This window comes from Clavelina lepadiformis, chromosome 1 (genome assembly GCF_947623445.1).
Source record: "Clavelina lepadiformis chromosome 1, kaClaLepa1.1, whole genome shotgun sequence".
Lineage (NCBI taxonomy): Eukaryota > Metazoa > Chordata > Ascidiacea > Aplousobranchia > Clavelinidae > Clavelina > Clavelina lepadiformis.
The window spans coordinates 1261435-1405613 of NC_135240.1; the positions used below are offsets into that span (position 1 = coordinate 1261435).

General features: G+C 37.4%; 11 protein-coding genes and 6 pseudogenes across 15 annotated transcripts in view; 2 read left to right on the plus strand and 15 right to left on the minus strand.

The window, feature by feature from the left end:
* Positions 1 to 5052: 5052 nt before the first annotated feature.
* On the minus strand, positions 5053 to 6363 carry LOC143445364 (alpha-tectorin-like). The gene is made up of 5 exons (XM_076944458.1): positions 6292 to 6363; positions 5870 to 6040; positions 5532 to 5667; positions 5253 to 5416; positions 5053 to 5170 (listed from the first exon to the last, which is right to left on the minus strand). The coding sequence occupies exons 2-5, from the start codon at positions 5956 to 5958 to the stop codon at positions 5053 to 5055; spliced, it is 507 nt and encodes a 168-aa protein (XP_076800573.1). The 5' UTR covers positions 5959 to 6040; positions 6292 to 6363.
* Positions 6364 to 11412: 5049 nt separating this feature from the next.
* Positions 11413 to 20746, minus strand: LOC143446060 (G1/S-specific cyclin-E1-like; annotated as a pseudogene).
* Positions 20747 to 22806: 2060 nt separating this feature from the next.
* Positions 22807 to 27052, minus strand: LOC143446133 (G1/S-specific cyclin-E1-like; annotated as a pseudogene).
* A 2207-nt stretch (positions 27053 to 29259) lies between these two features.
* On the minus strand, positions 29260 to 33498 carry LOC143446216 (G1/S-specific cyclin-E1-like; annotated as a pseudogene).
* A 9907-nt stretch (positions 33499 to 43405) lies between these two features.
* Positions 43406 to 46757, minus strand: LOC143446292 (G1/S-specific cyclin-E1-like; annotated as a pseudogene).
* A 3284-nt stretch (positions 46758 to 50041) lies between these two features.
* LOC143446843 (uncharacterized) lies at positions 50042 to 51154 on the minus strand. The gene is made up of 2 exons (XM_076946719.1): positions 50943 to 51154; positions 50042 to 50690 (listed from the first exon to the last, which is right to left on the minus strand). The coding sequence occupies exons 1-2, from the start codon at positions 51152 to 51154 to the stop codon at positions 50042 to 50044; spliced, it is 861 nt and encodes a 286-aa protein (XP_076802834.1).
* Positions 51155 to 52927: 1773 nt separating this feature from the next.
* LOC143446930 (semaphorin-6A-like) lies at positions 52928 to 58619 on the minus strand. Its single transcript, XM_076946839.1, has 14 exons — positions 58508 to 58619; positions 57736 to 57859; positions 56899 to 56965; positions 56307 to 56486; positions 56098 to 56197; positions 55767 to 55907; positions 54720 to 54811; positions 54421 to 54644; positions 54165 to 54317; positions 53907 to 54059; positions 53617 to 53796; positions 53436 to 53543; positions 53198 to 53370; positions 52928 to 53118 (listed from the first exon to the last, which is right to left on the minus strand). The coding sequence occupies exons 1-14, from the start codon at positions 58617 to 58619 to the stop codon at positions 52928 to 52930; spliced, it is 1998 nt and encodes a 665-aa protein (XP_076802954.1).
* A 9867-nt stretch (positions 58620 to 68486) lies between these two features.
* LOC143464201 (uncharacterized) lies at positions 68487 to 69924 on the plus strand. The gene is made up of 3 exons (XM_076962148.1): positions 68487 to 68835; positions 68916 to 69078; positions 69164 to 69924. Exon 3 carries the CDS (start codon positions 69171 to 69173, stop codon positions 69567 to 69569), a length of 399 nt encoding a protein of 132 aa, XP_076818263.1. The 5' UTR covers positions 68487 to 68835; positions 68916 to 69078; positions 69164 to 69170; the 3' UTR covers positions 69570 to 69924.
* A 606-nt stretch (positions 69925 to 70530) lies between these two features.
* Positions 70531 to 72884, minus strand: LOC143447011 (uncharacterized). The gene is made up of 8 exons (XM_076946945.1): positions 72784 to 72884; positions 72658 to 72708; positions 72367 to 72523; positions 72053 to 72203; positions 71750 to 71816; positions 71208 to 71326; positions 70858 to 70980; positions 70531 to 70560 (listed from the first exon to the last, which is right to left on the minus strand). The coding sequence occupies exons 3-8, from the start codon at positions 72519 to 72521 to the stop codon at positions 70531 to 70533; spliced, it is 645 nt and encodes a 214-aa protein (XP_076803060.1). The 5' UTR covers positions 72522 to 72523; positions 72658 to 72708; positions 72784 to 72884.
* A 3388-nt stretch (positions 72885 to 76272) lies between these two features.
* LOC143447086 (uncharacterized) lies at positions 76273 to 78213 on the minus strand. The gene is made up of 3 exons (XM_076947056.1): positions 77896 to 78213; positions 77339 to 77406; positions 76273 to 76335 (listed from the first exon to the last, which is right to left on the minus strand). Exons 1-3 carry the CDS (start codon positions 78125 to 78127, stop codon positions 76273 to 76275), a joined length of 363 nt encoding a protein of 120 aa, XP_076803171.1. The 5' UTR covers positions 78128 to 78213.
* Positions 78214 to 85904: 7691 nt separating this feature from the next.
* On the minus strand, positions 85905 to 92859 carry LOC143447397 (ribosomal protein S6 kinase alpha-3-like; annotated as a pseudogene). Its single transcript, XR_013114092.1, has 13 exons — positions 92718 to 92859; positions 92344 to 92382; positions 90660 to 90898; positions 90368 to 90581; positions 89613 to 89793; positions 89387 to 89457; positions 88610 to 88693; positions 88130 to 88293; positions 87559 to 87725; positions 87204 to 87327; positions 86993 to 87079; positions 86741 to 86889; positions 85905 to 86034 (listed from the first exon to the last, which is right to left on the minus strand). The product of XR_013114092.1 is annotated as a ribosomal protein S6 kinase alpha-3-like (transcript).
* A 10846-nt stretch (positions 92860 to 103705) lies between these two features.
* LOC143466028 (uncharacterized) lies at positions 103706 to 108787 on the plus strand. 3 transcript variants are annotated; one of them, XM_076964613.1, is made up of 7 exons: positions 103706 to 103993; positions 104843 to 106019; positions 106169 to 106295; positions 106380 to 106512; positions 106841 to 107511; positions 107590 to 107764; positions 107927 to 108787. In XM_076964613.1, exons 2-5 carry the CDS (start codon positions 106003 to 106005, stop codon positions 107062 to 107064), a joined length of 501 nt encoding a protein of 166 aa, XP_076820728.1. In that variant the 5' UTR covers positions 103706 to 103993; positions 104843 to 106002; the 3' UTR covers positions 107065 to 107511; positions 107590 to 107764; positions 107927 to 108787. The 3 variants fall into 3 exon arrangements, with proteins under 3 accessions (XP_076820728.1, XP_076820720.1, XP_076820736.1); XM_076964605.1 differs by lacking the exon at positions 103706 to 103993 and having other exon boundaries at positions 104140 to 106019; XM_076964621.1 differs by lacking the exon at positions 103706 to 103993 and having other exon boundaries at positions 104140 to 106019; positions 107593 to 107764.
* Positions 108788 to 111757: 2970 nt separating this feature from the next.
* On the minus strand, positions 111758 to 115174 carry LOC143465996 (uncharacterized). 2 transcript variants are annotated; one of them, XM_076964570.1, is made up of 10 exons: positions 115058 to 115174; positions 114765 to 114873; positions 114005 to 114231; positions 113674 to 113820; positions 113405 to 113575; positions 113091 to 113227; positions 112766 to 112945; positions 112633 to 112698; positions 112320 to 112547; positions 111758 to 112222 (listed from the first exon to the last, which is right to left on the minus strand). In XM_076964570.1, the coding sequence occupies exons 2-7, from the start codon at positions 114865 to 114867 to the stop codon at positions 112816 to 112818; spliced, it is 915 nt and encodes a 304-aa protein (XP_076820685.1). In that variant the 5' UTR covers positions 114868 to 114873; positions 115058 to 115174; the 3' UTR covers positions 111758 to 112222; positions 112320 to 112547; positions 112633 to 112698; positions 112766 to 112815. The 2 variants fall into 2 exon arrangements, with proteins under 2 accessions (XP_076820685.1, XP_076820694.1); XM_076964579.1 differs by having other exon boundaries at positions 111762 to 112222; positions 112363 to 112547; positions 112846 to 112945.
* Positions 115175 to 117900: 2726 nt separating this feature from the next.
* LOC143448223 (uncharacterized) lies at positions 117901 to 119710 on the minus strand. Its single transcript, XM_076947882.1, has 3 exons — positions 119184 to 119710; positions 118211 to 118406; positions 117901 to 118013 (listed from the first exon to the last, which is right to left on the minus strand). Exons 1-3 carry the CDS (start codon positions 119196 to 119198, stop codon positions 117901 to 117903), a joined length of 324 nt encoding a protein of 107 aa, XP_076803997.1. The 5' UTR covers positions 119199 to 119710.
* Positions 119711 to 134487: 14777 nt separating this feature from the next.
* Positions 134488 to 139010, minus strand: LOC143448617 (uncharacterized; annotated as a pseudogene).
* Positions 139011 to 141330: 2320 nt separating this feature from the next.
* On the minus strand, positions 141331 to 143096 carry LOC143448695 (uncharacterized). Its single transcript, XM_076948575.1, has 4 exons — positions 142992 to 143096; positions 142747 to 142906; positions 141644 to 142025; positions 141331 to 141470 (listed from the first exon to the last, which is right to left on the minus strand). The coding sequence occupies exons 2-4, from the start codon at positions 142828 to 142830 to the stop codon at positions 141331 to 141333; spliced, it is 606 nt and encodes a 201-aa protein (XP_076804690.1). The 5' UTR covers positions 142831 to 142906; positions 142992 to 143096.
* An 83-nt stretch (positions 143097 to 143179) lies between these two features.
* LOC143449247 (semaphorin-6A-like) overlaps positions 143180 to 144179 on the minus strand; it is a 6129-nt gene continuing 5129 nt past the window's right edge. Inside the window, exons 11-14 of the mRNA XM_076949397.1 lie at positions 143986 to 144165; positions 143805 to 143912; positions 143567 to 143739; positions 143180 to 143487 (exon numbers count right to left, since the gene is read on the minus strand). Of these exons, the coding sequence (XP_076805512.1) occupies positions 143180 to 143487; positions 143567 to 143739; positions 143805 to 143912; positions 143986 to 144165 (769 nt within the window). The remainder of the gene's footprint in view (positions 143488 to 143566; positions 143740 to 143804; positions 143913 to 143985; positions 144166 to 144179) is intronic.

Below are 144179 nucleotides of genomic sequence, written 5' to 3' on the forward strand. Positions count from 1 at the left end.
AACGAAAAATTTTGAATTTTCGATTGCATAAAAACTAGAGCATGCATCAAGAAACTGATTGCAGATTTGAAATCAGCATCCGAAGATTGTGTAGAATCAGTTAAAAAATCTCATGCAACAAAAAATAAAATTGCAAATTGCAAAAAAAATTGCTGACCAGTGATAATTATCTTTGCAGTTCAGCAATAATTTACTGTAGTCGCCACTTAACTATATAAGACATGGTGGATGTAAGCCAACTCTGCGCGATCGTATCATTGTTGCTGTTTTCATTTGGTTGACCTATGGGCTCTTTTTTATGGACGCTGGACGTTTTTGATTTTCAAAGATTTCCGAATTTTTTCTGCTTTTCTATAACTTTTTTTGTTTGTTTTCGTGCTTCGTTTGGAAGTTATTGTTGCTTAAAAGTTAACGCTGTGCCAATATTGCATTCGTATTTCTTTTTGCCTTTCAAAAGAATTGACGCTTCGTATTATACTACATCGCTTGAAGTGCGCAATTGTACCCGAAACTGCATAATGTAACAGTCATTTAGAAAAATAAAACTCCAGCCTTCGAGTATAAAAATGGAATTGCACTTAAGTGACCAGGAATCACACAGAAGTCAAATTTTCTGATAAATAAAATCAAAAATGACAGTTCAACGAACGAAAAAGAGCTGCCGTTTGCAATGAGCGTCGAGAAGTGAGTTATCGTCGAGTTGCAAAGGCAGTTATAAAAAAAACGCCAAACAAAACCGTGTGTCCACTAAACTACATGATTGTCAAACAGCTGATAGTTGGAAAGGGAAGGAGATATACCAGTGACGTAGGTGCCAGGAAATCATTTCAAGGATAAAGTTATTGGCCTTGACCATTCACAATTTTGCCGGATTTGACAATGAGAATATTGACATTGTCATGCTGGCTGCAATAATTTAGTGATGAAATTTGGCCCATTTTACTCTAAACCGAGCGATGGGGCGTACTGGTCCGACAAAGTACCGAAATACATCTCCAAAACTGCATAGTCTTATGGCTGCAAAATATGGCTGAAATCAATAACGACATACCCGGTTGATGAACCAAATTCTAACGTCTGAAGGCAAGACGAGAGATTTCGTTGATCCAGCGCTCGAAGCTGCTTACTTCTGGACTGAAAAACAAATTGTTGATCGTTGTTTTGAAAACGTCGGCCATATTTTTAAGCAGAAAATGGCGGCGGGGAATGCCAGTTGGGCAAAATGAAATTCAATGGGCGACTGTTTGAATGTTTTTACACAAATTTATTTTTACCTTTGTTGTGCATGCAATTGTGTCCCATCCTGTGACCAAGATATAGATTGAACTAAATCAAAGCCAAAATCTTCCTTTCTTAAATAAAAATTCTCATAAAAGTAATGTACATGTATAAGCATACGAAGACATATAATTCCCATGATCATAACTCCAGCTAAATCAGAGCAAGTACTAAGCCATTACAAATTCTGTTACCACACATAGAAATCCCCTTATCAATGTTCCAGATTGAAATTCCACTTTCATCTGCCACAGCAAAAGTGTTGTCAGCAATTGTGTGATGCCTTAACAATTCTGGCCTCTTCTTAAAGCCTGTGAAAGTAGCAACCGGGTTGATTGGTGCAGATTCAGAAAGCCCATTAGACGGTAGCTTCCAAAGTTTTACCTGAGAATAAGGTATTTTACTAAACTAGTGGCACTATCGCACTGCAGAAATACTTCACAAAAATTTATTTTTTTTCAGGTATGTAAAAATGCGTTAAAAACAGAATTGGTACCAGTGGTTCACAATAAAAAGAGTGACAACGTTCATACCGACATCTTTTTGCAAACAACAAAAACAAAGCCTACGCACTGTTGTATCCTGAGACGCAGAAAGTAGAATGTTATGATGAAAGGGCGACCATTCGAGAATAACACTATCACTATGGGCAGATAATGTTGGATTTTGCCACATTCGTCCGGGATGATTCACACCAAATATCCCAATCTTTCCGCTTCCTGTAAAGTTTTTGCCTTAATAACATTTAACAAACAGCCGTATTACTATTTTACCTGCTGAGCTAATGTTGCTAGCTATAAACCTTGTTCCCACTGCAAGACCATTTCCAAAGCAAAGTGGCACTTCGACGGATATGTCGGTGAAACATTCCTGCAAGGAAGTAGAAATATTGATAACAAAACACAAGATAAAAAATAGAACTGTACAGTAACACAATGCAAACAGTGGCGAAGTGGATTTTGTTGAACGTTTCTTCAATTATGCAACATAAACTTCACCAATAGTAATACAGATCAGGATTTAATGTGTGAATTCGATGCCATAAAACTAAATTAAGTTTCAACATAAACTTTCCATGCCACCAATACAAACCTCTTTTTTGGAACCTTTAACAACGCTGTTCTTGTATTTCGAAGCTTTGAACCGATGCATTCTCAAACGGTAAAACGGATACAAAATTCAAGAAAAGCTTAAAAAATATTATCCCAAACTCTCTTTCCTATGCAGAGGAGATGCATAAGTACTCTGTGATTACTTAGTCTGCTAAGTTCACCTGATTAATGCCAATGAAGTAAAAAGTGATTCTGAGAAGCAAACCTGCAGCCTGTGGAGCATTTCAGCCAACAGCAGTTTATCAAAAATATGTTACATCACTTTGATTTGACAACAAATCAAAAATTCAAAGTGGTTGGTTATGATTTTAACTGTTTGTCATTCGTTCATTTCTGTCTCATCTACAACCTTATCACCATATTTTGAGCAAAAAATTGCTAGATCCACAAATGCACTTTAAGGTAAAGAACCATGAGCATCAATCATTAGAATCATGAGCATCAAATCTGTAAGAGTTTCAGACTTACATTATTACATTACATTACATTACTTACATTAGCATTGAACTAGTTAAAAAACCACAGAATTCTTCTATTTTTATCAAATGTTCTTGTATTGTTTTCTGGGAGTAAACGTTTTAAACAAAAACCTTTGAAAGACAAAAGTTTGCTGAAAATTGCAATCCAGCAGTAAATTAGGCTGCATCATAATTGCAGTGTTTCAAATATGAAATTAGTACAAATACATTATGACATGGTTTTAAAATATTAAACTAATTTATCTAATTACCCAAAACCTACACTGGAAACAAAACCACAGATTGATAGTGAAATGCTTGGCATATGTCCATATGTGCATATGAGATGAAAAGATCAATATGTATACAAAATTATTTTATATTCACGCAGTTAAGCTGATTGCAAAAAAAAAACACAAATAAGATACAAACAATAAATAAACTTCATCTACACATGTAAACAGATCCTGAGCACAATGTCTCATTTTTTAGTGACTGCACATTTATCACACTTTCGAAAAAGAGGACCACAGACTTAGGACCCTAAATTTTTCCGTCCTGCACAACTGAAGTTTCATGGGAAAGTGCCTTCCCGCCTTTTATAAACTAAGAATTTTGACGACTTCCACCTTTCAAGCTCATATGTGAAACAATTAAAAAAAAAAAAAAAACTCAAGTTATAACCATTTTCTTCTCGTTCAAATTTGATATATCGTTATTCAACAAAAGCTTGGAGACGTTCATGCAAACCACATAATTTATGTACACCAAATTCTAAGCCAGTACTGCTAAGTGCTATCTGCTATATGCTACCCTTCCTTGGCTGCGATGCAATACCTGAATATTAATAAAAAGCAATTTTGTATTTATAAACTTTAAATGTTATGGACAAATAGGTTATGCCAGGATAAAAGGAATTGCAAAATGGTTTTTCTAGTGTTTATAAATTGCAAAATATAAACGATGGTTAACTTAGTCATGCAACAGAATATAACACTTTGTGAATTTCCTTTACTTTTGCACTCCCACGTCAGGTTACGAGGAATTATTACATCATAATTTTATTTCTATTGCGTCATAATTCCTTCCCATTCAAGCCTTCATGTCGGAGTGAAAAAATATAGGAGACTACTACTGAAAAGTTTGTACGATGCTACAGGTTTCTCGCAAAATTGCCATTTTGTCCTACATTCTATATTATCGGTATGACGTTGGCGTGGCGCAAATTTTGGCATTGCATTTATTGGTGTATTTACCTGGCACATTGAGACTCCTTACTGGAAAGTTAATAAGATGCGTTGGCTTCAAATTTGCCATTTTGCCTTATATTTTATGTTATAAATATGTTGTTGTGGCGCAAATTTTGGCATCACATTTATTGACACACTGAAAGCAAAGTTTCCAAAAGGGAAAGAGAATCCACTTTGTTAATATACCGAAACTTAGCAAAAAAAAATTAACATGATAATAGAACTTAATATAGAATATTAATACAGTGCAGTATATTTCCAATTTCCATTCTAACCGCAGTCTGTAAATTTCAGAAAACCCTTAAACGGATTTAAGAATTACCTATAGATCGAATCATGGTGCACAAGCTACGTGATATAGCTTCAGGATATCACGGATCGAAAGTTTAAAAGTTAGGAGTTATTCCCGGAGAACTTATAGCCATATAGGTTAATGCTCTAATACAAGCTTTTGGAAAAAAACTTCACTTGATTCTTCTTCTACTAAGCGTTATATTTTGCAACCGATGGTAGCCTATGACATTAATGAAATTTGATGCTTGACCAATAAGTTTTAAAACATTCACCTTTTCAAAAATGGTAGAAATTACCCGCACGAATTGACATAGGCTATTATTTTGATAAACCTATTGTGATTAGCAGCCTGTATCTTCCTGCAGTGTACTTTTCCAGAAGGGGAAGTCCCATTGACCATTTTTTTATCAATTTACAATTATGCAAGTTTACAATAGTGAAAACAAAATAATACTATTATAAGGTTAACGTTAGCTTTTGGTACACACTACAAAGTACTTTTTATAAACTACTGTATATCGTTTCGAATATTAATTATCTGCTGTTAAATAATTATGCAATTGGTGAGATTAGAAATAGGAGGCTTTGTTGATTTTGAGAAAATCGAATAAAGTTTTATTTTTTACAATAAACTTTCAGCGATAACTGAGAATCTCTTTTTCACCTACCATTGTCTTCTTCTCCAACATAACAATCAACTTTTCGAACGCATCTTCTGCCGTTCTTAATGAAGCCTACATTGCAAACGCAATCCTCCACAGTACCGGATATTGTACAACTGGAAAAAAAAATCAAATTTTCAGTAAAGTAAAGTGAAAAATCTAATCAAGATCTGAACAAGATGAAACATTGCAAGTTACCTCACTGATGCTGAAGGGCTGTTGCATGTGTCAGGACAGGGGAGGGCGCATCCTTCGTAATGGCTGTTAGGTGGACATTCTAAGCTCGGCCTGCCCAGCTCTTGCCGCCAGTTGCAGAGGTCAGCGCCTTTTTCTTGACATGCTGTGACGTAGCTTTCAATTGCCTTAATAATTCAATTAATAGTCAAAAAAGTAAAAGTTATTGATTAAAGTTTCCTTTGCTGCGTTCTTAAGAAACGAGCAGACGAATCATACTTTGGTTGCAAAACAAGTTCTTACTTTTGTGATGTCTTCCTCGTCGCCATCGGTAGCACACGCATCAAACACGCAATTATCCATGAAGTTGATTGAATCAACCAAACCCATGCACCGGTCCTCAAGCTTCTTTATCCCGCCGCAGTATTGGGGTCTTTCCCTGAGTTAACAGGGAAGAATAAAATAATATGATACTATATGATACTGTGTAAGTGTGTATGATATTGGAAATGTACATATATACGGTATACTGTGCTGTATATCATACTGTATATATGATACTGACATTATATATGATACTGCAATACTATGATATTGTATGAAATCCACGTTTTCCAAAATCATGGTTAAAATATTTTTACCATTTTCTTCTATCGCCAGGAGAACAAAAAAAATGGATCTGGAGTTTCATCGGCACAATCTCCAACCTGGTGACTGTCACCAAACTCATTCACATCATCTGTTACGGTTCCATCAGATTTCTCAAGATCATCACTTTCATCATCGTTGTAATTGCCGCATAACCCATTGATCTGTAAAATCACGCATACCTTAAAGCATGGACATTTTAGATAATTATTCATTATAATAGAAAGCAACGTGACAGAATGAAACAAAAATGTAGCAGATAAATCTTCAAACGAACTGACAGACGTGGCTTAGGATTGCAAAACGTGTAGGGAGCTGCGAAACATCTGTTGCCCCCGCAACCTTCTTGAGAGGATGAAGTAGGATCCAAAGAGAGAGAGAGAGAAAGAGAGAGAGAGAGCTTTACGGAAGTAACCTTTTGTTTGTAGGTGCTTGGTATTTTAACGACCAGTCCATCTCCGTTAAAGCTCACTCTAAGATGATACTTGTGATACTTGAAAAGATGAAAAGCGAAAGTTTCACCTCCCTTATTCAGGCCCTTACGAAGTTAATCACGTTAAGAGTACATTTTAAGAGTGCATTTAAGAGTACATTTTAACAGGCTGAAACTAAGCAGAGGAGACTTATTAGTATTACTACAGCGTTACCTTCATATAATCAAGCTAGTTGTCCAGAAGATGTCCCCCAGCAACTAGACATGCCCTTGACTGGAGCTTACTTTTTTAATAGGGCGATCAAATGCAAATCGTCACGAGAGTAACAATGTTAATAACGTTTGCAACTCCCGAAATAACGGTCGACTTCGCCGAAGCCCACGTCGCACTATTCGTTACCCAGACGTCGAAACTCGAAACGTATTAATTGTTTATTGTGTGATGCTTCATACTATGTTGTTGACTAATTTCCTATGAGGTAACTTTTTTTTCCATTTGAACAACTTGCACAGCGAGGCGATATCTAAAACAGTCTTGCCACAGACACAAGGCATACGACATTTTCAAACTAACTCGATACTAACTATAAACTTAATATTTTAAGCTGTGAAGTTGTGAACCATTCCCAAACTGCAGTGCTATATATCAAAAAGACATCAATCTAATGATTCACGATATTATCACACGATTCTATGACGTCACAAAGTAACATACGATCTGTAGGTATTCTCACTGATATTTCTGTGTCATCTAAAGCTCCATAAATCATTGCTCGAAACAATAACAACGAAAAGAAGCAAACAAAATAATTGTGAGGAGGATTTATGCCACTTCAGGCAAGCATGTCCGACAGACATTTTACGACCTGTAAGTACGCATAGATTGTTCAATTTTGGCTCTGCATATCGGACACTCTTTGAGAGCTTTTGCGCACTCGGTGCAGCTGCAGAGGTGCCTGCATGGTACAAACACTACCTCAGCAGGCTGATCGAGGCAAATCTTGCATCTCTTCTCTTCCTGCAAATCGCGAATACGTGCTTCCATTGATGGGGTGTCGTCTACGAAGAAGAATTGAAAAGCTCCGTGAAAGATTTATTAAACCGACATACTTGTTGATATCTTTCAAGTAAATTGTGGGAGTGCCCAAGTAACAATTATAGAACATTGTGATTCAAGTAAAGTGACAAGTTTTGAAACCTGACTCACTTGACGTAGAAGCAAAGGCATCATTGCCGGGGGATAAAGTGATTGATGAATTGGATTGTTCCAACCTATTGTCAAAATAGATGTAAATAACATCGCATTAATGAGGTTAAGAAAATAATTTTTACCGAAACTTATGAAACCGCCCAAAATGGATAAATAAAAACTTGAGTTTAATTTAGAATTAATGTCGTAGCTCACACATCTCAACCTGCGCCTTTCAGATGACTTTGACTGCTTTCCTGCACAGAAAGGAACATATGACACAGAATATACTGTATAACGATTAGGCAGGAAAATACTTCACTGGCAATAACATATTCATTGGTTCCAGGCCGATTCAAGCCACAAACTATTAAACTAAGAATGAATTTAGGACAACCCAACCAACGACCATGGGTAGAAATGTCCTAATCATCACCAAACATACCTGATGCTGCCAATTTGTTGAAGGCATTTCTTTGCACTGTCCCTTGAATCACAACTGATCCGCAGGATACTAAAACATCGCCTTTTTCTTGAAGAGTTCTCCATCTAAACATATATACATAGCATTGATAGGAACATGAGTATGCTCTGTGTAAGTCATGTACGATACCAGTGTTTTATTGGCTTCAGTCATCTTTAGTCACATTCTCACTTGATTTCACTCGAGTCTGGTTGAAAGTCAAGACGGCGAAAAATTTTAAGCAACAAAATCAAATATTTCACATTTTTATGTAAAAAATATTTTGTTACATTTTTAGGTAACAAAATATCTAAATAAGCTTAGGTACAAATAGGTAATCAGATATTTCTATAAGAAATTACTCTTCTCCAAAAAATATCAACCAGATTAATTTGGAAAGAGCCATTACGCTTTGATAACCGGTTTAATTCAAGGTATGATGTCAGGAAAATCTTCAAGTATTGAGTTACAATTTGAATGGATTCGATGTCGCTCAAGTCGTAAAAAAGACTCGGTCACAAAACTGATGTATACTTCCACATCAGTTACACGTGTGATAATAAATGCAGCAATAATAATAATTAATCATTGTAATGAGTGAATTGATGTCAAGAAAAAGCCACATCAACACCAAATTAAAAAAGTGCCAACTGGTAATTACAACTAAATAAACACAGAAAATTATTCAGCAACCGGGAAGTGCAATAAAAGTGACCTGTCTTTGAGATGAGCTGGTTTCCGATACGGCGGGAAGTCTACATGATCGAATATCTTCTTCCATTTGCTTTGACCGAACCTCTTCACTCCAGTGATGAGTTTTGCATCCGACGTTGGAGAAAACACCTGAACGAGAGCAAATTAACGACACCAAGAAGGTTGGTCACGTGTACACGTCCGTGTGCTTCGTCTCCTCAACTCACATGTTTTGTTCTTTTCTTTGCCGCGATGTAAAATATTGGATTCAATTTATCAGCAGGTCTGTATGAGAAATATTTGAATGACGTCACAATGACCAGTAGTAGATAAAAATTCACTACAAGCAAATTACTTATTGTTCCTGTCATTGTCTATGTTTTCAGCGTCATCTTCCAACTCGGCGATTTCGTTTTCCTTGTGAGGTGACTCAGCATCTTCATCTCGTGCTTTGTTTGATGATGTCACAATAGTTTGGTGATGTCTGTGATTAAAAAAAAAATTTCTTTACGAAAATATAACAGAAAATCAATCTGTACAAGCGAGTAGCACGCGGCGTGAATACTTTGTTAATTGTTTGTTGGAATCCTCAAGCACCGATGCGTGGCGATTGGTTGACTCTGCTTCTGACCGGACAGGACTGGGACTGCAAAAATGGGAGAGAATATTTTCTGTGGCCAAATAGAATTCAAACCTAAAAGGCAGCACCCAGTGACTGGGGTTGCTCTGCATCCTCACGTCTCTTCCTCTTGCTGTGAAGGCGGCACACTGACCAGGGAAGTCGGACTCATTGAAGGTTGCTCCTCATCACTGATTGACTCGTTCCTCGTCGCTCGAGTAGCATCCATTTCTGATGCAACATTTTTGTGATTTCTATGTTATCTTGCTAATAACAACCAAAACATTTTGAACAAACGAAAAGATTTGGAAATTTGGATACCTTTCACTTCGATTCTTCTTTCTTAATCTTCAACAAACTGAAAGCAAAGATACTCTTTCATATGCAGTGTGGCAATATATTATTCATTACTAATTACAACTGTTAAAAATTTATTATTAATAAAATGAAATAACTCTGCTTATACAAGTTGGAGTGAGAGTTTCCAGGGCTTGTTCGACAAACTGAGCAGTCTGATTCATAAATCGATCGATCACTCGAAATTTGCTTTTGCTTTCAATGGTGCTATTGGCGAATTGGGGAATATTATACTGTACTCTGACTGTTTTTTAGCTCTATCTGATCAACGACTAAAGCTAAATTAAAAATAGTAACAAAACTGTAAAAAATTCGGTCCAAGCCAAGTGTGTCCCTTAAGCTGGCTGGAAAACTGAACAGCAGTACATGTAAATGTCTTTCACTCTTCCAGCAAAAAGGGATGCGTTATATATTCAGTTCCCATTTGACAATACCCTACACGAAATTAGAAAAAATTTACCTAATATTGGCAAATACAAAAGAAATCAGCGAAACGAAGCGTGATGTTAATTGACCGTGGGATAGAGAAGAGGCAATGATCGAAAACGTTATAAATTATATCATGGTGAGTTTAGAACTGAAGAAACAAAGATCGGCGGCCTAGAAGGTTAATGATGCAAAGCCTTTTACAACTGACACAACTCGACTTGCTGTATTGTCAGGAAAACGTTCCTCAATGAGCTTGATTGAGGCGCGACCACCAGGATGCGCGATATTACGTAAGAGATCAAATACAGTGCGATGCACAATATTACCTAAGAGTCAAATACGAATTTCTCCGTTTTGAAAGTGCAACTGTTCCACGTAATGCGACCGTGGCCAATCAAGCCTTCCCCGGTGAATATAACTTCAAAATTCGGGTCTTCTTTGTGACTTCACAAATACAACAAATTTAAGTGTCTAAACCACCTCATTACCCACGATCTAACGCTAACAATGGAACAAAGAGTTCCGGACAAACAAGTACTAATTTCACAAATAATAATTCACCAAACCAACGCGATTAATTTAACTAAACATGGCAACAACGATCACCACACACAAACATTGGCCAGTTTCACAAATCATACAGCAAGTGGTAATTTATGGCACAGTGATAACTTAACATATTCATCACCCACCTTTCAGAAACCAGACTATCAACGCGGAAATCACCCTTGCGCAAAATCATTCGCGGGCAACAAAAAACATTCGGCGATCGACGTTAGATTAACTCGGTTAACCCCGTCGATAGCACCTACTTCCAAAAGAGACTGTCCCTTGTTAACTGTTTATGATCACGCCAATTGAATTCTTTTTTATGTAGATAGCGCTGCAGCAACTTCTCTTTCGTCGGCTAGTTTAGCTCACAAATCAAACCCCAAACCGCAAATGTTTGTTTATGCTTCAGTTAAGTCATTGTATAAAATCACATTTATCATGGGTTTTATTTGATAAGTTTAGTTGTGAGAAATGAGAATAATGAGTACGATTGTTTGATTTATTGCTTTTGACTGAGCGAGGTCTTACCCAGCTTTTGTTTCGTTAAAGCACTTGGACATTTCCATTCAATTTAATTTCTCTAATTCGTTTCAAAGACCCTGACTCTCTATGGGAAGCCTTTCCGCTTGACTAAAGAGCTCTCAATGTGCCAAAGTTTATTAGTTTATAATTATAATTAATTATAATAGGCCTACCATTTTTCCTCTTTTAGGGTTCAATTCCAACTTTAACCAAGATGAGCCATACAAGCAAAACATACACTTAGTAAAAGCAGTTCAAAATCAGCCGAATTGTTTACCGCTAACTTACAAAGGTGTCAATGTTATTCGTGTGAGTTTGAATATTTTGTTCGTCACTTGCTGCCACTCTGCGGAATCGTTTCATAGGTTGAATACCACTGTGTGGGACTTTTATCGCAAACAACGCCATCCAGTGAACACACTAAACGCATAAAGAGTTCAATTAAAACACGCAAAATTCAGGCAATATTAACAGAACCAACTATATAGGGCACCTAATGCCTTAAAAATAAATGATATAAATAATCCGACAAACACCGGAAAACCGATTTTTAAAGCAATAAACTCAAAATTAGGTAAAATGCCGTAGATACATTGGTAGACATTGCTGATAACACTCCTAGTATTATCTAAATCTTATAACACTCTTATACTAGAATTATCCCAGTGCTTATAGAATTACTTACAGCGGCGATGTCTAAGAACTGAAAGCATGAAACTTGGGTGGCGAGCTCCCGCGATGAAAAATGGTACAAGGCGGACACAGCCAAGAAAACGGATGGAAACTGAAGACTTTTGATGTCCAATGTAAAGAGGTCGATCAACTAGAATGGAAATAAGAACCGTTAAGATTACTCGACGCTTGACGCAGTTTCTGAAACCGCACGTTAAATATCCAGCAAGTGAAGATGTGAGGTAGCTGTACGCGGAGAGTCCCGATATTAGTTATATTGTTTGCTAATTGCTAATAACTGCATGAATGCAAAACACAAGCAAAGTGGGTCAATAAATCGGCGGCAACTCACAGTCGAAATATTCATATATTCGAGATTAGGAAGACGACATAATAGAAAAAATATAGCAAATTTTACGAACAGAACCGGACCAGGACGCTGGTGACATTTTAAGCACTAGATGCATCTGAGACGTTGTTTCATCAAAGTTTAGGACCGTTACCTTTCACACAAGAACTGACTGCAATTTATTCCCACCTGTGCTATGTGGACAAATGTTTCTTGCGGATATTGAGGAAGGAAAAAAAGCGGATGACGGAGCATTGGCGGCGAAAGCGGCGTGACCGCGTGAGCTGTCTGAAGATAAACGTTTACCCAGGACACCACTGTGACTGGGGAAAGCGACCACTTGAGTGTGCTAAGGATTAACAATTCCTGGGATATGATTTCTTCCTCCGTGCAAGCTCCATCGGTGACGTAGGCAAAGTCTGTTAACTTCGGGGGATAGATTTCCTGTAGAGACACAAAAGTTTAGCAAAGACCAATATTTAGAAATCATTTCTCCTAAATACTGTTTACCTGCGTGAATATAGGTTCTTCAAATAAATTTTATTCAAAAAAATGACAAACTTACTTCTAATTTCGCGGCGATAAATAAGGCGGTGACACCGACAAGCTGTAACCTCGTTTTGTGAATGTTGGTTGTGTTGTAAAGATATCGATCAATGTAGTCGATCGCTAAATAAAACGTCTCCCAGTGTAAAGTATACACCTTTGATGCCTGCAAAGAGACACACTAGCGTTAGACAAGATACTTTCCATTATCTTGCTTTCCCCTAGAGTTTAGAAGTTGAGTTGCTACCTCCATTAACTAGTCTAGCAGGATGGTGCGCACTAGAGGTTTCAAATCTTCGTGTCTCGACAAGTAAGCGCTGTTTCGGTAATAAATCGAATCTTTCTCGACCATCGAGCGCCATAATTCGTCAGAGTCGGCCCAGCTGAAACAAACAAGACGATTTGAATGTGGGCTCTCAGATTGAGAACAAAAATAACAACACATGTGGTTATGGTTAATGTGAAAGTTAAAATTGATGTTAATAATAGTCATATAACAAGATAAAGATATAAACAAGAGAAAATATAATAATGAAGTTGTTCAACTGGCCAAAACAACGGCGACCACAACAACCAAAACCATAGCATCTCATAACGAAATCCAATAAATGTCACAAAATGTACATGGCTCTAACGTTCCTTACCTTTTCAAGTTTCAAAATTTGTCCTGAAATGTTGTACGAATTCGCGATGTGTGCATAATCATGGTTGCTAACTTTTGCTCGCAATCTTGTCAAAGAACGATTTATCTTACAAACTTACAAAAACACTGCTTTCGATGACCACATTGACGCGGTACTCTTAGAAACCCCATTTAAAAAAACTGCCACTCCACTCTCCACAGCTAATTGCCAACTCACAGTCTCTCGAATACCTATAAAACGTGGACACGTGGTGGAAACAAAAGACTTAGCTACCCGTGACTCGGCACTCAAAATTCCGATGTGGCTACATTGGTATGAAGCCAGCCTGTTGAAGCAAGACTGCCTTTCATTTTTCTCTCATGAAACCGACTGATCTTAGTGATCTAGTTAACTGTTTCATGCAAGAGGGCTTAATAAAATAACCCTCTCTCTCTCTCTATCACGTTCTACAAAACGAGATGCTACATAACTTAGGCAAATAAAGGGACGTAGCGAACAAAGAAGACCCAACAGCCAAGTCGGCGAAATTAAACTAAAGCTGAAACATAGCTTACGGCTCCGGCCCGGCCCTCCTTTGTCACGAAACAAAAAGCGTGAAGCTTGCCACGTAGGTGTCTCAGGAGGCCATTCCAAGAAGTCAGCAACTTTTTGCAAAGTTCGCACTTGAAATCACCTTTCCCATTATTTTTTTATCGTGCACGACTTTGCAGTCGCGCGATATGTTCAAATTCATGACACCACAGTATCTAAAACAATTACTAACACCATTATGTCATTATTCTCGGAAATGTTTGGCTTTTGTTTTCTTTTACACATAGAAATCAAAAAAAGCATTGAAAAGCTGAAGGTATTTTAAATTATCTTCCATTCATACTTGAAAGCTGTTGGAAATAATAGTAGAACTTACGGACAGTTTTTCTTCTTATTTAATCCAGTATTAGAAGATCCCGATTTTGTGATTTCCGACTGCACTTGTCCATAATGCTTATTCATGACCCGTCATTTTGTTCTGTTGCGGGGTCACTTTTATCATCTCCCTGCTGTTATAAAAATAAAATTTGCTGTTGTTCAATTTCATTTAAATTTAGATGGTTTAAGTGTCTATATACCTGTGGCATCGTAATGATGACAAAAAGTGCACAAACAAAGGTGCTGTTATCCACCCTGGAAATGTTTTACTTTTCCCGGGGCTGCCAGCATTGGCTCTTATGTGACAGCCTCCAGGTACAGCAATTGTTTGTTGCTGCCGTCACTGCTCGCGCCATACGTTTTATGAGTCGAACTGAACTCGATGTTATCGGCCAGTTAATTGCGCGAATTAGGTTGGTGAAATTACTCCATAAGTTTCAAGTTGCAAAGACTTAAAGAATTAAATCACTACGGGCATAGCAAAACCGGATTGCCAGATAAGTACCTTCCATAACGCAAAACGCCTTCCAAAACCATAAAGCAGTTACATGACAAAATCTGTCAACGTATTTCGTTTTTACGGATTTCGATAAACTAATTACACTGGTCAACAGCCAATTTGCTTCTGAAACGAATGAGGTCAGTCTTGGCTAATTTGGGGTCGCTGATCACGAATATCAACTTTAAATTTGTTGATTAGCTCTAGTTTTTGAGATATGGCACCATGCCAAAATGTGCTTTACTTTCTGAAGCGGAAAATAGCGTGCGTTTTTCTGTTGTAGCTTGGATCGATCAGATAGAGTTGCGCACTTAATATATTTGTTGGAAGGTAGATGACGTTTCTATTCATATTATTTTTATTTTGACATGTTTGAGTTGGGTTGTTTGCTTGCTTCTTTTGTAAAAACTTTATGTGTTTAGTCTTAACTGCTCTTTCTGCATTTGCCTCGTAAATGCATAAAAAATGCAGACAATTTCTCTTACATTTGTGGTGAAATAACTTTTTCCAGCACAAAAGCGAAGTATAACGGCTGTGGTCAGGAAAGCAAACCTTGTATTCAACTTGTATTTTGGATGCAAAGTTGGTGATCAGGACAAGAGTTGGGCCCCTCACATATGCTGTAACTCCTGTGGTGCAAATCTTCGGCAATGACCAAATGAAAAAAAAAGAAAATGTATGCCCTTCGAGAGAAGAGAGAAGAACCTACTGACCATATTAGCGATTGCTACTTTTGCATGATCTCCCCGGTTTGTAAAGATTTGTCAATATAGAAGAAGCAGAGCATGCAATACACAAATATTCCATCTGCAATTCGTTCCGTACTACAAGGAGAATTACTTCCCGTTCCTGACGCAACTAAGGAATTCACGTTATGTTACGTTGAAACATATCTTCCAAAGAACCACACCTTATAACTCCAAATGAATGGCACAATCTTATCCGGGATTTGGAACTACCTAAAAGGCTTTAGACTTCAGCTATGGAAACTTCTGGCAGAATCATCATCTTCGAAGACGGTGAATTTGATCAAGTGCCATTTGGCAAAGAGAAAATTGCATGGGAAGCGTTTAAGTTGCTGGCCACAAAATTCTTGGGGAAAAAAAGAGCTGACAACTACACAGAATTGATGTCCAATCTCATTAAAGCATACAGATGCATGGAGTGCAATATATCACTGAAGATACACTTTTTAGACTCGCACCTGGTTTTTTTCCACCAAACTGTGGAGATGTTAGTGATTAGCATGGTGAGCGATTTCACCAATGCATATCTACAATGGAAAAGAGGTACCAGGGAAAACAGAACCAATCAATGCTTGCTAACTTTTGCTGGATGATATCTAGGGATGCTCCATTAACCGTATTCAATCGACAGGCCAAAAAGGAGAAGAACAGATAAAATAGATTAGAAATTTATATTTGACAAGTGACAATTATTTGTTGCATACGCTATGCTGAAATATAAACGCATGCAATTATTACACTGTTTGTAGATTGTTACTGTTCTGTTCAATAAAGTGCAACAGGGCTTGCCATATGTAGATCAACATACAAAAATAAAAAAAGTTTTTATCTTTTAAACTAGAGCAAATCAGCAATTTTAACCAACATTTTTGGATTCAGCGTCCGAAAATACATAAGAATCAGTTGTTTTCTTATCGGAAGCAAAACATTTTTGAAAAATTGTTGACCAGTGTTATCGGTCTATTCGAACTCGGCAATATTACGTAATAAGTGAACCTGGGTCTCCGTTATATTCAGCAATTCATTTGATCAATGATTAACATCACAACATCATATCATGACTTGAAAGACTAAATCACTCCGGATTCACATTACAATTGGCAATTAACCCGGAGAGTTAAACTTTTCACGAAATCATAATTATTTTTAAAGGTAAAGACGTGAAAACCAATACAAAGTGTAATTGTTGCGGCGGCAATGAAAGGATTGCCATTTGGCTACCATATGTAATCTTTTGTTATTTAGGGTTTATATTTGCCATAATTTCAGTTACCATTTGCTACATAGAGTTAACAGATGGCTACTGAGTGTAGCAATTTGCTAAATAGGATTAATTTTTGGCTACCCATGGTAACCTTTTCTATCTCCAATTACCAATTGCCACATAGAGTTAACAGAATTACAGAATAACATTTGAGTACTGTACTTCCAGATACCATTTGCTAGTCTTTTTGAATTGAGCGAGAATTCGCGCAAATGTAACTGCAAAGATTCGAACTAACTAGACAGGGTTGTAGAATGGGGTTTGTTATATAGTAGATTGTATCTGTAGTTTGTACAAAGAAAGTTTCATGTCAAAATTAATCACAAATACCAGAACGTCCTACCCTGCAAATGTTTCATCTTGTATGTGTACAGGTTAATGGACTACAACGTTTTGAAATCACAAACTTGTGGTAGACGAAAGTGTTTTAGGTAAAGAACCGCAAGATGAAGCCAGACTAGTCTATTTTTTGAATTTCGACTCATCTGCGTCATTTTTTGTAATGGTTGAGCGAAGCATGACAGATAAGACACACAGGTTTAGCTCAAAGTCAGTGTATACAAATTCTTCCTCCCATTCCGTTTTAAAAGTTCTATTCTCCTCTTCATACTTTCTCTTTTTGCAATAATTCCCCAACAACATTTCTTGGATAAACTCCTTTTGCATTTATTTATATAACCGTAACCCACACTGAAAACTAGTTCAGCCCTGACATGCAGCTTAAATCTGACGGTTTACTTAACTACAGTGTACAGGTTAGCACACTTCTTCACAATAATTTTTTCTTCGGAGTGTAGTTTGATTATTACTAACAATCAGTCGACTGTTACTGCTTGTGGTAGAACGCATTGTTTCATAATCTGATCAATTAACTCGTCTATACCGGAAAAATGGATGTCTAAATGAACAATGCAAATTCATTAAAGAGCCGCAGTTTGGCCACCTCTGCAGTAGGCATTGATAAGGTTTCTCTTCAGTGTGAGTTATGATATGAATTTTATCATACGAATTTTAGGGCACCTTACGTTGATAAACTTCCTGAAAAAACAAGCTGTTTGCCCAACAAAACCATATGGTGCAATTTTATATTTCATAAATACAACAAAGTCATTGATATAATATGTAAAATGTGAACAAATAAAACACAAACAAAAGGATGCAGCATCTGGATGAATGGTTTGTAAATGTTTTTTGATGCTAAGTTTTGTCCAAAGACCACTTCAAAATATTTAGATCTCCTCAATAGGAGATTTAATATTTGTTTAATGCATCTGTCATTAAACAGTGTCAATGTCGTTTCACAGTGTGAATAGTTTCATGACTCCGCAAATTTTTCTTTTGGGAAAAGGAATGTTGACACACTTGGCAATAAAAAGACCAATCTCCATTGTGGATTTTGATATGAGCTTTTAAATGTTGGCTTTGGGTAAATGACTTGACACAATATTGGCACTGATAAGGTTTATCACCAGTGTGAATTCTCATATGAACTTTTAAATTGTTGCTTGTGGTAAATGACTTGAGGCAAACTTGACAATGATAAGGTCGCTCACCAGTGTGGATTCTCATATGAGTTTTCAAATTTCCACTTGTGGTAAATGACTTGAGGCAAACTTGGCACTGATAAGGTTTATCACCAGTGTGGATTCTCAGATGAGTTTTTAAATGGTTGCTTGTGGTAAATGACTTGAGGCAAACTTGACAATGATAAGGTCGCTCACCAGTGTGGATTCTCATATGAGCTTTTAAATGGTTGCTTGTGGTAAATGACTTGAGGCAAACTTGGCACTGATAAGGTCGCTCACCAGTGTGGATTCTCATATGAGTTTTCAAATGTCCACTTCTGGTAAATGACTTGACACAAATTTGGCACTGATAAGGTTTCTCACCAGTGTGCATTCTCATATGACCTTGCAAACTTCCACTTGTGGTAAATGTCTTGAGGCACACCTGGCATTGATATGGTCGTTCACCTGTGTGCATTCTCATATGACCTTGCAAACTTCCACTTGTGGTAAATGTCTTGAGGCACACCTGGCATTGATATGGTCGTTCACCTGTGTGCATTCTCATATGAGTTTTTAAATGTTGGCTTTGAGTAAATAACTTTTCACAAAACTTGCAGTGATAATTACGCTCTCCAGTATGAGTTCTTACATGATCTTTCAAACTGCTGCTTTGGGTAAATGACTTGTCGCATACATCGCATTGATAAGGTCGCTCACCTGTGTGAGTTCTTAAATGTTGTTTCAAGTTGCTTTTGCATGTGAATGATTTATCACAAAATTTGCAGGAAAATTTCTTTTCTTGTCCTTCTTTGTCGAAAAAGTCTTGTGAAATCCCATCACTGATTGATTTTACCAAAACGTCAACTGGCATACCAACTACTTGACGATCCATTGCGTTATTACTTGTTATTATACAAACTTATAACCTATTTTCTGAAAAGAACTTAAAATATTTGAAGGTTTTATCGATAGGAGTAAACTCATATAATGTGTAACTCTTTTAATAAAAATATTCAATATCAATAATTGTTTGCAAAATTAATTACAGAGTAAAAAAAGCAGTGACTGTCACATATAAAAACGAAAATCAAAAAGGTTCCCTGTAGTTTGCAAACTGCCAATTTGGATAAATGTCGATAAGTTCACTCACCAGTGTGAGTTCTCATATGAGTTTTCAATATTGCTACTAACGCAAAATGCATTGTGGCACACCTAGCTTACCATTCGTGTTACTTAGGGCTACCATATATCCTCTTTTCTAAAGAAAAAGGATTTTTGCTCAAAGTAGGCCTAAATGCTACTGAAAACGGCAAAATGTCCTATTTTTTACATTTTTTGCTTTCCCGCTTATATTTTCAACACAATTATATTTTTATTTGACTTTTAGGGTTAAACGACAATTAACCACGGGAAATTTACCGCGAATAAACTAAACAAACGCGAGGACAACTGTCCGTCACAACTGACCGTGACGTAAATTTACCTAGAACAAACTGACCTTAATTCATATAATTTGATTAAACAACAATGCTAATATGCGTAAAAAATAAACGCATAGCGTTTGATAGCCAGCTGACCACGACCAATTGTCGCCAGTGATTTTGTTCACAGTCAATTTACGTGATCCCGACTTTTTGGCATGAGGCCTAAGTCAAGTGACATTTCGGCGACAGATTGAGGTCTAACCATTTTTGTTATCATTGTTTTGATTTAAACAACCATAAAAGCAAAATAAAGCTAAGCAATAACGCCAAACAAATATATTGTGTTTTCTGATGAACTGTGGCAAAAGTATCCTTGTTTCAGAAAAGGACGTAATGATTTTGAACCTGAATGCATTACTTGTGCATATGCGTATAGTTATCCAAAAACATGTTATAAATTCTTTAAACGTAAAACTCTATTTGCATTGTAATAGCTGGCGAAATTGGCCTTTTTTTAGGCAATGAAAATATGATAGGCCTATATAACATAATATAACATAAATATAATATATAACATAAACCCTAATCTCAAACAACTTCTGTAATGAAAAAAGTTACTTTCCAGAAGTCAAACTCTTCTAAATAATCGAGAAAATAATATAATTATATTATATAATAATATATATTATAATATATTGCTTAACCTTAGTCTATTCTAGACACTGTATATTAAGATGGAAAATGAATTGTGGTATCTACAGTATTATGAGTAAAGAAGTGACAACATTTAGCCAACATTTTACGGCTTAAAAATCGGTTTTCTTTAAAATGACATGTTAATATTTTACATTCGAAGAATGGATTATTTCACTTTAATTGCTTCAATTTCATTAATTCATGTGAAAAACATTATACAACAAACATATTATACAAAAGTTTAACAAAACTACCATTAACCTACATGCAGAAAAGTTAGCTAGAAAAGTTAGGCTGTAAAGTTAGGCACCTAGTCGCTTGCCTTCAATTCCTTCATTGGCCATCCAGTCTTCCATTCTATCAGAAAAATACGTACACTTCATTATTGCACGAAAACCATCACTGTCCTACCAGTTTTGCAAAAAAAATAAATAAGCAAATAATTGAACATCGTTAAATACAAGAAAGCCAACAAAACTATTTCTGGAATTGTGCCATCAAATTGTAGTAAGTAGCCTAGCTTAGCCTTTTAATAAAGCCGGATCTCATCGCTTCTCTAAGCTGACTTCGCACGCGATGCATTTCCATCTGGTTTATGAAATAAAGATAACCTAGCACCGACGAAACATTCCGTTATTTATATTTATGTCTATTTTATGTTAACACCGGCACAAAACCAAGAAAAAGGAAATGCCCAGTGAGGATAAGTCTTGGACAAGTGGATTACATTCTAGCAGTGTAGTAACTAGTGACTGCATTAAAGCACATTGATAAATAATAATTAAATAAAATCCCATAAATGTTAGTGGTGTGCACATTGAAAGTGCACAAAAAAGACACTTCTCTCAGTTGTTACACGGCAAGTTTACTTTTAAAAACAAAAATCAAAGAATCATTATACAAATCAAATCAAGGAAGGCACAAGGAAGGCTATGGTGAGATGTGGCTTGGCTTTTCAAAGTACATCCCTACAAACAGCAAACAGGTTGCAGAAGCGGTGTTCCTTATGTCCAGTTGTCCACACGCAAAGGATAAGAAAGTTAATTGCAAAATGTTGCTCAAGATGTTGCAAACCCGTTTGCCCTAAACACAGCAAAAGTTAGGCTGCAAAACCTGAATGAGCACCTAGCTGCTTTCTTCAATTCATTCATTGGCCATCCATTCTATCAGAGAATTACGTACACTTCATTATTGCACTGTCACACTGTCCTACCAGTTTTGAAAACAAAACAAATAAACAAAGAATTGAACATCGTTAAATACAAGAAAGCCAGCAAAACTATTTCTGGAAAATGTGCCATCAAATTGAAGTTAGTAGCCTAGCTTAGCCTTTTAACAAAGCCGGATCTCATCGCTTCTCTAAGCTGACTTCGCACGCGTTGCATTTCCATCTGGTTTATGAAATAACGACAACCTAGCATCATCGAAACATTCCCGTTATTTATATTTATGTCTATTTTATGTTAACACCGGCACAAAACCAAGACAAAGGAAATACCCAGTGAGGATAAGTCTTGGACAAGTGGATTACATTCTAGCAGTGTAGTAACTAGTGACTGCACTAAAGCACATTGATAAATAATAATTAAATAAAATCCCATAAATTTTAGTCGTGTGCACATTGAAAGTGCACAAAAAAGACACTTTTCTCATTTGTTACACGGCAAGTTTACTTTTAAAAACAAAAATCAAAGAATCATTATACAAATCAAATCAAATAAGAAATCAAAGATTGAATTATATTTTGCCTACACAAGAACTCCCTTTTAATGCATGAAATGACCTGTAATTTCAACCCATAGAAAGGCATAGATTGAATTGAATTCTTTTACCTTGTAAAAAGTATATGTGTAAGATATCAGATACCGGATGTTATTTTGTTTGATGACGATAACAAACAACTGGTACCGTACATCAATGCATTTAATGTGGTTAGTGTAATAAATTCAAACAAATATGAATGTTGACGGACTCTTATTTTCATTTGGTATTTTCTAAAATACAGCTAGATGGTCTCTTTTTTATTTTTAAATACAACTAAATTTGCTAAGACTTTGCACATATACATTCTATGAGTATATTATATAGTAGATTGTATCTGTAGTATGTACAAAAAAAGTTTTATGTCAAATTTAATCACAATTACCAGAACGTCCTAACCTGCAAATGTTTCTCTTTATATGTGTCCAGGTTAATTGACTACAACGTTTTGAAATCACAAACTTGTGGTAGACCGATGCAAATCTTGCGTTTCTTCTCATTCTGCAATACGTGCTTCCATTTATGAGGTGACGTCTTCGAAGAAGAATTCAAAAGCTCCCTGAAAAATTTATTTAATCTACGAACTATATGACTATAGGCCTACTACCTAAATTCTAAAGCCTTATCATGTCAACTTCAACTTAACACACACCTATCATCTTCTGGCAGTATCTTGCTGACCCTCGTTACCTAAAATTGTATTAAGTCATGAGATAGATGTGGACGAAGATGAAAAAGGAATTACCTGTTTCTAATCAGATGATCTAGGATTCTAGGTTATGCCAAAAAGTTTCTTACTCGGTGACCAGGTACAACAAAGGCCAATTGAAAGACTGGCGCCAGTACCTGAAAGCTCGTAACGTTCGAGTCGGACTTCCTGAAAATGCGAAACAGCGTGAACGCAGCACGTTCGCGAAAGAAGTTTGCCATCGAGTTCTAGTCAAGGTTGTTTGCAGAGTACAAAGCCAGAATCGAAAAGCACGGGGATGATATTGCAACTATAACAAAACTGCGAAAAAATGCATGTTGCAAAGAAGCTGTTTTAGCCTGCCTGTAAAATAATCACAGGCAATGTCGGCAGTTTTCATTCGTTTGCCGTGGTAAATCGCAACCACTGTTATGGAACAACAACAAAGTACGTCTTGTACAAAATTACGAATAAAAAACGCTTTGCAAACAGACCGTTTAGAAACATATTGGATGAATAATTATGTTAACTGCTGTTTAATATTCTAAAATCTAAAAGAACGTATATCCTTAAGATGCGTTAAAATGTTTATGTATTAGTGAAAAAAAGCAATGAAGTGTATTCCTTTATATGCATAGGCTTTGTGGTGCGGTATGGTTTGAGATATGGCAACGAGCTATGTGTATTTTATAGCGATTAAATGTCATTGTTTATCGAGATAGTATGTGTAAATAGGATTAAATCATGTAAGTATTTTGTATTTCATGTATAGCATGTAAATCAATCCCGAAGCGTGGATTTCCCACCTTGAACATAAATTTTCCCTTTATCAAATCACTTCAAAAACTAATCGTCACATGTTAGCGGTAGAGGCAATTCCGGCGACATACCTCGGGCAACTTTGTTTACCTTCTGCGTATGCTCATAACTGTTACAACATAATAACAATGAGATCTTGAAACATTTTGATAAACGTGAGGACTGAGGATTATTTAGAGTTTTTGTTGGCTGATCTGACACTTCGTGTTCTATCTTCCAAAGATTTAATGCGCGAATTAATGAGTGCAGTAGGTCAAAAGAATCTTACTCAACCAGTTAATAAACGAATTCGTGCTACATTTTTTAAGTGGTCACCACCAGACGTCGCAATTTCTTACCCACTACAGCCACAAATACAACAAATTTAAGTGTCATAACCACCTCATTACCCACGATCTAACGCTAACAATGGAACAAAGAGTTCCGGACAAACAAGTACTAATTTCACAAATCATAATTCACCAAACCAACGCGATTAATTTAACTAAACATGGCAACAACGATCACCACACACAAACATTGGCCAGTTTCACAAATCATACAGCAAGTGGTAATTTATGGCACAGTGATAACTTAACATATTCATCACCCACCTTTCAGAAACCAGACTATCAACGCGGAAATCACCCTTGCGTAAAATCATTCGCGGGCAACAAAAAACATTCGGCGATCGACGTTAGATTAACTCGGTTAACCCCGTCGATAGCACCTACTTCCAAAAGAGACTGTCCCTTGTTAACTGTTTATGATCACGCCAATTGAATTATTTTTTATGTAGATAGCGCTGCAGCAACTTCTCTTTCGTCGGCTAGTTTAGCTCACAAATCAAACCCCAAACCGCAAATGTTTGTTTATGCTTCAGTTAAGTTATTGTATAAAATCACATTTATCATGAGTTTTATATGATAAGTTTAGTTGTGAGAAATGAGAATAATGAGAAGGATTGTTTGATTTATTGCTTTTGACTGAGCGAGGTCATACCCAGCTTTTGTTTCGTTAAACCACTTGGACATTTCCATTCAATTTAATTTCTCTAATTCGTTTCAAAGACCCTGACTCTCTATGGGAAGCCTTTCCGCTTGACTAAAGAGCTCTCAATGTGCCAAAGTTTATTAGTTTATAATTATAATTAATTATAATACGCCTACCATTTGTCCTCTTTTAGGGTTCAATTCCAACTTTAACCAAGATGAGCCATACAAGCAAAACATACACTTAGTAAAACAGTTCAAAATCAGCCGAATTGTTTACCGCTAACTTACAAAGGTGTCAATGTTATTCGTGTGAGTTTGAATATTTTGTACGTCACTTGCTTCCACCCTGCGGAATTGTTTCATAGGTTGAAGACCACTGTGTGGGACTTTTATCGCAAACAACGCCATCCAGTGAACACACTAAACGCATAAAGAGTTCAATTAAAACACGCAAAATTCAGGCAATATTAACAGAACCAACTATATAGGGCACCTAATGCCTTAAAAATAAATGATATAAATAATCCGACAAACACCGGAAAACCGATTTTTAAAGCAATAAACTCAAAATTAAGTAAAATGCCGTAGATATATTGGTAGACATTGCTGATAACACTCCTAGTATTATCTAAATCTTATAACACTCTTATACTAGAATTATCCCAGTGCTTATAGAATTACTTACAGCGGCGATGTCTAAGAACTGAAAGCATGAAACTTGGGTGGCGAGCTCCCGCGATGAAAAATGGTACAAGGCGGACACAGCCAAGAACACGGATGGAAACTGAAGACTTTTGATGTCCAATGTAAAGAGGTCGATCAACTAGATTGGAAATAAGAACAGTTAAGATTACTCGACGCTTGACGCAGTTTCTGAAACCGCACGTTAAATATCCAGCAAGTGAAGATGTGAGGTAGCTGTACGCGGAAAGTCCCGATATTAGTTATATTGTTTGCTAATTGCTAATAACTGCATGAATGCAAAACACAAGCAAAGTGGGTCAATAAATCGGCGGCAACTCACAGTCGAAATATTCATATATTCGAGATTAGGAAGACGACATAATAGAAAAAATATAGCAAATTTTACGAACAGAACCGGACCAGGACGCTGGTGACATTTTAAGCACTAGATGCATCTGAGACGTTGTTTCATCAAAGTTTAGGACCGTTACCTTTCACACAAGAACTGACTGCAATTTATTCCCACCTGTGCTATGTGGACAAATGTTTCTTGCGGATATTGAGGAAGGAAAAAAAGCGGATGACGGAGCATTGGCGGCGAAAGCGGCGTGACCGCGTGAGCTGTCTGAAGATAAACGTTTACCCAGGACACCACTGTGACTGGGGAAAGCGACCACTTGAGTGTGCAAAGGATTAACAATTCCTGGGATATGATTTCTTCCTCCGTGCAAGCTCCATCGGTGACGTAGGCAAAGTCTGTTAACTTCGGGGGATAGATTTCCTGTAGAGACACAAAAGTTTGGCAAAGACCAATATTTAGAAATCATTTCTCCTAAATACTGTTTACCTGCGTGAATATAGGTTCTTCAAATAAATTTTATTCAAAAAAATGACAAACTTACTTCTAATTTCGCGGCGATAAATAAGGCGGTGACACCGACAAGCTGTAACCTCGTTTTGTGAATGTTGGTTGTGTTGTAAAGATATCGATCAATGTAGTCGATCGCTAAATAAAACGTCTCCCAGTGTAAAGTATACACCTTTGATACCTGCAAAGAGACACACTAGCGTTAGACAAGATACTTTCCATTATCTTGCTTTCCCCTAGAGTTTAGAAGTTGAGTTGCTACCTCCATTAACTAGTCTAGCAGGATGGTGCGCACTAGAGGTTGCAAATCTTCGTGTCTCGACAAGTAAGCGCTGTTTCGGTAATAAATCGAATCTTTCTCGACCATCGAGCGCCATAATTCGTCAGAGTCGGCCCAGCTGAAACAAACAAGACGATTTGAATGTGGGCTCTCAGATTGAGAACAAAAATAACAACACATGTGGTTATGGTTAATGTGAAAGTTAAAATTGATGTTAATAATAGTCATATAACAAGATAAAGATATAAACAAGAGAAAATATAATAATGAAGTTGTTCAACTGGCCAAAACAACGGCGACCACAACAACCAAAACCATAGCATCTCATAACGAAATCCAATAAATGTCACAAAATGTACATGGCTCTAACGTTCCTTACCTTTTCAAGTTTCAAAATTTGTCCTGAAATGTTGTACGAATTCGCGATGTGTGCATAATCATGGTTGCTAACTTTTGCTCGCAATCTTGTCAAAGAACGATTTATCTTACAAACTTACAAAAACACTGCTTTCGATGACCACATTGACGCGGTACTCTTAGAAACCCCATTTAAAAAAACTGCCACTCCACAGCTAATTACCATCTCATAGTCTCTCGAATACCTATAAAACGTGGACACGTGGTGGAAACAAAAGACTTAGCTACCCGTGACTCGACACTCAAAATTCCGATGTGGCTACATTGGTATGAAGCCAGCCTGTTGAAGCAAGACTGCCTTTCATTTTTCTCTCATGAAACCGACTGATCTTAGTGATCTAGTTAACTGTTTCATGCAAGAGGGCTTAATAACCCTCTCTCTCTCTCTATCACGTTCTACAAAACGAGATGCTACATAACTTAGGCAAATAAATGGACGTAGCGAACAAAGAAGACCCAACAGCCAAGTCGGCGAAATTAAACTAAAGCTGAAACATAGCTTACGGCTCCGGCCCGGCCCTCCTTTGTCACGAAACAAAAAGCGTGAAGCTTGCCACGTAGGTGTCTCAGGAGTCCATTCCAAGAAGTCAGCAACTTTTTGCAAAGTTCGCACTTGAAATCACCTTTCCCATTATTTTGTTATCGTGCACGACTTTGCAGTCGCGCGATATGTTCAAATTCATGACACCACAGTATCTAGAACAATTACTAACACCATTATGTCGTTATTCTCGGAAATGTTTGGCTTTTGTTTTCTTTTACACATAGAAATCAAAAAAAAGCATTGAAAAGCTAAAGGTATTTTAAATTATCTTCCATTCATACTTGAAAGCTGTTGGAAATAATAGTAGAACTTACGGACAGTTTTTCTTCTTATTTAATCCAGTATTAGAAGATCCCGATTTTGTGATTTCCGACTGCACTTGTCCATAATGCTTATTCATGACCCGTCATTTTGTTCTGTTGCTGGGTCACTTTTATCATCTCCCTGCTGTTATAAAAATAAAATTTGCTGTTGTTCAATTTCATTTAAATTTAGATGGTTTAAGTGTCTATATACCTGTGGCATCGTAATGATGACAAAAAGTGCACAAAGAAAGGTGCTGTTATCCACCCTGGAAATGTTTTACTTTTCCCGCGGCTGCCAGCATTGGCTCTTATGTGACAGCCTCCAGGTACAGCAATTGTTTGTTGCTGCCGTCACTGCTCGCGCCATACGTTTTATGAGTCGAACTGAACTCGATGTTATCGGCCAGGTAATTGCGCGAATTAGGTTGGTGAAATTACTCCATAAGTTTCAAGTTGCAAAGACTTAAAGAATTAAATCACTATGGGCATAGCAAAACCGGATTGCCAGATGAGTACCTTCCATAACGCAAAACGCCTTCCAAAACCATAAAGCAGTTACATGACAAAATCTGTCAACGTATTTCGTTTTTACGGATTTCGATAAACTAATTATCGGTCTATTCGAACTCGGCATTATTACGTAATAAATGAACCTGGGTCTCCGTTATATTCAGCAATTCATTTGATCAATGATTAACATCACAACATCATATCATGACTTGAAAGACTAAATCACTCCGGATTCACATTACAATTGGCAATTAACCCGGAGAGTTAAACTTTTCACGAAATCATAATTATTTTTAAAGGTAAAGACGTGAAAACCAATACAAAGTGTAATTGTTGCGGCGGCAATGAAAGGATTGCCATTTGGCTACCATATGTAATCTTTTGTTATTTAGGGTTTATATTTGCCATAATTTCAGTTACCATTTGCTACATAGAGTTAACAGATGGCTACTGAATGTAGTAATTTGCTAAATAGGATTAATTTTTGGCTACCCATGGTAACCTTTTCTATCTCCAATTACCAATTGCCACATAGAGTTAACAGAATTACAGAATAACATTTGAGTACTGTACTTCCAGATACCATTTGCTAGTCTTTTTGAATTGAGCGAGAATTCGCGCAAATGTAACTGCAAAGATTCGAACTAACTAGACAGGGTTGTAGAATGGGGTTTGTTATATAGTAGATTGTATCTGTAGTTTGTACAAAGAAAGTTTCATGTCAAAATTAATCACAAATACCAGAACGTCCTAACCTGCAAATGTTTCATCTTGTATGTGTCCAGGTTAATGGACTACAACGTTTTGAAATCACAAACTTGTGGTAGACCGATGCAAATCTTGCGTTTCCTCTCATTCTGCAATTCGTGAATACGTGCTTCCATTGATGAGATGACGTCTTCGAAGAAGAATTCAAAAGCTCCCTGAAAGATTTATTTAATCTACGAACTATATGACTATAGGCCTACTACCTAAATTCTAAAGCCTTATCATGTCAACTTTAACTTAACACACACCTATCATCTTCTGGCAGTATCTTGCTGACCCTCGTTACCTAAAAATATATATTAAGTCATGAGATAGATGTGGACGAAGAGGAAAAAGGAATTACCTGTTTCTAATCAGATGATCTAGGATTCTAGGTTATGCCAAAAAGTTTCTTACTCGGTGACCAGGTACAACAAAGGCCAATTGAAAGACTGGCGCCAGTACCTGAAAGCTCGTAACGTTCGAGTCGGACTTCCTGAAAATGCGAAACAGCGTGATCGCAGCACGTTCGCGAAAGAAGTTTGCCATCGAGTTCTAGTCAAGGTTGTTTGCAGAGTACAAAGCCAGAATCGAAAAGCACGGGGATGATATTGCAACTATGACAAAACTGCTAAAAAACGCAACAGTAGCTGTTTTAGCCTGCCTGTAAAATAATCACAGGCAATGTCGGCAGTTTTCATTCGTTTGCCGTGGTAAATCGCAACCACTGTTATGGAACAACAACAAAGTACGTCTTGTACAAAATGACGAATAAAAAACGCTTTGCAAACAGACCGTTTAGAAACATATTGGATGAATAATTATGTTAACTGCTGTTTAATATTCTAAAATATAAAAGAACGTATATCCTTAAGATGCGTTAAAATGTTTATGTATTAGTGAAAAAAGCAATGAAGTGTATTCCTTTATATGCATAGGCTTTGTGGTGCAGTATTGTTTGAGATATGGCAACGAACTATGTGTATTTTATAGCGATTAAATGTCATTGTTTATCGAGATAGTATGTGTAAATAGGATTAAATCATGTAAGTATTTTGTATTTCATGTATAGCATGTAAATCAATCCCGAAGCGTGGATTTCCCACCTTGAACATAAATTTTCCCTTTATCAAATCACTTCAAAAACTAATCGTCACATGTTAGCGGTAGAGGCAATTCCAGCGACAGACCTCGGGCTACTTTGTTTACCTTCTGCGTATGCTCATAACTGTTACGACATAATAATCAATGAAATCTTGAAAAAATTTGATAAACGTGAGGACTGAGGATTATTTAGAGTTTTTGTTGGCTGATCTGACACTTCGTGTTCTATCTTCCAAAGATTTAATGCGCGAATTAATGAGTGCAGTAGGTCAAAATAATCTTACTCAACCAAATAAACGAATTCGTGCTACATTTTTTAAGTGGTCACCACCAGACGTCGCAATTTCTTACCCACTACAGCCACAAATACAACAAATTTAAGTGTCATAACCACCTCATTACCCACGATCTAACGCTAACAATGGAACAAAGAGTTCCGGACAAACAAGTACTAATTTCACAAATCATAATTCACCAAACCAACGCGATTAATTTAACTAAACATGGCAACAACGATCACCACACACAAACATTGGCCAGTTTCACAAATCATACAGCAAGTGGTAATTTATGGCACAGTGATAACTTAACATATTCATCACCCACCTTTCAGAAACCAGACTATCAACGCGGAAATCACCCTTGCGTAAAATCATTCGCGGGCAACAAAAAACATTCGGCGATCGACGTTAGATTAACTCGGTTAACCCCGTCGATAGCACCTACTTCTAAAAGAGACTGTCCCTTGTTAACTGTTTATGATCACGCCAATTGAATTCTTTTTTATGTAGATAGCGCTGCAGCAACTTCTCTTTCGTCGGCTAGTTTAGCTCACAAATCAAACCCCAAACCCCAAATGTTTGTTTATGCTTCAGTGAAGTCATTGTATAAAATCACATTTATCATGAGTTTTATTTGATAAGTTTAGTTGTGAGAAATGAGAATAATGAGTACGATTGTTTGATTTATTGCTTTTGACTGAGCGAGGTCATACCCAGCTTTTGTTTCGTTAAACCACTTGGACATTTCCATTCAATTTAATTTCTCTAATTCGTTTCAAAGACCCTGACTCTCTATGGGAAGCCTTTCCGCTTGACTAAAGAGCTCTCAATGTGCCAAAGTTTATTAGTTTATAATTATAATTAATTATAATACGCCTACCATTTGTCTTCTTTTAGGGTTCAATTCCAACTTTAACCAAGATGAGCCATACAAGCAAAACATACACTTAGTAAAACAGTTCAAAATCAGCCGAATTGTTTACCGCTAACTTACAAAGGTGTCAATGTTATTCGTGTGAGTTTGAATATTTTGTACGTCACTTGCTTCCACCCTGCGGAATTGTTTCATAGGTTGAAGACCACTGTGTGGGACTTTTATCGCAAACAACGCCATCCAGTGAACACACTAAACGCATAAAGAGTTCAATTAAAACACGCAAAATTCAGGCAATATTAACAGAACCAACTATATAGGGCACCTAATGCCTTAAAAATAAATGATATAAATAATCCGACAAACACCGGAAAACCGATTTTTAAAGCAATAAACTCAAAATTAGGTAAAATGCCGTAGATACATTGGTAGACATTGCTGATAACACTCCTAGTATTATCTAAATCTTATAACACTCTTATACTAGAATTATCCCAGTGCTTATAGAATTACTTACAGCGGCGATGTCTAAGAACTGAAAGCATGAAACTTGGGTGGCGAGCTCCCGCGATGAAAAATGGTACAAGGCGGACACAGCCAAGAACACGGATGGAAACTGAAGACTTTTGATGTCCAATGTAAAGAGGTCGATCAACTAGAATGGAAATAAGAACAGTTAAGATTACTCGACGCTTGACGCAGTTTCTGAAACCGCACGTTAAATATCCAGCAAGTGAAGATGTGAGGTAGCTGTACGCGGAAAGTCCCGATATTAGTTATATTGTTTGCTAATTGCTAATAACTGCATGAATGCAAAACACAAGCAAAGTGGGTCAATAAATCGGCGGCAACTCACAGTCGAAATATTCATATATTCGAGATTAGGAAGACGACATAATAGAAAAAATATAGCAAATTTTACGAACAGAACCGGACCAGGACGCTGGTGACATTTTAAGCACTAGATGCATCTGAGACGTTGTTTCATCAAAGTTTAGGACCGTTACCTTTCACACAAGAACTGACTGCAATTTATTCCCACCTGTGCTATGTGGACAAATGTTTCTTGCGGATATTGAGGAAGGAAAAAAAGCGGATGACGGAGCATTGGCGGCGAAAGCGGCGTGACCGCGTGAGCTGTCTGAAGATAAACGTTTACCCAGGACACCACTGTGACTGGGGAAAGCGACCACTTGAGTGTGCTAAGGATTAACAATTCCTGGGATATGATTTCTTCCTCCGTGCAAGCTCCATCGGTGACGTAGGCAAAGTCTGTTAACTTCGGGGGATAGATTTCCTGTAGAGAAACAAAAGTTTAGCAAAGACCAATATTTAGAAATCATTTCTCCTAAATACTGTTTACCTGCGTGAATATAGGTTCTTCAAATAAATTTTATTCAAAAAAATGACAAACTTACTTCTAATTTCGCGGCGATAAATAAGGCGGTGACACCGACAAGCTGTAACCTCGTTTTGTGAATGTTGGTTGTGTTGTAAAGATATCGATCAATGTAGTCGATCGCTAAATAAAACGTCTACCGGTGTAAAGTATACACCTTTGATACCTGCAAAGAGACACACTAGCGTTAGACAAGATACTTTCCATTATCTTGCTTTCCCCTAGAGTTTAGAAGTTGAGTTGCTACCTCCATTAACTAGTCTAGCAGGATGGTGCGCACTAGAGGTTGCAAATCTTCGTGTCTCGACAAGTAAGCGCTGTTTCGGTAATAAAGCGAATCTTTGTCGACCATCGAGCGCCATAATTCGTCAGAGTCGGCCCAGCTGAAACAAACAAGACGATTTGAATGTGGGCTCTCAGATTGAGAACAAAAATAACAACACATGTGGTTATGGTTAATGTGAAAGTTAAAATTGATGTTAATAATAGTCATATAACAAGATAAAGATATAAACAAGAGAAAATATAATAATGAAGTTGTTCAACTGGCCAAAACAACGGCGACCACAACAACCAAAACCATAGCATCTCATAACGAAATCCAATAAATGTCACAAAATGTACATGGCTCTAACGTTCCTTACCTTTTCAAGTTTCAAAATTTGTCCTGAAATGTTGTACGAATTCGCGATGTGTGCATAATCATGGTTGCTAACTTTTGCTCGCAATCTTGTCAAAGAACGATTTATCTTACAAACTTACAAAAACACTGCTTTCGATGACCACATTGACGCGGTACTCTTAGAAACCCCATTTAAAAAAACTGCCACTCCACAGCTAATTACCATCTCATAGTCTCTCGAATACCTATAAAACGTGGACACGTGGTGGAAACAAAAGACTTAGCTACCCGTGACTCGACACTCAAAATTCCGATGTGGCTACATTGGTATGAAGCCAGCCTGTTGAAGCAAGACTGCCTTTCATTTTTCTCTCATGAAACCGACTGATCTTAGTGATCTAGTTAACTGTTTCATGCAAGAGGGCTTAATAACCCTCTCTCTCTCTCTATCACGTTCTACAAAACGAGATGCTACATAACTTAGGCAAATAAATGGACGTAGCGAACAAAGAAGACCCAACAGCCAAGTCGGCGAAATTAAACTAAAGCTGAAACATAGCTTACGGCTCCGGCCCGGCCCTCCTTTGTCACGAAACAAAAAGCGTGAAGCTTGCCACGTAGGTGTCTCAGGAGGCCATTCCAAGAAGTCAGCAACTTTTTGCAAAGTTCGCACTTGAAATCACCTTTCCCATTATTTTGTTATCGTGCACGACTTTGCAGTCGCGCGATATGTTCAAATTCATGACACCACAGTATCTAGAACAATTACTAACACCATTATGTCGTTATTCTCGGAAATGTTTGGCTTTTGTTTTCTTTTACACATAGAAATCAAAAAAAAGCATTGAAAAGCTAAAGGTATTTTAAATTATCTTCCATTCATACTTGAAAGCTGTTGGAAATAATAGTAGAACTTACGGACAGTTTTTCTTCTTATTTAATCCAGTATTAGAAGATCCCGATTTTGTGATTTCCGACTGCACTTGTCCATAATGCTTATTCATGACCCGTCATTTTGTTCTGTTGCTGGGTCACTTTTATCATCTCCCTGCTGTTATAAAAATAAAATTTGCTGTTGTTCAATTTCATTTAAATTTAGATGGTTTAAGTGTCTATATACCTGTGGCATCGTAATGATGACAAAAAGTGCACAAAGAAAGGTGCTGTTATCCACCCTGGAAATGTTTTACTTTTCCCGCGGCTGCCAGCATTGGCTCTTATGTGACAGCCTCCAGGTACAGCAATTGTTTGTTGCTGCCGTCACTGCTCGCGCCATACGTTTTATGAGTCGAACTGAACTCGATGTTATCGGCCAGGTAATTGCGCGAATTAGGTTGGTGAAATTACTCCATAAGTTTCAAGTTGCAAAGACTTAAAGAATTAAATCACTACGGGCATAGCAAAACCGGATTGCCAGATGAGTACCTTCCATAACGCAAAACGCCTTCCAAAACCTTAAAGCAGTTACATGACAAAATCTGTCAACGTATTTCGTTTTTACGGATTTCGATAAACTAGTTATCGGTCTATTCGAACTCGGCATTATTACGTAATAAGTGAACCTGGATCTCCGTTATATTCAGCAATTCATTTGATCAATGATTAACATCACAACATCATATCATGACTTGAAAGACTAAATCACTCCGGATTCACATTACAATTGGCAATTAACCCGGAGAGTTAAACTTTTCACGAAATCATAATTATTTTTAAAGGTAAAGACGTGAAAACCAATACAAAGTGTAATTGTTGCGGCGGCAATGAAAGGATTGCCATTTGGCTACCATATGTAATCTTTTGTTATTTAGGGTTTATATTTGCCATAATTTCAGTTACCATTTGCTACATAGAGTTAACAGATGGCTACTGAGTGTAGCAATTTGCTAAATAGGATTAATTTTTGGCTACCCATGGTAACCTTTTCTATCTCCAATTACCAATTGCCACATAGAGTTAACAGAATTACAGAATAACATTTGAGTACTGTACTTCCAGATACCATTTGCTAGTCTTTTTGAATTGAGCGAGAATTCGCGCAAATGTAACTGCAAAGATTCGAACTAACTAGACAGGGTTGTAGAATGGGGTTTGTTATATAGTAGATTGTATCTGTAGTTTGTACAAAGAAAGTTTCATGTCAAAATTAATCACAAATACCAGAACGTCCTAACCTGCAAATGTTTCATCTTGTATGTGTCCAGGTTAATGGACTACAACGTTTTGAAATCACAAACTTGTGGTAGACGAAAGTGTTTTAGGTAAAGAACCGCAAGATGAAGCCAGACTAGTCTATTTTTTGAATTTCGACTCATCTGCGTCATTTTTTGTAATGGTTGAGCGAAGCATGACAGATAAGACACACAAGTTTAGTTTAAAGTCAGTGTATACAAATTCTTCCTCCCATTCCGTTTTAAAAGTTCTATTCTCCTCTTCATACTTTCTCTGTTTGCAATAATTCCCCAACAACATTTCTTGGATAAACTCCTTTTGCAATTATTTATATAACCGTAACCCACACTGAAAACTAGTTCAGCACTGACATGCAGCTTAAATCTAACGGTTTACTTAACTACAGTGTACAGGTTAGCACACTTCTTCACAAAATTTTTTTCTTCGGAGTGTAGTTTGATTATTACTAACAATCAGTCGACTGTTACTGCTTGTGGTAGAACGCATTGTTTCATAATCTGATCAATTAACTCGTCTATACCGGAAAAATGGATGTCTAAATGAACAATGCAAATTCATTAAAGAGCCGCAGTTTGGCCACCTCTGCAGTAGGCATTGATAAGGTTTCTCTTCAGTGTGAGTTATGATATGAATTTTATCATACGAATTTTAGGGCACCTTACGTTGATAAACTTCCTGAAAAAACAAGCTGTTTGCCCAACACAACCATATGGTGCAATGTTATATTTCATAAATACAACAAAGTCATTGATATAACATGTAAAAGTGAACAAATAAAACACAAACAAAAGAATGCAGCATCTGGATGAATGGTTTGTAAATGTTTTTTGATGCTAAGTTTTGTCCAAAGACCACTTCAAAATATTTAGATCTCCTCAATAGGAGATTTAATATTTGTTTAATGCATCTGTCATTAAACAGTGTCAATGTCGTTTCACAGTGTGAATAGTTTCATGACTCCGAAAATTTTTCTTTTGGGAAAAGGAATGTTGACACACTTGGCAATAAAAAGACCAATCTCCATTGTGGATTTTGATATGAGCTTTTAAATGTTGGCTTTGGGTAAATGACTTGACACAAATTTAGCACTGATAAGGTTTATCACCAGTGTGGATTCTCATATGAACTTTTAAATTGTTGCTTGTGGTAAATGACTTGAGGCAAACTTGACAATGATAAGGTCGCTCACCAGTGTGCATTCTCATATGAGTTTTCAAATTTCCACTTGTGGTAAATGACTTGAGGCAAACTTGGCACTGATAAGGTTAAGTGTGGATTCTCACCAGTGTGGATTCTCAGATGAGATTTTAAATTGTTGCTTTGGGTAAATGACTTGAGGCAAACTTGACAATGATAAGGTCGCTCACCAGTGTGGATTCTCAGATGAGTTTTTAAATGGTTGCTTGTGGTAAATGACTTGAGGCAAACTTGGCAATGATAAGGTTAAGTGTGGATTCTCACTAGTGTGGATTCTCAGATGAGATTTTAAATTGTTGCTTTGGGTAAATGACTTGAGGCAAACTTGACAATGATAAGGTCGCTCACCAGTGTGGATTCTCATATGAGCTTTTAAATGGTTGCTTGTGGTAAATGACTTGAGGCAAACTTGACAATGATAAGGTCGCTCACCAGTGTGGATTCTCATATGAGCTTTTAAATGGTTGCTTGTGGCAAATGACTTGAGGCAAACTTGGCATTGATAAGGTTTCTCACCAGTGTGCATTCTCATATGACCTTGCAAACTTCCACTTGTGGTAAATGTCTTTAGGCACACCTGGCATTGATATGGTCGTTCACCTGTGTGCATTCTCATATGACCTTGCAAACTTCCACTTGTGGTAAATGTCTTGAGGCACACCTGGCATTGATATGGTCGTTCACCTGTGTGCATTCTCATATGAGTTTTTAAATGTTGGCTTTGAGTAAATAACTTTTCACAAAACTTGCAGTGATAATTACGCTCTCCAGTATGAGTTCTTACATGATCTTTCAAACTGCTGCTTTGGGTAAATGACTTGTCGCATACATCGCATTGATAAAGTCGCTCACCTGTGTGAGTTCTTAAATGTTGTTTCAAGTTGCTTTTGCATGTGAATGATTTATCACAAAATTTGCAAGAAAATTTCTTTTCTTGTCCTTCTTTGTCGAAAAAGTCTTGTGAAATCCCATCACTGATTGATTTTAACAAAACGTCAACTGGCATACCAACTACTTGACGATCCATTACGTTATTACTTGTTATTATACAAACTTATAACCTATTTTCTGAAAAGAACTTAAAATATTTGAAGGTTTTATCGATAGGAGTAAACTCATATAATGTGTAACTCTTTTAATAAAAATATTCAATATCAATAATTGTTTGCAAAATTAATTACAGAGTAAAAAAAGCAGTGACTGTCACATATAAAAACGAAAATCAAAAAGGTTCCCTGTAGTTTGCAAACTGCCAATTTGGATAAATGTCGATAAGTTCACTCACCAGTGTGAGTTCTCATATGAGTTTTCAATATTGCTACTAACGCAAAATGCATTGTGGCACACCTAGCTTACCATTCGTGTTACTTAGGGCTACCATATATCCTCTTTTCTAAAGAAAAAGGATTTTTGCTCAAAGTAGGCCTAAATGCTACTGAAAACGTCAAAATGTCCTATTTTTTACATTTTTTGCTTTCCTGCTTATATTTTCAACACAATTATATTTTTATTTGACTTTTAGGGTTAAACGACAATTAACCACGGGAAATTTACCGCGAATAAACTAAACAAACGCGAGGACAACTGTCCGTCACAACTGACCGTGACGTAAATTTACCTAGAACCAACTGACCTTAATTCATATAATTTGATTAAACAACAATGCTAATATGCGTAAAAAATAAAAGCATAGCGTTTGATAGCCAGCTGACCACGACCAATTGTCGCCAGTGATTTTGTTCACAGTCAATTTACGTGATCCCGACTTTTTGGCATGAGGCCTAAGTCAAGTGACATTTCGGCGACAGATTGAGGTCTAACCATTTTTGTTATCATTGTTTTGATTTAAACAACCATAAAAGCAAAATAAAGCTAAGCAATAACGCCAAAGAAATATATTGTGTTTTCTGATGAACTGTGGCAAAAGTATCCTTGTTTCAGAAAAGGACGTAATGATTTTGAACCTGAATGCATTACTTGTGCATATGCGTATAGTTATCCAAAAACATGTTATAAATTCTTTAAACGTAAAACTCTATTTGCATTGTAATAGCTGGCGAAATTGGCCTTTTTTTAGGCAATGAAAATATGATAGGCCTATATAACATAATATAAAATAAATATAATATATAACATTAACCCTAATCTCAAAAAACTTCTGTAATGAAAAAAGTTACTTTCCAGAAGTCAAACTCTTCTAAATAATCGAGAAAATAATATAATTATATTATATAATAATATATATTATAATATATTGCTTAACCTTAGTCTATTCTAGACACTGTATATTAAGATGGAAAATGAATTGTGGTATCTACAGTATTATGAGTAAAGAAGTGACAACATTTAGCCAACATTTTACGGCTTAAAAATCGGTTTTCTTAAAAATGACATGTTAATATTTTGCATTCGAAGAATGGATTATTTCACTTTAATTGCTTCAATTTCATTAATTCATGTGAAAAACATTATACAACAAACATATTATACAAAAGTTTAACAAAACTACCATTAACCTACATGCAGAAAAGTTAGCTAGAAAAGTTAGGCTGTAAAGTTAGGCACCTAGTAGCTTGCCTTCAATTCCTTCATTGGCCATCCAGTCTTCCATTCTATCAGAAAAATACGTACACTTCATCACTGTCACTGTCCATCACTGTCCTACCAGTTTTGCAAAAAAAATAAATAAGCAAAAAATTGAACATCGTTAAATACAAGAAAGCCAACAAAACTATTTCTGGAATTGTGCCATCAAATTGTAGTAAGTAGCCTAGCTTAGCCTTTTAATAAAGCCGGATCTCATCGCTTCTCTAAGCTGACTTCGCACGCGATGCATTTCCATCTGGTTTATGAAATAACGATAACCTAGCACCGACGAAACATTCCGTTATTTATATTTATGTCTATTTTATGTTAACACCGGCACAAAACCAAGAAAAAGGAAATGCCCAGTGAGGATAAGTCTTGGACAAGTGGATTACATTCTAGCAGTGTAGTAACTAGTGACTGCATTAAAGCACATTGATAAATAATAATTAAATAAAATCCCATAAATGTTAGTGGTGTGCACATTGAAAGTGCACAAAAAAGACACTTTTCTCAGTTGTTACACGGCAAGTTTACTTTTAAAAACAAAAATCAAAGAATCATTATACAAATCAAATAAAGGAAGGCACAAGGAAGGCTATGGTGAGATGTGGCTTGGCTTTTCAAAGTACATCCCTACAAACAGCAAACAGGTTGCAGAAGCGGTGTTCCTTATGTCCAGTTGTCCACACGCAAAGGATAAGAAAGTTAATTGCAAAATGTTGCTCAAGATGTTGCAAACCCGTTTGCCCAAAACACAGCAAAAGTTAGGCTGCAAAACCTGAATGAGCACCTAGCTGCTTTCTTCAATTCATTCATTGGCCATCCATTCTATAAGAGAATTACGTACACTTCATTATTGCACTGTCACACTGTCCTACCAGTTTTGAAAACAAAACAAATAAACAAAGAATTGAACATCGTTAAATACAAGAAAGCCAGCAAAACTATTTCTGGAAAATGTGCCATCAAATTGAAGTTAGTAGCCTAGCTTAGCCTTTTAACAAAGCCGGATCTCATCGCTTCTCTAAGCTGACTTCGCACGCGTTGCATTTCCATCTGGTTTATGAAATAACGACAACCTAGCACCATCGAAACATTCCCGTTATTTATATTTATGTCTATTTTATGTTAACACCGGCACAAAACCAAGACAAAGGAAATACCCAGTGAGGATAAGTCTTGGACAAGTGGATTACATTCTAGCAGTGTAGTAACTAGTGACTGCACTAAAGCACATTGATAAATAATAATTAAATAAAATCCCATAAATTTTAGTTTTCTCATTTCTCATTTGTTACACGGCAAGTTTACTTTTAAAAACAAAAATCAAAGAATCATTATACAAATCAAATCAAATAAGAAATCAAAGATTGAATTATATTTTGCCTACACAAGAACTCCCTTTTAATGCATGAAATGACCTGTAATTTCATCCCATAGAAAGGCATAGATTGAATTGAATTCTTTTACCTTGTAAAAAGTATATGTGTAAGATATCAGATACCGGATGTTATTTTGTTTGATGACGATAACAAACAACTGGTACCGTACATCAATGCATTTAATGTGGTTAGTGTAATAAATTCAAACAAATATGAATGTTGACGGACTCTTATTTTCATTTGGTATTTTCTAAAATACAGCTAGATGGTCTCTTTTTTATTTTTAAATACAACTAAATTTGCTAAGACTTTGCACATATACATTCTATGAGTATATTATATAGTAGATTGTATCTGTAGTATGTACAAAAAAAGTTTTATGTCAAATTTAATCACAATTACCAGAACGTCCTAACCTGCAAATGTTTCTCTTTATATGTGTCCAGGTTAATTGACTCCAACGTTTTGAAATCACAAACTTGTGGTAGACCGATGCAAATCTTGCGTTTCTTCTCATTCTGCAATACGTGCTTCCATTTATGAGGTGACGTCTTCGAAGAAGAATTCAAAAGCTCCCTGAAAAATTTATTTAATCTACGAACTATATGACTATAGGCCTACTACCTAAATTCTAAAGCCTTATCATGTCAACTTTAACTTAACACACACCTATCATCTTCTGGCAGTATCTTGCTGACCCTCGTTACCTAAAATTGTTTTAAGTCATGAGATAGATGTGGACGAAGATGAAAAAGGAATTACCTGTTTCTAATCAGATGATCTAGGATTCTAGGTTATGCCAAAAAGTTTCTTACTCGGTGACCAGGTACAACAAAGGCCAATTGAAAGACTGGCGCCAGTACCTGAAAGCTCGTAACGTTCGAGTCGGACTTCCTGAAAATGCGAAACAGCGTGAACGCAGCACGTTCGCGAAAGAAGTTTGCCATCGAGTTCTAGTCAAGGTTGTTTGCAGAGTACAAAGCCAGAATCGAAAAGCACGGGGATGATATTGCAACTATAACAAAACTGCGAAAAAATGCATGTCGCAAAGAAGCTGTTTTAGCCTGCCTGTAAAATAATCACAGGCAATGTCGGCAGTTTTCATTCGTTTGCCGTGGTAAATCGCAACCACTGTTATGGAACAACAACAAAGTACGTCTTGTACAAAATTACGAATAAAAAACGCTTTGCAAACAGACCGTTTAGAAACATATTGGATGAATAATTATGTTAACTTCTGTTTAATATTCTAAAATCTAAAAGAACGTATATCATTAAGATGCGTTAAAATGTTTATGTATTAGTGAAAAAAAGCAATGAAGTGTATTCCTTTATATGCATAGGCTTTGTGGTGCGGTATGGTTTGAGATATGGCAACGAGCTATGTGTATTTTATAGCGATTAAATGTCATTGTTTATCGAGATAGTATGTGTAAATAGGATTAAATCATGTAAGTATTTTGTATTTCATGTATAGCATGTAAATCAATCCCGAAGCGTGGATTTCCCACCTTGAACATAAATTTTCCCTTTATCAAATCACTTCAAAAACTAATCGTCACATGTTAGCGGTAGAGGCAATTCTGGCGACATACCTCGGGCAACTTTGTTTACCTTCTGCGTATGCTCATAACTGTTACAACATAATAACAATGAAATCTTGAAACATTTTGATAAACGTGAGGACTGAGGATTATTTAGAGTTTTTGTTGGCTGATCTGACACTTCGTGTTCTATCTTCCAAAGATTTAATGCGCGAATTAATGAGTGCAGTAGGTCAAAATAATCTTACTCAACCAGTTAATAAACGAATTCGTGCTACATTTTTTAAGTGGTCACCACCAGACGTCGCAATTTCTTACCCACTACAGCCACAAATACAACAAATTTAAGTGTCTTAACCACCTCATTACCCACGATCTAACGCTAACAATGGAACAAAGAGTTCCGGACAAACAAGTACTAATTTCACAAATCATAATTCACCAAACCAACGCGATTAATTTAACTAAACATGGCAACAACGATCACCACACACAAACATTGGCCAGTTTCACAAATCATACAGCAAGTGGTAATTTATGGCACAGTGATAACTTAACATATTCATCACCCACCTTTCAGAAACCAGACTATCAACGCGGAAATCACCCTTGCGCAAAATCATTCGCGGGCAACAAAAAACATTCGGCGATCGACGTTAGATTAACTCGGTTAACCCCGTCGAAAGCACCTACTTCCAAAAGAGACTGTCCCTTGTTAACTGTTTATGATCATGCCAATTGAATTCTTTTTTATGTAGATAGCGCTGCAGCAACTTCTCTTTCGTCGGCTAATTTAGCTCACAAATCAAACCCCAAACTGCAAATGTTTGTTTATGCTTCAGTTAAGTCATTGTATAAAATCACATTTATCATGGGTTTTATTTGAGAAGTTTAGTTGTGAGAAATAAGAATAATGAGAACGATTGTTTGATTTATTGCTTTTGACTGAGCGAGGTCATACCCAGCTATTGTTTCGTTAAACCACTTGGACATTTCCATTCAATTTAATTTCTCTAATTCGTTTCAAAGACCCTGACTCTCTATGGGAAGCCTTTCCGCTTGACTAAAGAGCTCTCAATGTGCCAAAGTTTATTAGTTTATAATTATAATTAATTATAATACGCCTACCATTTGTCCTCTTTTAGGGTTCAATTCCAACTTTAACCAAGATGAGCCATACAAGCAAAACATACACTTAGTAAAACAGTTCAAAATCAGCCGAATTGTTTACCGCTAACTTACAAAGGTGTCAATGTTATTCGTGTGAGTTTGAATATTTTGTTCGTCACTTGCTTCCACCCTGCGGAATTGTTTCATAGGTTGAAGACCACTGTGTGGGACTTTTATCGCAAACAACGCCATCCAGTGAACACACTAAACGCATAAAGAGTTCAATTAAAACACGCAAAATTCAGGCAATATTAACAGAACCAACTATATAGGGCACCTAATGCCTTAAAAATAAATGATATAAATAATCCGACAAACACCGGAAAACCGATTTTTAAAGCAATAAACTCAAATCTAGGTAAAATGCCGTAGATACATTGGTAGACATTGCTGATAACACTCCTAGTATTATCTAAATCTTATAACACTCTTATACTAGAATTATCCCAGTGCTTATAGAATTACTTACAGCGGCGATGTCTAAGAACTGAAAGCATGAAACTTGGGTGGCGAGCTCCCGCGATGAAAAATGGTACAAGGCGGACACAGTCAAGAACACGGATGGAAACTGAAGACTTTTGATGTCCAATGTAAAGAGGTCGATCAACTAGAATGGAAATAAGAACAGTTAAGATTACTCGACGCTTGACGCAGTTTCTGAAACCGCACGTTAAATATCCAGCAAGTGAAGATGTGAGGTAGCTGTACGCGGAAAGTCCCGATATTAGTTATATTGTTTGCTAATTGCTAATAACTGCATGAATGCAAAACACAAGCAAAGTGGGTCAATAAACCGGCGGCAACTCACAGTCGAAATATTCATATATTCGAGATTAGGAAGACGACATAATAGAAAAAATATAGCAAATTTTACGAACAGAACCGGACCAGGACGCTGGTGACATTTTAAGCACTAGATGCATCTGAGACGTTGTTTCATCAAAGTTTAGGACCGTTACCTTTCACACAAGAACTGACTGCAATTTATTCCCACCTGTGCTATGTGGACAAATGTTTCTTGCGGATATTGAGGAAGGAAAAAAAGCGGATGACGGAGCATTGGCGGCGAAAGCGGCGTGACCGCGTGAGCTGTCTGAAGATAAACGTTTACCCAGGACACCACTGTGACTGGGGAAAGCGACCACTTGAGTGTGCTAAGGATTAACAATTCCTGGGATATGATTTCTTCCTCCGTGCAAGCTCCATCGGTGACGTAGGCAAAGTCTGTTAACTTCGGGGGATAGATTTCCTGTAGAGACACAAAAGTTTAGCAAAGACCAATATTTAGAAATCATTTCTCCTAAATACTGTTTACCTGCGTGAATATAGGTTCTTCAAATAAATTTTATTCAAAAAAATGACAAACTTACTTCTAATTTCGCGGCGATAAATAAGGCGGTGACACCGACAAGCTGTAACCTCGTTTTGTGAATGTTGGTTGTGTTGTAAAGATATCGATCAATGTAGTCGATCGCTAAATAAAACGTCTCCCAGTGTAAAGTATACACCTTTGATGCCTGCAAAGAGACACACTAGCGTTAGACAAGATACTTTCCATTATCTTGCTTTCCCCTAGAGTTTAGAAGTTGAGTTGCTACCTCCATTAACTAGTCTAGCAGGATGGTGCGCACTAGAGGTTTCAAATCTTCGTGTCTCGACAAGTAAGCGCTGTTTCGGTAATAAATCGAATTTTTGTCGACCATCGAGCGCCATAATTCGTCAGAGTCGGCCCAGCTGAAACAAACAAGACGATTTGAATGTGGGCTCTCAGATTGAGAACAAAAATAACAACACATGTGGTTATGGTTAATATGAAAGTTAAAATTGATGTTAATAATAGTCATATAACAAGATAAAGATATAAACAAGAGAAAATATAATAATGAAGTTGTTCAACTGGCCAAAACAACGGCGACCACAACAACCAAAACCATAGCATCTCATAACGAAATCCAATAAATGTCACAAAATGTACATGGCTCTAACGTTCCTTACCTTTCAAGTTTCAAATTTTGTCCTGAAATGTTGTACGAATTCGCGATGTGTGCATAATCATGGTTGCTAACTTTTGCTCGCAATCTTGTCAAAGAACGATTTATCTTTCAAACTTACAAAAACACTGCTTTCGATGACCACATTGACGCGGTACTCTTAGAAACCCCATTTAAAAAAACTGCCACTCCACTCTCCACAGCTAATTGCCAACTCACAGTCTCTCGAATACCTATAAAACGTGGACACGTGGTGGAAACAAAAGACTTAGCTACCCGTGACTCGACACTCAAAATTCCGATGTGGCTACATTGGTATGAAGCCAGACTGTTGAAGCAAGACTGCCTTTCATTTTTCTCTCATGAAACCGACTGATCTTAGTGATCTAGTTAACTGTTTCATGCAAGAGGGCTTAATAAAATAACCCTCTCTCTCTCTCTATCACGTTCTACAAAACGAGATGCTACATAACTTAGGCAAATAAAGGGACGTAGCGAACAAAGAAGACCCAACAGCCAAGTCGGCGAAATTAAACTAAAGCTGAAACATAGCTTACGGCTCCGGCCCGGCCCTCCTTTGTCACGAAACAAAAAGCGTGAAGCTTGCCACGTAGGTGTCTCAGGAGGCCATTCCAAGAAGTCAGCAACTTTTTGCAAAGTTGGCACTTGAAATCACCTTTCCCATTATTTTTTTATCGTGCACGACTTTGCAGTCGCGCGATATGTTCAAATTCATGACACCACAGTATCTAAAACAATTACTAACACCATTATGTCATTATTCTCGGAAATGTTTGGCTTTTGTTTTCTTTTACACATAGAAATCAAAAAAAGCATTGAAAAGCTGAAGGTATTTTAAATTATCTTCCATTCATACTTGAAAGCTGTTGGAAATAATAGTAGAACTTACGGACAGTTTTTCTTCTTATTTAATCCAGTATTAGAAGATCCCGATTTTGTGATTTCCGACTGCACTTGTCCATAATGCTTATTCATGACCCGTCATTTTGTTCTGTTGCGGGGTCACTTTTATCATCTCCCTGCTGTTATAAAAATAAAATTTGCTGTTGTTCAATTTCATTTAAATTTAGATGGTTTAAATGTCTATATACCTGTGGCATCGTAATGATGACAAAAAGTGCACAAACAAAGGTGCTGTTATCCACCCTGGAAATGTTTTACTTTTCCCGGGGCTGCCAGCATTGGCTCTTATGTGACAGCCTCCAGGTACAGCAATTGTTTGTTGCTGCCGTCACTGCTCGCGCCATACGTTTTATGAGTCGAACTGAACTCGATGTTATCGGCCAGTTAATTGCGCGAATTAGGTTGGTGAAATTATTCCATAAGTTTCAAGTTGCAAAGACTTAAAGAATTAAATCACTACGGGCATAGCAAAACCGGATTGCCAGATAAGTACCTTCCATAACGCAAAACGCCTTCCAAAACCATAAAGCAGTTACATGACAAAATCTGTCAACGTATTTCGTTTTTACGGATTTCGATAAACTAATTACACTGGTCAACAGCCAATTTGCTTCTGAAACGAATGAGGTCAGTCTTGGCTAATTTGGGGTCGCTGATCACGAATATCAACTTTAAATTTGTTGATTAGCTCTAGTTTTTGAGATATGGCACCATGCCAAAATGTGCTTTACTTTCTGAAGCGGAAAATAGCGTGCGTTTTTCTGTTGTAGCTTGGATCGATCAGATAGAGTTGCGCACTTAATATATTTGTTGGAAGGTAGATGACGTTTCTATTCATATTATTTTTATTTTGACATGTTTGAGTTGGGTTGTTTGCTTGCTTCTTTTGTAAAAACTTTATGTGTTTAGTCTTAACTGCTCTTTCTGCATTTGCCTCGTAAATGCATAAAAAATGCAGACAATTTCTCTTACATTTGTGGTGAAATAACTTTTTCCAGCACAAAAGCGAAGTATAACGGCTGTGGTCAGGAAAGCAAACCTTGTATTCAACTTGTATTTTGGATGCAAAGTTGGTGATCAGGACAAGAGTTGGGCCCCTCACATATGCTGTAACTCCTGTGGTGCAAATCTTCGGCAATGACCAAATGAAAAAAAAAGAAAATGTATGCCCTTCGAGAGAAGAGAGAAGAACCTACTGACCATATTAGCGATTGCTACTTTTGCATGATCTCCCCGGTTTGTAAAGATTTGTCAATATAGAAGAAGCAGAGCATGCAATACACAAATATTCCATCTGCAATTCGTTCCGTACTACAAGGAGAATTACTTCCCGTTCCTGACGCAACTAAGGAATTCACGTTATGTTACGTTGAAACATATCTTCCAAAGAACCACACCTTATAACTCCAAATGAATGGCACAATCTTATCCGGGATTTGGAACTAGCTAAAAGGCTTTAGACTTCAGCTATGGAAACTTCTGGCAGAATCATCATCTTCGAAGACGGTGAATTTGATCAAGTGCCATTTGGCAAAGAGAAAATTGCATGGGAAGCGTTTAAGTTGCTGGCCACAAAATTCTTGGGGAAAAAAAGAGCTGACAACTACACAGAATTGATGTCCAATCTCATTAAAGCATACAGATGCATGGAGTGCAATATATCACTGAAGATACACTTTTTAGACTCGCACCTGGTTTTTTTCCACCAAACTGTGGAGATGTTAGTGATTAGCATGGTGAGCGATTTCACCAATGCATATCTACAATGGAAAAGAGGTACCAGGGAAAACAGAACCAATCAATGCTTGCTAACTTTTGCTGGATGATATCTAGGGATGCTCCATTAACCGTATTCAATCGACAGGCCAAAAAGGAGAAGAACAGATAAAATAGATTAGAAATTTATATTTGACAAGTGACAATTATTTGTTGCATACGCTATGCTGAAATATAAACGCATGCAATTATTACACTGTTTGTAGATTGTTACTGTTCTGTTCAATAAAGTGCAACAGGGCTTGCCATATGTAGATCAACATACAAAAATAAAAAAAGTTTTTATCTTTTAAACTAGAGCAAATCAGCAATTTTAACCAACATTTTTGGATTCAGCGTCCGAAAATACATAAGAATCAGTTGTTTTCTTATCGGAAGCAAAACATTTTTGAAAAATTGTTGACCAGTGTTATCGGTCTATTCGAACTCGGCAATATTACGTAATAAGTGAACCTGGGTCTCCGTTATATTCAGCAATTCATTTGATCAATGATTAACATCACAACATCATATCATGACTTGAAAGACTAAATCACTCCGGATTCACATTACAATTGGCAATTAACCCGGAGAGTTAAACTTTTCACGAAATCATAATTATTTTTAAAGGTAAAGACGTGAAAACCAATACAAAGTGTAATTGTTGCGGCGGCAATGAAAGGATTGCCATTTGGCTACCATATGTAATCTTTTGTTATTTAGGGTTTATATTTGCCATAATTTCAGTTACCATTTGCTACATAGAGTTAACAGATGGCTACTGAGTGTAGCAATTTGCTAAATAGGATTAATTTTTGGCTACCCATGGTAACCTTTTCTATCTCCAATTACCAATTGCCACATAGAGTTAACAGAATTACAGAATAACATTTGAGTACTGTACTTCCAGATACCATTTGCTAGTCTTTTTGAATTGAGCGAGAATTCGCGCAAATGTAACTGCAAAGATTCGAACTAACTAGACAGGGTTGTAGAATGGGGTTTGTTATATAGTAGATTGTATCTGTAGTTTGTACAAAGAAAGTTTCATGTCAAAATTAATCACAAATACCAGAACGTCCTACCCTGCAAATGTTTCATCTTGTATGTGTACAGGTTAATGGACTACAACGTTTTGAAATCACAAACTTGTGGTAGACGAAAGTGTTTTAGGTAAAGAACCGCAAGATGAAGCCAGACTAGTCTATTTTTTGAATTTCGACTCATCTGCGTCATTTTTTGTAATGGTTGAGCGAAGCATGACAGATAAGACACACAGGTTTAGCTCAAAGTCAGTGTATACAAATTCTTCCTCCCATTCCGTTTTAAAAGTTCTATTCTCCTCTTCATACTTTCTCTGTTTGCAATAATTCCCCAACAACATTTCTTGGATAAACCCCTTTTGCAATTATTTATATAACCGTAACCCACACTGAAAACTAGTTCAGCCCTGACATGCAGCTTAAATCTGACGGTTTACTTAACTACAGTGTACAGGTTAGCACACTTCTTCACAATAATTTTTTCTTCGGAGTGTAGTTTGATTATTACTAACAATCAGTCGACTGTTACTGCTTGTGGTAGAACGCATTGTTTCATAATCTGATCAATTAACTCGTCTATACCGGAAAAATGGATGTCTAAATGAACAATGCAAATTCATTAAAGAGCCGCAGTTTGGCCACCTCTGCAGTAGGCATTGATAAGGTTTCTCTTCAGTGTGAGTTATGATATGAATTTTATCATACGAATTTTAGGGCACCTTACGTTGATAAACTTCCTGAAAAAACAAGCTGTTTGCCCAACAAAACCATATGGTGCAATTTTATATTTCATAAATACAACAAAGTCATTGATATAATATGTAAAATGTGAACAAATAAAACACAAACAAAAGGATGCAGCATCTGGATGAATGGTTTGTAAATGTTTTTTGATGCTAAGTTTTGTCCAAAGACCACTTCAAAATATTTAGATCTCCTCAATAGGAGATTTAATATTTGTTTAATGCATCTGTCATTAAACAGTGTCAATGTCGTTTCACAGTGTGAATAGTTTCATGACTCCGCAAATTTTTCTTTTGGGAAAAGGAATGTTGACACACTTGGCAATAAAAAGACCAATCTCCATTGTGGATTTTGATATGAGCTTTTAAATGTTGGCTTTGGGTAAATGACTTGACACAATATTGGCACTGATAAGGTTTATCACCAGTGTGAATTCTCATATGAACTTTTAAATTGTTGCTTGTGGTAAATGACTTGAGGCAAACTTGACAATGATAAGGTCGCTCACCAGTGTGGATTCTCATATGAGTTTTCAAATTTCCACTTGTGGTAAATGACTTGAGGCAAACTTGGCACTGATAAGGTTTATCACCAGTGTGGATTCTCAGATGAGTTTTTAAATGGTTGCTTGTGGTAAATGACTTGAGGCAAACTTGACAATGATAAGGTCGCTCACCAGTGTGGATTCTCATATGAGCTTTTAAATGGTTGCTTGTGGTAAATGACTTGAGGCAAACTTGGCACTGATAAGGTCGCTCACCAGTGTGGATTCTCATATGAGTTTTCAAATGTCCACTTCTGGTAAATGACTTGACACAAATTTGGCACTGATAAGGTTTCTCACCAGTGTGCTTTCTCATATGACCTTGCAAACTTCCACTTGTGGTAAATGTCTTGAGGCACACCTGGCATTGATATGGTCGTTCACCTGTGTGCATTCTCATATGACCTTGCAAACTTCCACTTGTGGTAAATGTCTTGAGGCACACCTGGCATTGATATGGTCGTTCACCTGTGTGCATTCTCATATGAGTTTTTAAATGTTGGCTTTGAGTAAATAACTTTTCACAAAACTTGCAGTGATAATTACGCTCTCCAGTATGAGTTCTTACATGATCTTTCAAACTGCTGCTTTGGGTAAATGACTTGTCGCATACATCGCATTGATAAGGTCGCTCACCTGTGTGAGTTCTTAAATGTTGTTTCAAGTTGCTTTTGCATGTGAATGATTTATCACAAAATTTGCAGGAAAATTTCTTTTCTTGTCCTTCTTTGTCGAAAAAGTCTTGTGAAATCCCATCACTGATTGATTTTACCAAAACGTCAACTGGCATACCAACTACTTGACGATCCATTGCGTTATTACTTGTTATTATACAAACTTATAACCTATTTTCTGAAAAGAACTTAAAATATTTGAAGGTTTTATCGATAGGAGTAAACTCATATAATGTGTAACTCTTTTAATAAAAATATTCAATATCAATAATTGTTTGCAAAATTAATTACAGAGTAAAAAAAGCAGTGACTGTCACATATAAAAACGAAAATCAAAAAGGTTCCCTGTAGTTTGCAAACTACCAATTTGGATAAATGTCGATAAGTTCACTCACCAGTGTGAGTTCTCATATGAGTTTTCAATATTGCTACTAACGCAAAATGCATTGTGGCACACCTAGCTTACCATTCGTGTTACTTAGGGCTACCATATATCCTCTTTTCTAAAGAAAAAGGATTTTTGCTCAAAGTAGGCCTAAATGCTACTGAAAACGTCAAAATGTCCTATTTTTTACATTTTTTGCTTTCCCGCTTATATTTTCAACACAATTATATTTTTATTTGACTTTTAGGGTTAAACGACAATTAACCACGGGAAATTTACCGCGAATAAACTAAACAAACGCGAGGACAACTGTCCGTCACAACTGACCGTGACGTAAATTTACCTAGAACAAACTGACCTTAATTCATATAATTTGATTAAACAACAATGCTAATATGCGTAAAAAATAAACGCATAGCGTTTGATAGCCAGCTGACCACGACCAATTGTCGCCAGTGATTTTGTTCACAGTCAATTTACGTGATCCCGACTTTTTGGCATGAGGCCTAAGTCAAGTGACATTTCGGCGACAGATTGAGGTCTAACCATTTTTGTTATCATTGTTTTGATTTAAACAACCATAAAAGCAAAATAAAGCTAAGCAATAACGCCAAACAAATATATTGTGTTTTCTGATGAACTGTGGCAAAAGTATCCTTGTTTCAGAAAAGGACGTAATGATTTTGAACCTGAATGCATTACTTGTGCATATGCGTATAGTTATCCAAAAACATGTTATAAATTCTTTAAACGTAAAACTCTATTTGCATTGTAATAGCTGGCGAAATTGGCCTTTTTTTAGGCAATGAAAATATGATAGGCCTATATAACATAATATAACATAAATATAATATATAACATAAACCCTAATCTCAAACAACTTCTGTAATGAAAAAAGTTACTTTCCAGAAGTCAAACTCTTCTAAATAATCGAGAAAATAATATAATTATATTATATAATAATATATATTATAATATATTGCTTAACCTTAGTCTATTCTAGACACTGTATATTAAGATGGAAAATGAATTGTGGTATCTACAGTATTATGAGTAAAGAAGTGACAACATTTAGCCAACATTTTACGGCTTAAAAATCGGTTTTCTTTAAAATGACATGTTAATATTTTACATTCGAAGAATGGATTATTTCACTTTAATTGCTTCAATTTCATTAATTCATGTGAAAAACATTATACAACAAACATATTATACAAAAGTTTAACAAAACTACCATTAACCTACATGCAGAAAAGTTAGCTAGAAAAGTTAGGCTGTAAAGTTAGGCACCTAGTCGCTTGCCTTCAATTCTTTCATTGGCCATCCAGTCTTCCATTCTATCAGAAAAATACGTACACTTCATTATTGCACGAAAACCATCACTGTCCTACCAGTTTTGCAAAAAAAATAAATAAGCAAATAATTGAACATCGTTAAATACAAGAAAGCCAACAAAACTATTTCTGGAATTGTGCCATCAAATTGTAGTAAGTAGCCTAGCTTAGCCTTTTAATAAAGCCGGATCTCATCGCTTCTCTAAGCTGACTTCGCACGCGATGCATAGAAAAATGATCCCAATCGTGAACTCTGACGTAGTCGCCCCAGACACGTCATGCAACATAACCGGAGCGACAGTGATATTGTATGACGTATCATTTACGGCTGGTTCCACTTCCTCATTTTCAAAGGAAGGGAGTGTGGCACCAATAGAGGGCGCTGCACGACAAAAAGACAATTTTCACTTTTCAATTTCAGCCGTGCGATGATTGGTTAAATTATAATTGACGTAACAAACCTCCCAGGTCTGTGGCGTGGACGTTGCACAGCTCCATCCCGGCTACATTCCCTTCCAACACGTCCTGGCGTGGTTGCGCGCCACTCGTACTGTTGACGTGATACTGGCTGTCAACAACCACGCAATTTTTCCCGTCCCATCCGCAGTAAGGGTCCCGGGATTTGATGCAACTCCTGGAACAACAATCGACCGGGTTACAATCTGCCGCGGTCTACGCGCGAGCTATTTTCTTGCTCACTTGCCACATGAGGTGTTGAGGGCACAGAGCGGGGCGCGAATGACGCAATTCTCGAATGCGACCAACATGGACCCGGTTGGTTTGTCGAGATTTATCGAAAGGGCCCTCCTGTAACAAACAACAATTGTGACATCACAAACCTCTACTTCAATCGGTTGACATAGAAACAACATTGACGCACTTGTTCCCAGGTCCGCATCTGTCCTCGCTGTAGATCGACCTCTCCTCGATCAGGACCGACTCCGTCCCCGCTCCGAGGAGAACCTTCAGAATTCGTCCATCGTCAGTGCCCGCGATGAAGACGGTGTAGATGGGGGTGGTGCCCGCTGTCGTGTCCACCACAAGTGAGGTCAGGAAGTCTCTGGAAAAATGAAATTCTTTCAACTCCGAAGAATCCTCAAATGAACAGAAGTTCTACGAGTCTACGGGACCAGTTGGTGGCGCTATTGTTCGTATATTATCGTCACTTACCCGGAGTTTGTTCTCGAATAAAGAGGAATCGCGTTGTGTGGTTGCGTCACGTTGCCATGGAGATCCCACGCGTTGACGCTCTGGTACATTATGGGATGCATGCGCATGAAGTTGAGACTGTGGACAGATAATTTGCTTGGATCGCTAGCACAGCTGGGAATGAAAAAATACGTCATAATTACTAACCCTTGTGCATAGCACGATGATCAAGTATTACGTCAAAAAAGACGTAATGATACGTCATAAAGTATGATTTACCTGGCCACGTGAGGATTGGGGGAGTGGTCCTGCTGAGCCCAGTATTGTGAACTAGTCTTTGCATCGGTGAATTTCTCATAAAATGCGCCGTTCATGGAAGCTTCAATGTCCGGCAGAGAGAATGCGCAAATGGCCGATGCATGGATGCTGTTGCTGTGAGGAGAATTCAATGTGATGTGGTTAAGCTTAGGTTATGCTGCTGGGTGCCTTCATACTAGGTCGAGGTTTGTGAATATCCAGCCCAACAACAACCCACCTGGGCGTGCTCATGAGAGCGAAAACCATCTTTGTCTTGCCGACTTTGTACCAATTGTCCAACGTCACCAGCTCAGTGACGTCACTAAGCTCGTTGAAGTAGAACGGCGGTTGTCCTGGCAACGAGCAGTTCAGTCTCGCTTTTAGGAATGACGAGAACTGATTCCTCAAATGGCGCGATCCGCCGTCGTTCTTGCAAACTTGACCGATGCGTGTGTAAACTTGCTGTAGCGAAAATATTAATTTAAATTTCCCGCCAATTTTAAATTACTGCCGATTATATGAAGTAATTTAACGTACCTCTGATTTATCCTCGACGGAGATCTCGGTAAAAAACGAATAAACTTTGTTCAAAGACATGCCGCCGTCGACGAATTTAACGAAATGGGGGGCTGGAACATAACAACCATAATTTATGGTCATTAACTGGCAATTAGTAACTATTTATTAACGAACACCAAGCATTAAAATTTTAATAAATTTTAGACGATAACATTTTTCATTTCGACGAAGTTCTACCAAGAAGACTTGGCGTGACAAGTTTTGGACATAGTCCCTTGTTTCTTACATGATAATAGATTCTATTACATATCATTACGTCACATAGAGGTCGGGTTTACTTCAGCAAAATGCTTATTGTTGCGTGAAGGCTATAAAAACGACAAGTACCAAATAAGGAAATGCAAATCTTGTGCAAACGCAGGTTGACCAACCAGGGCATCCGGCAATGAGCGCCATTACCTGACTTGGTGCATTTGAGACATGCAAGTTTTCATGTCGACGTTGCATTTGAGACGTTTGAGAGGCGCATTTGAGACGACGTTGCATTTGAGACAACAGTTTTCATGTCGACGAAGTTCAACCAAGAAGACTTGGGGTGACAAGTTATTATGAGATCACAATCTCGGTGTTAGCGAACAGAAGAACAAAAAGCGGTTTTACTCCCGGAATCCAGGAAAGTTCGCGATAATCAGTTTGAAGAAATCTTGACGTTCGCCTTTATTCGATTTTTGCTGAATCGTCTAAATCTGTCGCCAAAATAACTCTGAGCTTTGAAGTTACCATGACAACAAATGAGTGTCGCGTGTTCTTTACGCAACAATGGAAGCGGGATTATAGTGACAGGACGTTTGGGGCAGGTCAGAATTAGGTTAAAGGTAAAGGTAACCAACCACGCTTCAGTGATCACAGTTACGGATCATTGCACACGAGCACGGTTCAGATGTTAAATAAATAAAGATGGGTTCTACCAGCCCTACAAGGGTGTCATTCAGCGAGTTAAGCCAAGGCGCAGTGCCTTGCCCACCACAATATTTACAGTGCAAACTGCAAACGCGGATAACTCACCGTTCAAGAAGGTCGCTTCACCGCTAGCTGTCCGCAAACTGGTGTCCCGCCTGCTGTGAACATTTCGGACGACAGATGAGCGGAGTATGAGGGGATCGTTCCCGCGGAAGCCCGCCTGGGTCTCCGTGTACAGGTTGTCGCCTGCGTGGAATATGCAAAGAAGATTATTCCTCAAAACAGCTTGAGATTTCGCTCAATTCTTAGCCTGAGCTGATCGTGTTATTTTCATTATTTTCAAAACAAAGTCGCGCGAAATGTCGAGTTTTAATTGGATTCGCAAATCATAAATAAAACGGTTCATCTTCAAATATATTCTACATATCGGACGAACCTGACACAAGGCTTGCTACGTCATAATCCGGGTCATAGGGACAGCTCAGCCTTCCTCGAAACTCCTGATTCAAATAAGACAAATTCCCGCCCTCTGTCAGCTGAAAGTTCGAGAATCATTTTTAAGTTTACAGTAAAAACCACCCGGTTGTTGAAAAACTTGCTGCATATCCAAAATATTGTGACATCACAATGATCCAATATTGTTACCTCATAATATCTACAAGTAGGACTGAAAGATTTGGTCGAGCAGACAATAACTCTTCGGTTGGGGGATTCCCCGTCGTGGACCTGCTTGAAAATTTTGATGAAATTTTGGCATTTCTTGTTGGTCTGACCTTTATTCTGGCACAACTGGATGCTTGCGTCATCAGACTTCCACGTCATTGCCTGCAACGTATTGCGAGTGTTATAATCTGCGATGCTGTGGAATGGCTTACCCACGTCATCTTTACAACGAGCTTGTTATTGACAAGAAAATTTGCGCCTCGAAGCTCGCTACGTTATATCTAAGACATTTTCATCACGTGACAACTTGAGATTCTGAAGTTGTTATTACGTCACTAAAGAAGTTTGAAAGAGAATCATGAAGTTTGCATTTTAAGTTTTTCCAGAAAAACATTATAAACGTGTTTGGCGCATGATGCTAACAATGTGCATTGTTTGCTCAAAAATGATGTTTATTTTGTCTTAGTTCTTCTGAAATCATAAAATCAGGTGGTTGTGGGCAATCCATATTCTAGTATCACCAAAATCATTACAACGCGAATCATGCTTAGCTGAGTAAAGTCAAATGCGTCACCTGCTTGTAAGTAACTTCGCCGGTTCCGCTTGACTGATTCTTCAAATCCAGGACAAAAATATTATCCCTGCGCAGAAAATAAAAATTGAAATAAACACAAAACCGTTGCATGACGGTTAAAATCATTCAAGCATGACAACGAATGAGTTGTGACGCAATTCAGCTGCCAGCGCTACTTTGAAATGGTTGATCTGTTGCTGTGCTTATGCAGTGCCCTGTATGGTATAAGGCTGGGCTTGAATAACAATTATTTTTTCAACGTAATAATTGACAGAACAAATAGATATTGGGTTAAACTTAAACAACTTTTGTAGGCGCGCGAACATAGTGCGGCCAACTATCTGTAGAAAAAGAACCAACTTCATCACTTCGGAGTGCTTCATACGAAGAGACCACTTTGTGTAGCATTATTACCCCACAATAGACGCTTTCTTACGTTTAAGAACTGTATTATGACCGACAAAGACAACAATGCGTCATAAACCTATTGAACACTGCAAACGCATTAAGTTGTAGTGATAGCTGATGTTTGAAGACCCAGTGCAGGTTTATGTTGAAAACAAACGCAAAGATGTCTCGGAGAACATGTACATCGGTTAATCGTTAAACACAAGCTCTTTATGTTGGCAAGAAATCGTAAAAGTACAAACATTAATATGAAATATAGCAGAGGTAAAGAGCTTCGTTAGAACAAACGAAAGTATTTGTCTTCCCCCGCTTATATCGAACCTCGTGGAAAGTGATTCAACGAATTGAGTCTTCACACCTCGCAGGTATTTTCAATATGAGCTGAGAACTCCAAAACCTTCAAAGTCACAAAGTACAAATGCCACTGACCTGGCGTAAATGTAGTGATATCCGCCAATGTTGGTCATGCCTTGAAAGTTCTTCAACAATGGGAGGGTTTTGGTGGACTGGCCTGTTTTTTTGCTGCCACGAAACACTTGAAGCCACGTAGAATCTGGAAAAATACGTTTTCATATTCATCAGATTGTGGTCAAACTGCTGATTTGTCTAAATATTGTTATTACACCAGTCTTCTAAAAGAGCTTCTTGCAGAAAGTTTGATCGCCTTTATGCCAAGTCGCCATAAAATATAAATCACGTCCACTTCAAGCAAACTTGCACAGAATCGAAAACTAATCGTCAAATTTGGAGAATTTTCTCCTGAACAAACCCATCCCAAACAACCAACGATCACGCGAAAGCGCGATTTGTTGAAACAATTCTACAAAGCTGAGCGATTTACTCGAATTAATGAGGCGTTGAAAGCGAAATGAAACAAACTCGGTTTTAAGGAAAATTTCAACATGAGTTCAACTAAGTTCTAACACTTCTACTTCTGGGAGACCTGAAATCTGCACTGAACTCGAACAAGTTGTTTCCTTTGACGTCATAACATGTATCAATTTTGTCATAAACACTTAAAGCAGAGTTTATTTGGTAGACAGAGGGGCGAAGGGTTTATCGTAATTATGGATAATAGCATAACATGTGAGATTGACATCATATGAAGTGACGTCACTCCAATTTATTTAAACAAACACATATTGTTGGAAACCTGGCAAGCAGTCTACCTACATTATGACGTATATATGACGGTACAAACCTTCCAACTTATAAACGTTGATTGGTTCTTTATCTGTAGGGATTCTTCCTATGCATGACTGGATCAGACATAAGATGATATTCACAACGATCAGTGCAGTAGAAACACGCATTGTATCAAAATTAATGAGGCTTTATGATGAACTCCAGTGAAAATACGGTTTAGTCCTCCATTGGTGGATCAATGGTCGCAATTAAACGTCAGATATCAAATCAACACACAATACTCGTAATACGAATCCTAAACAAGCCACAAAAGAATTTCAAAGCAGCTCGTTGATATTAATTTGAATTGAAAGATATACATTAGTCCCATCGTATAGATAACTGGACTCCACTGACTGGGACTCCACGACCTACAATGAGCGTTTAATCGAGTTAGGAATCGTTTGCAATAAAACAAGCGCTTCCACAATTATTTTCAGTCCGACATCGGTTACTATTAAACAGGCGATGAAAGAGATACCAACTACGTCACAATTCATGAAAATGTGAATTGTTTAATCAATTAAATAATCTTTACGTCTGGCACGATGACTGGTTTTGTTGATCTGCGTAGCAGTGTGGGACATAAAGGCATTATTTAACCGCATCGTTATCAGTATGTCGTAATGAAATCAATAATAAAATGAGGCCTACTACGGTTTAACATGCGCTAAAATAGCTTACAATGAGGAAATGAAAAGGAAATGACTCATAACAATAACTTCGCAAGATATTTAAGGAAATAAAATCTAAACAATTGCTTGATATGAAGCTTAATAGAACAGACAATTATAAAGAAAGTTAAAAATTTTATTTATAAATAGCTGCGATATGCACGAAAGCTATGTTCTGACTCAATGTTACAAAACGCATAAGATTAAATGTAACAAGCACATGTCGCCTTATGGAACAATGCAATGAAATTTCAATTAAATTTATTTTAAATCAATTTAAATTTAACCATCAAGGTGGCTTCTCAAAGGATGCCAGACCGGTAATACATCTATAAATTGTACGTAAAGTGCGCGAGGTTGCTAATAAATATGGCCGACATTGAACGAGCAAAATTTCGTTGCGCCGCGGAATTTTGTCGATGTCGAACCCGGTGAGACTTTACCAATTATAACGGGTACTACCAGGTAAATATTCTTGTGTCAGAAGCATTGTATTGGGTGAATGGGACGATTACAACGTGTTACTATAAATTAAGGCAGGGATGTCCAACCTGCGGCCCGCTAGTCATTTTCACTCCAAAAGTATGTATTTTATGTACCCATTTTTCTTGAAATTTAATAGGTTTTGCGGCCCATTCAACTATTTCAAGAGACAATGCGGCCCACTATAATAAAAGGTTGGACATCCCTGAGTTAAGCATTCCTTGTGTCAGAAGCATTGCGAAGTCATTTCATGACAAATATATATAAAAATGCTTCAAAGCGCATTATTAGATTTGATTACAAATTCCTGGACACCAGTTGCATTTTTAAATTGACGTTTTCAAAATTCAAATTGGAAAGGTTATAACTGTTCGTCCATGGTACTTTTTATCGAGATCATTATATTCCTTATCGTCGTGTTTCACTCATTTTTCTGTTATGCCTTTCACTACTTTTACGGTTTTGATGCTAAAAGTATAATTTTCTTTATTTTTAATCGAAATTTCTTGATTATTTTTCTTTCGTTCCTTACGCATCATCACAATTTTTACCCTTTGAAATGAATATTAGATTATTTAGCACATATAACCGGAAACATATGTAAGTACTCGGTTAAACACTCTAGCACCCACTTACTGTTTTCACAAAGACGGCAAATAGCCTACCAGGTCTTTTGAGCACCTGAGCACATTAACTGACAAATTTACTTATTAAATTTATTTATTTAGCGACCTGTGAAATAGCGTTATGAAAGTAACCTACGTTATTATACGTTTCTTGATCAGCAGATGCGGTTATTTGTAAACTAGATAAAAACTAATCAACGTGTTAACCTCTAGCTACCACTGAAAATATCTACCACAGAACTCTAGCTACCACAGAACTTAAAGGTTTTCTGTCTTCAAACAGTGAAAACTGAAAACTTTGGCTGCAATGTTTTATAAAAGCAACTCCAGTGACTAAAGAAATTAGTAAACATTGAACAATGATTCAAAACCACAGCGGGTGACACAAAAAGCAACGATCCAGAACGTTATCAATTTTACTATTGAATTTTAGTTCAATTTAAATGGTAGCGATTTGAGGACTGACCAAACTGAAACAACGAAGCACTGACTGCAGCAAAGTCGGTAAATGTTTCGGCTGTGCTATTTGCTATCTGAAGTTATATTATATTTTAAAAACTTGTTCTCTTCATAAACAACCTTTGATTGATCACATTCAGTATGGGAAAAAGTTACGCCTAATAGGTCTCGGCCAATTTGGAATTTATTATTCTCTCTGGGGAATAAAGATTTTACCGCTGTGGCTATACCAAACATTTACTTCACTTTGTGTAATATAGTGAGAATCTAACTCTTTTTAAGGTTTGAGATTACAACACCTAGTTATGAACCCTGGTAATAAGTGCGAGGAGAATTAGATTAATACTTCATACTTCGCTACGAAAGGGCCAAAGGAAATTTTTCAGTTAATGTGAAATCAGGTGAAATCAGTACAAAACTCCACTCAACTCAGGTGAAATCAGTACAAAACATTAATTAAAATTAGTATGAAATGAAAGACCTGCTATTTGCCGTCTTTGTGCAAACAGTTAGTGGATACTACAGTGTACGAGGATACCACCAACGTACAAATGGTTTCCTCGGGATCCGTAATGAAAAATGACCGAAGAGTAAGTAAAATTTTCCCGATGTTTAGGGTGCAACCATCGCCAGATTACGGCGTCCGCTTGAAGCGTTTCGTAATACTTATATACAGTCAACGATAAACTTACAAGGAAATTATTATTACAGACTTCAAAACTGCTTAAGGAAAAAAGCCGACGCAAGAAGATTAAAAACAGTCTGGATAAACTGACAAGTATTCTCCTCAACATTTTAGGAATACAGGTAAGTAATTTTTTTCTCCTCTTATTTAAATAAAATCGTTACAGTGTTTCATACTGGGGCAGTGCCGAGTGTAAAAGACAAACGTAGGCCTTCTGCAAATGAAAAAAATGGTCATTACAAATTAAGAAACATAATTCAAAGTCTGCAAAACAGTTAATCTCATTTTTTTTTATTTATATAGTTGTTTCTTCAGCAAAGACAAAAGCATTCAAAATTGGAAAAGGCTGATATTCTAGAAATGACTGTTCGCTTTTTGAAAGAATTTCAGGGACAGACATTGAACGCAGCGATGGCGATTGATCCAAGAGTCACGAGTAAATACAGAAGCGGATTCGTGGAATGTAAAAACGAGGTTTCTCACACTCTTGAGAACACAAACGCAGGAATTCAGCCCGACGTTAAAACGAGGTGAGTTTATCAAGACAAATGTTTTCACAAGTCCTTGTAAATTATTTTTATGTTGGGTCTTTGCCGGCTGTGGCACATTTTTAAACATTCTCTAATATTTGATTCCAGGCTTATGAACCACCTCGGAAGCAATGTACCGCAGCCACTCATTCCCTCCTCGTCTTCCGTACTCATTCCCGCAACTCATTTCTCCTTGTCTCCTTCCGCGACTCCACAAAGGTCCGGATGCGGGAGTGTAAATAAGCACAACGTCCAAGGAAACTTTACCCTCATCTCGCAATCAACGTCGTCCCCCGTACCCCCACGTATCCACGGAAACAGAACAGCCCCCGTATCCACGGAAACAGAACAGCGCAAATCCGCATCGCCGCCCAAAAAGTCCTACCCGATATGTTGCGTGTCCCCGACCAGCCCAGCTTCATCTCTTGTCCCAAGAGTCCAGGATATTTTGATGATGTCATCATCAATGTTGCGTTCTTGTTCAGCGGTTAGCGACAGCGACTCGGAACCGGTGTGGAGGCCTTGGTAATTAACGGCTTCGTTGGAACTGAATCAGTTAAAAGACCAATTCCGTGGAAGTTATTGATATTTTTCTACTTCTTTGCTCTTGCCTTGCCAGTCTGAGCGAAAAAATTCCTTCGTTTCGAGCTTGGCTTCACGTTAAGGTGTGGGTTGTATCTTTTGTATTCTTGCTAACTGCCCTCTCTCCTTGTGAAAATTTGCTGCAGTAATTTTAACGAAGCTCGTCCGACTAAGTTGTAACCAACTAACATTATGTTGGGCGGCTGCTTGCTTAAATTTGGAACATTTTTGACCAAATTCTGACCCGAAAATGATCCGTTCTCGTCCACTAATACACGATGTAAAAACCGTAGAGTCGGGGATATCTGTCAATTATGACCGTTGACTTTTTCTAGTAATTTCACTAATTTCGCGCTGTGTTTGTAACTATTTTCACTGCTTGTGCCTACTCGTATGTAGATTGTAGACCATGCGCTACTAAGAGTTTGCGGTTTATTTTTCTTTGTGTTATTTCATTACTTTTACATTCGGTTCATGTATTCCTTGTCAAGATTTTCATTTCTTTTAAAACAATAAATTTGAATTCGAAACACATTTGTGAGTGCCGTTCCTCTAACGACACCTAGTGTACACGACGGAATTATCGAGGTAAACACCAACATTATGACGTACATTATGACGTCATTCTACTTGACATACAATTTTGATTGATGCTGCTGGTCCAAATGAGCGAATGTGCAATGACACCTACCTCAGCTCGAACGTCAGGGTGAGCCTGTGAGGGTGCGTCAGGGAACGCAGGTGCCCCGAAATGGATACTACAGGATCACTGCTAAAGCCCCATCTGGGTACCATAATAACCCTGACCGTGCAGGAAAAGGGGCAACGTTCTACGCCCAGTTCAAGTTCAGGAAGGGGACTGAATTAAGGGTAAGTGGGTGCAGGTGGTGACGGGCAACCAGGTATAAGTTGCAATTTCCTTCCCAGGTCCTGGTTGGTCAGCGCGGGGAGTGAAATGGAGGATTTCGAGGGACGTTTGTGATCGAGGTTTTCAACACCTACGAGCAGAGGGTGCTGGTAATCGCGGAGCTGGAGTTGCTAGGCAACCCCCCGGTGAGCAAAATACTGCCTCGCAACAAACACAGAGCCCAGCTTATAAAGTCAATGTTGTCGCAGATTGCTGATGCTTCAATGAAGGAGCGAGCAAAAGATTCATCGGAGCAGGCAGAGACCCAAAATCTGATCACTGGACACTCGTTTACGAGTGCGAGCGAGTGCACTCGCACTGTTTACTGGACACTCGTTTACGAGTGCGAACGAGCGAGCAAAAGATTCATCGGACCAACTACGGCAACGAATGTAAACCAAAATACCAAGTCAGACTGTTTCATTGGATTTTGAAAACTGATATTGGCTAGTTTTAATGGATTGCATATTGGCCAATGACGTACAGAAACCATGGAGTCCCTCGGAATGCAGAAAATCGATATTCTTATAAAACTTTCACATAAATTATTTTACTCAATGTTGCAAACTCGACCTCAAACTTGAAAAAAGTTGATCGTTTTGCCGAACTTGAATTCGAAATGTAATATGCATCAGGGGACAAAGAAAGAGCGCCTTAATACGTTTCTCTCTTTCGTTTATCCTATATTCGGGCGCGCTTTTTCTTTTCCTCTTCGGCATTTCTGTCGGTCAGTTGATCACAGGGGAAGGTAGCGTTTCAAATAAAATCATTGATACATGTGTCGTGTAACTTTTCAAAATAGATCTATTGTTCAAAGTATATTTTTCATAACAAAGAAACTATGTTGAAAATCGAAAGCCAAAGATTTTTTTCTTTAAACTTGTGAAAGTCACATCTTTTTACGACGTATACTTTTCTAGTAATTATAACGTGTGACTTGGGTATAGCCTAATAACCAAAATTCGATCACCTGGTGAAGATGTAGAATAATAAGCTAACTTTACATATACTTCCTTACGGAAGTTTCGTGAATCGTGACACCAAGCTTGTTTTCATCATCATCATCATCATTGTATTCAGGTGGGAATCATTTTGAGTTTACGATTTTGAGTTCACTGCTCTTACGGTGTAGGATTTAATATCACAAGCAATAAAAGTTTACTAACAGAAGCCTCAAAACTATTATTACATGTGTTTTATACAAAGAAAGAAAGGCTTGCTTATATAATTATATGAAAACCTACAAGCACGGTATGATAAGAATAAACAGGATATGATACTTGCCAGCATGAAATATTTCAGCACAAAAGCGTGCTATCACTCGATGTTATTGGTTTTGAAGTATAGTAGCAAAAAGTCTTGCAGGTCAGTTTAGATAAACAGGTCTGCAATCGGTTGTCAGTGAAATGATGATTTTCGAGTTCATCTGATGATTTCAGCCTATGAAAGACAAGCCGTGTTTTATCGTTCTTTCAATTTGGGAAATATCTGAGTTCGATGCCGAATTCGTAATGATTAATTAGCGGGAAGCGAACGGCTGCAATTTTGTGATTTAGGGATTTCACCAATTGTGATTTAGGCGTGATTTGCTTTTAGCTATTGTACTGTATATACAAAAAATAGCCACAGTCAAAAACGCTTGCATAGCATAGTAGTTACATTTATAAATATATTTTGCATTTTGAAAACAGGTATAAATTCAACGCATAACACAAACAAGCATACAACTTCCTACAGTTTTAATTTTAATAAGTTCTTGCTTGCTATTAGTCTGGATACAAAATGTAATGGGGACGAGACAAGTTACCCTGACTTGTGGGGATGATGATGGGGACGGTAACAGAGGTTTACCTGGTGTACCAGGCAAACAAGGTAGAATAGGACCTCAAGGATTACAGGGACCCAAAGGACACAAAGGTGATCTAGGAACGTGTGGTAACTGCGGCTCCTTGGAAGGAAGATTGGCAAACCTGGAAAGCAGATTACGTTCGTAAAATATTAGTATAACTGATGAGCTCAGTATGGTCCATGTTTAGTGCGAGTTTTGCTTAAAAGTAAACGCACTTTTTACAGATCGTTTGGCGAGACTAATCAACTCTAGAAACTGCATGGATGTAAAAAAAGTGGAGCTCAACAAAGCGGTGTGTATGACGTCATAATCGGTGGGAAAATTACTTCTGTTTATTGTGATATGGAAACGGATGGAGGAGGGTGGATGGTGAGAAAGATGTGAAGGGAACGTGATGTATGCTTGGAGTAGAAAACAATTTCAACTTCCACCAGCATCCTAAACGTTCATATTCTATCGCCTTAAGACAATTCATAAAAATTAAAATATACGCAGGTAATTCATCGTCGAATGGATGGAAGCACTGATTTTTATCGAAACTGGGAATCATACTGTAATGAAAATTCCTTAGTTAATTCGCCCCGTTTTATCTTAATTACTTCGTGTGTTTCGTTTCTGTTTCGGGCAGTTCTTTTCTTACTCGTAGACACGACTACTTCACTGTTGGTATTGTGTGAAACGAACATCTTCCGAGCTGTGAGGTTTTGTTGCTTTTCTCTTATTATTGCTTTACTATTATTCCATTATTTCAGATGAATGATTTACGTTAAATAAAGCTAAGAATAACGGCATCATTTAGTACAATTTATTTAACGTAATTTGTAGGCTGACAATAACATGTCTAAAACAAGTGCGCTGAAACCTGCCAAGCTGGAAGTTGACACCAACTGCGAAACCGCAAATCATGGAAACATTGGAAAAGAACGTTTGATAACTTCCTAGCTGAACTTCGCTTTTTTCGCTTCGATTGTTCGCTTTTTAGTGTTGATTTGATTTTTTGCGACCATGTTTAAATTTAGCCTACAAATATTTGCATATTTTCTTTATTCGTGTTTTAAACAATAAGCTCTAGTTACTAACGTTTTCGCCCGTATGTTTTCCCCAGTGTAGGATCATAGCATACTTATGTGACAATCGACCAATTTTGTACATAACGAGCGATTTTCACGCCCTGAGATAAATACGCTTAGCTCCGAGTTTGCGGAAGAGTTATTTGCCCTCTAGAAGTAGTAAATTCATTCGTTCAATACGCAATAAGCCCTGTACACAAGCAGCCTACAGAACTTATCCGCAGAAATAGGCTAACACCTGTGACCTGTTTATGGTATTTTATTTGCCAGTATACATGCATACACAGAAGTTACAGTTTCATACTATACAGCCACCAAATAGGGGCATGTTTTCTACTCAGTCAAATCCTTTATCACCGGCAGGAAGTTCAGCGTAAGATGTGTTTTATCCAACCTGGGGTATGACATAAGCTATAATTTTTTTGTGGACCGCAAGGAAGCCTATACTAGAGACATTCTTTAAAAATGCTTGAAATTACAAATTCGAGTTTTATTATGTCCAGGGTTTCTGGGTCCGTTAATGAAACTGCATGACGCAGTACGAGAAATACAGATAAACGGGCGTCAATTCGTTTGTGACAAGCAACAAATGTCACTGCCAAAAGAATAAGAAAAATTATTTTGTTTTCAAACAAGTTGCTTTGTTGAGAGTTAATCTTTATCGAAACCGAACTAACCCTATTACAAAATGTGATGATGTGTACTCTGCTGCAGCCGGTTGGCTTACGAGGATCACTTGGGTGGGCTGGGGTTGTTTTATCAGCGCACAAATCTTTTGTTTTTTATTAAGAATAAGAGAACTAAATTTAAAATTAGAAATGAAAGTGCAGTGAAATAAAAAATGAGCTGCGTATCCCAAGCTTGTGCTTCATTTTAACAACGTCAAATGCGTCAACATTTTAAAAGGCTGATCGGAATCCTGACGTCATACTGCACCTAGCATGACTAATTCACCTATGGCGTCCACATAATAATTTCCTTACGCTATGTATGTTTCTTTCCTTGGGCAAACGTCAATCATGATTAGGCTATAGACAGGTTGGTAGCTTAGCCTTTAACTCATTTGCAAAGATCCGACTCTATTACCTTTTGTGAAAGTGTAAGGTTTTGTATAAATCCCAAGTAGCATTCTACAATTTAAACGTTGCTGTATTTTGATCATAGAGGCATTTTACCTTGATCAAATCTTGGTCTCAAATCATGTGGGAGTGAGTGTCAAATTAAACAAATCGAATGGTTTTGGCATGCCAACAAAGAAACCAAAGTTAACGTCATATTTAAGCATTTATTTAAAACTATGCATTTTTTCCTTTTTGTAAAACCTTTGCTTAAGATTTTTATGAGCTTTTAGGCTAAAGTAATTTATGTTTAAAATGGTTGTTATAATGTTATAGCAATTGAGGGTTTATAAAAAAAAGTCTTTTATTGATCAAATCACGAATTGGTAGCAATAGCAAAAGTTCAATTTCTTTATCGCGTTATATCCGTTTTCCCGTTTTACTGTGTATGGACCAGGGGTGTTCAAACCAGGGCTTTGTAGCCGGAGCTGGAGCCCGGAGCTCTTCGTGAAATTCAAATGGAGCCGGAGCAGGAGCTGGAGCCAGTTGTTTGAAACATAGCTCCGGCTCCGATGTATTTCATAAGATGCTATGCTACTAGTCTACTACTATTGGCTGAATTCACATAATTTAAGAGCAACCATGCCCACACCAAGCAACTGTTAATTTTGGTTATGGTAGTGTGGCGACCGTGAACACTGTATATAATTGGCACTTAAAAGCGGGTTATGTGTGTTCTCCAGCTGGGATAGAATTAAATGTTTAAACAGATGTATTACATGGTTAAGCAGTTATTCAAACAAAGGAGTCTAAAATGTTTCAATGCATCATAACATCACACCATCACTTTCCCATAGTAGGATGATGGGATTCCTCGGAATGACAAAAGTCCTTAGAGTTTTTCTTTGAATGGCGAAAAATAAATTCTCTCTCTTTAATGCTTTAACTAGGCCTACACATATCTATGTATGCTTAGGCTAGCCTATATTGTGATAGTTCTAACAAATCGCTGGATTACCTTATCTGATAGGCCAACTTATGAATATTGTCTGGTATTATAGACTATATGCCAATATACTTACTAGGTTTACAACACTTCGTATATTTTGTGAAAATCACTTGGATCAACAGCATTTGAAAATATGAGAGTGCAAGTTCATCTTGAAAAACTTTTTGTGCCTGCTGTTGAAGTTGAAGTGAGTTCATCATGTACGATGGCCAAGTTTGCTGGACTTCTCTTTAACAACAATGTTTTGCCGTCATCGATTTATTTGACACGAAATGGTCTTTGTGCCAAAGATGATGATACTGTATATTGGTCAAAGGAGATTACATTTCTGCCCATGTAAGACTTCGTGGAGGCAAGGGATGGAATGGATTAAAAAGAAAGCGGACAACGATAGAAAGAAAGAACAAGAAAAGTATGAAACATTTTCTCATGAATTTTTTGTGTCTTTAAAACATTTGCCAGTTCTTGAAACACTTTTTCCATCACTTGCAGAATTGAAAAGTTAGAAAAGCAACTCCAACGTCCGAACTCCGAAACACTACTTCTATGATCCCGATTACGAGCGCAAGGTGGAAGAAGCAACCGATAATGTGGAAGATGCTTTAAAGAAAGGAATCACTGCACAGAAGCGAAAAGCAGAGATCCTCCCATCAAGGTAATTGACTGATGAATATGATCGTTGTCATGGATACAATACCTCTTGAATCTTTTTCATCTCTATCAAACTTCTAAATTTCCAGCTCCAAAATGAAATCTTCTGTGGATGTAAAAAGGAGCAAGTTATGGTTTAGTATAGACGACTCCACTGATTCTGATGGTGAAGACATCAATCCAAGATTATCCATGAAGCAAGGTAATGGGTTTCCAGAATCAAGTTCATCTTTACAAGATGAATCCTTTTCCACTAGCATAAACACCGATTCTTCCAAAACGGAAGATAATGTAGTGATTTCTGCTCCTCCACAAAAAGAACAGAGCATTTTGAAAGAGACTTCCGCCAAACTTCCTGCCCATAAAGAGGATATCAGCCAGGATGGTGATGAAGCAAAGAGAAGTCATGAAGAAAAGTCCAGTGATGATGCATCAGTAGCTGGTGATGACCCAACTAGAACTTCTACCCCTGATAAAGAAGATGAAAAAAAGTAGGACATTCTGATATTGATCTCTCATCCTTCAACAATGTGGAGGAATTAAAAACTTTGGATCCGGAAGCGTTGAAATCTGCTTTGATTGCTCGAGGTATGAAGTGTGGGGGAGATTTGACACAAAGAGTTGAGAGATTATTTTCTGTGAAAGGATTAAATAAAGATGAAATCCCAACATCGCTTCTTGCAAAGAAAAAATTGTTATGATTTTAAAGCTTTTTGACGACGACTAATATTTTCATTGCTGCCTAAAATTGTAACATATTACGATGGTCTTACTGCGCAATATAACGATTATTTTTAAAACAGAATGTTTGCTATTGAAGAGTTTTAATAACAGTACATTGTGTCACACAACAATCAACGGGAAGGTAACTGGGTACTCAGCAACAACAGAAATTTAAACAATTAATGGCAAGCGCTGTCATCAGAGATTCTTTACTTTGATATTATACAGTATATAGATTGTTTGAATGCCGGAACAAAACGCAAACAGGCTTGTCAAGGAAATATCACTACAAGTAAACGAAACACCCAAATATACACAAAATCATTATAAGCTTGAAGGTACCGAATGGACAACAGTGTCATAAAATGCGAATGTACTAGATTTTCAAGAGCACCTTAATAGGCTGGGAATCTGTGGTAACCTTTTCACAGCTTTGTAATTGATATAAGTTACCTATGAGTTAGTACCAGAATAAATGCAAGTCAACCACAAAGTAATGTGAATATGATTCTTATCACAGTGTGCACAGTAAATGCAACCATTTCAAACAGTGAACGAAAGGAAACAGAAAATATGATATGGAGCATAGAATGCAGATTTTCAAAAAAGATCTCATTTCTTTGCATGCTGCCAGAGAGAGTTCTTGATAGTAATGCCATCAATGCTGACCGACAATGTTTTTGAAGGGACATTGGAAAATGACCTTCTTCCAGAGTTGTATTTGAAGAGAGATTCAATCATTGGAGGTGTAATGGTATGTGGGCTTAAACAAATTAAACTTAATACTTACAACGCATTTTTAAATGTGTTTGAGGGACAGAAACAATCGCTTAAATTTCTCCAACAGTCCTTCAAAATTTTTACTTTTGCAAGTTGCAACTACAACAGCAAAATTAGCAGTTAGCATTTAAAAGTTGTGTTATTTTAAAATTTTTTAGTGATCGCCAAAGTGAAATCTTAGCACTGCATGCAGTAATAACTGGCCACTATCAAATAGGCATTTGTCAGTGCAAGTTAACGATAACATTAATGTGCAACCAGGTATGAGCTTAATAAATACCAGTCCCACAAATCTTTTGCAATTTTTCTTCATCGGGGTGGTAGCTGTACAAGCCACGATACTGACATTTAAGTCCCTGAACAGCACCATCAAGTGGCGTGCTTCACTTTGCTCTGGCAGTGCCTGCAATGTGCGAGAATCTTGTTTACAAAGGTCGGTTTCGAAATCGTTTTCATAGATTTTTTGCCTATTTCAACTCTTTCACAACTAATCTGTTTTTTTGCTCGCCAGAGTAATAACGATTTATTTTGGTCTAACAGAACCTTGGTAATTAATCAGCCGCGAACATCACACACCTCGATTAATAATAAAAAGCGCTCTACATTGCAGTCTCTTCATATTATCCATACCTGCAGCGTTTTATTGCGAACGGGTTCATTCACTTTACAAGACAAACAGCAATGATTGAGAGACTTCATTATCAGAGTCCTGTTCGATTTAACACTAAGTTGCTTGTACAACTTTGGCCCTGTTAGAAGATAAGCATTTGAAAACGTTTTTGTCATCAAACAGTTAGGATAGCTGTTAGATGTAAAACTTAAAACACGATAATTTTTGTTTGTTTAACATAATATCTTTGCATGTAGTATTTACCAGTGTATTCAGATCCTGGAACTGATCCCAACGAATCTGAATCATCTTCACGAGAACTCGACTAAAGAATAAGAACATTTTATTAAAATTCAGCTGAATTTTAACCTTTGTATCAAAAATACATGTCGTGAAAACCACATTGCTTATAAAACGCATCAAGTCCAATCCCTACCCTATGGGCAAAGATTTTTGGGGGGAAGGGAACAGTCAACCCACGGCTTGTAGATGGCACATCTGAACAAGATGAATATATTTGTTATATGACGATATTTGCTGCCAGTTTATTCAATCATCTTACCGTGTTCCAAATTTCTTGAAGATTCATCACGGTCTGGGTGCTGTGGAGGGAGTTTTACCTTGGGGGTCTGAATAACACGTGATTCGACTTATTAGTTTTACAAGAAATAACAATTTGATTGAAACCAGTCGAGGAAACATCTTTTTAAGATACAATTTATAATGTTCCAGCGACAAATTATTTTTTTTCTTTTATTTATTTCGAGCAGATTTTTACACTATAACGGCTAGTTTGAGTTTAGTTTAAGTTGGTGATTTACAATGGGTACATTACAGAGAAACTTTGAACCCAACAATTATTTGCCTTCTTTGCACTTCCACTGGAGCCGATGACGCCAACTTGATGGAGAGAGGCCTCCTCCTCTTGCTTTTTTCTATTCTGATACTTCTTCAATCTTTTTTCTCTTTTTTCTTTTTCCTCCACCTTTTTCTGCAAAGCTCTCTCCTGTTGAAGTCTGCCGGGATATTTACAAATTACCAATTGGAAAATTAAAACTAACAACATGTAGACTGAACAAATTTAAATGAAATAGTAATGTATTGACATGTTTAAGGGGTCTATAACCCTCTTTGTGCATCGCCCTGAATTTGAAAAGGAATCTTTCATCAAAGACGAACCTGGCTTCGACTTTTCTCGCTTCTGATACCTTTTCTCGCTCCACCTGCTTCTTCCTCTGCTCTTCTTCTTTCTTTAATCGTGAGAGGAGGAATTGTTCCTTCTTCTTTGCAAGTTTGCTCGCCGGACTATTCTCATCGACGATCGTGAAACCCATCGCTGTATAAAAAGTGGACCCTCGGTAAGAACACAATAATCCACGTCATTCCACTACTGAGAATTGGGTGAAGTATCATGATCGCAAAGTTGTATTGACCAACATATACTCGAGTGGTTCGCAGCAAAGCACAAACCTCTTCTCTCCGAATCATCCAGGTTGGAGAAGGAGTCGTCTCTAGCTTCAGCTGTTTACATCAAGAAGACAAAATTAAAAATTCCTCCAAACACTGAAAGTCCAACTGAACGAGGCAGCTACTTACAAGAGGTTGCACGAGGCGATTTCGAGGGTGTTGATTGACATGAGGAGCTTTTTATCCGGTCGGAAAACGTGTTGTAGTTGATTGAAATGTCGTGGGATACTTGCGATAAAACTATCTTAACTGCATTTCAATGGTTCTATGTGAAAAGAAAAATGCGACGGCAGTAATGCTGCTGTTACAAAATTATGAGGAAGTAAATTGCAAGTAACATTATAGTAAATTAAGATAAGTTAACTTCCGCCAAAAATCTACAAAAAGGGGAGTATGAATGTGTTAATTGTCCTGTCAGTTAGCACATGACAACCAACCATGTTTGGCTCCATCTGGTGGCAAGATATTGCAAATCATCTTGATGCTTGCATCAGTAAGAAGACAATCTCCGAGATCAAGGTCAACGATTGATGGATGCATCGACAATGATTTCATCAAAGCTTTCACGCCCTTCTCACCAAGTGGGCATCCGTGCATGCTGCGTCATAGAATGTATAAATGTTTCATAAAATCAACTGAACTAAAACACAAAAAATTTTAAAATTCCTTAAAAATTGTAAGTTTACATGCCAAGTTATTTTAAAAAATGCGATCTACATCAAAACAGCATTAATTTCATAGCAAACAGTCTGAAAAAAGGCTTTCTAACGGATTTTGTATCAAGTAATTTTGACTACATATACAGTATAGTATTGCGTTGTTACAATTTGCGTCGTTTGAGCTAAGTAACCTTTCTTACTAAAGTGATCGAATAGATCTGTTAGTCATCAAGGCAACAGACAACAAGCTTGCAAACTCCACGTCTGCAACGGCACCGAGATCAAGGTTCAACTGTCGAAGAGATTTCGTTTTACCAACTGCTTTCGTGAATCATGAGCCGTCGAAAGTTGTCATAATTGATCTATAGAAAAATTTGTGTATGTTTGACATCGCACTTCATGCCAATGACATTATCATGCAAGTTATACCTCACAACCCCGGAGAGAGCAGAACCAACGTATGATCCTTCGGTGACTTGCACATTTCCTTCACTTCAGACGTTGACAATTTTTCTCCGGTTATTTGAATTGTTCCTGACACGATTTTATTTTTCTTAGTCTGGTTGATGGGACACAAGTGCAATTAAATCAGAATTTAATTATTATCTTAGTTGACAAGAAATAAGCTGCAAAAATAACTTAAAAATAAATTCATGAGAAAATTAGATGGTGTAGGAAAGTTTATAATTAACATGACTTTAAAACAGGTCAAAAAGTAATATGCCGCAATGCTAAATAGCAGTCAAACTTGATCTTATGAAAGCTTTAATTAAAAGATGTCAACTGTTACTAAATTTCACAAAGTTAGCAAGGAAAAGGAACAGTTAAAAAAATATGCGGTACATTTCTTTCAATCTCTGACTGAGGGACAATACTTTTTATCGTGGGAGCAGTTTATAACCAGTATCAAACCGTGACATCTCCCAATCCTGTAAAGGTTCTTCTTTAGTAGGCATAAGACCTAGGTGTCAAACTCCCGGCCCGCTTTACAATAAAACTTGGCCCGCAATGCTATTTTATACATTGAACTATTTCCGGCCAGCGAGATCATTGTGCAGTATAACTTACTTTTTTCAAGCAAGAAACAAGATTATAACAAATCGCACAATACAGCAGCACAACAGTTGCCTCATCATACGATAGAATAAATCGATTTATTCCCAGCCAAAACCGTCAAAAAAAAAAATTTTGGTGCGGTTTCGCTGACTGTTCCAATTCATATACTCGTGTCACGAAACGTTCAATCAAGTTTTATCCTTACGGCCCGCAGCGTTAAATAAGTTTTTAGTTTTGGCCCCTGGTGCGATTGAGTTTGACACCCCTGGCATAAGATGACGACAAATTGAAGCCTTCTCTGAATAAACTTCTTCAATACAAATACCAACATCAGTTTCTACATTCGATGGTTGCGATGGTTCTTCAACTGGCATTCCATTGTTTGTAGTTTCACTTTTTTTTACTTCTGCAAGAAGCTTTGAATACATATCTTTCATGTTTTCTTGCATTTTGGCAAATCCCAAATTCAGATCTTGTCGCATTGATTTCAATTCTTGCAAAATCAGGTCGCTAAATTCTTTTAACATAATGGCTACTGGCAAACCACTTGGATGACACTCCATAACTAAATAATAACACTTTTAAACTCCTATTGGAAAAAAACAAAAAGTACGCTGTAATGTCAAGTTTGAAATAAAACATATTTGGACACATTGCGCACCGTGTTTGAACAACACAGCATAAGATGATAAACAAAGACCATAACAGTTATGCTTAGTGTCGCAGTTTACAGAATTTCAGAGTTGCATCTCATGCAAAGGTTAAGAAAAAAGAAGAACACTGAACAAAGAAATCAACATCAGCAAAATTTAACAGTAAATCACTTGGATAACAAACCACGTTAAGAGCTTCCTTTGCAAACAGCATAATAATCAATCGAGCATTTGACAAAAAAACATTGTTAAAAATGTTATAAAGTTATTGTATTACAGTATAACTATTGACCCAGAGTTTAGAGATCGCTGCTTTAGGCTCTAAACGCAGATCATATACGAATTAAAGAAAGATCATGAATGGGAAAAATCCAAAAACATTCCATTTAACAAAAAGTAAAAAATGTGAGAAACAGATTCCTAAAAATATCCTTTTACCGTAATTCTTGTAAATGAACAAAATGTTAACAATATGTTTTCAATATAATATATTAAAAATATAAAATTAACCAAATAACACTCAGACCAACTTTGGAAGACAATCAACAATAAAAGTACTGAAAAGAACGCAAATTACTGCAGTTACACGCCGATAATTTTCCTCTATGTCTATCATTTATCATAGTTCTATCAGCACAACATGTTTTTAAGTAAATGTTGTACAAAGAATGCTGTTATTGCACAACATCATTTTTGCTAATTACATTTAAAAAAAAAGTTTATATTTGAAAAACAAAACTTGTTTTCTAAATATTTATAGTTAAACAAACGTGTAAAATAACTTAGCTGATGTCTATGTCGTCATGGTTAAGCACCTATACAGCATACAAAACAACAGAGAGCAACACAAAACAAGAACTTAACATACGAAAGTGAAAAATGTTAAAAAAAAACAACTTATAACCAAGTTTTTAACAAATTCATCTCTAGCTTTGCTGATTGAAGCTCAAGTTTTTAAATGACACTCAATTACTTATATGAAAAAGTAAACAAATCTAAAACTAAAAATATTGTTACAAAATGTATGCGACTGAAGCATTAAATATCTATGTCTTTGCATTAAGAAAACAATCTCGAAATGTTGTAGCAAAAATGATTTCAAAACATGAATCATTAAACAACAGAATCTTTAAGAATAAAATGTAAATGATTTTTAGAAGTAACTTCATGTCCAAATAGCTTTTTAAAATGTCATCATTTCTCTGGTGATCCTTTGTTGTAAACTTTCCTGTGACCTGATAAATCCGACTTCAATCCAAACGACTTCTCACAACAAGAACACTGCTATCGTTGCTCTCGAGTGTCGCAAATAGCTACAATGTGAAAGTAATTTAAGCAAAACCCGCATTTATAAGCATTCTAGCCAGTGTGTACCGTCATATGACTTCGGAGATGGCCGGCTTGTGAAAATAATTTGAAACAAACTTGGCATTGATAAGGACGTTCTCCAGTGTGGACTTTCATGTGAGTTCTCAAACTGTTATTTTGTGTAACTGATTTGCAACACATCTGACATTGATAAGGATGTTCTCCAATGTGGACTTTCATATGATGCTGCACATTTCTGTGTCGCTATCGCTATCTAGTGTGAACTTTCATGTGAGTTGTCAAACTGCTGTTTCCTGAAAATGATTTGCAACAAACATCACATTGATAAGGGCGCTCTCTAGTATGGACTTTCATATGTTGCTTCAAATTGCTGTTTTGTGAAAATGATTTGTAGCAAACATCGCATTGATAAGGGCGCTCTCCAGTGTGGACTTTCATATGACGCTGCAAATGGCCGCTTTCGAAAAATGATTTGCAACAAACATCACATTGATAAAGGCGCTCTCCAGTGTGGATTTTCATATGACGCTGCAATTGGCCGCTTTCGAAAAATGATTTGCAACAAACATCACATTGATAAGGGCGCTCTCCAGTATGGACTTTCATATGTTGCTTCAAATTGCTGTTTTGTGAAAATGATTTGCAGCAAACATCACATTGATAAGGGCGCTCTCTAGTGTGGACTTTCATATGACGCTGAAAATTGCTGTTTTGTGAAAATGATTTGCAGCAAACATCGCATTGATAACGGCGCTCCCCAGTATGGACTTTCATATGATTCTGCAAATTGCTGTTTTGTGAAAATGATTTGCAGCAAACATCGCATTGATAACGGCGCTCCCCAGTGTGGACTTTCATATGATTCTGCAAATTGCTGTTTCGTGAAAATGATTTGCAGCAAACATCGCATTGATAAGGGCGCTCTCCAGTGTGGACTTTCATATGACGCTGCAAATGGCAGCTTTCGAAAAATGATTTGCAACAAACATCACATTGATAAGGGCGCTCCCCAGTGTGGGCTTTCATATGATTCTGCAAATTGCTGTTTAGTGAAAATAATTTGCAGCAAACATCACATTGATAAGGGCGCTCTCCAGTATGGACTTTCATATGACGCTGCAAACTGCTGTTTTGTGAAAATGATTTACAGCAAACATCGCATTGATAAGGACGCTCTCTAGTGTGGACTTTCATATGACGCTGCAAATGGCCGCTTTCGAAAAATGATTTGCAACAAACATCACATTGATAAGGGCGCTCTCCAGTATGGACTTTCATATGACGCTGCAAATGGCCACTTAGTGAAAATGATTTGCAGCAAATATCGCATTGATAAGGACGATCTCCAGTGTGGACTTTCATATGACGCTGCAAACTGCTATTTAGTGAAAATGATTTGCAACAAACATCACATTGATAAGGACGCTCTCTAGTGTGGACTTTCATATGATTCTGCAAACTGCTATTTAGTGAAAATGATTTGCAACAAACATCACATTGATAAGGACGCTCTCTAGTGTGGACTTTCATATGATTCTGCAAACTGCTATTTAGTGAAAATGATTTGCAACAAATCCGACATTGATATGGCTGCTCACCAGTGTGAGTCCTTGAATGAGAATTCAAGTTTGATTTGTGTTTAAAAGATTTATCACAAACTTTGCAGGAAAAATGTTTTCCTTTGTCTTTTTCCTTAGTTGCCATCAAACATCCAATATTGCTTTTAATGTTTTTACAATTTGTCTTTTCTTTATCAGAAAACTTCAAAGCTGACATGTTGCAATCGTTGTATTTGTGTACAAACTTTTGATTTAACTTTTCAGACTCAGCAGTTGTTGATTTTTAAATATTTAAAGTTACACAATCCTGTAAAACAAAACTTAGTTGAAGTCTATGTCATCATGGTTATGCACCTATACAGCATACAAAACAAAGCCTGGGAAGAAAAATGATTGCAACAAACATCGCATTGATAAGAACGTTCTCCAGTATGGACATTCATATGCTGTTTCAAGGAGCTGCTTTGTGAAAATGATTTCAAACAAATTTTGCATTGGTAAGGGCGCTCTCCAGTGTGGACGTTCATATGATTCTGCAAATGGCCGCTTTATAAAAAAAATTTACAGCAAACATCACATTGATAAGGGCGCTCTCCAGTGTTGTAACAGATGTAATAAGAAGGTTATTGTTGCTAACTGTAAATAGCGCCAGTTGTGGTTGACCACTACCCATAATGCCTCACCTTGCTTGCCAATGTACTAACATGCGGTTACATATTCTATTCCAGATTATCTTATATATATGCGTGTTATCTTTTCACTTACATATTGTAACCGGCAAATTTACAGAAGCCGATCACCTAGTCTTTTGGGCCAACAAGGCCTGAATTCCACCCTATTGGTATTTAGAAATGCACACGTAATCTTGAAGCTGTTATATTGACCAGGTATAACGGTATAGTATATGGTAACGTGCATGTGATTTCTACAAATACCGAACCCAGGTGGTTACTTAGCATCTGAAAGTACAGTACAAACAATAATCGTAGATACCAATAAAGTAGGTCTCAATCACATGGTTACTCAGTTTACGCATTACAACATGTACACTGACCACTACCCAAACGTACTGCATGCAACCCTCACTAAACAGGTTAGGCTAGCACAAAACTGGGCCTAACAACACGGCCTCGGCTCTAATTAAAGCAATTTAAGACAAGAACACGTCACCACGAGGCCAGACACGCAATCACTAAAGCTGTCTGGAATTTTGATTACCAAGCCAATTGGAATTTTGGTTCATGTAACTCCTTATCACAAATCATATAATTGGGAGGAACAACATGTTAATTTGTACGTTACATACCGGCCCCAGAATAACGCAGTGGAATGAAGTTATTCTCAAAGACACGGACAAATTCGACGGCAGCGCGCAAGGCATAACGGGTACCCAAAAAGAGGTCATTGACATAACACCACGTCTTCACAACACTCAATAGTATCAAACTGGCAAGATAATACTAAGCATGCAAGCAACAGTGAAAATGATATAAATGGCTAGAGTAAGGCAACTAATACAGTTAACATGTGTATGTACAAATAGAAAGGTGTTTTGTCCTGTGAATGGCTAATGTATGTCTAGCATTGTAATTGCGTATGCTCGCAAATGCGCTGCTGGCCACCTTAGGCTCAGCTCGATTTCATGCTGCCTCTAAAAGGCAGAGCTTGCGTATGTCACGCATGAATCTGTAGTCCGCAGTTTTCACTTGGACTCTTCTCACAATCCCATCCTTGTCTGCAGTTTTCACTTGGACTCTTCTCACAATCCCATCCTTGTCTGCATATGTCTCCTCCACGCGTGCTTTTGGCCAATTTCCACGTTTGTGGCTCAACAATGTTCTTTTTGCGAAAGTGCTTCCACATGGCGTAACGCCGTAGCTTGTAATTTGCAGCACAATTATAAACAACTCTGAATTTCCCTCCAGTGCAACAGTGATGAGGGATGTACCATGTTCTCTTTGCATGGCAAAACTGTCCTTCTGGAACTTTCTTGGCATAGCCAGATTGCAGCAGTTCATTGATCTTCTTTTTGTACTGATCAAACAAGCTCATGTCCTTCTCAAGCTTGCGCTTCAAATATGCCAATCGCTTCACAGCCAGAAAACGATTGTATGGCAGGGTGACATTGTCGGTTTTCCATAGAAGTCCCAACTGGTATCGTCCATCTTTTTTCTGAACTGATGACTTCAGTTTATGCATGGCGCGAATATCGTCGACGGAGTAAGAAAGATCTTCTGAGTCTTCATCCTCCACAAAGTCATGATCAAACATCCTTTGCATTTGCTCATGCTCAAACTGTTGTTCCACATAAGACATTGTTGAGAGGAGGGAGGATTGTCGTCATAAGAATTGTGAGACTTCTGATAGCTACCAAAGAAAAAATATATAGTGCGCCAGGAAGTTATTTTCGAGGAGCATACTAGGGCATCGATTTCCTTCAGATGTTGGTCTGGTGCAAAAACAGTTGCTTGACAGGAATGAACACGATTGGGTGCCTGTTTTTGACAATGCATACTGTCATCAAAGGTATATAATGATTTAGCATGATCGTGCTGACACAGCAATAGTGGACGTTTGTTGACATGCGCCCTGTGATGGCGATGTTTTTTAGAGAATGAACAAGCAAGAAGACATAAAGAAATAAACAAAAGTGTGTCTGCGAAGCGCATATTGACTTAGTCTTGAAAACGCTGCGGAGGTATTATTTTCCGACCGGTTCGCGAAACGTTTGGTCGAACGTGTTCAGAAAGGGGTTCGGGAGCAGGAAGAGATTGAGCTTGGGTCTGAATGCTTGAGGAGTCTTTTGATTGACTTGATGCTGAGGGATCTGGTTCTGGAGGGATGCTAGGCAGACATTCGACAGGATGCTCTGGATCTTCCAATGAAATAGCAACGTGAGCTTTCAGCCTATCAATGGAAACGGAGTCTTGTTTGCCACGCATTGAGAGGATAAAATATTTAGGAAAACGTTGTAAAACAGCAAAGGGTCCGGAATATGTCGAGACGAATTTAGGTTTCACGTGATCGTTACGGACATAAACCTTTTCGCACGTGAAAAGCTTCGGGTCTACATACGACTTAACGTATTTTGAAAGCGATGTTGGTTTATGTTGATGGTTATTAACAAAGGCGTGATAAGATTTGAGGTAGGCGGATGCGTCAAACGGTGTGTTAAGCTTTTCTTCGCTAAAAAATGTCCCTGGTAAACGAAGTGAATGGCCACAAGTTAGTTCTGCTGGCGAACAACCGATTCCTCTCTGGAACGTATTATTTATAAGTAATACAGCGAAACCGAGGTGATTAACTCTAACATGAGCAACGAATCAAGTTCCGAATCTACCGCGAATGGTGATAACGAACAGGAAATAGTTCCGGAATCTTTGGGCTCACCGGATATTGCCAGTACATCTGCGCCAGTTATCCCGCCGCGCAATTTATCGCCGCATCGCGATCCGTTTAATCATGTGCGCTTACCCAATTTTTGGAGTTTTGACAGTCAGAATTGGTTGAATCACTTAGATCAAAAATTTGCACTGTTTAATATCCAGTCACAGGTACATAAATACTTGTTGACCATTGAAGCTATTCCGGCCGCAGATTTAAAATCATTTCGCATTCCGTCTGCCAATGCGCCCAATTGCTATGACTTACTTAAAGCGGAAATTCTACGAAATTCTGACCATCGCGAAGACGAGATTGAATTACTGTTATCGGATTTAGTTATCACCGATCAAAACCCGAAACATCTAATGCGCCAACTGATCAACGTTGTCGGTTCAGAAAACTTGTCGTTGCCGGTTAAGAAATTAATTCGTACCAAGTTCCTTCAAGCGTTACCGCGAGAGATCGCCATTGCATTAGCAAGTTCAAATTATGATGATAATCTCTATTCACTTGCATCGAAGGCACACGAGGCGATGTTATTGAATCGATCACGACCTCAAAGTGGGGGATTGTGTAATCTAGCACTAGACCATCAGAAAACTACTGAGCCACAGTCTCAAGTACGATCCACAACTAAAAATTGGCAGGACAAAGTGCCTTTTTCAGACAACCAGGTAGCAAACCATGACGATTTTTCTCGCTTCGAAAAATTCCAGCCCCACGCGCCGAATTTACGATGCCCTGGAAGTTGATTTTGCTAACAATCTACATTTTTTTATTGATTCTGGGTCCACGGTATCATTAATCACTCGTTCGCACGCAGACAGTACTCAACCGTCGCTTGACTTTAATTTAAAAGCTGCCAATGGTACTCCAATTCAAGCATACAATGTCAAAACCTTAACGTTAGATTTTGGCGTGAAGCACCCATTTCAATTTGATTTCATTGTCGCGGATGTACCACATTGCATTCTCGGGTTAGATTTTTTCCGCAAATTTCATTTAGCCATTGACCCTTCCGCTCAACAGTTAGTTTACTTACCTGATCACTCTATCATTCCTCTCGAATCTAATTCCTACTGTCTTCAACAAATTGGTACCTTAACAAATTCTGACCCAATTTTTCAATTATTACAAGAATTTCCTAACTTATTGAAACCCTCCCCAGGTGTCATTCCCCCGAAACATGATGTGGTCCATCATATTCGCACAATTGATGACATTCCCGTTCGCTCTAAACCATATCGCTTGTCTCCCGAAAAATCAAAAATAATGCGGGCAGAAATACAAACATTGTTAGACAACAAAATCATCGCTGAGACGCGGTCCAGCGAATACAGCAGTCCAGCATTGTTAGTACCCAAGGGTAACGGTAAACACCGTTTATGTGTTGATTATCGGAAGCTGAACCGGAAGTGCATTGATACGTCATTTCCTGTTCCATTTTTGCATAGTTTTTCGGATGATCTGTTTGGCAAAACCATTTTTTCAAAGATTGACTTAAAAAGCGCCTATTATAACATCGCCATTGCTAAAGAAGACCAACATAAAACCACGTTCGTTGTTCCAGATGGAAATTATTATTTTCTGCGACTTCCGTTCGGTATTTCTGACGCCCCTCGTACGTTTTGTCGTTTAATCGCGGAAGTTGTCCGTCCCTTGAGAGACTTGGGTTGTTATAGTTATTTTGATGACATTATCTTAAGTTCTTCTAGCATGGAACAACACCTCAAAGATTTAAGAATCCTTTTTCAACGTTTGAATGAATTTGGGCTTCCCATTAACCCGGATAAATGCACGTTTGCTAAAAACGAAATATCGTTTTTGAGTTTCAAAGTGTCCAGTGAGGGGATTTCCCCAACGAAGGAACGCGTCGCTGCGATCACAGATTACGAACTTCCAGCTACGCGTAAACAACTCAAACGTTATTTAGGTGTCTTCTGTTATTATTTTCGATTCATCCAACATTGTTCGCACATCCTCAGGCCATTATATGATTTAGCTAACAGCTACAAAAAGAACGACGCTAAATTAGTTAGGACCGCCGAACAAAAGCGTGCTTTTTCGCTCAGTAAAACGGCCATGGCTAATGCGACAACTTTAGCATATCCACAATTGGACGCTGAAACGTTTCTTACCACAGATTGTTCTAGCGTTGCTATGGGCGCTGTTTTAGAACAAAAGCAAAAAGGAGTTTTGTGTCCACTTGTTTTCTTTTCACGCCCCCTTTCAGCAGCGCAAAGGAAATACAGCGCCTTCGATCGTGAATTATTGGCAGCGTACACGGCGCTTCGTCATTTTCGATATTTTTTGGAAGGTCGCAATTTCACATTACGAGTGGATAACTTACCCCTTTACAATGCAATTGTATCGGGCAAACACCCACATTTGTCGCCGCGTCAATATAGACATTTGCTTTATATATCGCAATATAACCCAAAAATGATTCATCTTTCTACCCATGCCAATCAAGCAGCCGATTTTTTGTCAAGAGCTATCGCACCTCAAGTAAATTCGATATTATCATGCCCCGTACCTTTAGATTTTGCAGCAATCGCAAAAGCACAAATAGGAGATTCATCAATTGAAAAGCTGCGCTCCGCCAAATCGTCACTTCAGCTCAAAGACTGTAAATTACCAGATCAGGAAATGACGCTCGTGTGTGACGAATCCACTATACGCGAACGACCCATTGTTCCTGAACGTTTCCGCCGCACTGTCTTTGAACATTTGCATAATATCGCGCACCCTGGCACGCGTGCCTCAATCAAGCTCATTAAGGAACGTTTTTTTTAGCAGAACATGTCTAAACACATCTCGCTTTGGGTTAAGTCTTGTCCGTCCTGTCAGAAAAATAAAGTCTACAGACACATTCGCTCGCCCTTAACAACTTACAGTGCACCGGATGGGCCAGCAGAAGTTTTAAATATTGATTTTGTGGGACCGCTACCAGTAGTGCGCCATTATCGTTACATTATGACAATTATTTGCCGTTGGACTCGCAAGTTTCACGCCATCGCAGTTCCAGATTTAAGTGCGTTTACACTTTGCCAATATTTCATTAATCATTACGTTTCTGGTTACGGTATTCCAAAAGAAATTATTTCAGACAGAGGATCGAATTTCACATCGTCCACATGGGCACAGTTAATGAATTATTTAGGATGTAAGGTGAAGTTTACAACAGCGTACGCGCCGCAGTCAAACGGACTCGTCGAATCGTACAACGGTAAGCTGTCGCGCGCCATCAAGTGTGCAATTGATAATGGCGATGAATGGCTCAATCACGTCGGGGTCACCAAATGGGGGTCTCTGTTTGTAATTTTGTAATATAGATACCGCCAAATTATGGATATTATGATATATTGTTATCTGACTCTTAAGTATGATTAGAAGGTTGCGAATTCTGTCTAGGAACTCCTAAACTTCAGTTGAATAGTTATACAATTTTAACGCTGAGAATCTGATTAATATAGATTTTAATATCTTTCATTATTGCTACAAACAACACTAAGATTTACGATAATATTACGAGTCATATAGTAAGGATTTTAAGAACCCATTAGTAAGCAAGCGCAACTCTCTGCATTCATTAATACTTCAGGAAAACGTTCACAAGGTTATTACAGTTACCTCTTAGCTATAAGTAACAATTCTAGTTCTCTCTAAATCACGCTATAATTCGCTATACTTATACGCTTAAGAAGATAATAAGGAAATAAAAATACACTGAAACAGATAATAAAAAAAGAGGATTTCAACTTGAAGAGAATGCGTTTTTCATTACGGAAAAGATTCGGACTTTTAACGTGACGTATTACAAGTCAGGTGTTTCACACAGGAAACAATATGTCAATCAATCAACGTCTATTTTAACATAACACTGCTGTTACTACGAGTTCAATCGTACAGATAAACATGTTTACTAATAAGCTGTCAATCACACAGAAGTCATCAAAATGCAATAAGTTCAAAGGTGCAAGCAGAGGTAAGCTCGCGGAATCAACTGTCATTCAACTACATTTCGGTAAACCTGTAATTTTACCGTGAACTGTGATTGACTTATGGCAAATATGACGTTATGTAATAGCGTGGTAAACGTCACAAATATGATTATAACAACACAACTTGGAAGACATTGGAAACAGTGTCTTCCATAACCGTTAGTTATGATTTTTTGCTCATAACTTTAGCTATAATTGTATTGATAACTCAAAACGTTTCATGTGTGTAATTCGTATTTTGTTCTTAACGTTCTTATACTAAAACTCCTAAAACATTGGAAAATCACAAAAGCGTAAGAAAAACCATTCTTTATTAATCTTAGGTAAAAATAAAAATAGGTATATCACTCCTCTGTAACAAACTGATGTAACTTCCGAACGATATGATTTAGTACCGGCTCACACAGAGCGATTCACGACTTATCAACAAACATACACGACAAATCAAGCAAGCAAATAAAAACTGTGACAATAAGTGCATTTTAATTGCAACCTACTGCATGCAGTATATGCAGGCCTAATTCTAATAAATATTGATATGATTTGTCATAAATTTAATTGAAATTTGAAACTACTGTATTATACTATAATAACCAACAAATATCCTCACACGAGTGATATGTCTTCTCCAGTATAACCTACGATGGTGAGGTTGGGCCTCGGAGGGGCAGGAAGAGGGGTGGGTACAACCGTAGAAGGGCCGTTTACGCTTTCACTCGATGAACTGGAGGCAGATCTAGAAAATTGAGGATTTTTAATGGTTATCACATTTTCTGAAACAACATAATAATGAACATGAACTTGGCTGATAGTTTCTTTCAGCTGATAGTTGAGCAAGTAGGTTGGCATAACGTAAGTAGGCTTATATGCCTGACTAAATCGATCGATCGTCCATAAATGAGATTTTCCTGAATCTAACAGTCACAGAGTTAAACTGAAAATTATGTAAATCTGGTTAACAGATGGCCAACCTAACCAGGTCTTGGTGCTCACAAGTGATTAAAAAGTTGCAGTCTTAAAATGAACCTCAAACGTCTCAACTGTGCTGTAAACTTCTCCTTTGCTATGTCTGGCTTAAAGCTTATCACAAGCAGCACTTCAACCAGATGTAATGGTTCTAGTTAACAACGAGTTGACACAACACATTATGAATTAAAATGAGCAGTTTTGATATTTTGCTTCCGTCATTTCGCTATTTATAGAATGAATCATAACATCGCAAACTTAAATTAAGATCATTTAATCGGGACACGCAACAGCAGAAATGTAAAATCCAAGAATAACTAATGGCTTATATGAAACAACAACATGAGTGTGCCTTGCATGAAGTAAACCAGGTATTTTTTTGGAAATGTCACCTATATACAAAATCAAATGAACATAACCTATGCATTGACTTACTCTAAGCAGAGTTTGACAGTGGTAGCTATAGGTACAGTTACCTGGGTCTTAACGGCCTTGATGACCAATCACTGTGCTCAAGGTCTGATTTTGCCCAATCATCATTGCCAGAGCTGTCAGACACGGATGAGCGATCACTACTCGCACCAGACTGGTCTGGCTGAGATGCAACTCCGGAAGTTGATCCGGTCTTGCTATGAACGGATGAATAAGTTGCCCATCCCGGTACAATACATATCTATACAGTGTAATGTAGATGATGACTACATGAGTGAAGACCCCATCGGACTCACCTTGAGAGCGATGATGTTGGAATGTTGTCCATATCTGAGCAGGATCTGGACCTCCTCCTCACAATCGCGTTTGTTCTTGAATATTATCTGCTCAAACAATGAGCTTTTGTGATGAAACAATCAGGTATTTGTTGTCAATAAAATCAAAATAAAACTAAATTTCAAGCACTGGTGATGATAAGTTGAAGTTTTAAAAGATGTCCATGGCTACCTTGACAGCGTATTCCTTCTTGGTCGCCTTGTGGATGCATCTCTTTGCAGATGGAATAGGATCCGATCCCAATCTCCTCTTTTTCTTCGTACTCCTCCAGGAAGCTCTTCGGGGAGTTGTTGATCTGGAAGAACGAGATTTTGTGAGATGATTGACAGCTTATTGTGACATCACAAATATCAGAAATTTGCACTGAGCTCAATCAGTCTGGCACACTTCAGAGTAAACACAAAATCTTAGTAAAATGGCCCATGCTCATATAGATGAAGTTAATAGGCCGAGAATGAAGTTGTCCAAGATACACCAGAGCACAAGGTGAGCTTCCGGCATGAAGTTAGTGAGATTTCAAACTCACCCTGTTTGTGAGCAGAGCAGTTCCGCTGAAGTCCCTTTGAGGGATGTTCGGGTTCTGAGTTCGGGTTCACCACGGATTCTGAGCGTCATCTATCTGTGGAGCGACGAATGAAAATCCTCGGAAGAGCTGTTGAGCAGCAGCAGCACTTGCCGGCACTCCGGGTGAATCTAAGAAAGAAATATGATTTCTATTGTGATCAAGCTTCTCCGTTGTTGTTTGGAGTAAACTGGTCCAACAACCTGTTCCACAACTGAAACGCTACAAACATTCTTTGAGACAAAGCAGATGGAATTGGGCATGGTTATATAATTACGTGCGTGAAATGCATCTTTGTATCGCATTGTGGTCACAAGGCAATATATTCCCACCACCCGGCTCTATGTGGCAGCAGAGATCAATACTACGTAACCCAACATCAGCCCAATATATTATTACAGCATAATCAGTGATATTACTCACCTCTGCCTGGCACACAGCATGACGGAGCGTTTATCGTTTATGTCATCATGCTTTTTTAATTTTCAGCCAGCCGACTATTTTACTGGAAAATAACAAGATGTCTATTGTCTACCTCTTGGGGTCCGAGAAGTGAACTCGGAGTCAAAATAAGTTGCATCCTCAGCTCTGGTGGCTGCAGGTTTGAAGGGAGGATCAATATCTTTCCTTAGGAGCTTGTTCCAGTCGATGGCACTGAAGAACGGATGCCTCTTGATGTCCTCCACCCCACTCCCCAGTCTGGAGGAAGAAACATCAGGAGATGAATTTATTCGTCATCAACTACTTGCCAGGTTTAAAACCGTAAACACAAACATCTTATAAATCAATGAAGAAGAGAAGATGTCTATGGTCTGGTACGACATTGTACATGTGGAATATATTCTTGTAAGAATATTAGCTAAATAAATATTAACAAAACTGTTAAAGAATCTATCATAGACATCAGCTAGATACGGTGATATGTGGCAAAGTTCCTATAAATGCTGACAACACCTTCAGTTTTAACAGAGTTACCACGACAACTCGCTAATAAACATCAACATCTTCAACTCACCTATTCGCAGGATTCCTTTTGAATAGCATCCTCAGGAGAGCCTGTGCCGCAGGACTCAAGAACTGTGGCATACCCAGCTTAGCTCTGAGCAACAATATGTTTTGTTAAGTGTTCATATCATGAGATGTGATATATTGAGAAACAACCACACATGGCCTTGTTCATTATCAGCATAACGTATCGTAGCAAGTCGAATAATGTGAGCATCTTAGCCCAGAAGCCCTTATATTATGCTAAGCCACTTATAATGTGGCACCAGCTATTACAGTAATTCTCTCTGGGTGGGGAGAGGAACCAGCAATTAAGTGTGAGATTGAAGCTTCAAAGAGAAACAATTAAAGTTCAAAAAGGAAAAAGGGAGCTTGTGATGTAACAATTATACTTGAAACCATGATTATCACATCACTGTTCACAGTGAGGAGGTATTTGGCAAATAAATTGTTAAAATTGCCCAGCTCCAGCTTTCCTTTGGGACAAGTTACGTTACTAATGCCACATATATATACTAAGTCAAAATATAATGAGCCAAGTCAAAATATAACGAGCCCAGTCAAAAGTTAAGTCAAAACATAATATAGCAAATTAGCAAGTGAAAAGTTTCATGTAACATTGTGGTTGAACTAAATATGAATTAAACATAAACAAGGTAGAAGTAATGGAGAACCAGCAGGCTACAGAGGTTTAAAATTTACACTGACTTACTATGAGGTCATCGTCCACAATTATTATGCTAACAATGGCCTATGTACATTTCATTCTATGTGCATCTGTACATACTTTAATATCTGGGTCATCGTGTCTTTTCTGTCCCTTCCTTGGAATGGAAGCTGGCCGGTGAGCATCTCATACTGAAATAATAACATCACCATTTCATTAAAAATACAACCACGTGCGAATGAGACGAACTCGGATATTTCCACACAGCTAGGCATGAAACTACAGAAGCTTATGCCATAGTTTAATCAACAAACTTAGCATGCCAGTTGAGAGCAGAGCATAATACCATGAGCACGCCAAAGGACCACCAGTCTGCGGAGCAATCGTGGCCACGGCGGTTCACCACCTCAGGGGCCATGTACTCCACTGTGCCGCAGAACGAGAAAGCTTTCTCCGACCCATCCAATGACTCTTTGCTCAAACCAAAGTCAGTGAGAGCGATATGGCCGTCAACATCGAGCAGAATGCTGGAGATGACAAACAGGACAATCACATGAACAACAACTGAACTGGATTGTCACATTCCAAGCACCAGGTTGGCCCACGGGTAATTTGTTATTCAAATACATGAGAATAGTGAATAACTTTAGTGGAATATGTATTGTGCAGTGTTTACTGGGATGGTGAGTATCTTAATAATCTAATTTCTACTTCAAGCATAAATGAACCAGATTTTAAGAATCATCAATCGGTAAAACTAAATGCAACGAGTTTCAGGAAAATGACATCACCAGCTGTTGTCAGCCGTGTATCGAGATAAACAGAATGAAAAGAATATAATCTAAACAAAAATGTCGACCTGGTGCCCTTCCTCTCAGTCAGTGCATGCAGTGAATAAAAGTAATTGAGCCGCTTATTAAACTTAAACACACTGAAGTCGGATTTATACTGACGTACGCACAAATAACCAACTAGGCCTAGATGTTTTTCCCAAATCACTAAAAATGCAAATTTGGTAAAAAAATTAAATTTTCCCAGCAAAAAAATACATATAATGCTTTTAAAAACTTGGCTGACTAGAAGTAGAAATCAGGTTCTAACTTCTCAGGTTTAAGGTCGCGATAAATGATGCTGAGGAAAATGGTCAAGGGCAAGCTCGGCGAGGTAGATCTTGACGTCATTCTCCGTGAACATCAGCTCTTTGGAGAGTCGGGTGAACAATTTGCCGACAATTTCAGACAATTTGCCCGGAAAGCAAACATTTAAGCCGTTATAAAAACAAACATGTCGTTTGAGGTGTTCACAAATAGATGGTGTTTATTTTGAAAAACATGTTTACTACGAGGTTATTTGTTTATAAAGTAAACAAAAACATGCCATGCTAAGTCGACATGAATTTGTGGGCAACAGCTACAACAGACACAACAAGTGCATTATGTAATCCTTTAATAGAAGATAAAAGAAGCTATTTATTGTGATACCAAGTTACCAACCTGTAATCTTCCGCACAAGAAATACTTTTCCAAACGATCCTTGCCCCAAAACTTTGAGTAATTCAAACTGACTTGGGTCGGCTTTTTCGCAACCTTTTATCATATTCTGGGTGATTTCAATTTCATGCATTGGTTCATCCTGTGTCCAAACACAAGAGATTAATCAATTTAAATCCAAGTAGGGCTGACTCCTTGTTATAATTATTTAGGTAATTTTTCGAGAAGACGAGCTCGAAATGTGATATGAGATGTGATATGAGTACAATGTTGAATGGACAATTATCATCGTCATATCATACACAAGCCCCATAAAAGTATTGTTTCGTCGGCCGTTTTATGAATGAACGACAATGTACAAAGAAATTAATCTCTTGTAAATTGGAAGTGAAACATCACAACATTATAACATGAGCCAGCAAACCTGTTTACAAACCAATAAACTCATAATGAGAACAGTCACAGACATGTTAATAAGCTGCCCCTTTTACTGTAATTAAGTTGCCATAAGTCGTAAATTGAACAATTTATTTATGGCTGTAGTGATTTTATTGCAAAAAAATTGTAACTTTGAAACTTTTTCAACAAGATTTCGCCAACCCAGCTTGTATGCTATAATATATAACATATGCTATAATATATAACATATATATGCTATAAGATATAATAAACTATAATATATGCTATAATATAATATGATTAACCATTTTCCTCTCTGGTTTAATGATTTAACCTAATTTAATAATAACCTACATTCGGTGAAATAATTCCTCTCTATGTTTATGTCAACTAATTGTATCTACACATATCTTATAGGCTCACTACCAAACATTCATGAACTGGAACCATTAAAAATTTTGCTGAGGCCTGAGGTACCATAAATACCAGGCGGTTTATAATGTGCTTTGGTTTAATTGATCCAAGGTAGATAATTCAATTGTGACAACTAAAGCATTTCCTAAAAAGCAAAACTTCTTTAGAACTTAAACGGGCCATGCGTGATTTTTCCAATACATTCCTGCTGCCACAGTCGGCAAAAGTTAACCTTTTATTTTAGCTGTGACTTAGGTGTAAAAAAAACTTCTTTAGAACTTAACCATTGCTTTTCTTTTACTACAACGAACAACAAATAAATTAAATGTTTGTGAACACGACATTCGCATACTCGGCACATCCCGATCAAACCTGAAGAGCTTTCCAATCATAGTCATTTTTTGACAATTTTCAAAGCAGCCTGCAAGTAAAATAGTTTGGCAACCCTGGACCTTGAGTTAGTTTCTTAATCAGAGACAATGACTTGATGACAAGCCGTTAAGAAGGCGGCGGATTGCGTATGTTTCTGAATATCTTGACTGACACAGCGACATGATTAAGTGTATTTTATATCTAACTAAAAGCTCAGCTTATTTTTCTTTAGATGTGGCGACACAATGAAATGAGGAGAAAAATCGTAAAATTTGAGCAGAATGTAACAGAATTGTATCGTCTTGACAACCAATATAAGCAGACGACCACATTTACAATTTACGTTATTGTCATGGAACAACATTACATAGCAGCAGGAAGCAACCTGACAGTAGCACGTACCTTGATGTCTCCGTTATCCACGATCATGTCATCTTCAACCTGACAATACAAAGCACAAGGTTAAGTTCTTATGAAATCATTGAGCATCGTCCCATGCAACTGCGCTGGGATTATAAACCTGGTCTAAGGACAAAGTGGATTAGGGAAAAAAGGGAGGGAAACACTGCTAAGGTTCAACTGATGTCAATTTGTCATGATATGGTCAGGACTAACAATGAGCATCATAGATTTTTTATATAAGATTTCAATGGTTGGCGGCTGATTGGTTAAGAAGCACAACATGTCAACGTCGAGCTGAACAATCAAAACTTTGACGCAATCAATGGTGATAAAAAGGTTAGCTTAAGCATAGACATCAATCGATGAGAACTCACCTCTTCTGTAAGTGGTTGGCTGTGTCCAGGATCCATGAACAATCCATTTGCTAGTGGAGCCAATGCCATTTTGGCCGGTTTTGTTGACCAACTTTATTAAGCTTAAATAACAATCTACGACCTTCCTGATAAAAATTTAACAATTGCCCTTAACATGAAAGGAATAAAATGTTCAGAATCAAAGCAATAAATCTAACACAGACATCAGCTTGCATTGGCTTGGTTCTTAGCACTATATTCAACGTACAGGAAGATTGTATGTGTGCAAAGTCAAATTTTTTGCACATGAATTTGCTTTAAATCACAAAAATTTTAGAAATATTTGTCCCGACCTATGAATAATTATAATATGAATAATCGTACTTTGTTTGTTTTTGTAATAATATTGGTTACGTTGTTCTTTTATTTTGTGCCCCTTTGTTCACAATCTAGTTAAGTGACTTCCAGAAAATTCGGCTTCCAATATCACCCATGATACAGAGATGGCTTTGTAGTATTTATGAGTAGTTCTGTGAAGGTTTCTCGAAAGTTCATATTATTTCGAGTGGTTTCATAAATACAAGCCGAGCTACATAGACATTAAATATTTCTTATCGTAACGTTGTGGTGAATCGTGCATCACTGTTCAGATATCAACAAAACTTAACGTAATTAACAAATTCATAAAAGTAAGGTATATATAATTGAAAAGCGAACATTTACACCATTTTATATACAAAAGGCGTTTTTTATCTGTTTTAATTACTTTTTACAACAATGACTGTTGTAATAAGTGTCAAATGCTGTCTTTTTGCCTCCGTTGCAACTCCCAGTATATACACGTACTACAACGACATAATCGGTGAGCATTCCTCACACACATCGGAAGCTGGTCATAACAATTCTTCGATATATTTGGTACAAATTTGCTGAGATTAATCGGAGAAAATATACCGAAGCCGGAGAAACCTGGTGCTGAAACTTAGCAAAATTGTTCAAGCAGGTCCTTTACACCAACAATGCAACATGTAGCTCACCAGGTAACGCTAGCCCCAGCCTTATCAAGTCCAATCTGCAACCAGCGACAACCCGTTCGCGGAACTCAAAAACAATCTTTCCCATCTGGAGACATTCGTTTTCCTTGGTTACTAATCAAGGCAATCAAGATGACAGTTGAGTCACCACTTCCTGTGAGACGTCACTCTCCACACACACCTGCAGACACGGACAGCGCTTAACTTATTCTTAATGCGTTGTTATCTTATCGTATTGTAGCCGAACTGTAGCTGTAATTTACTGTAACCGTTAGTTATGATTTTTTGCTCATAACTTTAGCTATAATTGTATTGATAACTCAAAACGTTTCATGTGTGTAATTCGTATTTTGTTCTTAACGTTCTTACACTAAAACGGGACTGGGTAAAACCTGGACACGACGCAATCCGCGGATTGTCCATGGACGGTTGAAAATGGACGATTTTTGTTTAAGCGTCCATGGACGCTTTTACGCAAATCCGACGTTTTCCCTTAATCGTCCTTGTACGGTCGTTGAAATAGGCTTAAATAAGTTATTTTGCAACAAAGCGTCCATGGACGGTTGAAAATAGACGATTTTGTTGTTCGATAAAGTGTCTTTCGATAAGGTGTCATAGTACTGTCACATACGTACTTAAAACAACCAAAAAATTGTGATACTGATAACTTTATTAGGTATTTATAAGTGGGTCCAGAATGTTTATGTTTAGATGCACGCTCAACTTAGTTTGACGAAAACCGCGGAAAAGAGCAGCATGACATTAAAAAACACAGAGCAGGCTCATAATAGGAAGCACATGCATACCTTGTTGGCTACGCTATCAAGCAGGAAAATCTTTTACGCCCTGCAGAATCTCAATGAGTTCCCTTAAAAATATAAAAAAGTTAAAAACACTTGGCTATAATAAGCGGTTTAAGATCTCAACAGGCACTCAGGCCAAGAGCTTGCTTAGATTCTTTTTTTCTGGTTTTGTGGTTTGCTGATTAACGAAGTGCTAGCTCATAGTCATAGCCTATATTCTGGAATTTTTAAATAGTTGAACCGGACAATCTACAAACCTAATTCGATCGGCAAATTGAATTAAATTACCACAACACGTGCCACAGTTGCAGATTGTTTACAAAATTTTATGATGATATATACATCATTTAAGCAATTAACAACATTTGCGAAAAACTAGAAAAAGTTACTTTAATGTAATATTTAAGCCCTATTCAGAAGACTTAATTGACAGACAATCACTCTTATGACCGCCTTGTGATTGCCTTTGATAAAACAAGTTGGTCTTTGGTAAAATGACAAAACCAAACCAATTCTTGAAAAATATTAAGACGAACAGGCAACAGAATTACATACGTATGTATAATTGTATATACATAGCCAAGAGATTGGTCACCCTAGGTGTAAGTTATTCACTCTTCAATTAACCACAAGCTAACCTAAGTCAATTTTAGACAAACTCTTCATTTAAGAGCAATTTTGGGAAGTGGTGAAATACTATACAGTAAAAATGTGATATAATGGTATGTTTAACAGTTACAGTCTTTCACAACAATAAAGCCATGTAATAAGAAAAAAGCAATCGCTGATAGCAAGTATATACCTAATAAAGGTGGGTCATTTAAAATGTAACATATTTATGACGGTGTGTATGAGCACACTTATCAGACGTGGACCAGTGCTTATGAATTACACAAGGTCATAAGGTCGTGACAAGTGAGTTCTGCCATTTATGATACCTGAGATTTATAACAAAACCAAGTCAAACATAACAAACATGCAGGATTAACTTTAACCTGATTTTAAACAATATCAATAGTTATCTAAAAGCCGTAGCTATATAATCCTTCTTTCTTATTTTTTATTGGTTTTATAAAATATGATGAAACAACATATATTATAATATATACTTACTGTAAATTTCTGGTAAACTTGAATTGACTATCTTGAACAATATACGAAACCCCATCATGGACTCCTCAGGGCGACGACTTCTGAAATATATATGCTGAAAACTATATACATCATGATGACAACCATTTGATGATGTCATCTCCAAATCTTCCACAACTCAACAATAATCCACTACAAACGCCGAACTTGGACAGCATATTGCTGCAATGTCAATATTTCATGGTACTAGGCTACTACACTATTATTAATGATTACTAAACTATACCCTGCAAAAAAATTTATACGTCTCCAAACGGCATATTAAATATGATGATCATTAATACACAACTGATTTGTGCCTAAAACGTTTGTAAGTGCATATATTCTTGATCATAATACGTGTAAATGTCAATATTGCATGATACTAAGTACAACTGCATTATTAATTATTATCAATGATTACTAAAATATATTTTGAAAAAAGCAATTATATATCTCCAAACATCATGTTAACATGATGATCTTTAATAAACATCTGCTGAATTGTGATTAAATTTAAAACTAATATTAATGTAACTATTTGCATTGTATTGTATTATTATTAATATGTGTAACTATTTGTACTAATATTAATGTAACTAATATGTAACTGTAGTCTGTAACTAACTACCAGCATAATATGTGTAATTTTGTATATATAATGCCTTCATTCAGCAGGGCTCTCACAAATGAAAACCAGAAAATCCCTAAAGCTATGCCAAAAAATCCCTAAACCATAATTAGCGCGTTATACAGTTTATACTTGTATGTTATCACTACGGCGATTATTTTTTTTACTTAACAAACGAAAGTTTTTGACCTAAAATTTAAAAATTTTGACATTAAAAACTTTTTTTTGAAAAATTTTGATGTATGAAGAACTCAAGTAGTTAAATTACGCATTATTGTACAAAAAGTTAAAATTTATTATAGTAAAGAAGGTCAAAAATCTAAACACACACCTAGTCTATTCTGAAAAGGGAAATGAGCTAGGCCTAATTACAAATCACTGCCAAAAACACTGCAACTAAGACACAGCAAAAACTGTTCAATACACTTGTCATTTGGATTTGACAAGCAGCAACCTCCGCAGTCTCAACACTCTAAGTCTAAACTAATAATTAAGTAGACAATGGGTCCTTTACAACAGTATGAAGTAGGCTGCAAGGTGTACAATGTGAAATGACAAGTTCACCTATAGTACAACCTCTACGACACCACGACAATGCAGCTTTTAAACAATTTTGACTTGGTAAAAAATTTTAACTTTTTAAACAATTTCGACAATTTTTGACCTAACGCTGTAAATTTGAAAAATTTTTGACTTTTTTCGACAAGTCAACTTATCACATTACCTCAAAGATGGCTAGTAGGGGTATATATAGGCCTATATATACAAATGACAAACAAATTAACCTTCTTTACATACTAAAAGTGAAACCTGAATAAGTACTTTATAGGACTATGGGAATGGTGTTGTGTGGTTTCTAGACTGGCCTAAGCCAAGTCTGACTGTTTGACTCCGCTAATGATTGTCTTTGACTCCGTTGCGTTTACTGTCTCTATATTGCTTCTTAAATCAACACCAACTTCATAAAGTTTAGTTGTTATATTGTCCGAATAAGTTGTATCGAATTAGCAATATTTACACCATGATCCCACTTTCATAATAATTCAGTAATAACTTCAATTTAGCAGAACAAGGGAAATAACTCAGAGAAGAGAGAATTTCCAAGAGCCGAGAGAAGTACTAGCAAGTCCTGAAGGGACAAGCCCTTGCAGAGACTCGCCGGCCAGAGCTTCCAGGGTAACGATTTGAACCAAGCTTAACCTTTTATATCATACACGTCAGCCAATCAGCTAACGCCATGTTAATTTATCGTTGCTACGTGTATGTGTGTACTATCTATTATTCTACGAATCTACGTTATCCAAACATTTCATCAAGTACACTTCAAACTTTACGCCGTAAAACAACGCTACTTGAAATACTTCAACTACCGTCAGCACGCTACAAGCTTTGCACATTATTATCTGCCTGGAGAAAAATCAAAACTTTTGCAATGCCAATATATATAATTATTGCAATGTTTCTACATGATCCCCACAGGACTATCTATCAACAATTTCAAAAATCCCCAAAAAATCCCTAGATCATCAAAATCCCTAAACTTGTCCCTAAAAGGGGCTAAAAGTTCCAATTTGGAACTAAATCCCTAAGAGTGAGAGCGCTGCCAGGGCTCTCACAAATGCAAACCAGAAAATCCGTAAAGCTATGCCAAAAAATCCCTAGATGGCATGAAAAATCCCTAAACCATAATTAGCGCGTTATACTATTATTTTATCACTAGGGCAATTATTTTTTGACCTAAAAACGAAAGTTTTTGACCTAAAAATTGAAACTTTTGACAAATTTTGACATTGAAAAACTTTTTTTTGACAAATTTTGACGTATGAAGAACTCAAGTAGTTAAATTACGCATTATTGTACAAAAAGTTAAAATTTATTGTAGTAAAGCAGGTCAAAAATCTGAACACAGACCTAGCCTATTCTGAAAAGGGAAATGAGCTAATTACAAATCACTGCCAAGAAAACTGTTGTACAATGTAAAATGACAATTTCACAAATAACTGCATTGTGTAGTCTATAGATCTAGCCTACTATTGTCCATTATTTCCAGCTACTCATTTCAGCAGCAATGTGTTCATGTACTTCAGTATCAGTGGCATTGCTTTTAACACTTTTCACCATTTTCAACATGCCAGGATGGTCTTTTACATACAGTTTGTCAGCAGGTATGTCAAGGGACTTCATTCCTTGTTGTGTATGTAACAATCCAATTAAGCTTTCTCGCTTCATACAATTTCTGTGGTCTGTTTTTATCTCTTTCAAAGTGCTGAATAGTCTTTCAGCGGGTGAATTGGCAAAGGGTAGTGACAACAAGCAAGCAACAACATTACGCAGATTTTTGTATTTTAATTCTCCAACCACTGATTTTTGAGAATCAATCAACAAATCATGCAGAAGCACTCCAGGTTTTAAATAGGCTAAGCAGTTTCAATTACTCTTTAAAATTTGAAATAAGCTTCTAAATCAGTGCTCTTTAACAGGGGTTCCGCGGAACATGTAGTGGGGTTCCGTGAGTTTTAAGGGTTCCGCGAGGGTTCCTCGTTTATTTAGGGAAATTGATTTCTTGCTTCAGCACTTTGATGCGTCATTCCGATTTTTTTTAGATCACTGCACCGCATTCATACTCCAAGCAGGCCAGTTTGTTAAACAAGAAGTTGAGTGCAGTCAACAACCGAATAAAACATTAATATAATTGTTGCGTCACTTGCTGTTAACAAGAACGTTATTGTTGCATCACATTCATAAACACAACAAAAACAGAAGTTGCTTGAAGGTTGTCGATATGTGTATGAGAATTGCATTAAGCAACGTTGAGCCTCGATTTAAGAAGATTGTAAAAGAAAAGCAACATTAACAGAGTCATTAAATGTCTGACTTTATAACTTTTGTAATAACTGTTTATGTTTTGAAATGTGTAATTATTTTTTGAAGTGTAACAGTGTAATAACGAAATATTTTATTTTCTGATCAAGCAATTCGTAATTTCTAAATTTTGTTAGTGGGGTTCCGTGACAAACGCGAAAGTACAAGAGGGGTTCCGCGTTGACAAAAAGGTTGAAGAGCACTGTTCTAAATGAACAGAAACAAGTAGACTAGGCTACAAGAATATTTCCCAACACTTTTAACGCCGATTTAAATAGAAGAATTTCTTTTAATATTGCTACTCTCGCGATATTATGGATTGATCTAAGTCGATAAGACGTTCGGCAAAATCACTTGTATTTTAGACAGCCATGAACATGAACGTAATCCTCTACGGTCTACAGTCTACACCAATGTTCCCTCTAATTTTTCACGAATCTGAGCAAACACACTGAGGCGGGGAAGTGATCCATTTATGACTCGCAAGCCAGGTTTGAAATTCAGAAGCCTGGGTCGAGATTACAGAGGTCATGGTTCGTATAAATTGAAGCCTGGGTCGAGATTACAGAGGTCATGGGTTCTGTAGATTGAAGCCTGGGTCGAGATTGGAGCAGTCATGGCTCGTATATAATGAAGCCTGGGTCGAGATTATAGAGGTCATGGGTTCTGTAGATTGAAGCCTGGGTCGAGTTTGGAAGGGTCATGGCTCGTATATAATGAAGCCTGGGTCGAGATTATAGAGGTCATGGGTTCTGTAGATTGAAGCCTGGGTCGAGTTTGGAAGGGTCATGTCTCGTATATAATGAAGCCTGGGTCGAGATTACAGAGTTCATGGGTTCTGTAGATTGAAGCCTGGTTCGACATTGGAAGGGTCATGGCTCGTTTAAAATGAAGCCTGGGTCAACATTACAGAAGTCATGGGTTAGGCCAGAGGTCGGCAACCTTTAGCATTAAAAGAGCCAATGTTCCCAAGTTTATTTAAATTAAGACCTTTTCGGAGCCATAACATGTAACTGTGAAGTTGGCCACTAAAACAAAAGGTAATTATAGCCTACACTTCATGCAGAATTTCTTAAAATTTTTGCTTTGTACATGCGAATATTCTGTAATTTCAACAAACAAAACCCGACTATTAAACACAACACTTTCAAATAATCATTTATTGCACCCAGCTAATGCGATATTTGCTTCTGAATTTCACTGCACAGCACATCTACATTAGCTTGATAAGATGACACTTTGAGTTTCATCTGGGACTGCAAGCTCTCATCTGTTAGGCGTGAGCGTTGTTCATTTTTTAAGTAATAAGTAAGTAAGTCACAGGAGCCAGAGCAGAGGGCTGAAAGAGCCGCATGCGGCTCCGGAGCCGCAGGTTGCCGACCTCTGGGTTAGGCTATGTAGCCTACGACTGGAAAGGTCACAGCTTTTTTTACTAAAGGTTTGATCGACAATAAAGAGGTCATGCCTAAAAGGCTGGTTTGAAATGAAATAGATCATGTTTTTTAATTAATTCCTGTATCACTAAGTTTGCGTTGTGCAGTAAATTATCATACATTACCTATATTACGGAAATTAAGCCCCACAAATTACACACTAAGTTAAATTGAGTGCCACAGGAATGTTGACTTATGCAAAACCACAATACATTATGCAAGTACATGATAAAATTATTGTTGAACTACTTATTTGTGGTGTTTCTGATAAAATGCCTGCTACCAATTACTTTTTTTTCCTCACATGTTAATTACCCTATTGTCTTAGTTGTACTTTGCCACCCCATTCGTCTACTATCCGCTCATTAAAATGGGCTAGAGTACGGTAATTTTTTCCCATTGGAATGGTAGGAAGTATGCACTTCTAACTTTAGAGTAAGACGATTTGCATTTGGAATGGGAAGAACTTTACTTCGGCAGAAATATGATTCGTGGGAAACCCCATTGCTGAAAGCAGGTAAGGTCGTTCCGGTACCGTACAGCTTGCAGCGGTGTGTGCCGTATAACTATAGCCTAGGTGTAGGCGTTTAGCTTAAAGCTTATGCCATATAACTATAGCCTACGCGTAGGCCTTTAGCTTAAGGCTTATACTGTATAATAGCAGTACCTTACAGATTGCAAGGTTAAGATGCGTTTAGCTTAAAGCTTATGCCGTATAACTATAGCCTACGCGTAGGCCTTTAGCTTAAGGCTTATACTGTATAATAGCAGTACCTTACAGATTGCAAGGTTTAGATAAAATTGCCGTAATTGCGCGTATAATAGAATTAACCGGCTATTAAATGTCCAACTTCCGGATCCGGGTAACAAAGGACGAACAGCGAACCAGTAAGTGTGTAACCGAAGGAAACAAGCACAAATAATAGCTTGCCGAGCCTATACGTTTCATTCTTTCAGTTTTCTATACTCTCAAGCACACTTACTCGCAAAATCTGGGTACAAGCATGCTCTATTAAAAAGCGTTTTTGGCTACATCTAATCTCACCTCCGGCAGATCCGGACATCCGCCTTTTACTGACTAGGCTATCGTATAAGCATATACTTTGTCACGGTTATCAGTTATCACCATAATAGAATCTTAGTTACCGTACTACCACTACTGCGGCCACTGAATGCTGAACCTGCTCTGCTGGTCAACATATTTGAGAACCTGTCTGCCTGTTATCTGTATATATAGTATGGGTAGTCGACAACCGACCTTTTGATTTTGGTTGACTGTACAGTGTTTGGCCTTTTTTACTTAAGGTTTTCTCAAACTTTAGCGGGTTTTTCATGTTTCAGCATTGACTATAGGTTATTCTTGAGACTTTGAGGTATGAGCTATAGCCCCATCCGGAAAGTACGTCGTGCATGCAACTTACGCAAACTTTGGCGTTCACTGAAATCTCAATTCTTTGTTTGTTTATTATGAATGATAGTATGAAGATAACAAAGTTTGGTTTGCACATGAGCGCGTTGATGTCTCTTGCGTATATAGCGTATATACACACTTTTCACTGTGGGTTATAGCCTATTTTGTTTTCTTTGGTATTTTGTCATCTTTATTGGAAAACATGCATTTTAAACAGGGAGACTTACGGCCAAAAATTAGGATGTATGTTTTAGGCCACGCTAGTATTAAAACTCTAATTATTTTTTGTCACAACCACTTCTTATTCTAATAAATGGACTCGTTTCTATAGCTGTGTACATATTAACTAATATATGTAACTAGTGTAAGTATTAACATTGGTGTATATATTTCTTCTTGGTGTTCTTTTCTTTTTTGGTGCTTAGCATTTTGTTTTCTCTTAAACTGCTTGGGTTTAATGGCCGTGCTGACGTTTCATTGTTGTATCACCACTGTAGTTTACTTGTGGCGTATTTCAAGCTCTCAGGGCTTTGCCACGTTTTTCCGTTTGTTGTTTATTTGTGAGCATATTCTTGTTTGACCAGTCTACAACGAAGTTAGCACAATATTCTTTGCTCCCCACAGTCAATGGTGAAATATAAATAGTATGATAAGATAAAAAAAATTTTTTTGTACACTGAAATCTCAAATCAGTGCAAATCCAAACTTTGCAATCGTGCGCACTTTTAGGCTGCCAGGCGTTCTTGTTGATGCTTTAGCTGGCCCGTGTCTGCGAGAAAAAAAATAGCAATAAATCCTGTAAAAATGCATAAAAACGGTGTTCACAAATGATTAAATGCTTTGAAAATTCAGCTAAGTTCATATAAATGTGTTCAACATACCTGAAGTGTACTACTGAATATAATGATAACCGCACTTCAGTGTACTCTTGCCCAATTCTGTAGACTGCCTTTTTAAGTTGATTGAAGGTTTTACATAGCGATGTTTAAGTTGACATTCACATGTCAGTAAGCGCAGGAAAAATGCCAAGACTGATAAATGGAGTGCACCTAGCGCTTGACAGCGGCTTTTTTAAAAAAGTGTTACTCATGCGTTTCGATGAAAAAATGCTTTTGCTTTTTTATACAAAAAAATGTGATCAATTTTTCACTCCCACTCTTTTTAACAATTTAAAGGTATTTTCATTTTGCCGCATTCTGGAACACGATGGTACATTTGCAAGATTGATTGGTTTTACAGTTTCCTATAATCCGGAGACCCCGCTAACCCGACATTTTATGACGAAACAATGTGGTCCGGATTAACGAGGTCCTACTGTACTTACGTGTAGTAAGCTTATGATTCTCTTTTAAATACTTTGTCCTAAAACCCGACCGACACTTTTTAAATGCTCAACCCAACTTCCGTTTCTTGTTTCAACGCTAAGTTATGTTGTTAATTAATAATGTTAGATTAGTACAAGGCAGGTTGATAAAAAATTATAATTTTTTATAGTAATTAAGGTGGTACTGTTTTGACCTACTGAAAATGCAGTATCTGTAATTTGATTTCATATTTGTATTTTGGTTTCAGATAAATGTTGCTATCATCCATAGGCTCTGTAATAGAATAAGTAATGCGTAAACTTAGCAAGAAATACTGTAGATGTAGAACGAAATGTTGTTGGCGAGGGGTGTTCAAATGATTTCTGCCAGGATCCACCACAGCCAAACCTGACAACATGATGCTTCACTAAATACGAATAGTAAACATATTGGACATGCTTAAATTTTTATGGTGTTTTATTTATGTAAATTAACCCTACAACATATTAATAACTTTGTAAAAATCAAAAGTGAAGTGTGCTACAGTTGCAAGATTTGTTCAGTGAGAAAAATGAAGAGTTGGTTTAGATCTCACAATAGCATCGAATGGGGGCTTTCTGTCACTTACTGATATCCTCAAAAGCTCATGAAGATGAGCATTTGTGAGCCTCGTTCTATGCTTGCAAAGGTACGTAGAAGCGAAGCAAGTAAGGACCCTTCTGGTCCTGCCAGCCTGGTTATAACTGGATACCTTTCCAAGGTTTCAAGTGATAACCAAAACACATTTGGATCTGCGATACAAATCTCATCTCCTATAAGATTACACAGTTCTACCTGCATTTTAGACACCAGCAATGCATATTCAGTGGAAAGTTGGGTTTTCCAAGTGTCATCAACATCAGCAGACAGTGGATGAGAGATTAGCTCTATAACTGAACTGATTTCATAAAATTCCTGTTACAAAACTCAGTGTCCAAATTTGACAAAACATGACAAATCATTATCACAGCTAACTTCTTGTAGAGTCACTTTCAAGCATGGAAAGTGGAGCATGTCTTTGGTGATAGTTGAAACGAATAGCAACAGCTGTTGCTTGAAAGATTTCTGGCCACAGTTGAATGATAGTATGCCCCTTGCCCTGGAGCTTCAAGTTCAGAGTATTTAGATGGGTAAAACGGTCAGCGAGAAAAGCAAATTTACATAGATTGGTACCTTCAAGCAGAGTACTAGTTTGACCCTTGTCATTCAAAAACATGACCAACTCTTTACGAATTTCCCACAGCCTTTTCAAAGCATTGCCCTTACTTTGCCATCTCTTGTTATTATGCGTGAGTACGTCACAAAATTCAGCGTTATGCTGATCTAGAAAGTTCCTTAGTTGCCGGTGCTTAAAAATCTTTTTTTTGTTCAATATTTATTTACACTAAAAGTATGAGAATACATATAATTTTATGCTATTAAAAATTCCAAAAATTAGTTTCAACGCTGACAATTGGTATCCACATGAAAATACTGTAAAAAGTTTATTTTTTTCAAGACTACATTGGAAGATCCACACAAAAAGTTGAAAAGATCCAGATCGAGATCCGCCATTTGAACCCCCCGTTGTAGGCTATGTTGACACAGTAGCTGAGTGATTAGAGCGCCAACCTTGCAATGGTGTGAATCACTGCTTTATTCGTAGTGACTCTACTGTTGAAATGTTCCTGAGCAAGGCATAAAAAAAAATGTTTTCTCATTTGCAGTGATTCTGGTGAATAGTTTCGAATTTGGGCAGAACAAATAGCAAGTCAAAGTATAACAGTGTACGCAGAATAGTAAGGTAGCCGAGCCAGTAGAAATCATTGTCTAGTGTAAGTGATATGAAGACTTCTGGGTCCTAGGATTGATAGTCCGGTACCATATTAAAATTGACCTTGCAGTGTGTTGCTTTTTGTGATGTGTGTTTCAATTACATTTAATGATTTTTTGATGATACATTTTGTCATACATTTCATGATACATTTTGTGATGTGTGCTTCAATACAATTGATATGTTTTTTGTGATGTGTTTTTTGTGATGTGTTTTTTAATTTGCTTTTGAAATTAGTATGATATCAGGTAATAAAGAAACACTAGTTTTAAAAGGGATATTTTCCTTACATGGGCCTATCACAGAAAGTTGCCTAAGGGGCCCGTAGGTGTCTTGCTGAGCCTACGTATTGTACTATAATGGTGACAAGAATGTCAGTCTCTTGTCTGCATGGCAGTATATCAGTGTTTTCATTCCATCTTAACATTATTACCGTCTTTGCAGAAGTTTACCCATAATTTACGCATACAGGGGATTGAGCTGACAAGCAGTAAGATTGTTTAAAATTCTCCATGCCTTAAACTACAAATGGTAGAATTTGGTAGTATTAGAAACTCCCATCATTACTGTAGCTTTGGAGGTATTACATTCGGAATACTTACACAGTGAATAGTTAGTGTGTTTGCCAGATGAAACCATGTTGTTTGCTACAAATTGTAACACTAACAATGTATACTATATAAGTGTATACACTCTGAAGAAAATAAATTAGTCATGAGACCCTGCTGTACAGTATTTAAAGTGTTAACTTCTAAAAAAACTGAATTTAATAATAATGTGAATGTTTTAGGTGTATGCTGTATTTAATTTAATTTTTAGGTTTTACTTAGTTTTTCAAAAGTGAAATGCCTAAAAGACAGAGGTAAGCATGATGCTCATACAAATGTATTCTTATATGTTTTAGCGTAACTTGTATACATGTAAGCAAGAATTACATTTGCAGAGTAGTTTGAATTTGTAGTCCAGTCATCCAACGTTTTCTTTGGTTAAGGTTGTATGATATTGTAATAGACTCGATCTGCTGGCTACTCAGGTAGAGCTACTGACTGAGTATTGGCAACTAGGAATGCGAGATCTTTCAGATCCCAGGGTTTCTGAAGCCGCTGTTTCAGCACATTTAACGGAGAATCAAGTGAAGGTACAAAAAGGTTAATTTTAGTAAAACCTAGAAAGGTTTAATAAATCATCGTTCAATTTGGAAGAACATTTTTTTGTATTTTAGGTCTGGATAAAAGATACGTGGACAAAAAATTCCACCAGCGCTAGTACCGTAGGAAAACTTACAAATATCTCTTGCAAAAGAAGAGTGTCAGGGTATAACCTGTATTCTTCTTCTCTTAAAAAGGACGGAATTGGTACATTGTTTTCTTTAGATTGTGTTAAAAATTGCAACAGAAATAGAAAAATTTGCATAATTGTGTAGTCTATAACTAATGAACAGCATATATTTCGTAATTGTGTTGCTTATCAATTATGATTTAACATTTGCATGTGCTATTTCTTCTAAGTAGCGTCACAGCTACATGGTATTGAAAAAAAACAACTGCTGGCAATTTTTCTAGTTTTCATCCCCCCTGAATAGTTTGGCTTGCCATTTTTCTCCAGAATAGTGTTTCTTGTTTCAATTGTTTAATTACTCTGTCTGGTTTTCTTTGCAAAAGTTTATTTGCAGTTTAATTTAAGGTTTTAGACAATGGGCAACAAAATGGAAACAACTGAGTGATGAGAAAAAGAAGTTTTGGGAAAAAGAAGGTCAGAAAGCAACTTTGGCAGAAAGGCTTGCTCCAATCACCGAAAAACGAATCAAGCATCTAAAAAACAGGCAGTTAAAAATTATAGATAATGCTGTGAGTAAACAGGATGATACCATTACTTTGATCGATGATTTTCTGTTAAAGCAGGTTTAACCAACTATATTAGCAACTTAACATTGCTCTACTGCAATTGCATTATTACATTTGACATTTTGATTTAAAATTGAAGCTTAAAAATGAAAGGTCACTGTTCAGGAACTGAGATATTTGCGGTACTAAAAATTGATCGTATCTACAGAAAAAATTTGAAAAAATGAAAGACTTTCAGAAATTACTTGCTTAACTATGGCAGTTATTGACAGTTTCAGTCTGTTTTTAGTCTCATTTATAGTATATATTAAAACCATATTTCAACTGTGAAGTGAACTTATTGCATTTTTGGAGCATTTTTATCAGACAGATTTTACATAGCTGCGATTGCTGTGTTGTCATTAATAATTGTGTTCAATTTTTTTTGGGATATTTTAGACAAACCATCCACTTCTAGAAGTTTGAAAATCCTAAAAAAAGAAGTCAGAGCAATAATTAATGAGAAATATTGTAAGTTTTTTCTTTTGTATTGTTTTAGTTTTACAGTTATTATGAAATAATTGTAGTGTTATTTATTAAATTCTTTAGCAGAAGCTGTGAAAAAAAACAACCAGCGGCTGCCATATTCCAAACTTAATGAACTAGGCATAAGCATGCTTGGCCTGCCATCAGGAGTTTTTTTAAAAAACCCAGCAGGGTATGGTGCGTGCATATGCAAAGAGATTATCAGTTGTAGGAACCAGCTTAAAGTAGTTATCAACAGGTGTGGTTTCGGCTTTGTTGTATGTTATATTTGTCTGTTTTTATTTGTTTGTCATAGATGCAATATATCTTAAGCTGATGCAGTGGTAGTGTATCTTGTTTTTATGTATCTTGGGATACTGGTATTATATTCGGTATTATACTATTCTTTTATAATTGGTAGGTCTGCACCAGAGAGTGAAAAAGATATGCTTGAAGTGGTAGTGTTAGAAGGTTAAACTGTAACAATTCATATAATGATGTTTCATTGCCAGAGGTGGGTGGTCGGTACTTTGAAAGAACAAAGCGATTATTATTAACTCGGCTATTACAGTGCAATACTGAGGGATGTAAGCAACTACATGTGATATACGTACAAACCCAGAAACCAGTGTTAGCAAACCGTACATGTTCAAAGTCGTGTTGCAAAAGAGTAGTTTGGTACTCTGCATCGGTACTTTTTATATAGAGGATCCTGTTGCAAATGGAATACTTGCCTCTATTTATACTCCGCCACAGATTACTCCAGTTCAGAACATAAGTGACGTCACTCAGAACAAAGAACAATTGAGAGCGCTAAAATGGGTATTAAGGTTTGATCAACATGATTTCAAAACCTTGAAATAATTACTTGAAGAGTATCGGAACCGAATAAACTATTTTTAAATAAACTGAAAATGTATTGCGATACCATAGATCCGCCGCACTGCCCACCTCTGGTGTTTGCTTTGTTAGATTATATCGGGCGCTTCGCATTTCTCATTTTTTGTATTTTTTTATTCATTTTTTGCTTTACTGTCTTTTACTGTATTATTCGCTGTCTACCAGTTGCATGGAATACAGTAGCGAACTTTGCTGATAAATTAATGATGTCCGCTTTGCCTCATGTTGTTATGCAATATTTTGCTGTTAATGTGCGTTTAGTGTTTTTTGTTGCTACACGTCTTCAGTTCTTTTGTAATAGTGCCTTTGCCTAAATTTGTTGCCAGTTTTGCAGCTGTATTTTCTGTAGGTCGTTTGAAAAATTCGTTATCGCAGCTTTCTTTCTTGCCCTTTCAACGTTCGCTGTCTAGTTCCAAATAAACAAAGTACTGTGGTGTTTTTGGTGTGTGTTGCTGACCAATTGGTATCTTCTTAACAAATATTTTTGTAAAACTGGTGACTCGAAACAACTGTAATACTGTAACTGTATACTTTGCAGAAGAAATAGAGCAGGGGTGGGAAAGTTTTCAAATACCACATTGCAGTTATCTGGGAATCAGTTATTCTGTGGCTGTTTAACAAAATTATAACCTCTCCAGTAACTATTCCATCATTAGCAATTACGTATTTATCATGACGTCACGCGCTGTGCGTGGTATTGCACACGTTGGAATTTCCACCAAGTTATGTTTGCTGTATAGGCAACGACATCGTCATAAAGAGGTCATTCTACGACACATCATATAGTAACACGTGAATGTAAGCTTGTAGCAGCTAAACCATGTTTGCCCCGATCAATGCAGGTAATTTTTCGTGTTTTTAAGCGTCACGTTGCATATGACAATTTGAAACTTAACTTAACGTTTCTCCCTAAACTTGACAGCTTTGTTTTGTCTCTTAACCTAGAAAGCTTCGACGCTCGTCGTTTGATCACTTTAGGCCATCGATTTTAGTTGACGTTTGGACATTTTGTTTGCGCGAACAAGGAGTAGACAGCGAACTCCAGATTTAAGTTTGGTTCTCGTAACAGCTTTTCCCTCAAGAGACGTTGGAGTAATCCGGCATGTTATTCTGTCTATTATGATGGCGCTGCACAGTGTGCTAAACTCGCAAGAACGTGCTAGGAGCATTAGGTCTGTAGCGTACTCGCCCACAGATTCGTGGGGTTACTTGTGGAAAATGTGTGCCTTTCCACTGTGATGTTGCGTTTCAGGCTACAATACTATTCCAGCTTACCTAGCAAGGTTATCATGATGCCTTTATGTTCGTCATTCAAACCCCAGGAATTGTAAATATTTCTGACGTCCTGACCAATGTAACAAATAGCTAACCTTTTCCGCCTCGATTTTTCTGTTTGCCGGACGCGCAGTGATGGACGTCACATAAACACTTGACCGTAATCCCTGTTCTTAGCAGCCCATATTTTTGGTTAAGACTTGAAAATTAAAAGTTTTGCTTTGTTTGTAAATGTGAATCGGAAAAGTTTCCTTGATTCTGTCATAGTTGGTGCAACACATAACAGCTAACTGTTCATGGTCTCGTGACAGATGGGACTACACGAAATAGCAGTTGTGTATGGTTGTGTTGAAAATTTATTTCACAACGCAGTATATGCTCAAAAACGTACCGTCACCAATTCTAGGGGACCTTGTCATTAGTACGTCATTGTCATTGTCATTCGAATCCCGAATCTGTTCCTATCAGCACCAAATAATAAAATTCCATCAAAAAGTCGCCAAATCTTGCTTGTAACGTGACGTAATTACTAAAAATTAATGATTAAATGGCGATTTGAAAAGTAAATTTCTTAAGAAAATGATTTTTGGTAAGAAATGTTGACTCTGGTTGAGCCAGGAAAATAGATCATTGCAAGTCGATAGATTTTTAAGTAGCATAGTAATTGGGTTAGCCATCATTAGGATTCGTGTTCGCCCGAATCTCCTACACAGGAGATATTCGGCGAATCTATGGCGGGTTTGGGTTCGTGTTGGCCCATCCCTACCAATTATTAATCGGAAAGAAGCCAATTGCAAAATTTACACACTATGCAGATGTTATTCATGCACACCGTAAGCAATACTTACTATACCGATTCTTAATACCGACTATGTATGTTTCCTTTATCGAAACATGAGAATAAATATAGTTTGCAAATAATTATAATAATTGGCCCCAGAATTGTAAACGGGCCTGATCGAACCCGATAATTTATTTGAAGAAATAATAATAAACTTATAGCGATAATTTATAAATTTATTCGCTTACATATAGGGCAGCGTGGTCCAACTTCTTTTCATCGCGGGCCAAAATCAAACAAAAATTTTATCTTGCGGGCCAATGTTTTTAAATCAGAACTGAAGAAATGTGAAATTAGAACTGAAGAACAATGTGACATTGATATTAGAACTGAAAAAAGTTCTCTTTTTTAATTAAAACTGAAATTAGAATAGTTCAAAATTTTTAGCTGTTAATGCTGATCAATGTGACATCTGCGGTCGAGGTTCTTCCTCGACAATAGCGACTATCAAAGCTGACTATCAGTTCGCGGGCCAAAGTTAGCCCGCGGGCCTGCAGTTGGACCACGCTGATATAGGGTATTGTCATAGAGTTTGTTATTGTCTACATTGTTTGCATGACCTGTGCTAACTGAAAGCTTTTGTTTATTAAATACTGTGATGAAATTTCTTCCAATATGGATCCCCTTCAGTATATGGTACCCATCAAGGCAAATCTTATGCGAGAGTAGGTTAAGGAGGCGTCTAACACAAAAATGCTATAAAATTCCTGTTTGTTTTGTTATACAGCGTATTTACTAAAAAACTGATTACTCGAAAAGTCCTCCATGGGGCTCTCTGAAATTTTGCATTCATTCATTCATTCCATAGAATGCCATCAAAAAACTATGATTCAAACTTTTTTGACATAGCTAAGCTTAAAATTGACACTGCAATTTTTTGGCTAAAACTCCGATTTTTATCGCAATTTTTAGTTTAATTATGCAAGCGACATAGGAAATCCAAACACGCCAACTGCTAGGGTAATTCCGAGGCTATCAATCAATCAATCATTTTATTTTTCGTCAAAAGCGGGGTGGGGACGAAAAATCAAGCCAGTTGTTACTAACACGCATCAATGAACAGGAAAGCGACAAAGCCGAAAAGGCTTAAAACGTGCCCAAGAGAAATATATTCTGGTAACAACTAGGGCACGGCCGGCCACTAAACCTATAATTAGTTAAATCCATAAAACATAAGTTGAAAAAGCGAAAAATTAAGCAGACGAGCAGGTGGTGTGTTCAAGCAACTGATGAATGAAAATTGCTTCAGTGCTGTACATCAGTGGATGGGAAAAGAAACCCCATCCAGGGCAAGAGCCTGGTTTCAGGTGGCCGTAGCACTGAAGAAGGGCGTTGTTGATTAGCCCGAGTTAGTACAGCAAGAATGCACACCAACTGGGTTCAGTTCAACTGGGATTTTACAAACAGTGCCATGTAGAATGTCAACCTGTCGTTGATAATAAAATAACGTGCCCAGCATATCTTGCTTGACAAGCTCAATTTCCTCTTTACATCGTTGAAGCAAATTGTAGCAATCCGTCCTTTGCTTGTCCAGTGAGGTTGGACAAGAATTGGATTTTCCAAAATCTTCTAAAGTCCGTGTCCTAGGCTGGTGTAATACTGGATAGTCTTACATTTCATTGTATTGTACAATCAGTTTGCGGAGATTTCGATTAATTTTTTGGATGTTTGTCATCAACCGGTTAACGATTGCTTGTCCGACTATAAAGTATAAACAAACAGTAAAAAAGGCGTTGTTTAACACACATTGAAAAAATTTATTTGAACAATTAAAATGCAACAGCAAAGGCTTACTTACAATTTCAAACTATGATCAAAAACAGATAACAATAATCATCCACCTGGATATTTTTTGACCAAGCTACTCAAAAACGTTTTTTCCACATTGAAGTTTAAAATTTTTTGGGTTATTTCCTGCCGCTTGTTTTCAGCGGCAACAGTAATAGTTTGAATAAAGATTTCATCCGAAGCATCCCAACGCGATATGCCAAGCTTTCTCTCCACAATAGTTAGCTCCTTATCAAGTCTGCACAAATAATAGCAAGAGACATATATTTGACGACGTTTCAATATTCATAACCCACAGTAGCAAATCAATAAAGCAAACGTACTTCGCAATTGCACTTTGGTGCTCTGTTAGGTCGTTTTCGCTGTCAGTGATGTTGTTTACAAGATCTCTAAAAGGTTGATATGTTTTTAAATTAACACCTTTTGGGACGAACTTGGTAGCGCATAGATACTTACATGCGTTTGTAGTAATTTTTTAGATCGAGAGATTTTCATAACAAATTCATTTACTTTAAAGGTAAACTTTTTAAATCAACCTGTAAGTGTGATCTCAGTTTGCAAGCAATGTCATAACAAATCTTGAGATTTTTATTGGAAGACAACAGCTGATTTAGAATCCATACTGCATAACCCAACCTAACATCATAATAAAATCAGAGAAATCTTATTTTTTGAACCATATGCCTTCTTAACGGTGCATCAGATAATGTACACCAGCAAAACATGTATCAAACTAAGTACATTTTAAATTATCATATATAATTATTGCAACTTTAACCACCTTTCTCCATGTTTCATATCCAAGAACATTTTAGGAAACTCATGTCGGCAACAAGCACCAAACACCCCTTTTACATCCGATTTCGTACTTTTTTTCTTGGAACGAATCAAACTCCCAGCTTGAAAGTTACTACAATCCTTTGAATAGCATTTTAGGAACTAAAACTATCAAATACACTTTTGTAAATATTCCATGGAATTCCATTCCATTCAATATGGGCAAATTGTTATCACCTGATATATAATACCAAACCAAGGCTTAATCTTAGCAATAATGAACCGTTTAAGACTCAATTTTGTGCTGTAAATACATACAAACAATTTTGTCTCTTGTTCACTGTAATCATTCATAAATTTGTCAACTTCAACTTGGTTGCAAAAAAATCGTTCCTGGTGCCGAGGGAAGGCACTCTGTATGCCGGCAGTTTTGCGCCTCACCAAGCCAAAGTTTCCATCGAAACAGTATAAGTTGTTGTTTGCAACACTCTGCACAATGCAACAAACATACATTACGCACAAAAAATGTGTTTTTTCAATTATTAATAGCAGGAACTTAAGCTGATAAATATCAGAGTCAAACAAACCACTTCACATGCTGGACAAACTGCCCCTGAATCAATTCCTGATATACAGTAACCCGCATTTAAGTCCTGCATATGCTGCAATTGATAAACATGATGTCTGTATGCTTCAAACACTTCTTGCAACAGTATCCTTGAAAGTTTTTTCACCTTCAAAAACAGTGAAAACTATTAGAACTTAAATACCAAATGATTACAAAATAAACCTACAAGTACAAATTTATTTATAACAAGTCCTTATTGCCAAAATATGCTGTTTAATTTGCACTTGAACCCATTACCTTTAGTCAGGTAAGTGCCTTCTTTGAACAAATATTCAAAAAAATCATTTAACTTTTGCTTTTTGACCTGGTGTTCGATGGTATCGATATTCCAACGCATTACAAAACCCCTCTGTCGAAACATGTTTTTCCAAACACAACACTCGAAGTAGTTCTAAAAGTTCTATGGAAACTGCAACTTGAGGAGATGTAGGAGAACAAGGCCATAAATTAGATCGAAGCAAGGTTTCTCCTTCAGATTCACAACCGCAAAATTCAACTAAAACATCATGCTGAATGCCTAGAATTTTCAGAAAAAAATCAAAAGTATTGATGTCAATTACTGGACTACATTACAACATTTCAAAAGTACAAGGTAGTGGTTTATATATTTGTCATTTTTGATTACGAATAAACGTTTAGGATAGAGCTTTTATATTACAGGAACAGAAACAATTGCTTCTTGGGCTTACTCACATTAAAACGTCTTATAACGTATATTAAAAAGCCTTATAGCTTAACAAACATTATTTTCTGCATATGTCTTTACAATAGAATGAGCATAACACACATAAAAAGAAAAATTTAAAACAATGAAATAAACGAATTCAGAAATTGTTTTATTTGTTTCAAATCGAACTAATAACTGAAAACTTTCCTGAACACCCTATCGCATTTAATGTAAAGTTTTGGCTAAGAAACACTTGGTGCCAATGGCGCAAAACATCAAAATGAAGCTGAGGCCTCTATGACAAAGGGGAACCTAACATATTTAAAAAAATTTCAGTAACTAGTTTTATAAAAAAAAATCTCCATTATGAAGCCAAAACACACCTTGGTTGTTGGCAACTGTCAAATGCTTGGTATACTGGCTGTTACACCGATGTTTATCAGAGCGCTTCATAGTACGTGGTTCAAGTGGCATCTTACAAAACATTTTTCCCTATATATCATGTAGAAATGTAATTATTTAACAAACTTAATTGTACCATAGTGGGTCTGGTTCATACTGTACATATAAAATATTATTAACTTTGTACATTGTAAAGTACATAAACTATATGCTTAAACGTTTATGAAGTAGAAATTTCAATTCAACACAACGACTCACAAAATACATATTATACCTTCCAAATGTCTGGTGAATGGAACCAAACTGCATCATGACAAGTGTGCCAACAATCCAAACAAAAGTACTGGTCAGGTCCACAATCAGAACATCTTATCTTATCATTTCATTTCATTCTATTTCACTTCTCTGTGGCAATGGCAACAGGTAGACGAAATACGATTGTACGATTGTCGCTTAACACTAGAACGGCCGAGGTGTCGAAATCGACACTTTTTGGATTTTGATGTCCTTTTATTTTACCAAATGACGTTGCAACGGTATAAAATTTTCAGTAGCTTCCTAACTTTCTTGAAAGAGTATGGATAAGGAACATTTTTGGAAATTTGACTTTTGAATATTTTTTTACAACCTGTTATACCTTCAACGGCCGAGGTGTCGAAATCGACACCAAGATGATTTTAGAGGTAAAATAGACTAAAACATATTTTTACTTCGCACGATTGCACTTGCAACTATTATATACGTAAGATTACCCTGGTTTTAATATTTTCAATTGATTGTTTATTAGAGTTTATGACGTCATAGACTTACTTTTTTCATGTACATTTGAAAAATACAACCTTGCTTTGCTTTGCAGCGAAGACTAACTGTGAACTGCACATGACAGTTTTTGTGCAACGTACGGATTGTGTGTTACAGCAGTAAGACTAAGACCTTCAAGAGGTAAGATTTACCAGTAAGAGCAGCACTAAGACCAGTAAGATTGAGGATATAAACTGTATAGTAGGCAACAAAATGCAGACTACAGGCAGAAAACTACCTTACGATAACAATGAATATTTTCATATGCAGATTTACAAGTCAATTTTAGATAAAGATGTCATCACACAAATGTAGGTTCACAGCGGCCGAAGCCATAGCAATCCTTCATGAAGATTCTGACATTGATGAGACTGATGATCTAGAAGATATGCCAGAGGAAGTTCTTCAAGTACGTGAGAGTGACACTTCAAGTGACGAAGATTTGTATGATGCTGATGATGCTGGTAGTTCTTCAGACCATCACAGTGATTGTGAAAGTTCATCTTCGGTGCAATATACAGCAAGAAATGGAGAGACGTGGACTCCTTTATTGTGTGCAAGAACTGTCCGTTCCAATCCTGCAAACTTAGTGCGGGTGAGACCAGGTGTCAATCCTAGTGTTCGTTACAAAGCCTCTAGTAGCCCTTATGATTGCTGGAAATTGTTTGTGGACAACTCTATTTTGATACCCATAAAAACACATACAACAAGAGAAGCTACGAAAAATGATCCCAACTTCCATTTGCCAATGGAAAAGCTGGAAGCCTTCATTTCCTTACAGTACGCAAGAGGAATTTACAGCAAAAGTCATTCTGTTGACTTTTTATGGAGTGAAAAGTACGGTCCTCCTATCTTCAGGGAAACTATGTCAAGATCTGACTTTGTAAAAGTAAAAAGATATATTAGATTTGATAACAAAGATTGCCGAAGTCAGAGATTGTTGTCCGATAAATTTATACACATTCGTGAGACTATGGAAGCATTGGTCTCTAATTGCATAAGAAACTACAAGCCGGATTGGAGTTTAACAGTGGATGAGCAGTTGTTTCCGATGAAGAACAGATGTCCTTTCATTGTTTTCATGCCAAACAAACCGGATAAATTTGGGATGAAGTTTTGGGTAATAGCTGAGGTGAGCTCCAAATATGTTTGTAATATCTTGCCATACCTCGGCGCTCTGGAAAAAGATCAGAGAAATGGCAGACCTCTTGCCGAAGATGTTGTCATGAGATTGACCAGCAACTTGGATAGAAATGGCGGATACAACATCACAACAGATAACTTTTTTACTAGTTTGAATCTTGCTGGTTTGCTAAGCCAAAGAAATATGACAATTGTGGGAACGGTTCGATCTAACAGCAAAGGACTTCCAAAAGAGATAACCAGAGGGGAGGAAGAAAAGTTTTCTAGCAAGTTCTTCCACAATTCACTGAGAAACAGTATGCTTGTGAATTACCAGTGCAAACAAAAGAAAAAAATGACCTTTTATCGACAATGCACAACAGCCCAAGCACCGATGCAACAGAAAAAAAGAAACCTACAGTTATTCAATTTTACAATCAAAACAAGGTAGGAGTGGACGTTTTCGACCAAATGGCGAGAAAATATACAACCCATGCAGGAAGTAGACGATGGCCTTTGGCTGTTTGGACAAACTTACTTGACATAGCAGCACTAAACTCCTGGATACTGTACAGAAAATGTTCCGGTAGCAACATCAGCCGACGAAGCTTCATACTCCAGCTTATTGAGGGGTTGAGGGATGCTTACATGGTGAAGCGGAAGCAAGTAGTCCAGAGAGAAATGAAACCAGCGCAGAGAAGACCATCGGGAAAACGAAGAAAATGTGCGGGACAAGGTTGCAAAAATAATACAGTAACAGTTTGCAGTCACTGCAGCAAGCCAACTTGCGGAGTGTGTGGTAACGGGGACTGGAAGCTTACAGAATGCAAAAACTGCACGACGTAAATTGGTCAACATGGGTCGTGCTGTAAACTCATCATCTGTAGACTTATCCTATTGTGTGTAGGAATCATATTAGTTTTCTTTCCACAATAGTTGACATTTTGTTAAGATACCTACCATTAGAGTAGTGTTTGTTTCTTTCAAATCTTAAATGTTATTTTTTTTCGTTTCTTACAAATCTGTGCAACGTCATAAAATATCGACTTGCTGTAAATACGTTACTTTTTGTTTTAACTGAACAAATAAAATATATACTAAACTCATAACGTAAGTATTTCTCTTTGAATTGTTAGCAAAATTTGATCAAAAAGTACATTTATAGGATGGTGTCGTTTTCGACACCACCGGCTGTTAGAGGTAAACTTTTTTTCCGGCCGTTCTAGTGTTAATTACAAGCAATTTTTTTTCCAACTCCCTCCAATTCTTAGATAGTTTTTGTCTTTTCTCTGAATAGCACTGCTTTCCTAATGAAATAAATAAAAATACATTTACAAAAGTAACTAAATACAGTTAACTTCATATTAAGCAATTAAGTATAAACTCTACATGTCAGGTTTTTCTTTGTTGAAAATTCTAGAAATGAATCCAATAGCGTGCATTTGTTAACAACGATTACAGTTAGTTGCATTTTTAGCAAAAATTTACAAACAATATCACCTACCAATGGCCGAAGAATCATTATATCCACTGTAAGAGGCCGAACTGTCATTTAATTCAGAAGTATTTAAGGGTAATAAAGGGCTATCATTGGAGGCAGATAGAGCTGGAGTAAAGGTTTTGCAAAACAAAGAAACACTTCTTTTTCGTCTTCCTTTAATCTTAACACTGTATTTTGCCTTAAGTCGACGAATAATATTCTGTGGACCATAGAACAATTATGTCATTATCAGGAACTAAATAACATGTTTTTCATAGAGCAGATCGATTTCACACAATTAAACAAAAGTTACTTCCATAGTGAACCTTTCATTTTAAAGCGATTGTAAAATTTCCCATCTCCATAGCCCATAAACAATTTTAACAATCCTGAACTTGTAAACAAATTAAAAAACCAAATGTAAAATGTGTGTGTAGATTGGAACTTGCATAAAAAACAAGCTCGCGGTACCTAATCGAGGAAAGTTAAGTCATGCAAAGACTTTCTTCATTCTGAGGATAAAGATTGTGATAATATATCATACCAAATAACTTTGCTATTCTACTTTCACTCTCAATCTCAATTAGCGAAAATCCAAACAAAATTTTTGTTTGGATTTGCCAAAGTAGTACTTTTATCAACTGCTTTAAATGAGTGTATACTATTATGTGAATAATTTATTATAACAAAACAATATAATAATGATCCGAATCAAAGAACCATGTTTGGCTGCGGTAGGTTAACATAAAGGTACTCTGCTTGACAGTAAACCAAAATAAAACAATATTATTCAAAACTGTTTTATCCTTGTGCTTGAAAAATGATAAATACAGTTCATACAATGGTTTGTCTAAATTACCATAAACTGCCAAAGTGTGCTGGGGAAAAATGAGCCACAACATAAATGTAAGGGTATGGATAAAAAGATATATCTTGTTATGACACATTTTAAAAAGCCAGAAAAAGTTTTTTTGCATTATTCAAATGCCCAACTTACCGATTTCGGAGCCATGACAATTTTGTGTACCAATATTGGGTAACTTTACAACGTTAAAATCAACACATAACATGTGTGTAGATATAAAGTACATATAACTATAAGTCACAATCAACTACTATCCTGCAGGTCAATTGAAATTGTTAGTAGTAAGTACTGGCAACTTGTAAGTGCAAAGGTTGTTCATCAAACAAAGCCAATAGGTAAAAACAGCATAATTTATGATGCAGACCTCTAACAAATATTTGTACGATTAAAATATTGCTGTTACTTCTATAACTTAAATGATAAATGCTTTGAAAGTGAATAATAGCCTTAGATTTAATGAAAGAATGTGGGCATCAATAATAATTGTAAAAGGTTCTACTCTAATTATCTGTGAATCATTTGTGGCAGATGTGACAAAAAACAAAATTCTTCAATATGGGCTTCCATGAAATCTCACAACATGTATTAGGCTACAGCAGGGGTCGGGAACCTTTTTAACTAAGGGAGCCATGAAAGCTACATATTTGTAATTGTATTTCCATCAGAACCATGTAATATTTTTTAACACTTAATGCAACTAACGTGTGCATGTTTAAGCAAAACCAACAATTTTAGGCGACAATGAATGTCTGAAATTACTCTTTAATATCATGCTTCTTACTGTTAATGCGTTATGAAAAATTACAGAAAAAGTTTTGATCGTAACAGTCGTGCTGAGAAATGCCAGCTCAGATTTATTTGCGAGCCAGATGTCGTCATCAAAAGAGCCACATCTGGCTCGCGAGCCATAGGTTCCCGACCTCTGGGCTACAGTTAAACACACGTACCACAATGCAATTTTGCAATTTACCAATGTCATTGATTTCCAAAATGCGGCAAAATAAAAATACCTTTGAATTGTTAAAAAGAGTGGGAGTGAAAAAATGATCACGCTCTTTTTGTATAAAAAAGCAAAAGCATTTTTCCATCGAAACACATGAGTAACACTTTTTTAAAAAAGCCGCTGTCAAGCGCTAGGTGCACTCCATTTAACAGTCTTGGCATTTTTCCTGCGCTTACTGACATGTGAATGTCAACTTAAACATCGCTATGTAAAACCTTCAATCAACTTAAAAAGGCAGTCTACAGAATTGGGCAAGAGTACATTTTACAGTGTTAAAATCTAGCCAGCTTGCTACTGGCGTGTCGAGATTTATGTTCAACTAGCCTACATACCGAGTGCTGTACCGTTACTAGCAGATATTTCGAAAATGATCTTATACAACCTTATACAGCCATGGATGAGCAAGATAAAGGCAAAAACAAAGAAAACAATATAGGTTATAGCCCATAATGGGAAGAGTGGCACCTGTACGCAACAGACATCAACGTACAAGCCGAAATTTGGTATCTTCATGCTATCATGCATAATGAACCAAAAAGGATTGAGATTTCAGTGCACGGAAAAGTTTGCATTTTTACTTTATCGTACAACAATGTACCGAACCTTACAACAATGAAAGTTAGCCTGGCCATTAAACCCAAGCAGTTTAAGAGAAAACAAAATACTAAGCACCAAAAAAGAAAAGAACACCAAGAAGAAATATATACACCAATGTTAATACTTACACTAGTTACATATATTAGTTAATATGTACACAGCTATAGAAACGAGTCCATTTATTAGAATAAGAAGTGGTTGTGACAAAAAATAATTAGAGTTTTAATACTAGCGTGGCCTAAAACATACATCCTAATTTTTGGCCGTAAGTCTCCCTGTTTAAAATGCATGTTTTCCAATAAAGATGACAAAATACCAAAGAAAACAAAATAGGCTATAACCCACAGTGAAAAGTGTGTATATACGCTATATACGCAAGAGACATCAACGCGCTCATGTGCAAACCAAACTTTGTTATCTTCATACTATCATTCATAATAAACAAACAAAGAATTGAGATTTCAGTGAACGCCAAAGTTTGCGTAAGTTGCATGCACGACGTACTTTCCGGATGGGGCTATAGCTCATACCTCAAAGTCTCAAGAATAACCTATAGTCAATGCTGAAACATGAAAAACCCGCTAAAGTTTGAGAAAACCTTAAGTAAAAAAGGCCAAACACTGTACAGTCAACCAAAATCAAAAGGTCGGTTGTCGACTACCCATACTATATATACAGATAACAGGCAGACAGGTTCTCAAATATGTTGACCAGCAGAGCAGGTTCAGCATTCAGTGGCCGCAGTAGTGGTAGTACGGTAACTAAGATTCTATTATGGTGATAACTGATAACCGTGACAAAGTATATGCTTATACGATAGCCTAGTCAGTAAAAGGCGGATGTCCGGATCTGCCGGAGGTGAGATTAGATGTAGCCAAAAACGCTTTTTAATAGAGCATGCTTGTACCCAGATTTTGCGAGTAAGTGTGCTTGAGAGTATAGAAAACTGAAAGAATGAAACGTATAGGCTCGGCAAGCTATTATTTGTGCTTGTTTCCTTTGGTTACACACTTACTGGTTCGCTGTTCGTCCTTTGTTACCCGGATCCGGAAGTTGGACATTTAATAGCCGGTTAATTCTATTATACGCGCAATTACGGCAATTTTATCTAAACCTTGCAATCTGTAAGGTACTGCTATTATACAGTATAAGCCTTAAGCTAAAGGCCTACGCGTATATAGGTTATAGTTATACGGCATAAGCTTTAAGCTAAACGCATCTTAACCTTGCAATCTGTAAGGTACTGCTATTATACAGTATAAGCCTTAAGCTAAAGGCCTACGCGTAGGCTATAGTTATATGGCATAAGCTTTAAGCTAAACGCCTACGCCTAGGCTATAGTTATACGGCACACACCGCTGCAAGCTGTACGGTACCGGAACGACCTTGCCTGCTTTCAGCAATGGGGTTTCCCACGAATCATATTTCTGCCGAAGTAAAGTTTTCCCCATTCCAAATGCAAATCGTCTTACTCTAGAGTTAGAAGTGCATACTTCCTACCATTCCAATGGGAAAAAATTACCGTACTCTGGCCCATTTTAATGAGCGGATAGTAGACGAATGGGGTGTTATTTTGACCTAAAAAAAATTTTTTTTGACTTTATTTTAATCAAATTTTGACTTTATTTTGACCTAACGAAATTGCTTATTTGTAGAGGCCACAGTTCTTCCTCCAGTTACCCAAACATAACATTTTGTCGATTTCAGACCCAAACGTAATATTTTGTCGAAAAGTCAAGGTGTTTTATGGATTATAAAAAGTGCGTCGTGTTTTTTGGCGATAGATTTAGGTAGCTTGTGTTATTTTGTCCTTGTGAAAAAGGCACTTTGCCTCGATTTTCTCCGCATGGTAAATTCTAATAAACAGCAGATTAAACAATTAATCAGAAAAATCTCGACAAATCTGTCTAACTTTTGCTGAAGACGATTTAGCTTGCTTAGGCATTTTTGTAGCCTAATACGGAATGTCAGTAGGCTATTCCTAAAATCCAAACTGTTAATCTTCGAAAAGACCACGTTTATGAAGAGGAAGTATTTTATAAGAATTATTTAAATACGCAACAATGAATAAACAATGGACAATTTGCGATAAAAGTTACTGCTGATCCAAGTGGGCATTGTGACTTATTTCCTGTTTTTATGGGTTAATATGGTTTAATTGTGTCGCAGTTCCTGATTTACAATGCTTCCACGAGGATTTTTACAAAAATTACTCTCAAAAAACACAAAAACTTTGTCAAAAGCCATAATTTGACAAATTTTGACTTTATTGAAAATTTTGACTTTATTTTGACCTATAAACTTCTTAGAAACAATCCCCTAGGCCTAGGTGCTGAAAACAACTTTATTCTTTGATTCGTGGTCAGACGAGGTCCTTAAAAAATTTTGACTTTATTGACTTTTGCGGGCCCTACTCATAACAGATGTTTCACCCTTTAGAAATAACACGTATCACTATGACATCACTTTTCTTTTCTATCACACAGTATGAGATAACTGATTCTTTCATTACTTGTATATCCACAAAAACCGATATTTCACTTTAGCAATCATAAGTTTCACCATTTCACTATTCTTGTATGCGTGGTGCGGTATTATACTTTTGAAACTGTGATGTACCTTTTCCATTACATAAAAGATATTCAAGTTTATGATGTCACAAAAAATTCATACATTTGAAAAAGTTAGTTACATCATAGTTTCAAAAGCGTAATACCGTGTATTGCACCACGCGTACAAGAAAAGTGAAATAGTGAAACTTGTTATTTCTAAAGGGTAAAACATCTTTTGTGAATATGTAATGAAAAAAGTTAGTTACGTCATAGTTTCAAAAAAGTATAATACTTTGTACAAGAAAAAAGTGAAATCCAAACCTGTAAAAGAGTAAATGATGTGAGACAAGTCCATAAACCATGATACGTTTCATATTGACTTATGCCTGTTGTACACTTTCTCATTGGTTTTAACGTTTAAATTGTTAAACATAGAACACAAAGATTATAAAATGTATCATACCAAGTAGTGTTTAGGAAAAATATGTTTATTTTATGTTTTTTTCTGGTTATGCCACTGGTTGTAATTCGTGTTTTAGTACTGTTTAAATCTTTTAAACCATTCAGCGATATAAATATTTAAATAATTACGTCATATTTAGACATACTATCTCGATAAACAATACCGTTTAATCGCTATAAACGAAACATAGTTCATTACCATATCTCAATAACTAATACACAACCAAGCCTATCCATATAAAATAATACATTTCAGTGCTTTTTCACATCTAATACACAAATCATCTAACACATATAAGGGAATAGAGGTTCTTTTAGAACATGAAACAGTAGTTAACATAATTATTTATCCAATATGTCTCTAAAATCTGACATATATTCTGGAAACAAATCACAGCTGGGGGCAAATGAATTGGTTGCAACGCACTCAAATGATCTCATAACACCACAATCGCGCAATCATTTACTCTTTTACAGGTATGGACTTGTTAGTGTAAATATAATGTTCACATCCCTATAGACTCAGATGAATCCAATTGGTTCACATGGTATTATGCTTCTGAAACTATGACGTAACTGATTCTTTCATTACTTGTATATCCAATATCAATTAAACCAAAACATATTTCACTTAAGAAATAACAAGTTTCACTATTTTACGGATTACGATAACAGCTGTTTTTCAAATCGTGACGAATTTTTATATCCGGTTTATTTCAAAACAAGTTAGTCAAGAAATCAAATACATCCTGTAACTTTCCTATGCCAGCTTTTTCCTCAAAAACAGGTTGGATTTTTTATATCCAGCAGCAGTGAATGGATTCATTACAATGTACTCGTATGAACTCATAACAGATGTTTCACCTTTTGGAAATAACAAGTTTCACTATTTTACGGATTACGATATAACAGCTGTTTTTTCAAAACTTGACGAATTTTTATATCCGGTTTATTTCAAAACAAGTGAATCAAGAAATCAATTTTTGTAGGCAGGTCTTGACTTCACTTCACTTTTTCTTGTACGAATAAAGTATTATGCTTTTTGAAACTATGACGTAACTAACTTTTTTCATTACATGTTCACAAAAGATGTTTCACCCTTTAGAAATAACAAGTTTCACTATTTCACTTTTCTTGTACGCGCGGTGCAATACACGGTATTATGCTTTTGAATCTATGATGTAACTAACTTTTTCATTACATAAAAGATATTCAAGTTTCTGATGTCACAAAAATTCATACATTTGAAATATTTCATAAATACGCCATTTTCTACGTTTTGGGGGTCTTATTGCATTTCGATAATACCCCAACACGTACAAAATGCCGTATTTATGAAATGTTTCACGTCAATTCTCCTGAGTGTTGTCGGAAGATATGTCACTTTTTTATTGCAGATTCTTAAAGTAGATTTCCTCCTCTTCACGATGGTGACCTTGAAATCGATCCCCCCTCGCCGGAAAGTTCCGAAATCCACAAAAACGCGACAGGTACTAAGAAATGCGATAAGACCCCAAAACGTACAAAATGCCGTATTTATGAAATGTTTCACGTCAATTCTGCTGAGTGTTGTCGGAAAATGTGTCACTTTTTTATTGCAGATTCTTATAGAGGATTTCCTCCTCTTCACGATGGTCACCTTGAAATCGATCCCAAGGTCCCGATCCCACCTTATTGGGACATTGGTGGTGTCTAACCTGCGAATGACAGACAATGGAACGTACGCTTGCCACGCTCACTACAGCAACAATAGGCAGCGAGCGTTACAGACAATTTTGATAAGATTGATAACAATTTTGTGCAAGCCACCAAGCCAACTTTCGTGGGTGCTGTAGAACGCCGAGTCCAAGTATTGTGACTTCTTTGCTTTGGTCTCGAAACAAAGACACTATGTGACTTAACATGAAGAATCTAACCTTCCGAGTTTGTAGTTTTTTGTGTCTATTTCAGGCAATACATGGTGAAGAAACGCGACTTACTTGCGAAGTTGATGCCATTGCGGTAGCCACGGTAAAGTGGCGGCCTACGCGCCGTGCCACCAATTTTGGCCCTTTTAATTTTACAAGCAATGACAGGTTAAGGCTGGAAAGTGGTGGAATGACCTTAGTTCTAACACGGACCAAAAAGTCAGATCAAGGAAACTGGTCGTGCACCGCGAGGAACGTAGAAGGTACCGATAGGAACATTGCATGAGCTACAAGCGAGGGCTGTAATTCCAACTTCGTGTTTCACAAGCTAATCCACAATCAGCAAAGTTAACTTCGAATGTTAAATAAGCTGCTGTGCATACACTTTTAATACCACACATTTTGACGACTTTAGGCATGGCAAGAAGAAAGATATCCCTAGAAGTTGATGAAACGTCCGAGTCATCTGCCAAGGACACAATGGTGATCATTATTGCGTCTGCGGTTAGTGGAGGAATCCTAGTTATCGTCATCCTTTCCATCGTGGAGGTATATTACCTGCTTCGAAAGCGGAGAAAATCAGAAGAAAATGCGACCAAGACGAAGCTTAGTGACGGAAACCCGACAAACGGAACCAGAGTTGGTTTTGAGAATCCGGTGAGCACAGAAGAGTACGAATCGGAAATCGACGATGATGCAAATGATGATAGTTCGATCGACTTAGAGGAGTCCGAGGTTGAATCAAAAGAAGAGAACGAGACGAAAAAGGCAAACGAAAGCGACGACAAGAAAAATGATAAACGCGAGAAGACGATTGATAAAAAGAGAAAATGGTTAAGTAAAAAGAAAAACAACCAGCCTATTAACGGCAACAAGAACAAAAAAACAAAGAAAATTAAACAAAATGATCAACCGACTGACGGTGACGGCACAGTTGTGTTCGAACAGCAGCCACAGACCATGGCATATTACTGTACTAATCGGGGCAGCATCAACTACAGAGGGTCTAATAAGTAAATAATAAAAGTATAACAGTTAACCAATAAAAGGTTTGTCTGTTATCGTTAAAAGAACTTAACTAAAACATTTGAAGATAAGTCTCTCAAAGTCGTTCCACTCAAGTGAAGTGCAGAGAACTGGTAACAGCAAGTGCTCAATGATTGACAAACATCAACGAAGCCGTCAACGGTAGGTGAATTCCACGTAGTGAGTGAAAGCCTTATCATTCTGCCGGAAACGACGTTGACTAAGACCACTTCCCAGCTTGTAGCGTTGTTTTCTTGAACTTGGTGTACGCTGTCCGGAAATCCGGGGTGAGAAACCAAGAGCGCTGAATTTGGATACTTCAACGCAAGGTTCAGTTATTGTTTAACTTTAACAGGAAGTACGTCGGCTTTCTCAGTTGTAATATCTTCGTCGTTAATTTGTGTGGTCAATTCGGAGTCAGGCGTGTTCGTCTTTAGGAGCGCTGTCTGCGGGGTTATCAAGAATTTGCAAAGTGCGTCAAAATCTTTTTCGTCGAACACTCGTTCGGGAAGTTGCATGACTTGCTGCGGGTCACGTAAGCCCTTCACCACGCAAAGGAACATCAAGAAATTGAGGACCTGTTCATCATCTTCAGCAGGATAAGCTCGTTTTCCCAAAGTCTTCACTTTTGAAACAAAGTCACAAGCAGATTCATGATCTAGCTGACATATGTGCGAAAAAAGGATCTTCGCATTCTAAACACAGCGCTTTGTCTGTCCACCGCTAGCTCGATAAGATAAACGAGATAATCAAAGTCGCCTTTCCTGACAGCGGTGTCATCTAGCTCTAGAAGTAAGGTTTCGTCTATAGAAGCTAATAAAAATGCTTTTTTCTCTTCTTCAGGGAAGTTGGTAAGGCGACAATATGACTTGAACAGGTAAATAAACCTTTCCAAATCGTCGCCTCTTCGGTAAAATGGTCGTGGCAAAAACAGTTTTGGGTCCATGATTTCTCAGGTAACTTCTTCTCTGCGGTTTTAGAATCCTGGCGCGCTCGCCAGTTTTCAACGTCTAATGCAGGGGCGGGCAACTTTTTTGGTCGGCGGGCCTGATATGAGAAAATAAACTACTTGGCGGGCCGGATTCCTGAATCGGTACATTAATCGTGTATTTATCCACCTATGCAAGAAATAAATCGTATTTAATGTAAACTTTAAGTTTAAAGCATAGAGACCGAAAACAGTATTTAATGAATTTATTAACAAATAATGTACTTCAATAGCTGCTGAAGTCAAAACTAAACTGCTAAACTGAACTGCTGAACTGTCTGCGGGCCGCTCAAAATCCCGTCGCGAGCAGGGTCCGGCCCGCGGGCCGTATGTTGCCCACCCCTGGTCTAATGCGTATTGTTTTGCATGGGGTAGAGTGGAAAAGCGTTTTGGCTTATCTCGACGATGTAATAGTGTACGGTCGTTCTTTTGAAGAACACCTGGAGAGACTTGAACTAGTTTTCGAACGGATAAAGGCGGCTGGTCTCACCCTTAAGCCTACAAAGTGTACGTTGTTCAATGCTGAGATTCACTTTCTTGGTCATGTGGTCTCTCGACGAGGTGTCAAGTGTGATCCCAACAAGACTCGCGCGGTTGTGGAGTGGCCGATACCACGTTGCATTAAACACGTCAGACAGTTTGTCGGCCTGACTTCGTACTATAGAAAATTTATTAAAAACTACGCGAATATAGCAGCTCCCTTGCATAAACTTACTGAGAAAGGAAAGAAGTTTTCTTGGGCCAAAGAATGCCAAACGGCTTTTGAAAATTTGAAGGGCGCTTTAGTGGGCTCACCTGTTTTGCGGTATCCCGATTTCAATAACCCTTTCATATTGGACACCGATGCTTCCGATCTCGCCATAGGGTGTGTGTTATCGCAAAATGTTGGTGGTGGTGAACTCGTGGTAGCTTATGGCAGCCGCTCTTTATCCAAAAGTGAGCGGAACTATTCTACGACAAGAAAGGAGTTGTTGGCGATAGTTTACGCGTCGAAGCTCTTTAGGTGATATTTACTTGGTAATAAATTTCTTCTTCGTACAGATCATGCTTCCCTCCGTTGGCTCTGGCGGTCAAAGGAGATGTATGGCCAATGCGCAAGGTGGGTCGAGCAGCTGTCAGCCTACGAATTCGAACTCGGACATCGAGTTGGTAACAAACATCAGAACGCCGACGCATTGAACCGAGTTGAACTTGAAGAAACACCAGCTGACTTCCCATACGTTCCCATACGTTCCCGATGGGTCGGCTGCTCAATAGTATACGAGTTTGTATATATATGTGTTATATAGCTTTCCCGTTTTTGCCTAACTAATTTTATTTGTTTTAGGACTGTTCTGTTCTGCTTTTAATAAAGCCTAAGTTACTTGAATTTAGTGTTTAAGTTTCGAGGTCATAACAAGTTATTAAAAACAAGATAAGACGAACTGGTCAACAGCAAGTTTACTCTTACTTCGACAGAAAGATCTCACGGTCAGCCCGGATACCGTCGACGCCCATTAAGTTTTCAAGTATTGATTACAGACGGTCGAAGACTACATTGCTACACTGGAAGAGCTACGCCCTACGCAATCGCCCGCTATAAACAAAACAAGAGTTGTTCGAAGCTGTCTTTCGCCCGAAGTTTTCTCCTACGTATAAGAAGGTGACAGCTACGAGAGTATTGTAGCTGTTCTAAAGGAGTTGTACATCCGACCAAGAAATAATGTCTACGCACGACAACTACTGGTCAGTCGCCAGCAAAACCACGGAGAAAATGTCCTGGAGTACCTTCGTGCCCTTACGCTACTCGCTAAGGATTGTACTTTTGAAGCAGTCACAGCGAGTAAGTACCGCGACGAACTTATACGGGACTCTTTAATTAATGGGGTGAGTTCTTCGCTCGTACGTCAACGCCTGTTGGAGATAGATGATGTCGACCTACAACGAGCGGCCGATTTAGCCGATAACTTAGAGCGAGCTCAACGGGCTCTGGTATTACCGGCCCTCGCCTGGTGGCATCGGCACAAACAACGTTGCCCGCTTTGACACCGAGAGAAAGCACACTACAAACTGGAGGATCATTAGGTGTCGCTCCGAAAGTGCGTAAATTGAGGACTCAGAAGACTTGCTTCTACTGTGGCGGTGCGCTACATAATCGTAATTAATGTCCTGCCTATGATCGAGAATGTCGCAATTGCGGAAAAAGAGGCCATTTTTCAAATGTCTGCCGCAGTAATCGCTCTTTTCTACAAACTTCTTAGGAATCGAGTGAATTATCAGAACGGTATTCTGCCATCGTCGCTAAAACATCTGGGACCGTATTTCTGGCAGGAGCTCCCGGCTGCCTCCAGCGTACAGTCGTAAACGCTGTCATTAAAGGCCGACTCGTTAAAGCCTTGTTAGACTCCGGCACTTCAGAAAATTTTATCAATAGCTCTTTAGCCGAAAACGTCAATTTAAAACCCGAAGGAAAAGCGAGTGATATTACCATGGCTTCCACTGAACTGCAGTTAGAAACACAAGGCCATGCTAAAACAACCGTTCAACTGCTTGGCCGGAGCTACTCTAAGGTCGTGCTCAACGTAATGCATAATTCTTGTGCTACTAATTGGGTGCAATTGTATGTAGATGAATTGGGACGCAAACATCGAAAACGATTCTTCACATTAGCCAACCGACGAAGAACCGTTCAAATCTTTTGTGCATGAAACGAATACCTTATCAATGAATGGTAGGCAATACTTTAGTATGAAACTTTTTATTTTTTTATTCGGTCTCCAAAACAATTGCAATCTTTTGGAAAATGCAAGGCAATAAAATAATAACTAGAACACGTAAGTTTAGTAAGTTATTAAATAACTAGCTTTTGGTTGACAAACAACAATTACGTTTAAAGTAAGTTAAGTCAGTTGAGCAGAATTACCGTAACACAGAATAACGCTTTTGAGTATATTATTTTCTATGCAGCTCCTCAAAACGACTAATCACTAAAGGAACGAGGATATCGGTTACGTTGCGACTATGAAAGGCATATTGACTCTTCAACATAATTTCAAAGATATGTGCTATAGTGAATTTTTTTCATTTTTGAAATCACACAAGGCCCTATTTAAGAGAATTAGATCTTCAGAAAAATATGCATGGTCAGAAGAGTAAATATGTCGTGACTTGAATTACAAGCGTTTCTTTAATTTTTTTATTTTATTTGATGTTCTTCCTTTTTCGGCACAACCTAAATCTCATTATTATTTTTCACTCTGAAGTTGAGATTTTTTCAGTGACGGTCCGTGGTTATATTTAGAGAGTGCTTACCCTACCTGGTGTGAGATTCTGCTCGTGACAGAAAACAATACTTTTCATTTCGGAAGCTGGCGCTCTAGCATGAGTATCGCACAACGTTTGCAGCTTTAGCATTTAGGTAGCGCATATTGTAGGCTATTTACGGGTTCTCTGTCCGAAAAAAGTCTACTTTACGATTTTGAAAAATCATCCATTTCAACACAAAAAATTTTGGTAAAATCTAAGAGTTTGCTTTATTTAACCTAGCAGACAAGTTAGTCAAGTTAAATAAAGATAAAAACCTGCTCGATTTCTTTGAGGATTACCATGTTAAGTTACAAATCGATATAAAATGATTTAAGTGTGTTTTAGAAAAAATCCTCAGAAATAATGCTATGTTAGGGGAAACACCTAAGCCAAAACTCTGTAACAGAATGTTATTTTGGTCTGTTCATTGCATAAAAACATTTCATGCAAAACGTTTTTTTAAACGAGTAGCAATGGATAAATTCAACTCTGGAGCATTTACCTTTAAATACCTCGCATTTTTGGAAGAAATCAATGCTCAATGCTTGACCACTCCTCCCGTTTATTCGAATCTCGAGAAATCTTTTAAATGTAGAAGACCAGAAACAGTAACGGCAAGAAGGCAGAAAGGTCGTTGCGGGAACCTTGTAGAAGTTTAGCTGGAGTTGAAACAGCTGCTTTTGATTAAACGTGTCTGTGAAGTGAACATTTATTTCTTTACAAGCATGTTTCGTATGTATATAGGCAGCCTTTGAGAGGTAATAGTACGTTTGTTTTACTTGCAAACGATCCAAAATGCTATACCACGTCTTAACTAAACCCAAGTAACCCTTTATAATACCTACGAACCGTAATACAACTTTTATTATTAAACAAAGCTAAATGCATAATTTGTCAACCGATTTAATGGGCATGCGGCAATTAGCAAGTGAGACGTAGTGGTGGGTAACAAAACAAAAGTTTTTCAAATGAAAGCAAAGAATAGCGTTTACTTTGCGTCCAGAAGTGCAAACAATAGGAGTGGGAAATATTTCTTTGTTCTTTGAACCAAACGCTATTTCTGTTTTATTTCACCCATCTCTTTTTTTTCACAGGTTTTTATCCATATCAATCTTTCAATCTTAATCATGTCTCAATCTGCTGGTTCTAATGCCACATCTCCCGACCTGAAAATTTCCCTTTCAGCTAGGAACAAGATGATCGTGCAGATAAGCGGTCGTTGGGAAAGGAGGTCTGCCTGAACAAGACCTATGAAACTGCTATGGTTCGGTTCTAGTCTGTTATGACGTAACTGAAGGTTAGCTAACTACAAATAGCGATGTAAATGTATAGCAGCTTAACAGTAAGTTGACATTCTTATTATACCTATGTTCCGGGCAAAAATAAGCAGTTAAAAATCAGGGCAATTTATGTCTTACATTTCAAATGAACAGGAGACTAACCGCGATACCCCACCGTCGCAACAACCATTAACATCGGTACCATCGTCTCGGTCTGGGTTGCCTGCCCCCTCCCCTTCCGATGAGGCCCCCGTACCCAACCCTGCTTTCCGGTCTCAACCGCAAGCCCCTCAACCGTCTGCCGGTACTAACCACTTAAGCCTGTTTATTGTCCCGTTTCATACTCAGTCGTTAAACACGCTGAAATATTATTATAGCCGCAGTCCCTATGGAGTCAGGTTCCTCGCACCCCAATTTGCTGCCTCCGAGTGCGGCCAGGAGCAATGTGATTGGGAGTCTCAGTCAACGTAAGTTACGACCACGCAAGAGGCGAAAATCTCCCGCTCACACGTAAGTTTTAATTCCCTGAAAACACAATTTATTCATCAGTAGTTGCTAAGAGCTTTCATTTACCAAACAACCTACAAAGCAGATGCATTTTATACGTTTTTTTTTCAGACAACCAAATCGACAAAGATATGTTCGTCCAGAGTAGCACTGCTCGTATGATGGCAGTTACGTTAATGAAACATCCAATCATTATTGTTGTGGCTTCATGACGCAACAATGCGTCCTTTATTTAAAATGTTTGTTCTTTAACCTTTCAATTTTCAGGTGTTTAGCCGCAGTTGCCCGCCCTGCTCAAGCACCGTGACGCGACACTTAATCGAACGACTGTTTATGTCATAGTTCCCTCAAGCACAGGCAGTACAAAGAGCGCCTCTACCGGATGCTTTGTAAGAAATACAGTATTTCAAGTTTTCATTAAAATCATTTTTAAAAAGGTTTTATTCGGCGCAGGACGGAGTCAAATTTTTTTTAAATCAGTAATTAGGCTTCAAACCATGAATCTTTTTGTCCAAGTAAATTGAAAATTTTAATAAATAATGTTTAGATGCATGATAATTGATAGTACTTATGTTGCAATCTCACTGCGGCCGAGTTTTACAAATTAACAATCGTCTCATCCATCAATTAACGTGAGGCATTCTATTGTTTGTAGACGTAGAGGCCAGATATCGGAGAATATTTCGTTCACATATCGACGTGGCAGGACCAAGTCGTTCGATGGTGTAAGTTTGAACGAAGATAAATAACCAGATAATTTGGTTGGCCGCCGTTATTTCATTGACAAAAATCGAACGTTTGAAGCTATTAACCTGCTTTCAGCATAGCAACCTACGCACGGTGAAATTACCACACTCGATATTTCGTAGACTAAATTTCAGAAATCCCAAAAAAATGTGTCGAAGGTTTGTTTCGACGTTTCAGTAAACTAGTTAATTATATGATTTTAATTTCATATCGACACCAATCGGCGACAAACAAGGACCTCGGGAAAGATTTCTAACTCAAATAGAAATTGTCACTGTTACTGGACTGTTTGCATTGCGCGGATGGTCATGTTTTCTATCGGGCTTTGCCTCTATCCAGATGTCCAATTCGTGACATGGCTTTAAAATGTGAATTATGACTTGAATGTTGCATGATTTTTAAAAGTTTTAAATTTATTTTTTGGTTTTATAGGAGTTAAAACTTAAGTAACTTTCCCTGAAGTCAAAAGCTCTTAAACAAGAGGTCTTAGACGGACTGAGCCGAAGCTCAGCAACCAACAAAGAAGGTAACCAGTAATTTCTATAACTTATATACAGTAGTTTTTGTTGGCATCTATAGAGTCCTGTGTGTAACTCTACTCGGATCCGGTTTTAAAAGAGTCTTGACCAGAGTCTCTTTCACGGAAATTACAAAAATGGCGAAATTGTATTGACTTGACTTCCTTAAACCCGATTCGAGTTACTCTTAAAGACTTGAATTATGAATCCCTTCTACTAGGGATGGGATGTAGTTGAGACTATAAATGCTTTTCTGAGAAAAAGAATGAGAATAGCAGGAAACTGAATGTGATGTGAATACAGAAATATAAAGAAACTTGAAAAATTATTACATCAATTCAAAACAAGACAAACATCCTCAAATGGTTCATACTGTATTATGTAATCTGACTTTCGCAAATGTTTCACAATAGGGCAAAACATAACAATCATTGGCATAAATAACAAATCACCAAACTAGTTTTATGTGGAAGAAAAATTAATACTAACATTACTATTACTCTGAAAGCAAACAAATACCAAAACATTGTCACATCAATATTTTATAATAGATCAGATTAACACCTAAACAAGGGGCTCTCCAGTGTGGACTTTTATATGACGTTGCAAATGGCTGTTTTGTGAAAATATTTTGAAATAAACATCGCATTGATATGGACGCTCTCCAGTATGGACTTTCATATGAGTGTGTAAATTGCTGTTTTGTGAAAATAATTTACAGCAAACATTGCATTGATAAGGGCACTCTCCAGTGTGGACTTTCATATGCGTTCGCAAATTGCTGTTTTGTTAAAATGATTTGCAACAAACTTGACATTGGTATAACTCTATACTCATGTAAGTCTTTAAATGAATTTTTATGTTTGCTTTTTGTGTGAAAGATTTATCACAAACAGTGCAAGAGAATTGCTTCATTTTGTCATTTCCAACAATTCCTGAACATTTAACTTCTCCACTATTGCTCTCACGATTCATTATGTTTTTATCAGAAAATTTTGTAGCCAATTGGTTGTATTACTCATGTGAGTTTCTTTCCTTCAAGCTTTCAGAATCAACAACTTCATCATCGGATGTTGTATTTCCTTCATTCTCTGGCTGAGGGAAAACATTATTTGACATGAGAATAAATGTGGCATCTGTCTCATTCCGGAAAATCTCAATATCCTGAAACAAAAAAGATTTTTCTTCAATAGCTTCAAGATGAGCTTCAACTGATGCCTTCTCGGAATGAACTTCCTGAATACTAATGCTAGTGTCAGACTCACACTGTTTAGATGATGGTTGCAATGTTTCTTCAAATGGCTTCGTATTGTTTATGGGTTCAGTTCTCTTCGTTTCTTCAAGAAGCTTTATGTTCCATGTTTTCTTGCACCTTTGCAAATTCCATTTTCTTACGATATCTTGTCGCATTGATTTTAATTCTTGCAAAATAAGATAATTCAATGTTTTTAAAACTACCTCAAGTTGTATACGACCTGGTTGACATTCTGTGGTTGCATATGATGCTGTTTATACTTACGACCTATACACTAAGTAAAGGAAGATAAATGTTAAAGCTTAAAAATGTAGAAATACAAAAAACGTTTTGACAGATATTGCAATCGACAATAATCAAAATAAAATGAGAAAAACAAATTCCTAAAGTTAATTCATGCAGTGTAACTGTGAACAGTCATAAGTTGCTTTAAAACACTGTTACGTAAAAACGATTAGCAACAAACTCCACATTGATGTGGCCACATGTACACAACCGAATTTATTTTACTCACAGTTATCACCTAGAAACATACAATTAAAATTGTTTTAAACATAAAAGCTAGTAAAACATTTCCATACCACCTGGATGACACTTCATACTTTACACTGTAATGAATCAAATAATATAAAAATTTGGCAACAGATTAAAGAAATGAAAAAGCTAAAAAGGATTCACAAAAATATTTTATCAGGATGAATGACACCAGAAAAATTTTCAATTAAACAAATTCACTTTAATATTTGATCACAGAGTTTACACATGCACGGTCTTGCAATGCTACGATTTCCATAAACCCCCCACAAATGTGATTTTAACTTCTGTCTTTTTACAACGAGAACAATTTGCGTAGTTTTATCTAGTGTGGATTCTTATGATGCAGCAAGTAACAGCTTTGTAAAAATGTTTTGAAACAAACCCGTGATTGATACGGCCGCATGTCCGTGCCAGTGTTTAAATGAGTTTGATTATTGTGAAAAAGATATATCACAAAGAGTGATTGTCGCAAACAGTCACAAGCCGACAATGGTCGAAGAATGCTCAGCCTTTTTGGTAATATTGCTTAAATCACATTTACTATGTATTTTTCAGGAAATTCATTAGACAATAAGTTATATTCCTCACATGACATCACATCTTTACCATCAAGTTGTCAGAAACAAACACTGTGTCTTTGAATGTAGAACTTGCTTCATTCTCTGACCGAGGGACAATATTCTCTAACATGGTAGTAGTTGTGTCGTTGTTCTTAGACTGTGATACATCTGGATCCTGAAAATACGAAGCCTTCCAATCCTGAAATGATGATATTCCTTCATCAGTAGCTTCAAGCCGAAGAAAAAGTAATATTTTCTTCAAATGAACTTCTTGAATTCAAGTGTCAATGTTAAATTCTGCATCTGATGTCAATGTTACTTCAATTGGTGTTGAATTATTTATGATTTCAGTTTTCTCTGTTTCCTTATTCAAACTTCATAACTTATCAAGCATACTTTAATTCTTGTGAAATCAGATCACTGATTGCTTTTAATACAGCGTCAACCAGTCAACAACCTGATTGACACTCCATAGCTAATACATGGTGCGGTTTAGACTACGACTTATTTTCTAAGAAAAAGAATGAGAATAGCAGGAAACTGGATGTTATGTGAATACAGAAATATAAAGAAACTGGAAAAATTATTACATCAATTCAAAAACATTGCAAACAACAAAATTCAAAACAAAATAAGACAAACATCCTTAAATGGTTCATATTTCATAATGTAACTTTTGCAAATGTTTAAAAATGCAACAAGATTTTTATAGTACAAAACAAAACAATCATTGGCATAAATAACAAATCACTAAACTAGTTTTATGTGGAAGAAATATTAATGCTAACATTATTGTAACTCTGAAAGCAAACAAATACCAAAACATTGTCACATCAATATTTTATAATTAGATCTGATCAACACCTAAACCAAAACTATCATTAAAGGCGCTTTCCAGTATGGACTTTCATATGACGTTGCAAATGGTTGTTTCGTGAAAATGATTTGCAACAAACATCGCATTGATAAGGGCGCTCTCCAGTGTGGGCTTTCATGTGAGTTTGTAAATTGCTGTTTTGTGAAAATGATTTGCAACAAACATTGCATTGATAAGGGCGCTCTCCAGTGTGGGCTTTCATATGAGTTTGTAAATTGCTGTTTTGTGAAAATGATTTGCAACAAACATTGCATTGATAAGGGCGCTCTCCAGTGTGGACTTTCATATGTTTCTTCAAAGTGCTGTTTTGTAAAAATGATTTGCAACAAACATCGCATTGATAAGGGCGCTCTCCAGTGTGGGCTTTCATATGACGTTGCAAATGGTTGTTTCGTGAAAATGATTTGCAACAAACATCGCATTGATAAGCGCGCTCTCCAGTGTGGACTTTCATATGAGTTTGCAAAGTGATGTTTTGCAAAAATGCTTTACAGCAAACACTGCATTGATAAGGGCGCTCTCCAGTGTGGACTTTCATATGTTGCTTCAAAGTGCTGTTTTGTAAAAATGATTTGCAACAAACATCGCATTGATAAGGGCGCTCTCCAGTGTGGGCTTTCATATGTTGCTGCAAAGTGCTGTTTCGTGAAAATGATTTACAACAAACATCGCATTGATAAGGGCGCTCTCCAGTGTGGACTTTCATATGTTGCTTCAAAGTGCTGTTTTGTGAAAATGATTTACAACAAACATCGCATTGATAAGGGCGCTCTCCAGTGTGGACTTTCATATGTTGCTTCAAAGTGCTGTTTTGTGAAAATGATTTACAACAAACATCGCATTGATAAGGGCGCTCTCCAGTGTGGACTTTCATATGTTGCTTCAAAGTGATGTTTTGTGAAAATGATTTGCAACAAATTTTGCATTGATAAGGGCGCTCTCCAGTGTGGGCTTTCATATGAGTTTGCAAAGTGATGTTTTGCAAAAATGCTTTACAGCAAATACTGCATTGATAAGGGCGCTCTCCAGTGTGGACTTTCATATGTTGCTTCAAAGTGCTGTTTTGTGAAAATGATTTGCAACAAACATCGCATTGATAAGGGCGCTCTCCAGTGTGGGCTTTCATATGTTGCTTCAAATTGCTGTTTCGTGAAAATGATTTGTAACAAACTCGACATTGATACAACAGTATACTTGAGTGAGTCTTTAAATGAACTTTCATGTTTGTTTTTTGTGTAAAAGATTTATCATAAACAGTGCAACAGAAATGTTTTATTTTGTTATTTCCAACAATTCCTGAACATTTATCTTCTATACTATTGCTCTCATGATTTGCTAAGTTTTTATCAGGAAATTTCGAAGCCAATTTGTTGTATTTCTCATGTGAGTTTCTTTTATTTAAGTTTTCAGAATGAACAACCTCAAAATCAGATATTGAATTCCCTTCTGTCTCTGACTGACGGAAAACATTGTTTGACATGAGAGTAAATGTTGCATCTGTCTCAGTCGGGGAAATCTCAATATCCTGCAACAAAAAAGATTTCTCTTCAATAGCTTCAAGATGAGCTACAACTGATGCCTTCTCTGAATGAACTTCCTGAATAGAAATGCTAGTATCAGATTCAGACGGTGTAGCTGATGGTTGCATTGTTTCTTCAAATTGCATTGCATTGTTTATGGTTTTAGTTCTTTTTGTTTCTGCAAGAAACTTTAAATACTTGTCTTCCATGTTTTCTTGCATTTTGGCAAATTCCAACTTCTTACCATCTTGTTGCACAGATTTTAATTCCTTTAAAATCACATCACTGATTCTTTTCAAAATAATCTTGACATTCTTACCACTTGAATGACACTCCATACTAAACTATGAGGTTGCTAGCTAAAACAAAACAAAAAATGATGGTTAAAGTAGCGTTGGATGGATACGTTTTACATACGATACGTTTTCGCTATTTTGTTGTTTTTGTTGCAAGCAACAAACTAGTAATGTCATATACAACTATCTCTTGAACACACAGGGTACTGCAGAAAATACATCTGAAAACATCATTTTGCCGTTGTATCATCAACATTTACATTAGAATTGCTAGAGATATTATTACTACTTTCAGGATATCTTGCATCAAACAAATTACACCTATTTGTACGTGAATTGAAAGGCGTTGAACTATGTCGTCGACCAATATACTTATGATAGTGACGAGAAAAAGAAGTAAGAATATTATACTTAGAATTCATTAATGAACTAAGCCGTTGTATTGACAGCTTAAATTTCTGTAGAGAAATTAGTTTATACGTAGAACGTAAATAAAACCTACATATACGGTATACCGCACAGGGTGGTCTTTTTGCCTTAGGAAAACAAAATTTTTGCAACGTTACAATCATCTTTCAATACAAAATCGTAAAACAAAGTTTTGCACAGGAGCTCGAATTACAACGTCAACCAACAGTGCATTTTTGGTTCAGCGCTGAGTAGCCAAAGCCCAGGAATAAAACGCGACGAAATTCTAATGAACAGGGAAGCTGGCGGCACCGCTCTTACGCGTGGCAAAATCTGAAAATAAATTTACAATTTCATTTGAAAAAAAAAGAAAACTTTCCACTTGTACAAAATAGCAATGAAAAGCATGACAAGAAAGGTGAAAGAAAACTAACGCAAACTATAAAATACACAAATGCTGCAATCCCTGTATTGCGTCACTGAATAAGTCCAAGTTTGCCAACCTGAGAAAGATGGCCATAAATCTACGTGTTCTGTTCGGGACTACATACATTTATGAGCAAACATTTTCGACCATGAACATTAATAAGACAAAGCTGCGTTTCAATCTATTCAGGAATCCGGCCCGCCAAGTACTTTATTTTCTCATAACAGGCCCGCCGACCTAAGAAGTTGCCCGCCCCTGTGCTAAAGCTATGAATTTTCAAAATATACGGTAGGCTAGTCCAGGCTACATACGGCATCGGCGTATCCTACGATGTATAAAGAGTCCTAGCCCGTATAAGTTCTGTATAACGTTAGAACTAGGCTATTTTTACAAATATACCGTACTGGAGACAAGACAATTGTCGATACAACTCCGTCACAATTCAGGACCACTGTTGGGACTGGGTCCCTGGCCTTAATGGCGGATTCACAAAGTTTCAATTTGGCTTCAGGTTCAGGTCCAGAGGCGAGTTGAGCGATCTAGTGTTTTTATAGGATATCTATGGTCAGGACACGCAATAACAAAGCTATTTGGAGTTTTAGGAGACACAAATCATATAATTCATTATCACTTAAGTCTTAAATCATATAGTTTGAATAAACAACAATGTTAATTTGGAGGTTACTACTTGGATGATTAAAACTTACAACATTTTCGTTATCTGGCAGTGTTGTTTTATTTCAAGAGTTACCTGTACATTGAAGTTAGGCAATAAAGCGCAGCCCGTCAATTATGTGATGTCGATGGATTGTACAAATATACAATTAAAGCGCCACCTTGTGTTGTAAATTTGACACAAACTAATTTGGAATGAATTGCGACAAAAGTTATTTACATTTGTTACGATATGATTGAGTTATCACAATCTAGGATTGTGTGAGTTTCTGGCCTTATATTTAGAAGCTGTGTACATTTTGATGGCAATAAAGCACGAACGCAAAGCAATGTCATTCACTGTAAAACGATTTGATGACGTGTAAATTACGTCACAATGACAAAAACTCTTATATTTTTCTGACACAAAGAAGTTGGTAGAATATTTGGCAGAGCAGCCAACTCATCAATATGGAAGATATTCTTTCTGAAATCAGTGATTGTCTTGTCATGAAGTGAGGTCGATTCAGAGCGGCGGTGGCCGTAGGGGTGCTGGGGTTTGATTTAGTCAGGCTGCCCCCACTTTCTGGGCGAAGTCTAGGCATGGCATCCTCCGGCACACTGTGATGGTGGGGCATATAGATTTGCTTGGGCTTGCTAAGTAACGTCGTGTGACCTTTATTGGGTATCATCATAGGGTCAAACGCAGGTGGCATTTTCCCCTCATAGGGGTCCCGGGATTAGAGTAGGTATTACGTATAGGGGATATTGACCCCTGTAGTAGCTAGGCGTGTTGAGATCGCCACGGGGCGGTATTTGCACGGGGGCACTGTGGGTATTGAACCCGTTCCTCGGTTCCTCCTCCTGGGGGGTTTAAGTTAGAGTTTGTTTCGAATCATCTTTGGGTCCCTCATAGATCCCGTGTGACGCAGGTTCTTGTTCTTCGTGAATTGCATGTAGAAAGGGGTGGTAACGGGTGGGGCGTGACATGGCAACGTGGCCGTTGGGTAGTCCTGTTATGAGTGGAAATTTTAAATTCAGTTTTTTTGTTGCGTCATAAAGGTAAATCGAGCGGTAAGCGGGATAGTCGCAAGTAAAAACATTTTAGCTTAGTTGTTTGTGAACAATCTCCAATAAAAAATTTAGCTAAAGTTAAGATTTAGTTTCATCTCATAGTGTAACTCACCCATCATTTGCTGTTGGGCTGATTCCTCGAAAACCTCGTTCTGTGGGACCTGGTACTGGGGCTGCCAATTGATCATCTTCCTTCTGTCAAGACTGTGGTCGTCCAATGTCCATGGGTAAGCGCTGACCGTCGAACGCTTTTCTGGGTGTTGGGTTGGGTTGTGGGGGGTTTGGCCAACCTGCTGGTATGGGGGTTGGTGGTTTGGTGGGTTTTGCACCGGTGAGGGCTTTGCAACGTAGATGGGGTACTGCTGCTGATCGTACCGCCCTGGCATGGTGTCGGCAACTTGGAGGGAGTGTTGCTGCAACAGCCACTGAGCCCCCAGAAGAAAATGACCCACTGTTTTGGCCCTTTGGTTGTCGATGACTACATAATAGTCAACCTGAGGAAAATGTTGAAGGTCATCAGTAGGGCCCGCAAAAGTCAATAAAGTCAAAATTTTTTAAAGACCTCGTCTGACCACGAATCAAAGAATAAAGTTGTTTTCAGCACCTAGGGGATTGTTTCTAAGAAGTTTATAGGTCAAAATAAAGTCAAAATTTATAATAAAGTCAAAATTTTCAATAAAGTCAAAATTTGTCAAATTATGGCTTTTGACAAAGTTTTTGTGTTTCTTGAGAGTAATTTTTGTAAAAATCCTCGTGGAAGCATTGTAAATCAGGATCTGCGACACAATTAAACCATATTAACCCATAAAAGCAGGAAATAAGTCACAATGCCCACTTGGATCAGCAGTAACTTTTATTTCAAAAAGCTATTGAGAAAAGACAGAAATTTCAAGCCTGAAAATGTTAAAAATTACATGATGCTGTATTACAATAAATAAGTTGAAACACTTTTCTGTAGTGCTTTCTTTAAAGCCGCTTGAAGGGGGTTACATTACTTCTTCCCTGTTTAATTTGCTGTTTATTAGAATTTACCATGCAGAGAAAATCGAGGCAAAGTGCCCTTTTCACAAGGACAAAATAACACAAGCTACCTAAATCTATCGCCAAAAAACACGACGCACTTTTTATAATCCAAAAAACACCTGACCTTTCGACAAAATATTACGTTTGGGTCTGAAATCGACAAAATATTATGTTTCAAAATATGTCACCTACCTGCTTGCTTCTTCGGTCTGTGACGTCATAATATAAGGGATGTTTGGAGGAGAGGACCAGATCATTTGAGTGGAATGTTCCCATTTCTGCACCACTCAGCGCGCTCGTTTCCTTGATTCGTCGCGTTCTACGCGATTCTTTGTGGGTTGAAGTTCGATTCCTATCACCAGAGCACATTATGATGTCACATGGAGTGCAAAGACGCGCAATCAAGCAAAGCAAATATTATGACGTAATAAAGCTACCTTGCATGGCTGCTCGTGCTTGATTGCCGCGACTTTGATGCGTTTCTGCTGTTAGATTGGTTCGAAGATGTCCTGACGTCATTTCCGTTGGGCAAGGTCGTCTGAAAGAAGAGATAACAATCACATCACGATCACGTTATGATATATGAAATAAGAGATCACGAGTAGGTGGCCATGATCACATGAGCTTATAACGATGAGACCCAACACAATGTTGAGTTGATGACGCAAATGCTCACCAGGATGACGTCATCCTTCCTGGACAACTTCCCGCCGCAATATCCCCTGTGGAGGGCGCACAAGCACACACAGAAGACGACACCGACAACAAAAGCGACCAATAGAAAAACGATCCCAATCGTGAACTCTGACGTAGTCGCCCCAGACACGTCATGCAACATAACCGGAGCGACAGTGATATTGTATGACGTATCATTTACGGCTGGTTCCACTTCATCATTTTCAAAGGAAGTGAGTGTGGCACCAATAGAGGGCGCTGCACGACAAAAAGACAATTTTCACTTTTTAATTTCAGCCGTGCGATGATTGGTTAAATTATAATTGACGTGACAAACCTTCCACGTCTGTGGCGTGGACGTTGCACTCCTCCATCCCGGCTACATTCCCTTCCAACACGTCCTGGCGTGGTTGCGCGCCACTCGTACTGTTGGCGTGATACTGGCTGTCGACTACCACGCAATTCTTCCCGTCCCACCCACAGTAAGGGTCCCGGGATTTGATGCAACTCCTGGAACAACAATCGACCGGGTTACAATCTGCCGCGATCTACGCGCGAGCTATTTCCTTGCTCACCTGCCACATGAGGTGTTGAGGGCACAGAGCGGGGCGCGAATGACGCAATTCTCGAATGCGACCAACATGGACCCGGTTGGTTTGTCGAGATTTATCGAAAGGGCCCTCCTGTAACAAACAACAATTGTGACATCACAAACCTCTACTTCAATCGGTTGACATAGAAACAATATTGACGCACTTGTTCCCAGGTCCGCATCTGTCCTCGCTGTAGACCGACCTCTCCTCGATCAGCACCGACTTCGTCCCCGCTCCGAGGAGAACCTTCAGAATTCGTCCATCGTCAGTGCCCGCGATGAAGACGGTGTAGATGGGGGTGGTGCCCACTGTCGTGTCCACCACAAGTGAGGTCAGGAAGTCTCTGGAAATTTGAAA

Excerpts from the sequence above, each read along its gene's own strand:
- LOC143445364 (XM_076944458.1), bottom strand. The coding sequence starts at position 5,958 with ATGAGTTTGGTGACAGTCACCAGGTTGGAGATTGTGCCGATGAAACTC. Across the intron at positions 5,417-5,531 it reads ACGAGGAAGACATCACAAAA|GCAATTGAAAGCTACGTCAC; the intron begins GTAAGAACTTGT and ends TGAATTATTAAG. Across the intron at positions 5,171-5,252 it reads AGCCCTTCAGCATCAGTGAG|TTGTACAATATCCGGTACTG; the intron begins GTAACTTGCAAT and ends TTTTTTTTCCAG.
- LOC143446843 (XM_076946719.1), bottom strand. The coding sequence starts at position 51,154 with ATGGATCGTCAAGTAGTTGGTATGCCAGTTGACGTTTTGGTAAAATCA. Across the intron at positions 50,691-50,942 it reads TGCGATGTATGCGACAAGTC|ATTTACCACAAGTGGAAGTT; the intron begins ATTTACCCAAAG and ends GTGCCTCAAGAC.
- LOC143446930 (XM_076946839.1), bottom strand. The coding sequence starts at position 58,619 with ATGCGTGTTTCTACTGCACTGATCGTTGTGAATATCATCTTATGTCTG. Across the intron at positions 56,487-56,898 it reads GCGAAGTTACTTACAAGCAG|GCAATGACGTGGAAGTCTGA; the intron begins GTGACGCATTTG and ends AATACGTTGCAG. Across the intron at positions 53,797-53,906 it reads TATTCGAGAACAAACTCCGG|AGACTTCCTGACCTCACTTG; the intron begins GTAAGTGACGAT and ends TCATTTTTCCAG.
- LOC143464201 (XM_076962148.1), top strand. The coding sequence starts at position 69,171 with ATGAAATCTTCTGTGGATGTAAAAAGGAGCAAGTTATGGTTTAGTATA.
- LOC143447011 (XM_076946945.1), bottom strand. The coding sequence starts at position 72,521 with ATGGGTTTCACGATCGTCGATGAGAATAGTCCGGCGAGCAAACTTGCA. Across the intron at positions 72,204-72,366 it reads GCGAGAAAAGTCGAAGCCAG|ACTTCAACAGGAGAGAGCTT; the intron begins GTTCGTCTTTGA and ends ATATCCCGGCAG. Across the intron at positions 71,327-71,749 it reads TTCAAGAAATTTGGAACACG|GGCCAAAGTTGTACAAGCAA; the intron begins GTAAGATGATTG and ends ATCTTCTAACAG.
- LOC143447086 (XM_076947056.1), bottom strand. The coding sequence starts at position 78,127 with ATGTCAGCTTTGAAGTTTTCTGATAAAGAAAAGACAAATTGTAAAAAC. Across the intron at positions 77,407-77,895 it reads ATCATTTTCACTAAATAGCA|TTTCACTAAACAGCAATTTG; the intron begins GTTTGCAGAATC and ends GCTGCAAATTAT. Across the intron at positions 76,336-77,338 it reads AGCGCCCTTATCAATGTGAT|CTATTTGCGACACTCGAGAG; the intron begins GTTTGTTGCAAA and ends TTCACATTGTAG.
- LOC143466028 (XM_076964613.1), top strand. Across the intron at positions 106,296-106,379 it reads TAACGGAGAATCAAGTGAAG|GTCTGGATAAAAGATACGTG; the intron begins GTACAAAAAGGT and ends TTTGTATTTTAG. Across the intron at positions 106,513-106,840 it reads TCTTAAAAAGGACGGAATTG|GTTTTAGACAATGGGCAACA; the intron begins GTACATTGTTTT and ends GTTTAATTTAAG.
- LOC143465996 (XM_076964570.1), bottom strand. The coding sequence starts at position 114,867 with ATGTTTTGTAAGATGCCACTTGAACCACGTACTATGAAGCGCTCTGAT. Across the intron at positions 113,228-113,404 it reads AACAAGAGACAAAATTGTTT|GATTGTAGTAACTTTCAAGC; the intron begins GTATGTATTTAC and ends TGCTATTCAAAG. Across the intron at positions 112,946-113,090 it reads GATATGAAACATGGAGAAAG|GTTGGGTTATGCAGTATGGA; the intron begins GTGGTTAAAGTT and ends TTATGATGTTAG.
- LOC143448223 (XM_076947882.1), bottom strand. Across the intron at positions 118,014-118,210 it reads TAATGATTCTTCGGCCATTG|GAAAGCAGTGCTATTCAGAG; the intron begins GTAGGTGATATT and ends TTATTTCATTAG.
- LOC143448695 (XM_076948575.1), bottom strand. The coding sequence starts at position 142,830 with ATGGGAACATTCCACTCAAATGATCTGGTCCTCTCCTCCAAACATCCC. Across the intron at positions 142,026-142,746 it reads CAGACCGAAGAAGCAAGCAG|GTTGACTATTATGTAGTCAT; the intron begins GTAGGTGACATA and ends CATTTTCCTCAG. Across the intron at positions 141,471-141,643 it reads AGCCCAACAGCAAATGATGG|GACTACCCAACGGCCACGTT; the intron begins GTGAGTTACACT and ends CACTCATAACAG.